Below are 144,179 nucleotides of genomic sequence, written 5' to 3'. Positions count from 1 at the left end.
CCTCCCACCCCCTCCGCCGGAGAGAGGACAATGAGGCCCCCCCTGGGACCTGGGATCTCCTTACAACCCCTTGTCCCCTCCTCCCACTTAGAAAATCTCGGACAGCTAAGATCTAAGTGCTTTCCGTTTGCCAGGCACTGTCCAAAGCACTTTTCTCATATCAACTCACTTAACGCTCACCACACCCTTCCTACGGCCATCTCCCCGTTACTGAGGGGCCAGAGGGCTGGGTGATGGGCGCCTTTCTACATGACAGACGGAGTTCTGGCCTGCGCTGCCCAGGTCCTGGGCTCGTGACCTCAGCCACTTGGCTAAGCTGTCTCAGAGGGAGTCTCAGCCTCAAAAAGGGGTGCGTAGGGGCCATACAGGCCGCTCCGTGCACATGGGGCTCCCATGGGGGCAGATCAGGATTGGTGTTGACCGAAGAGGAAGGACCCTGGCCACCTTGAACGGGCAGAAGGTGGAGGCAGCCTGCAGGGCGCAGAGTGGGTCTAGGGTGAGGTGGTCAATTCCCCCTCCCTCTCCCACACACACACACACACACACACACACACACACACACACACACACTCCTGATCCCATCTTGGTCCTTTCGCCTGGAGAGCCGCTTTGAACCCTCGAACTTCACTTCTGCTTTCTTAGGTTCGGCCCTGGCCGGGTGCTAGGCCTGGGGACTCCGCCTCTGGGAGATGCCCTCCGCATCCCCGGGTGCGGATGGAGAGGGGAGAGGGCGGGAGGACCAGGCGAGAGGGCGGCCGGCGTTTCTGTGAGGACATGGGGGGGGTGGGGGGCAGGCGGCTCGGTGGGCGCTCTGCAGGCGCGCGGGCTGTCTCCTAAGCCCCAGGGGGACGCGCGGCTGGCTCCCGGCCTTTCCCGCCTCCCCCAGGCGGGGAACCGAGCCGCCGAAGGAGGAGCCAGGAGATGTTCCGCTGCCTCCAGCACGAGCCCAGCAGAGCGGGGATGCATGCTCCCGGTGCTCCCCAAAGGGCTGGCCTGAGGAAAGAAGGAAAGGGAAGAACAGTAGAGGCCGCATCCCCGCAGCTGTCTGCACTAGCTCTTTGCCTGCATGACTTCTCCCCTCTTCTGTTCCCCCAAAGCTTCTCCCGGGCAGTCAGCGCAGGGCCCCCAGGCGGGCTTGGGCTTTGGACAAGTGGGTCACCACCACGCAGATGCGGGGGCCTGGAGTGGCAGGGGCAGGCCACCCCCAGATGTGTCCAGGACAGAGCTCTGCCGGCCCAGCTGCAGGAGGCTCCCAGTGTCCTGTGAAGTGGTGGTTCAGGAAAGTGCTCAGCCCATGGCACCCCACCCCGCTGCCTCTCTGACTGTCCTGAGAGCATGGCTGCGGGGAAGTGAGGTCCGGAGGGCCATTCAGGAGTGCCCCACAGCTTCTCTGCCCCCCCCCCCCCCCGCCCCAAACTCCTAGTCACGCTGGAGGCCACCTCCTTGGCAGCCTTCCTTGATCCCCCCCCCCCCCGCCCCCCCATATTCTGCTCACCATGACTGAATACTGGCGGTCAGAGAGGGCAGGCACTGGGTTTAACTAGGGATCCCTAGGCCTGCCTGGCGTACAGGAGAGGCCCAGCAACGTTTGTTCACTGCATGGATGAATAAAGGACCACGGGCAGAGGGGAGGCCGAAGGCTCCTGAAGCACTCAGGGGTGAGGAAGGGATGGCCTGTAGGGATGGGGCCAGCAAAGCCACAGAGGTTCCATTCGGGGGTGGAAAGCCGAGGCCATGAAATGCCGGCCTTAGCGCCCACCCTCAGTGAGGGACAGAGGGGCCCCCCGGGAGCAGTGTCTCACGCTGTGTCCGGTTGGGCATAGCTCCAGCCCGGGTGCCACACAGAGACAGAAGGGGGTATGGAAGGGACTGGGGATGAGGGAAGCTGGGTTCTCCCCTAGACCAGGTTCTCTGCAGTCTCAGTTTTGCCAAGATACAATTTCCCCAAAATGCAAAAAGAATTAGCCTGGAGATTGCACGATTCCCATTGCCCGCCAGGTCTCCCGAGGAGAGCAAATGGGGGGAGGAGACAGAAGTTTCCTAGGAATGTAAGCAGATCTGCAAGCAGAGAAGAGAGCCCGGGGCACAGAGAGAGAGCTGAAGAAGCTGGACCCAGGGAGGCTCCAGGGATGATGGCAGAACAGTGCCTGTGACAGAGTCTGTATAGGCTTGTGGTTTGAATCCCCCTCTGTAACCCATTGATGGAGTGACCATAGGCAAGTTACTGGTCCGTTTGTGCCTCAATTTCTTCATCCGTAAAATAGGGATGAAGTCTTACCACAATGGGCTGCTGGGAAGATGGAGTCAGTGTGTGCAACGCTCCCACTAGGACCTGCCACAGAAGACGTTCTGTGTGTGAGTCTTTCTGGGTAAATGGAAGGAATGGCGAGTCTGCAGGTCGCGGCACTGCTCCCTTCCTGGGTGGCCCTCTCCTCTCAATGGCCCACTGCTTGCAGGGGCCCCCAAAGTCAAGGCCGGCCTGCCAAAGGCTCCCCCTCAGAGCTTCACTTGCTCCAGGCCTGAGGTTGAGGGAGGATCCCGGGAAGAGGCAGAGGATGGGGGAGACGGGAGGCACCAGGTGCGGCCTGCCCTGCTTTCAGAATCGCAGAGAGGAAGGAAAGGATCTTCATTGGAGCGTTTGCCATGTCCCCAGCACCATGCTAGGCACGAGGAAACCAGAGTGGAAACAAGAGAAAAAAGCAAGTCCCTTAAGGATGTGAAGAGTTGCCCACCTGCATTACCATTCCCATTTTACTGCTGAGAATTAGAAGCTGAAGTGGTTTAGCGGTTTGCTCAAGGTTAAACAATGAAAACATCGGAGCCAAGTTTAGCATCCAGATGAGAAGAATCTGTCCCCAGTCCTGCCTCTCCTTGCCCTGCCCCCTCCAGCAGGGTCCCTCCAGACAGTTTGCTGGTGCGTGAGCTGGGAGAGCTAGAGGGCCCGGAGCCGAGTTCAGCTCTGCAGGCCACATTGGGCCTCCCCTCCCAGCACCGTCCCCATCCTCTCCTCTCAGATTAAACAGGCGCCATGTTGGGCTCCTTTTGGCTGGAGCTCAGGTAACTGATACGTTAACCCCTCTGCAGCTAGGTTTTCTCATCTGTAAAACGGGTGTCATAATAGGATTAGTTTCATTAGTAATCGAATTAGTTGGCAGTCATGCTCGAGAACATAAAGCCTTTTAAAGCTTGCGTGGCAAGTAGCTAGCGATCAGTAAAGGGTAACTATGGTAGTTATGGTAGTCATCCCTGTGTGTGGGGGCGGAGGGGGGGGGAACGCGATGGGCAGGAGATTCGGCTTGGATACTCAGTCTGTTCAAAATCCGAGTGTTGCCTCTTTTGAAATGTATGGGCGGGTCTGGGGCTGTGCTTGGTGACCACAGGGCAGGTCTGGTGTGCAAGAACCCAGCAGGCCACAGCGGGTTCTGGCTGTTGCCAACTGTCCATCAAGCTGTCATCTGGTGGAATGGCGATGTCCTTAAAGCACAATCAGAGGTGTGAGAGTGTGAGTGTGTGTGTGTGAGTGTGTGTGTGTGTGTGTGTGTGTGTGTGTGTGTAGGGAATCCCTACGCCCAGCAATCCATGGGGACCGGACCAGTGGGACTTGGGGCGGGCTCCCGGAGAGGCTGAACGGCTGATCCAGGGGAATGGGGCCACCGGCTGTGCCAGGAAAGTGCAGGTTTAAGCTTTTTCAATCTTGAAACGTTGGCTTCGGGGTGCGGAAAAGGGGAAGAGGGACCCCTACATCCGCCCTCCTCAGGAGACTCCTGCGGGTGTCTTCTTAGGTCGCTGGTATTTGTCAGAGGAACGTGTGCACTGGAAACGTCCACACTTTGAAAACTTAGAAGTGTAGGACCTCACTTTCGGTTCAGGAGTCCCAGCGGCGCCTTTGGTGGGTGACCAGCCCATTGCTGACCTCTGCCCTCCTCCTGCTGCGCGAACCGGGCAGGTCCCCGCGGGGCTTTGGGTGCCAGAGGAGACGGACAGCTGGCGGGTGGGGAAGGGACAGCGGCCCAGACCCGAGGGATTTTGCCCTAAACGTGGCGAGGTGCCCTGCAGAGAGCCCTCCATCCCGAACTGGTGCGCGCGGGTCAGGATGCGGAGCGGATCCCGCCGGGGGTGGGGGTGGGTGGGAGGATGGGGTTGGGGGGGCTCCGGGACGGCGCGGGCCTTGCCCCGGGGCCTGCATTCTTTTGGGCCGTCCAGCCGGCCCGGATGGGGCTAGACCGCGGGGCTGGTGCTCTGGACCAGGAGAAGGACCCCTGCTGGCTTCGATCGGGCGAAAATCGCCGAGGCCTCCTAGTCCCTGGTCCCTCCTACAACTCCGGAATCTTCTGGGGCCAGAGGCTTTCTTCTGAAGAAAAGGGAAAGGAAAACAAGCGTTAGTCTTTGTCCGGATGGGCACACCTGGTCCCTCCCGTCTCCCCTCTCCTCCAGCGCACCGGGAACGAAGGCCACAGGCGCTCCTGCCCGCACACCCGGGCGCGCTCGGTGCGTCACGGCGGAGCACAGAGGCCCTCGGGGCTCCGGGAGCGGCCCTGGGGCCGCAGGCTGGAGGCCTTTGCGGCTGCCGGACTGAGCGGGTGCGCAGCGGGGGTCGGAGGAGCTGGGTGTCGCCTCTGCCGGGCAGGGCGGCCAGCGGCGAGCGGGGCCGGCGGCGCCCGCAAGGTCCTCCCAGCCTGAACCAGCGGCCGTGGGCCTCTCCGCGCTGGTATCCGGAACTGGGACCCGCGCTAGGAAAGCGTCCCCTGGGGGGTCCCGAAGCACCGCGGATTTCCTGAAAAGTGTGGGCTCACCTTTTCGAAGGGCCAGGACCCTGGGGGTGGGGGGTGGCGTGTGCCACCGTGTTTCTGGTATGGCAGAGGGCACGGACTTCACACAGCCCCCAGGCTCCCGTGGTCTCATGCAGGCAGATGCACTCACACAGCCCCCAACCGCATGCAAAGGGTCAGGGGAAACTGGGAGTGAGGCGATGCCCAGGCTCCCCTGTAGCTGCTTCGCTGAAGCCCTTCGGGGAATAGGGACTGGGACTATCAATGCTCAGGTCCCTGTGCACTCTCATCCCCATCGTCCTCTCACGGCCTAGTGGTTGCATGGAGATCCTGGTAGGAAGTCCAACACTAAGGAGAGCTTTAGTGAAACAACATGGGTCTGAGAGTGGCCTTGGGGTACCCTTGGGATACCCACCTCCACCTGAGTCATTGATTTGCTGTCAGACCTTGGGTAAGGTACCTGATCTTCCTCAGTGTCCTTCTCTGTATAATGGGGATGAACCGTAGTTACCTCAAGGAGGGGGTCATAAGGTTTTCACTCAATATTTCATGTCACACAGAAGGCAATGCCTTGATTATAGAAGACACTCCATAAACGTTATTCCCCTTTATGCACACAGGAGGGCAAACTCAATATCCGCTCTCTCTTGCCTAACAGGCAGGCAGGATAAGATGCAGTGGGCTCAGGTCTGGCAAATATGAGGCACTGTAGGGAAGGGGTGGTCGAAGGTAGGCCAAGGGGCTTAAGAATGCAGACAAGCTTTGGCTGAAATGATTTGAGAATAATTCTTTTCCATTCCCATAACCCCAGGTCCCAGATTCCGTTTGGTATGAAATATTATTTTTAAATATATACATTATTTTTAAATATATTAACCACCTGGAAGGTGGCAACCCCCACCTTCCAGTAACTCATTTCAAAGGGCGAAGAAAAACAATGAACACATTTCTCTTTGCCTATGTTATGGCCCAGTGAAAATAATGCATGGGCTTAGAAGCAAGCTGTCTCTCCTGGTCCCCACCACACTATAAAGTCAAATCTATTAAACCCTCTGGTTTTTTATGTCTTCATTTGTAAAACGGGGATGATGATGATAATAATGCCTTCTTTAAAGGATCTTTGTGAAAGTTAAAGGAAATAATATCTATTGAAGCACTTTGAACTAGCAACCCAGGAGGACAGAGTCAACAATTCACTAAAAACAATAACCAGAAAACAAAACCTAAGCAAAGAAGAGAAACCCAAAAGGGCAGACATTTCCAATGCAGAATGACTGGGGCTTATTTTCATTCCCAGTGAGAGGTCTAGGCGGAAAGTTTCAATTCAGACATGCAGCCTAGCATACATTTCAGGGAGGGGTTTCAAGACACTCAATTACAAAAACAGGAAAACCCTGTCCAGTTTGCCATGTTAAAACTTGAAGCAGACTCCATCAGCCTTGGCCGGTATGTGTCAGTGATTAGAGTGTCGGCCCCTGTGCACCAAAGAGTTCGATTCCCCTGCCTTGCTCAGGATGTGTCTCTCCTCTCTCTCTCTCTCTCTCTCTCTCTCTCTCTCTCTCTCTCTCTCTCTCTCTCTCTCTCTCTTTCCTCTCTCTCCCGCTTCTCTCAAAACCAATGGAAGAAAAATATCCCTGGATGAGGATAAACAAAACAAAACAAAACAAAAACAAACAAACAAAAGACACATGTCTGTCAAGCCTTGGGATGTTTTCTTATAAGCACATCTCAGTTTGTCAAGTGTCACTGCAGGAAATTGTCACCTATTAGAGGAGGGCTACAGATTAAACATGGTCAAAGCATCATATAACTGCAGAGTTCCTGAAGTGTACTTTTAAAGGAGAAAACACAGAATCACATTTTCTTATGCTGTGAACTATAGAAGTGAATATTTATATAGCTTCTCATCTTAATGCCTCTCTACATATATGTACACTTATTTTGCATCTATATGTGCAAATTTCCTCTTTGTGTGAGATCAGATCATTGAACTTTTTAAATTCATAATTTTCATTTACAATCAGAGATAACAAAGGTTTCCTCCCTCTCTGTTCTTCACAAAATCCCAGCCTGCCCAACAAAATAGAATGTTTCACCTCCAATTAATTTTGTAATGATTTAGTTTTTCCTTGGGTTGTGCTTTCCCTCTTCTTAAAAACATGAACCAATTAATTATATTTGCCATATGGCTTGATCATAGCAGCTAATTTCCATTTCATAATGTAATTATTATTTAAACACTGACAATTTATTAGCCAAGGTATTTAGGAAGTTTCTCTTTAGGAAGTTTCTAGTTCTATCTCTTTTAAATGATTGAAATAACCATATAAACTCAAAGACAATAGGCAGTTATTTTTCATAGTTTTAGATGACTCCTCAGCTTTCAATACTGTATTTCCAAGGAGAAACTTTCACTTGCTTTGTGATCCTGGAACTTACAATAGGGACTATCCAGAGCAGCTTAGTTTTCCTTGCCCCATGAAGGCCTTCAACAATGGGAATATGATGTAATGGCTCACAGCGCTGCTCAGTTATGGACAGGAGTGCCGGCTGGAAAGGCTGTGCAGTCACACAGAACTGCAAACAAAGCGTGTCATCCTCCAGTGATCTTAATGCTTTGTCCATTAAATGTACTCTCTCATGTAGATGGCAGCGTATTTAACTGGTAAACAGATGTTCCCCACTATCATCTCAGAATGAGAAAGCTGAGGTTATGGTTTGCTATAAGCTCTGGGTTTCTTTCCCCCCTGAGTATTTTCCAGAGTCATTTCTGTTTTTGCCCTCCCTCCCCCCATCAGAATTTAGCTTCTATTGTGTCCCTTCTCTTGGTTTAGAAAGTGAATGTTCCTGGCTCTATAATACACATCTTATAGGCCTCTATAAATATTCACATATAATACATAAAAATGATGTAGAATATAACACTAAAATATGCCATGTTTAAGGTAATTTGCCCTTAATTCGGTCTGACTTAAACTGAGGGTGTGGTTTCAATGAACTACTTTGGATATCCATGAGTTTAAAATACAAGAAACTCACTATGTCAGCTTATGTCCTAGAAGATGGTATTTAAATGCCAGATGGATAGCTGACCCTTTAATAGGCAAAAACATTGGACTTTAAGCCAGTTGAGAAAATGTGAAATTGTTTTTGTAAGCTAGCCAGCCTACTCTCTCTTAACTAGAATTTAAAAAAATTTACATTGAGGTCATTCATTTCCTTATATTCATCACCATTTATTATAGATTATATTTCCTGATAAAGATTCCCATTCAGGTGTTCTATGTTGAAAATATTTGTTAAGAGCTTGAGTACATTTTATGGATCCTAGTACTTAAAGAGAGGTGTTTGTCTTGAGATCCTTTTATCATCATTGCCTGGTTACTGGACCACAGATGGGTGCAGGGGCTGAGCATTAGGCCTCTGATCTCAGAATGATGAACTTATTGCCCTTTTATCAGAACTAAGACTCCCTTATCCAAAGGTCTGCCGAATGTGATACATTTATAATAAGTAATTCAATCATTATTTGAGAGTGGCTAATAGTGCCTTGCAATAGCAATAGGAGTTGCTTAACAATAATTTGTGCCTGGGTAGATATCACAGATATTTTATTTTTCCATATAATAATAACTATTATTTTTTAAATAAACATCATTTAAATATGGCACCCATGAAGAAAATTTATTTATTTATTCTTCCCTTGTTTGACATTTAGGTTGCATTCAGTTTTTGGCTATTTTGAATAAAGCTGCTATGAACATTTTTGTATATATGTTTTGGTACATATATGTGCATCTCTGGTGGGAATAATGCCTAGGATAGAATTGCTTTTACTGTCTGATAAGGAATATAAAATAATCTTCCAATGGCATCCCATCTAACTCAGAATAAACATTAATGGCCTTACAATTATTCACAAAGCCCTAAGCAGTGGGTTCTGACACACTACTTTCTTTCTTGCTGCCTCTACTTAGCTGTTGTAACCTCCAGGCTATTCTTAGAACTTATTGGGCCTGCTTCCCCCTTAGGACTTTTTTTCTTGCCACTTCTCTCTGCCTGGAAGCTCCTCCACCAAATATTTGCAGCATCCCTCCCTCATCTCTTTCACTCGATTCAAATGTCACCTTCTCAGTAAGTCCTTCCCTGACTAGTCAATTAAAGCTGCAATCTGCCCCAGCCAGTATTGCTCAGTGGATAGAGCACTGGCTTGTGGACTCAAGGGTCCTAGGTTTGATTCTGGTCAAGGGACATACCTCATCTCAGTTGCAGGCTCCTCCCCAGCCTGGGCCCTGGTCAGGGCGGGTGTAGGAGGCTACCAACTGATGTGTCTCTCTCACCTCAATGTTGCTCTCTGTCTTTCCCTCTTTCTTCCACTGATTTCCTACTAACAATCAATGGGAAAATATTCTTGGGTGAGGATGAACAACAACAACAAAAAGCTGTAATCCCTTTATCCTATTTCCTGATTACACTTCCTGTCACCCTTCTGCTTTATGTTTTTCCATATCACAGATTGGTACCTGGCATGCTATAATGTTTTTATTTGTTTGTTTTTGCTCTCTTCTCACTAGAATGCAGACTCCATCATGGTAGAGATTTTTGTCTGTGTGATTTCTTTAAAAAAATAATATATTTTATTGATTTTTTATAGAAAGGAAGGGAGAAGGAGAGAAAGTCAGAAACATTGATGAAAGTCAGAAACATCAATCAGCTGCCTCCTGCACACTCTCTACTGGGGATGTGCCCACAACTAATGTATATGCCCCCGGCCAGAATCGAACCTGGGACCCTTGAGTCCACAGGCTGATGCTCTAGCCCACATGTGTCAAACACAAGGCCCGCGGGCCAAATCCAGCCCGCCAGGCCTTGCAATGTGGCCCACACCGCGCTGTCATCACTGCACTCCACTGTCAGTTTATGACATTGTCAGTTTATGACTGTTCAGAAAACCATTCGGCCCGCGATTTAGGCTGGATTTTAAATTTTGGCCCCTTCTCTGATTGAGTTCGACACCCCTACTAGCCACTGAACCAAACTGACCAGGGCTGTCTGTGTGATTTCTTATCATGCCTGCTATATCCACTGCTATATCAACAACTTGCTAGTCCTAGAACAGTGTCTGACAAATAAATAGATGTTCAATAAGTAGTTATTGAATGAATAAATCAATGGATGAGAAGATGAGGTCACCATGGTGAAAGCAGAAAACTGCTGTAAAAGAGTCAGGAGACCTGGCTGTTGGTTTCTGCGGAGTCTCTAATTGACTCTGTGACCTTGGACAAGTCACTGTCAGCTCCCTTCCTTGTAAGATGAGTGCACTAACTAAAACCTGCCTCTACCAGGACTGCGAAGTGGATCAAGGGAGAAAATGTGCAAGAAAATGCTTTCCAAAGTTTAAAGTCTTTATCTAAGTAGGTATTCTCAGCTGGTACTTAAGATCTCCCAGGAAAAATGACTTAAGAATGATAAAACAAATAAGGAATGTCCAGTGAGAACCACAGCCTTCTTTTCCCTCTTAAGTCTTATAAAGGTTAATTCATGTCATGGTTCAACGGTCTCTTACTCATGTATCTAATTGATGTGTGTTTCTTCTTAGTGAAGAGAATGAGGGCTCCAGCAGACATCTGAGCTCCGAAACCTCCATTCATGGATAGGGCTGAGAATCCTAAAGAAAACCCAGGTTTAGCTGGAATGATGAGAGCAGTAATAAGTATGCACATTTACTGAGTGCCAGGCAAATGATGCTGTGCATCTTTTAGCTCATTTATCATCATAACATCCCTTTGAGATACTGTTACTTCTCTTAGTGTCGCAGGTGGGGAAAATGAGGCAGAAAGAGGTGAAAATAACTTCACTAAGCTAGACAGGTAGGAGCAGGATTTGAACCCAAGTAGCTGGGTGAGAGTTCTGGTAAATAACTCTGCTATGCAGCCCAAGTTCAGTAACCTTCTGGGTGGCCCTGCTCTATTATAGAACAGCGTAAGCTAAGTCCATGGAAGAGGAACTTCCTTCCTGACAAGCTTACCCAAGAGACCAGGACAGAGTGTGTACTCTCCGATGTTGCTGGGAATAGTGATACTGTTGTAAAGATCTTGCTTCTTCTAGTCAGTTAGCAAAACAGTATTGTAGCTAAATGAAAGGCTTGATAACACCTTTATTGGTGAAGATCTGAAGGAATTGAAAATTAAATCTTACACATTGCTGGTGGGAGTGTAATATCATAACCACTTTGGAAAATTCTTTGGCAGTTCTTTATAAAGTGAAACATGTAACTATCCTATGACCCAGACATTTCATTTCTAGGTATTTATCCATTAGATATGAAAACATAGGTCAATAAGTAGACTTAATAAGAATGTCTATAGCAGCTTTATTCACAATAGCCAGAAATTAGAAATATCCCAAATATCCATCAGTAAAAGAATGGATAAACAAGTCGTGGTATATTCATACAATGGAATACTACTCAGAAATATGAAGGAAAAAAAGAACTACTAATAACAACAACAACATGGCTGAATCTCACAGGCATGATGCTAACATTCATTAGCAAAAGGAACCAGACACAGAAAAATCTATGCTACAGGTTTTCTTCTTTATGAAGTGCTTTAAGTGGTAAAACTGATCAATGGTGATAGAAATCAGAATTGTGGCGCCAGTGGGAGGGGACTTTGACTGGGAAGGGCAAATTCATTGACCTGTGCACTTAACATCTGTAGGTTTTACTGTGTGTAAATTATATTTCTATTTAAAAATATCAAATAAAAATGAAATCATGAGTGTTTCAGCCAACGTCATGCTTGGTGTGAGGCATACAATCAAAGACGTCTATTGTTCTAGCACAGCTGCTAAGGCAGCCTCAGCCATGAAGAGTTCTCCATGATTAGATTTTTCTATATTTCGTTCATGCTCAAAAGGTTTCTTTCCTGAGCTAATTGGCCAACTAGGACCCGTAAAAATAGTCATTTAACAATTTAGTTAAGTTTTAGCTGAAGGTCAAAGGCAAGTGATTTTTAGCCTTCTCTTAGATCGGCAAAAAACAAACAATATGAGGCATAAACACCAAAGGCATGGAGCTGGGGACAGGAAGCCTGGAAGTTCAGGTCAGTTGTGCTAGTATCTAGCTAGTGTTTACCTTGCCATGCTCAAGGTACTTCACTTTTCTGGACCTTTTTTTTCTTTTCTTTCCTAAATGAAGGAACTGAATAGAGCATAATCTCTGGGGTGTCTGTCAGATCTAACATTCTGAGACTCTGCCTAGCTTCATCTTTCCTACAGAGTCTTCCCTGGAGTGGTCCAGAAAGTCCTAAACTGAATTTGACACCTTTTCCTCCAAACCACTTCCTATTCCTGTATTCTTGTTCTCAGTTTCTTAGAACCACCATCATGAATTTATTCGTTCATTAGATACTTACTGAGTACATAGGAGGTTCCAGGCACTGCTCCTGATATTGGTGATACTACACTGAGTAAAGGAGACAAAAACCCCTGCCCTGAAGAATTTCATATATTCTAGTGGCAGTAATGGAATGATATAAAACATTCTAGGAGTTATAGAAAAAGATGTAGGGGGGAAAGAGATAGAAGATATTGGTAAGGATGATGTTCAAGTTTTAAAAGGGTGGCCAGGAAAGGCCTCATTGGGGAAGTGATACTGTAGATACCTGGATGTTATCCCTGATCCCCCTCTTTAATATTCACCACATGACACTTGGTACACATTTAAAAAAATCACTTTATTCGTCATGTTCCAAAATGGTCTAGAATGGCTGTTTTCTTCTCTGAACATTGAACTTGCTGAGCATAAGACCATGTCTTATTAATTTTTGTAATCTTGGCTGAAACCAAACAATCAATGACTTCATTTGTGTTCTGATACTCCCATTCCCATCATCTCACTGTTCTCAGTAATCCAACCACAATGATTTATAACTCGTGACTGAAAGACATATACAAATGGGAATAGTCCCATTTCAAGGCTGATTCTCTCTTTTTTTAAAATATATTTTTATTTATTTCAGAGAGGAAAGGAGAGGGAAAGAGAGATAGAAACATCAATGATAAGAGAAAATCATTGATTGGCTGCCTTCTGCACGCCCCCTTACTGGGGAATTGAGCCTGCAACCCAGGCAAGTGCCCTTGACCAGAATCAAACCTGGGACCCTTCAGTCCACAGGCTGCTACTCTACCCATTGAGCAAAACTGGCTAGGACAAGGCTTATTCTCAACTAAAGTTAATTATCAGAGAGTCACAGATTCTCAGACTTGGGAGAACAATTCCAGGTAATCTAATTCAACTACCCAGCTGACACTTGGAGGCCCTTCTACATTTCTTGTAAGTTGTAGAGTTATGGAGCTCTTCACATATGGTGTAATGGTGACAGGGGTGTGGGGAATCCTCAGCTCACTGGAGGCTTTGTTGTTTTTTTCTCCCTTCTCTGTTTGAGGATGTTAAGTGTGAAAGGAATGAGTCGGAAGTGATTTGTATTAGAACGCATATGTATTTACATGCACATACACAGTGTAGGTTTAAATCCGCAGATTGCTTAGGATGATGAACAGCAGGCTGTTACTTAAAATGTTAAATATGAGTGAGAGACTGAGATTGTACCCAGAGAGAAAGTATTTGTAATTTGAAGTTAAAACCACCTGTCAAAGCAAGGACTCAGCCGAAACCGGTTTGGCTCAGTGGATAAAGTGTCGGTCTTCGGACTGAAGGGTCCCGGGTTCGAATCCGGTCAAGGGCATGTGCATTGGTTGTGGGCACATTCCTGGTGGGAGGCGTACAGGAGGCAGCTGGTTGATGTTTCTCTCTCATCAATGTTTCTAGTTCTCTATCCCTCTTCCTTCCTCTCTGCAAAAAATCAATTATATATATATATATATATATATATATATATATATATATATATATATATAAAAGGCAAGGACTCAGAGTAAAAAGCAAATGGGTAGGTAGATCCATAGATGAATGGCAGGGGACAAGAACCACCAAGGCAACTGGCAATCTGGGCACCAGTCTAACTGTACAACCAGAAGAGGAGACTATAAGCCTTCAGTAAGCCATACCTGACCACAGAAGCTTCAAGTATCACTTTTGCCTCAGAGTTTTGTGAGGAACCCCTTTCATATTGTGCATGTCCCAAAAAAACTCAACATGCTTGAGCTGCTTAAAGTTGTATTTCACCAATGAGTTAAGAGCTTCTAATTCCCTATGTTCCTTTTCATTTGCTGGTCTTGTAGGACATAAAAGTGTATCTGTGGGTGAGAAGAATAACAAACTCTTCAAGAATGAGAATTCTTTAAATTCTGCCTTTGCCTCTTGTTCTTAGTCTTTAAATAGTTTGGGGTAAAAACTATCTATTACAAATGAAAGTATTAAAGAGTTAAAAAGTAAAAAGCATATTATGTCCAGCAGTCATTCAATACATCTTTGGTAATGATTCTCCTGGTTGATTGAAATCTGTCTTTTCTATGGCTTCCACCCATTGATTCTAGTTCTAACCCAATACCACATAGAACAAATCCAAATGATCTGCCACATTATAGTCCTTGAATATCTTGAGGCAGCTTGCAAATGTGACGAGAAATTATTGAACTCATGAATATCATGTGCCTAGCACATTGCTGGCTTGTGGTAGTACCTCATAAATGGTAGCTGTATTAGTTGTTATTAGTTGTATTCTCATTGTTTTTGAGCCACTTCTTTTTTCATAAGTCAAACCCTTTTAGGAAAGTGGTTCACACTGCTATCACAGAATTAACTAAACAGAGGTTTCAACTTAATTACATCAATAACTTTAAGTGTAAATGTTAAACACCAAGGTGATGGACAACTGGAGATATCTTTTTTACTCTTCACTACTTGTACCTTACCTTTATTATGTGCCAAATTGCTCCTGAAGGCTTGGCTCAAGTTATTTCCTCTTTGGATCTCTTTCCCCTCTTCCAAGGAGAACTGACCATCCCATTAATTTCCCTTGAGTTGAGATTGAATAATAATATTACCTCACACTTTTTTTTTTTTTACATATTTCTTTATGTTCTAGTGTGAGTTTTTATTTAGGATGGGTTCCTAAATGTACAATAGATTCAATAGGACAAAGATTATATATATTTTACATTTTTGATAGATAGTCATATTGTCATGCAAAAAATCTGTACCAATTATACTTCTTCCAAATATTGAATGAGTGACACAAAAAAATCTTAACCTATCAAAAATATGAGGCTCCTCACTCTAAAAAGATGATAAAACAATTAAGTTTCCAGTGTGACCCATTGAAAGACATTCTTAGTGTAAAAGTGTATTTGCCATTTCAAAATAGTATTTTATAGAGGGGCTTAAACATTGGTCTTTAGTTCTTTTAGACAAGTATTTATAGTTGAAACTATTTGCCATTTAAGTTCAATTCACCAAAATCCAGTGCTTAAACAAATGAACAGCACTTCTGGTTTTGATTAGCTTTCTATCTATGTGTATCAGAGACTTTAGTAATAGCTCTGATGACTTATGACATAAAGAATGTGCTTAACTCTTAATATTAAAGGAATGTGGCTAGATGACCTTCTATATAGCTTCCAGTTTAAAAAGAAAAACATCAACCACAAATTTACTTAAATTCTTATACTTCTGATTTGAAATTAGCATCTCATATGAAGCGTTTTCATTTATTAAGTATTTTTATTACTTCCTACAATATGCATGTGTATTCTGCTATGTACTAAGAGGATTAAAAAACTAGATATGGTTCTTTTCTCTAAAAACTTCCACACATATAAAAATATATTTAGAGGAATCTGTCCATCTATCTTTTCATTCAGCCATTCAATTATTCATTCAATAAACAATGTCTCTGTTGTAGTAATGCAGTGGGAACTCAAAGTTGGATAAAAGGTGATCCCTGTACTCAAGAAAGGACAATCTAGTGGAAGAAACAGACATGCTTATGTCCTCCTGGGATATTAGAAAAGGTTTTCCAGGAGAGTTTGGCTTCCTTTCCCTTCCACCAGCAAAAGGAAACCCTAATTATCTACTGGAAATGCTTGAAGGGTATGTAGAATTTCAATAGATGGTGTAAGAAGTTCACTTAAGGTTGAGGAAATATGAAATATGCTTGCAAAGGCGTGCAGATGCAAAACTACATTGGAGAACAGGTTAGAGGGGGGAAGTCAAGTAATATAGCAGAAATAGAAATTGTATTTGGAAAAAGTTGGCTAGAGTCAGTAAGGAAGAAGGGTATCACTCTTATGGGTAAGAATGGTTAGAGAAGACTTTATGGAGAAAGAGGAAATACTTAAACAGGAGTTGACTAGGGGGCTAATGTTCTTAGGGGACAAAGGAATGGATCTATTTTGGAAACAAGAAGTATCCAACATTATATCACACTCTTTCCTGCTTTAGTGTTTTCACATGGACTGTTTTCTCTGTCCAGAATCCTCTTTGCCTGTAACAGAACGCTTTTGGTAGCCATTAACAAAAAACTCAAGTTGGATGGACCAGTGGTTGGTTTAGCCTTCAGTTCATGATACCATCAGGGCTCTGTCTCACTGTGATTATGCTAGTTCTCCTCTGTATTGTTGGCTTTATTTTTCAGGTTGGGGTTTCTTCTGGTAGAGAGATGGCTGCCACTAGCTCCCAAGCTGCATATCCTTGTTCATATCCAGGAAGAGAAAACAGTTCTTTCCCTTCCTTCAAAAGGAAGCCCTAGCCATCATTCTGATTAATCCAACTTAGGTCACATACCCACTAAGAATAAATTACTTTGACCTGAAGTTCGTCATATACTAATTGGCTTAGGCCAGTCCATCTCTGAACCAATCACTCTGACAAGGGGATCTGATTGTAGCAATCAGGGGCCCAGTCCTTGAAATGAGAGCAGGCTCTCTATACCAGTCCAAACCAGTGGTTAATATACTATGTGCATAAAGGGAATGTGGGATGAAGCGGGAAGGAGGGAGGTAATCACAAAGTCTACTCTATTTCTCCACTAGTTTGCCCAGCCAGCTCACTGTTTCTGAAGTTCTCACCTTAAAAGTGAAGTTTGCAGAAAGGCTTTCCCTGATCTACCAAACTAAATTAGTCTCCCTGCTCTAGCTCATCATGGTGCCCTATAATTTTTCTTCATAACATTTAATCACCTTTAAGTTATATATGTCTTTGTGTGATTATTTATTAGAAGTTTGGTTCCTCCACTAAGCTATATGACAGCAGGGACTATGGATTTTCCTTCGCACAGGTTCCTGGCTGGCACGTAAGAGGCATTCCATAAAAATACATGAAATGAATCAATGGATTATTCATCTCATCTCCTATTCAATAAGGAGAATTATTTTGACCAGCTTCAAAATTGTTATAGCAGGGAAGGGGGGACATAAAACTGGACATTAAGCTCCTAGCTGTTATAATGTGAACTGATAAGTATCATGTACAACAGGTAAGGTACATGGATTAAAAGACTCACTGTTGTCCTAACTGGTTTGGCTCAGCAGATAGAGCATCGGCCTGTGGACTGAAGGGTCCCAGGTTAGATTCCGGTCAAGGGTATGAACCTTGGTTGTGGGAACATCCCCAATAGGAGGGAGCTGATTGATATTTTCTCTCATCCATGTTTCTAACTATCCCTCTTCTTTCCTCTCTGTAAAAAATCAATAAAATATATATTTTTTAAAAACCTAATTTTTATTGTAAATGACACTGTCAAATTCCAGTTTTGCATAAAAGTCTTGTCATTTATAATAATATTCATTTTCTTATCAAGGTTACATCTCATAGCACAGTAAATTTTAAATCCACATACACAGACCAGGACTGTCTTGATTTTCTTATACAGTAATAAATTATTTGCATTAGAAATGCACAATCATGGAATGATAAGGAGGATTTATATGGGCCTAAGAAATCATTATTAGCCAGAACTGCTGTCATTCAAAATATACATTTTGACTCCTGGCTGTTTCAAAATCTATTTTCATATTAAGTTTTTTTCATATGAAAAAAATCAAGTTTCAACACTTTGACATATTTCTGTCAGGGAAGGTGGACCTAATCAGCATTTGGTAAGGTGAATGTGGGTTAATCTAGTTAATATAATAATTTCACTTTGTTAGGCAATCTCTGGGAATAAGCACTCATTTGAGAAAATAAATCATCAATGGAAAGAGATTCTTTCTCCTCCTGCTTCTCACCCATTGTTTGTCTTTATTATTTGCTATATTATATAGTATTGATTAAAATGTATAAGAATATCATTATATGAAGAAATGAAGACAATATGTACAATAAAGAAACAAACCCCAGGCCTTTAATTGACAGTAATATATATTTCTTTGATTGTGCAAGATACAGGTAAAGTAATGAGATAGATTTTTGTGTGGTTAAAGTATTTGTTGGGCCCTGGCTGGTTTTGCTCAGCATATAGAGCATCAGCCTGCGGACTGAAGGGTCCTGGGTTCAATTGTGGTCAAGGACACTTACCTCACTTTTAGGTCCTATCCCATGTACGGTGGGGAGGCAACCAATTGATGTATCTCTCTCACATTGATGTTTCTGTCTCTCCCTCTCCTTTCCACTCTCTCTCAAAAAAAGTATATATATATATATATATATTTATAATATTTGAAATCCTCTCTCTCTCTCTCTCCCCCCCCGTCTCTAAATATATGTGTGTGTGTATATATATATATATATATATATATATATATATATATATATATCTATCTATCTCCTTGGGTGAGTATTAAAAATTTAAAAAAATATTTGTTGGCTCTCTGTATGTGTGTGTGTGTGTGTGTGTGTGTGTGTGTGTGTGTGTGTATCACACATATATTTGAAATCATTATACCTCACACAAAACCAAAACAAGAAATGTGCTTGTCTTTAAAATATTTTACTTTTTGAGGAGCTCCTGGCTGTTTCCTAACTCTAAGTTGGGTTTTTAACATTGCATTAAGAAAACTGGCTTAGCCTAGTGAGACAAAAAAAAGCAACATTAGGACATTTGTTCTATCTCAACAGTAACTGGATAATTACAGCAGATTCCTGTGCCTCAGTTTCTCCATCCATAAAACGCTTTCAGTTAGGTGTTCAGTGTTTGTTGAATAAATGAATGAAATAATAATCAACACTTACTGCGTTTTCACCATGTGCTAGACACATTACATACATTATCACGTTGAAGCCCTATGAAGTACACGTGGTTATTTGCTATTTTATAGAGGAGAAAGTGAAGCTTAATTAACTTGCCCAAAGTCACACAGTTAGCAATGTGTGAAATTTGAACCAGGACTGGCTAACCCCAGTGCCTGTGATCTTAAACATGCTATGTTTGAGTCGTCCCTCTGCTCCAGGAGGAGAAAGTCAGCTAAAGGCAACTAACAACACTCCGGCTACCCATTGCCTGGTGAACTTGTGCCTGTGCTTTGTCGTGTGACACTGTGTGAAGAAGGAGTTTGGCATGGCTGGAATCTCTCACCAAAATGACTGGTCTTGAAGATTGAGTCACTAAGGCCCTTCTAAACTAAAGAGAGAGTAATTGACCTCAAAATGTGTATTGCTCTTTGGCTCCTCTGTGGGTAAGTGAGGGGCATAGAGCTAAGCATTACTGCCACCTCTTTCAGAAATCTAAATATAACGCCCTCAACAAAAATTTGACACCTAGCAGAATAAATGACCCAGGGATTCCTCAGACCCAGATGGCAGTGGTTGGAGGTTTGGAGAAGGAGGCCCCGCTACGGTTTATGGGAAACACAGAGCATCCTAATTAATATTTACAAAGTGTATACATGGACATTGAAGTTGAGTTTATGAGACTCTGAAAACCTTCATTTCATTTTAAAACAGTGCCACATACTGACCTGGCTCTGTGGAATTTGAGATGAGACTCCATGTTCTTCCTCAGAATTTAGAAATACATTCTATGTTTTGAAATCAGATTGAAATCTGATTGATGCAGTGAACACATTCCGGGCATAAATTGAATATTTTATAAAGCTGAAGTGTAGTGACAGGGACTCCAGTACCACTGTGGGAGTCAAGGGTGTGCTCAGCAATGCTAAGCCTGTGAGTCTGGAACAAAATGGGAGAAGCCACAGCACGTGTGAAAGGTCAAGGGGAACAAACGCACGACCTATTAGGTCAGGCATGAAAAACCGGCATCACAACCATATACTAGTAAGTATATATCTTCCCTAAGCTATTTTAAAAAACATCTTTTTAAAAATTCAGTTTGGCTGAGAGGAAGAAAACAAAGAAATTACCCCAAGGAACAAGGAGAGGAGAGGTAGAGTGGAGGAGAGAACTGTAAGGAAAACAGAAGAAATGTGATTTCTGAGTATTTTCTTAACAAGATTCACATAACTAAAAGAGGTTAAGGCTTCATAAATTCTAAACAGTGCTTATAAAGCCCTAGCCAGTTGCTCAGTGGTTAGACCATGGTCCTGAGGACCGAAGGCTCTCAGGTTTGATTCTGGTCAAGGGCATGTACCTCTCTTTCAGGCCTAACCTCTAGTCCTCACATGTGCAGAAGGCCACCAATTGATGTGCCCTCTCACATCGATGTTTCTTTTTTTTTTTTTTTTTTTTTAATTTATTGATTTTTCACAGAGAGGAAGGAAGAGGGATAGAGAGCCAGAAACATCGATGAGAGAGATACATCGACCAGCTGCCTCCTGCACACCCCCTACTGGCGATGTGCCCACAACCAATGTACATGCCCTTGACCGGAATTGAACCTGGGACCCCTCAGTCCGCAAGCCGATGCTCTATCCACTGAGCCAAACTGGTTTCGGCTCACATGGATGTTTCTCCCCCTCCCTTTCACTCTCTAAAAATCAAACTGTCCTTGGGTGAGGATTAACAACAACAACAAACTGTGCTTATCAGAACAAGAAGATATTTTAAGGTCCTCCCTCTGGAAAGAAACCAAACACAAAAAATACTCTGTTAATTTTGGAAGGCTATCACATGTCATCATGATACAACAGAATGTCTTAACATACCCTGTAGTATCTGAGTATTGGATGGCATAATATCTTTCTGGTTTAATTGGATGGCATAAAATCATTTCCTTGCTTTCTTTGGTTTTTGTTAAAACAGAAATATTCTATTGATGCATATAAATCTAAAAATTAATAGTTAATAATAGAACAACTTAGTATGCTAAGTTGTTCTATTATTAACATTTTTTAAAATCAAAGCAAAGCATCCTATATGATAAAAGGGTAATATGCCAATAGACCGAACGGCAGAACAACCGAACAACCAAACAAAGCGTAATAGGCTAATGATATGCTAAGGCTGCTCAACCGCTCGCTATGACGTGCACTGACCACTAGGGGCAGATGTTCGGACCAGTAGGTTAGCTTGCTGCTGGGGTCCAGTTGATCAGGACTGAGTGAGAAGGGCTGGACATGCCTTGGAGCCCTCCTGTGGTCCCTCTCCAGGGGGATTGTGCACTGGTGAGGTCCCTCAGCTTGGCCTGCACCCTCTTGCAATCTGGGATCCCTCAGGGGATGTTGGAGAGCCAGTTTCAGCCTGATCTCTCAGGCCACTCCCCTTGGGAGGGCACCAGACACAGGGCTCAAGGCTGGCAAGTGCTGCTGTGGCATCTCGAGCCTCTCCCGATCTATCGGGACTGATTGGGTGCAAGCCCGCAGCAGGCACAGGGCCCGGGATGAGCGGAGCAGCAGGCAGGAGCTGCAGGCGGCATTGGACGGTGGGCTTCCACCTGATTCCTGCAGGTCACCCAGAGCACATGTGTCAAACACAAGGCTCGCGGGCCAAATCCGGCCGGCCAGGCCTTGCAATGTGGCCCGCACCGCGCTGTCATCACTGCACTCCGCTGTCAGTTTATGACATTGTCAGTTTATGACTTTACAGTAAACCATTCGGCCCGTGATTTAGGCTGGATTTTAGATTTTGGCCCCTTCTCTGATTGAGTTCGACACCCCTAACCCAGAGGGACCCCACCCGTGCACAAATTCATGCACCAGATCTCTAGTACATAAAATATTATAGAAACTTCTAAAAACAATTTTCTGTATTAATTATTTACCTTCCAAATAATAATCAGAGCAAGAGGTTCTAAGGTGGTTATTCATATCATGCACAATGCATAATTATGAAAATGGCTGTAGAAAATAGAGGTAACTTGCTCTGAAGAAATTACTTAAATTATGTAAAATAAGTAAATGGTATTAAATTATTAACTTATAAAACCGAGAACCCTAAATGTTTGACCAAATGCACTTATGATATCTGAGCACAATTACTTCTATTTACTAAAAGTATTTTTCCTTGTATAAAATATCTAAATAACTGCACTTTAATAATTTGAAATGCATTTATATGAAGTTAATGGAATTGTGTTTATGGAATCAAAATCTATTAAGACAACAGCTAGATATTTTGTTATATGTATTAGGGAAAAAAGGGTAAAATTGCTTTGTATATGTTAAGGCAATATTAATACTGATGCACTCAAGAATGAAGACAAACAGAATTTTTACTCATAATGCCATATACGTAAATATAATTTTTCCTTTTCTCCACAGGTCTTTTTTTTTCCATGTGAAACTTAAAGGGAACTCATTTTAAAGAATCTAAGGATAATGAAATATTCTAAGTAACAAAAAAATAGTATAATTAATATTCTAAGTAACAAAAAAATTGCCACACATATGACACTTTTAGTTCTGGATCATACATTTCAAGGAAATAGAATATAATAAGATGACTTTAACATGAAGGCTAAGTCAAATGACTGCTTTGTGCTTCAGAAGGCATTTGCATCTTGCGGAGTGAAGGACCATCCAGGAACATAAATTATCATTGTCTGACTACAATGAATTTGGGTTATTTAGCTCTGGCTAGATAGGTGTTTATGTTATTTTCTTTAATTCTACTTTTGACTTCATATAAACAGTAGCTTAAGTGAAATGGCTCTAGAACTTTTTAAAATTAATATTATATTAAGTATAACAATACATACTACATATATTACAATAGAAGTAAATGTTTATCTATCTATCTATCTATCTATCTATCATGGTGTCAGGTACATCAAAGTAAAATTGAATTTAGAAAATCCATAAGTGAAAAAAATAAAAAAATAAGAAAATAAAGTCTATGAGTGAATAGACTCCAATTTAAGAACCAAGTTTAATTGGGAGATTAGAGGAGCAGATACTTTTGTGCTCTTCAATTTTTGAAACTATGTACATATATTATTGTTTTATTTTCAAAAAAGAAAACAAAGTAGTTGACATTTTCTTAGGCTAGACTGGGGGCAATAACATGTTATTAGTGTTACCACAGGTAAAAATGGCTTATTTTAAAAGTATCTTGCAAAATCAGAATTAAAATTTTATTTAATTCTTTCTCGTTTTTTTTTAAAGTAATACTATCTGAATTACAGTTACTATGGTATGACTGTGTCTAAAAAAGAATTAAAGTAATAAAATCATCTTATAAGAACATTATGACTAAGACAAGAGATACTGAGAAGGTCTTTAATGTTTTGCAAAGACGTGTAAGAAAAAGAATTATTATGTTGAGTTGGGACAATGCACGGAGAGGCCGGTTTCGCCGTGGTTCTTTTGAGGGAGTGACATTTCACGTATTGGAATATGCAGAAAACAGGTGCCTGGCTGCAGGGCAGTTTATTTTTTCCAGCTGACCTAATAAAACCACATACATACATACATTCATGTTTTATTCATGGGAAGAAACAGGACATGTATGTTATTGTTGATTTAAAAAAATGTTTTGATTGATTTCAGAGAAAGAGGAAAGGAGAGGAAGAGAGAAACATCGACATCATTGGCTGCCTCCGGCACGCACTCCAGCTGGGGATGGAACAGGAAACCTGGGCATGTGCCCTGACTGGGAATCGATCGGGACTATGTTCAACCAGCTGAGCCACACCGTTGATTTTTAACTCAGGATAGTTTAGGACAAAAGGTAGGATCCAACAATCTGGGGTGTCAGAGTAATTATGGAGGTGAAATAATACTAAAAGCTTGATTTTTGTGCCATAGGTTGAGATTTGAAAACTGACATCAATTTTTTTCTTTGAACTGGCCATCATGCAGCCTAAGTTTTGGCAGTCACATAATTCTTTTTTTCTTTTATTTAAAAATTTTAAAAAAAATATATATATTTTATTGATTTTGTACAGAGAGGAAGGGAGAGAGATAGAAACATCGATGAGAGAGAGTCATCGATCAGCTTCCTCTTGCACACACCCTACTGGGGATATGCCTGCAACCAAGGTACATGCCCTTGACCGGAATCGAACCTGGGACCCTTCAGTCCCCAAGCCAACGCTCTATCCATTGAGCCAAACCTGTTTCAGCAGTCACATAATTCTTACTTGGTTATGTCTCCATGTTTCCTGGCCGTTTTGAATAACAATATTTTATTGATTTCACTAATGAGATGACATTGTAAGATAACTTTCCTTATCCTCCTAGAGAGTCTTGCTTACTTTCAAATGTTCAGCTGAGTACATATCATAGCAATAGTTCCTTTTTATTGAGTGTTTACCATTTAGTCCTCTCAAAAATCTTTATAATGGTGGCATTATTGTTTTTGTACTTTACCAATAATGAAACTGAGACTCAGAGAAGTTAAGAAACTTGTCCAAGAACCTGTTCATGAATGTCAAAGTGGGATTAATTCAAGTCTGTCTATTTCTAAAACCTGAGCTCTTTCTTCGATGCTGTCCTCAGACCCAGATCTTAAGTTTGCAACCTATTAGACAATCTTTTGTTAAAAACACATTCATTTATTAAAGATTAATTATCTCTAAATGTTTTGACAAATTTTCCTAATTCACTGACTTAACTAACGGACCACTTATTTCTTCTGAGTTTTGTTCCTGTTCATTAAAAATGTACAGTTTTATTATCTATCGTTCTTTTGATATTTTTAAAGATTGTATTTAATATGCATAGTTTCATTCCAGATCTTTAAAAGTGACTGACATAATAAAGTGTTTCACATTTCCAGTTTCTTGCTGATTTACAAGGAAGGCATTGTCTTTACATCACCATAGAAAACCCCCCAATGTTATTCTTACACCTTTCTGTGTCAAAGAACTGAATTCCAGGACATTCTTCTGTCTATAAAATACCACTCATTTAAAAAGAGTTAAAATCTGAATTTGTTTTCAAAAGAAAATTATCAGCAATGCAGTGAAACTGCTTCTGATGAAAGAAGTAAATAAAGCCGATAATTCACCAGCAAAGGTTTGGCCATCATAACTGTCTCTGTCTTACGTGCCCGAAACGTCCCTTTAGCACTTCTACCGCATTATTTTGTACTTATTTATCTGTTGCTTTGTCACTATTTTACAGTTTCATGCATTCCTCCTTTGTATCTAAATTACTTTATAGTTTCATCAGAACAAGATCTCCCATATTCTAGTTTAATTTTAATTTTTTAAAGACATGATCCTGAAAGTCTCATGTTATGAACAAATTGGCACTCAATGAATATCTAGTGAAAAACACTGCAATTATCATTTCTGTGTGAAAGGAAGAATTCACATCATAAACTGAGAAATGCTCTTTGTTTATTAAATACCTTTTTTCTAATTCTGAAATCATAGTGTATGTTAAAATGTGTGTCACCCCAAGGGAAAACACCGAAGGATTAATTTATCAACAAACTCAGTTTTTCATGAAAAAAAAAATCATAAGGACAAAAAATGTTCATTAAATTTTATGAAGGCGAAGGCTTAGTCTGTGGGTGGTGAGCATCTCACCCATCTCAGTCGTAGGTTTTTAAAAATTGAAATGGAAGGAGCATAAAACCTTCTTGTCTTGGCACAAGAACATCACACTCTTCCTGAGAAACTGCTAGAGGTTTTGGTTTGTGGGCACGTTACTCAGGCTCTTAGTCCTCATTAAGCAACCCTGGAACATTGATTTTACCATGTAGTTTGTCTTTCTCAATTAGATTCATTTGGGATTATTTGCCAAGTATTATAGACTCATCTTAGTTGGATCTAGACGATCTGGACTAAACCTTTTCCTAGGAATAGGAGGAGAAAATGCCTTGCTCAGAGCCCTTTTCTTCTTAAATCTAATCTTTTCCCTTCTGGAGCCTGTTTTTTTTTGGACAAGATAAACACCAGGTACAACTAGAAATAAAACTTACCTCTGAAGACCCCAGAAAAGATGCATGGGTTCTACTGGCTGGGTGTGATTTATAATTTAAACATAACTTTTGTTTTGTTTTGGACCATGGCTGAATTAAGTTCTTCTAAAAAGGGCTCATGATATTCCTGACTCTGATAGCTGCTCTCCTTCTACACCATCAAAGTGCTTGCTAAATTTTCTGAAGTTAGGACAGCAATTAGACCCTTAACAATGAAGTTCATTAATGAGAACTAATTGAAAATTAATTCACCACGACTCCACTTGTTGTGTTGTTAGTGAGCAAGTCTCAAATCATCAGAGCATGGCAAAATACTTCAGAATGACACAGAGGTTAATGAGGTGGTGAAGCATCAGAAGAACAAAGTCTTGTAACATTAAAATAGCCACCAAGCTTAAAACAGCTGCTCGTCCCTCCCTTTGGACTTCCCTTCCTGCTCATTCCACTTTCTTGATACATTGTCACTCGACAGAGTAGACATCCAACACGCTCTTTTCCCAACAAGTCTTTCCTAGAGAAGAAATTCCACAATATTTTCCAGGTTTTGATTATTAAATATGAACTTGGCAAATGCCAATTTATCTACTCTCCAAATCTTAAGGAATCCACTTTTTCATTTTAAAAAATGTTTATTATGGAAATTTTCAAGCATATAGGTATGCAAAAGAGAGAATGCTATAATGAAATCTCCTTACCTGGCTTCTACAGTTTACCACCAGGAACCCATTTAAAACCATATTTTAGTCAATTTGAAAGAGCAAATATTTAGACTTAATATTAGAGCAAATATTGTCTTTCTCATAAAATAGATATTGTGTCATGACAGGATTGCATTTTCTTTCTTTCTTATTTATCTAAAAAAAAAAAAAGGTAAAGGCATTGCATGTACAAGGTATAACTAGGAGAGATGGGACATTTATTCATTTAAAATGCTCCCTATATATCTTCTGAGAAATCATCTAGGATTCTCTCAAATCATATTTACATGCAGATATGTTCTAATTTTATGTTTATATTTATGGAGTTTTCTTTTCCTCTGTTAGGTCTCAGCTGTCAATAGCATTTCCCTGTGTCTTTCGGTCACTCCAAGTGGGCTTGTTCTCCATTTTCATTTTGTTCTAAACACAATTCATATGTATGCTGGTATTTAAAATATAGGTAAGGTGGTATGTGAAAGAATCTGATAATCCTTTCCTTTTTTCTATATAGTATTATTTTATTACTTTTGAAAATGAGAAATTAAGGGAAGAATTTTGAAGATAAATTTTTCTCCATTTCTTTATTACCGGTTAATTTTATTTCCTTTATCACTAATCCTTTTAGCAAATCTCATCTTTTGACTTGTCCAAAATTTATTATTCAAGCATTCTAATTTCAAACTCAATCCAAAGAATAGAATAAATACATTCTGTCTGTTATATCTTTTAGAAGGTTTTTAAGAAAGCTATTCAAAGCTATTGGACTGTTCTGGAAATCTCTATACATTCTTTCAAGGTATGGAGTTTATATGTACTTCACAGTAGAGCAAGGCCCTCTTTGAAGTCTTCTTTTTTCACATATTCTGTATATATATGTTTAATTCTCCACTTCTCACAAATCACTTCAGAAAAATTCTGCTTTATGTGCTTTCCGAATTTTATTTTTTAAAAAGATATTTTCTTCCATATCACATTATTCTTATTTAGTCAACTAAATTGTTTAGGCAAATGCATATTTATGGGATTGTTTTACTGTATTTTGAAATACGAAATTTTAAAACAGAAAACCTGACAGAGTAAAAAGTTAAACAGCCTATGAAAACACCTAGCACTGCCTTAGGTGAAGTAAAAGATTGTTGTTGGGCTCTAACTTATTTATTTATGTTTCTTATTTATTTAATTACTAAGAAAAGTTTTTTTTAAAAGATTTGATGTAACACTAGCCATCCATGACTTTATTAGTACTAGAGTCAACTTCAAAGGAGAACTGGAGACATGAAAAAAAAAATGAATTATCTTAATTTTAATCTCTATTAAATTTATCTGATATATTTGGTCAGATATTTTCTTCCTTTGAATTTCTTCTACACTTACAGTTACTGATTTAAGGAATAATATGCATCCATTTAGGGTCCATCCATTGCCTAACTCTGGGATGAGCAAGTATACTTAGTAAGAAATACAATGTGATGAGTTAATAGGAATCAGAGAACAGAAAAGGAAATAGACTATTCAACTGAAGAGCTCCATTATGAGAAAAGAGTCCAAGACTAGATGCAAGAAGCGCACATAAAGTTGTCTTCTCCTTCACAGGAATACGAGCTTAAATACATCATGTTTACCAAGTGAAATTCATGTACATGGTTCTTCTTGAGTTTCTGCATGTCTCTTTATCTTCTAAAAGTCATACCCATTTTCTGTGCACCTTGGCAGTTGTCATGAACAGAGTATTTGAATGTCAGTATCAAAGAAAATATGTCTGTTTTCCTTTATTATTAACAACCAGTCAATTAAATATATCTAATTTTCCTTCGATAACTTACAATGGAACTTACAGTTGAGACTTGATCTTGTAAAAATTTTTTTAACTGTAAAAACACACACAACAACAACAACGAAAAAAAGAATCCTTGGCTTAATTTGACTGAGCATTTCAAAGCTGGTATTTGCAAACTCAGAAAAAAGAGCTTTTCATTAATCCACAATTTTGGAAACAGTTACTCTAACCCACAACCACATACAAATACAAAAATCCTAATGGGACTATTTTCTTACTAAGCCTGTAACAGTTTACATTCACCTAATGGCCTGGGGTTATGAGCAAACTACTCAATTAGAGAATTTAGGCTGGTTGCCCACATATTTTAGAGCAAATTATCCCTTCACAAATGCAGAACCCCCTATATAAAACGCCTAACCAGTATTTCCTGTAAAAAAAATACTATTCCCTAAATTCCCACCTTAAACCTACTAAGAATTTCTCTTTTTGCTAGGGCAAAGATTTTATGGAAATATTTGTTTTTATATCACATACCTTACTGTTGGTCTTCCTGTGGGCTTGTGTTTTGACCTTAAAGCAGCTAAAAATTATAATCAAAACACTTCTAAATAAGGTATTTCTTTTCTAAGTACTTTTGCTAAGTACTTAAGCTAAGAACCTTAAGTTGGAAGGAATAGAGCCCTGCCAATTCTTTGATAACAGATCTTCTGCTTGGGGGGTTAAATGAATTTCATGGTTATCCTTAACACTTACTATTTCTTCTTAGACCTCTTTCATTTAAAAGGGGGTCGGTGCTTCCAATCTATAAACACCCATTAAAAGTTCTCCACCCTTTTATACTTGGCTGCTGGTCTTAATTGTCTACAGATGGGTGGATCACTGCGTTTTTATTTCAAAGGTAGAGATTTGCAAAATGTAAACGAGCCTACTAAAAGTTCTAAATCAAGACTCAACATCCATTAAAGGGATTCACGTGTAAATGGGCATGGAACTCAATCTGAAAGTGTCCTTTTGTAAAAAAACCATTTTCACCCACATCTAAGTAAAAATGTGTATCACCTCCAATGCATTCAACATGTATTCAACACAAACAGGGCATTGCTAGAGGGGTATTTAACATTTTCGTGCAAAACTTGGAATAAGAAAAATGTTTGCAAAGCATTATGTTTTCTTTTGTAATAGTTGATAGGTAAGAGATTTCACATAACTTATCTTACATTATAAATTTCCGTAGGTTGAAGACAAATAAAACATTTATGTATTTTAAACAACAAAATAAAAAAAATTCAATACACCTAGAGTATTAACAAACATATTTTATTGCATTTAATGTAAAATCTTAGAAAGTGACTATTTTCAGTCCACCTTCTAAATTATAATTTTCTATCCTGGCAAATCCTTCTTAAAAAATGAACCTCAATTCACAGCATTGCTGGTCACTGAGACCTGAAACCCGAGCCAGTTGTTCTTGGCACTGTGGTGTTCTGGCTTATCTTGCCTAAGGGACTGACAGTTTATCTCAGATTCTACAGTTTCTTCCATCCTTCTTTCACTAGCATTTCCCCTTAGTCTTGCTTTTCATTAGCCCACCCTGATGGCTAACCACTTCTAACCCATAAATTAAACAGAAGGAAAACACAAAAGTGTGCTTCTTTTATCTCTGGAAATCAAACCCATCACAAACTCACTTTAGCTTGATTTCTCTGGGTGTAAAATAAATTATTATTTCAAGTAGCATAAAATATTGCTAGAATGCCTGTGCTTAAAAAACAAGTCTTATATATATTCACCTTGCAAAAGAGGATGCAATGCAATTGTTTTGGTCTATTTTATTCACTTTGGCTTTGAGCCTTGTAATCTGTACCCAGTAGTCACATCAAGGTTTGAATATCTGACAACTACATTTCCTTCATCTTTTTTTTTTTTTCTAAATGCAATGCACAATTTATTTAACTTTAGGGGACTAGTGTTCTTACTGAACTCCAGTTATAATATATAGATTATAGTGACAATATTTAAAAGATAGTCCTGTCTTTGAGATTGCCTTTTCTTTCTTTCTTTCTTCTTCTTCTTTGTATTATTATTATTATTTTTGCATGACAAAAAAGGGAAGCAAACATTGGGTATCTAAATAGAAACAAAAAACAATTTAAGTTATTCTCCTTCAGCTTGCAAAAATACATTTACAAGCTCTCAACAAAATTTTACTTTTAAAAGCCATTTTAATATCTGTTATCTTTTTTTGAGTAAAATAAGCTGATGCTTTTACATGTGGATCTTATTATGTGAAAAGCTGTCTAAGCCTGCTATTGAACATAATCATATGAATTACGAACTGTGACTTTATTTCTTTTATAATCTTTGTAGTTCTTGCCATTACTTTTACATGTCTATGTCTGGCATTATGTAGCTTTGAAACTATGCCAAAAATATTTATTGTCGTATATCTGGCATTCTCATACTACGTGGCTGAGTTTGGTTTCCAAGCTGGGCAAAACTTATTAGCAGATACAGTTCGTGGCATTTGTTTGAAAAAAATCATATGTAATTTTATTACCCCCCTGAAACACAACCTTTTGCACTCTTTGAAACATGTATGAAGTTGAAATGCCAATGCTTGAGCTATCTCTTTTTTCAATTATTCAGTTATAAAGCACGTAAAATGGAATGAAATAATAACAACCAAAGAAAAACAGAAAAGGAAAGAATGAATTTAAGTGCAAACAGAAACATTTTGAAATATTCACATGGATGGTCTGTATAAAAATATTTCCCTAGTATGGCAAATCTCAGGAAGCTGGAGCAGGCCCCACTGGTACAGTGCAGTGCTAGTCCTTTGTGGTTACATGAACCAATAATAAAGATAGAAGGCAAAACATGTATGAATAGTTCTTTTATAAATCTCTGTTGCTTGACTAGTAAAATTCTTTTAAAAAGTGTTATGAAGATACTCAGTTTCTGCATTTGTTTATTATGTCAGGTATAGCAGAGAGAATCTTGTGTATTTCATTCTCAGTATACTTTGTGTAGATAGATAAACTATTAACATTATTTAAGATATTTTCAAATTATTATGAAGGTTAAATTATATTTTCTAGAAGAAGGCAAAATGACTTATGTGAATATAAATGAACACACATAAAATATTTTATTTAATGCGCTGAGTAATGAGGAAACCAGTGGAGTATTATTGTAAGCAAATCAAAGAGAATCCAAAGACTGAATGCATTTGGGCAACATGAAAAGTTAAAATACATTTATAAATAAATGCAAAACTGATCTATGCATAGATAGCGATTTCCAAACTTTTTCATCTCATGGCACACCTAAACTCATTAAAATTCGGTGGCACACCAATAATTATGAGAGAGGAGTCCAAGACTGGATTCAAGAAGAGCACGTAAAGTTGACTTCTCCTTCAGAGAAATACAAGCTTAACTACATCATGTTTACCAAATGGAATTTATTTCTCTGGGTGAGGCTAATGGTGTAGGGTGGGATGTAGGAATACAAAGATTAAATCAGATTAAATTAAATTAAAATTAATGATTTTAATTCAGTCACACTGAATGGCTATTGTTATGTTGGCTGTTGTCATTTTTTAATTTGACAATCTAAGGGAAAAGAGATCAGTGCCATGAGTAAATAGTCTGGTAATGCATGTTTTAAAAATTCTTGCAGCACACCAGTATGCTGCTGCACACTGGATAAAAAATCTCTGGCACAGAGCAATAATCAATTGCATTCTGCTGGATATAATTTATTTGCATTTTTAATGAACAAGAGTTATTTGTATTATCCATTTACTATAATTTACAGATTAGTAAGTAATAATACTTGTGCCATGTACTTTAGATGGGAAAGATTCTATTATTTGAAATGTAATGTAAATTATCCTACATTTATATATTTAGTAATGTTTTTGGTCAATGAAGTACATATATACAATGTCAAGGAACTGTATTTGATGCTGGAGATACAGCGATGATAAAAAATAACCCTCATAGATTTACAGTTCAGTATTGGAAACATACATTAATCAAATAAGCACAAAAATAAATGTACAATTGTAACTGTGATCAGAGCCACAAAGGTCTCTGAGAGAAGTCTGCAGGACCTGACAGGGTAAAATTTGTAGAACAGTAATCTCAATGCAAGTTAATTTTACTTTAAGTATTACCTGTATTTCCTGATATTTGAATTGATCAAAGGTGGTACTTTAAATTGAAAACTCATTTAAAAAATTTTTATCTTACTGAGTCAATTATTCATACAAAACATAGTAATTCTGAAACACACAAATAAGTCTAATATTTACATACTTCAATAGTATTGTAAAAATACTGCATGACATAAACTTCTTTGTTAACTTATAATTGGGATCACAGAAGAGAATTATAGATGGTTACGGTTAGTGAAGTCAAAATTAAATCAGTGAATCTTTTGCCAAATGCTTCTTCTGGAATCCTCTCTCCCCACACTCTTCTCCTTCATAGTTCAGGGGCCAGTGTCCTTATTCAAAACCATGCAACATATTTGGCCAATAGAAAGAGGTCACTTTTCATTCCATGACATCCTGTATTCTGAAGTCCCTGTTGAGTTACCCAGTGCTCAGTATCGCTGAGCACTTTTGTTGCCCATTTTCTTCATCAGTTTACTATATCGGCAAAATTCTAATTCGATTATTTTTATGAAGCTTAATCTGATAAAATAGAATAAGATGCAGAGGCATTTCTTTTGCTGTACACATCTACAGCACAAAAGCTAAATTTACACATATGAATGTGACTCTAGCAAAATAATAAAAAATATACATTCGGTGTGGGTTTTTCCCCCATAGTGGTGGTGATAGTTATGAGCTAATGTATGGATGAGTACGATCTTATGTGCGAAGCCATTAAAAATGATCCAGCATCTTTAATCATTTACCTTGAGTCTTAGATTAGGTTTCCTAGAAGCAAACCATCAAATGAGGATTCATGTGCAAGTGAAATAAGAAAACACGCCTGGGGAAAAACCAATAAGGGGATGCGGAAAGCAGGGCAGAAAAGAAAATACAGCCAAGCAAGGATGCATCTCAGGCCAACTCCTGTTGAGGATAGTTTCAACCTTTTCCTGCATGGGAACTCTGGAAGGTACGTTGTGGCTCAGAATTATCTTGACCAGAGGGTAAGAGAGTTAGCTGGCACTTTCCAGTGTTGGCAAAGTAAGATCCAGTGTCCTCAGAGCATCTTTTGAAAAATAGCTCAGTGTTTGTTGTTGAAAGCAAAAACACACAAAGGTAAAGAGGGATCTGAGGATATTTGGGATAAACATTGATAATGTTTGCAACATACTATTTGGTCCCCCCCAAATTCTTCTTCTTCTTCTTCTTCTTCTTCTTCTTCTTCTTCTTCTTCTTCTTCTTCTTCTTCTTCCTGGTCACATGGTTAGACTATTGTTGCAGCCTCTCTTGCCGGTGTGGCCTGTAGCTGCCTTCTCTTCAGTTTCAGTGGCACTGAGTGTGAGAGATGTGGGCCACGTCAGGGCTTAGGATAACTTCATCCATGCTGTCTTTTTCCTCCCTGCCAGCTGGAACTCAGGGTGACCCATTTTATCCTATAGAAGTAATAGCAATGATATAAGATTGGATGATGAGCCCTAGTCGGTTTGGCTCAGTGATAGAGTGTGGGCCTGCAGACTGAAGGGTCCTGGCTTGATTCTGGTCAGGGGCACATACCTGAGTTGCAGGCTCAATCCCTAGCCCTGGTCAGGGTACATGTGGGAGGCAACCAATCGATGTGTCTCTCTCTCTGTGTCTTTCTCTCTCCCTTCTACTCTTTCTAAAAGTCAATGGAAAAATATCCTCTGGTGGGGATTAACAACAATATCAAGAATTTAAGATTTGATGATGAAACATGAGAGAAGGACTGGAGTCCCTGAAAGACTTCATGGAGCTGAACTCCTTGATGATCCAGAGCAATCACTGGACTGTTAGGTAAAAAAACAAACCTCTTCTTCAAACCACTGAATAATATTGTTGGTTCTCGAGCACAGCAACCTAGCCTTTTGCTAATTAATGTAAGATGCCTTTTTTATTATAACATTATTTTGATTTCTTCTATTAGAATATATATAGGAGAGCAGGAAATTTGCCTATCTCTTTCTTGTTGGCACAAAATATCCAATGAGTACTTATTTAGTGAATAAATGAAAGTGCAGCTACCTTGCCCTACAACAATTAAACATTTTAAAATTACGAGAGAACTTGCTGTAATATTGTTAGGAGTGACATAGAACAAGTGGAAAGAGTTTAATGAAAAGAAATACAAATGGTTAATAAGATAAATATAGATATATTAAAAATGGACAGAAGATAAATGATATAATCTCGAAAATAAAAAGGGTTGAAGGGCACCTTGGTAACTGTCTTTGTGTCTCGGAAAGGTGATTAGAAAGAGGTTGCTGACCAACTGTTTTCCACATCTGCAGAGGAAAAACTAGCAGGAAAGAGCTTAAATTGACCTGACAGTAATAGTGATTAAACATTAGAAAAGGCTCCAGAGTAATACTGTAGAATCTCTGTCCCTAGTGAATGGTAAGGACAAACCATCTGTCTTAGACATTTCAGGCAGAGACTTGCAGGAAGAGAGAGGTCTGGACTAAATGATTCCTTGAGCTGGCTCCCTTTCAATTCCAGGAGCCTGTGCTCCTGTCCAGGGTAACAGGGAACCTGGCAGGCACATCTTTCACTCCAGTGACCAGCAGAACGGATTAATTGGCATCTCTTACCTGTAGCTTAAGTTATTTCTCCGGGTGAGGCTGATGGTGCAGGGTGGGATGTAGTAATAGAAAGATTAAATTATCAAAATAATGATATTAAGAAGTATATTTTGTACTTAGAACTCTAAGATACTAAGTAATTTCCGTATGGTCAATATAAACTAACTGGAAAAGTCTTGAATTTTTTTTAATACATTTCAAGTGCTAGGTTTTGTTTAATAAAATTTAACTTTGATAGTAATAATGGAAATATAATGATTTAATGTCAACAGTGAAATTATAGAACATAGAGAAACAATACTTTTGATATTAATTTATAATATTTATTTACATTAGTGTTGAAAACCTAGGGACAATGTAAAAATGCTATTTATGGATATTGCATTAAAATTTATACTATGGTTAAATTACTCATCAATGGTCATATAGAACAGCAATATTGTACTTATTTGATTAAAAACAAACTTTCACATTTTAAAAGTGAAATTTAGAAGAGAGATTTTTCTAAGTCTTAGAAATTTGTTTTTTATTACTAAATAATATCACAGTTTTAGTTTTGAAGAAAAACTTTTTTATTGGTACATGTATTTTGCATTTTGGCATGGAATTGTGAAATAATTACAATTGGGGATTTATATATGGAGGGGATTTCTAACTATACTAATAGATAATACTAGTGAAAGTTTATTCATTTGTTACAAGTCCAAAGATGGAATTCTTCCAGAAAAGGTGGAAAACCCTGCTTTTATATTCTAAGAGTCTATTTATCTATCTATGTATCAATAATCTATCTATGAAAGTATTGACCACTCTTTATGTAATGAAACTTGAAAGTAAATGTAGCTCTTGAACAAAGTCATGTTCAACCTCCCTCATAATTGGAGAAATACAAACTATAATGAGATATTATTTTAAAAAGCTTATTATACTGTGTTGTCCAGGATTAGAAAAGGCATACATTACTGATGGGACTGGGATTTAGTACAGCTTCAATAGAGAGAAGTTTGACAATGTCTATTGAAATTACAATTGCATATATTCTTTAACTCAGCATTTCCACTTCTAGAAATCCTTTCTTATGGGTATATATTGACACATAAAGAAATGGCACATGTATAGGTTATAGATTGCTGCCTTGTTTGTAATTTTTAAAAATATATTTTATTGATTTTTTACAGAGAGGAAGGGAGAGGGATAGAGTTATAAATGTCAATGAGAGAGAAACATTAGTCAGCTGACTCCTGCACATCCCCTACTGGGGATGTACCCACAACCAAGGTACATGTCCTTGACTGGAATCAAACCTAGGACCCTTCAGTCCGCAGGCTGACGCTCTATCCATTGAGCCAAACCCATCAGGGTCTTGTTTATAACTGTAAAAGATCAGACACAACTTGAATATTCATCAGTAGAAGACTAGAGGAAGAATGCTACATTCTTTCAATTAAATGTAATGCAGCCACTAAAAAGATTGAGGATTAATTCTTAAGATATATGCAGAATGGTGAACTACTCTGTGCAAAATAAAAATTAACAAAAATTTAAAGAGAGAGAGTTACATATTTACACAATGTATCTGAAAAGCTACCCAAGAACTGGCAACAGTGGCTGCGTATAGGCAGGGGAACCATGAGTACAGGGTGGGAGAGGGACTTAATTTTCACTGTATGCCCATTTTTACATTTTGTGTCATACGTACGTATTACCCATTCAAAAAATAAAAATATAATTAAAAATAGAAATATTAGAAATAAGTATAAGCACTCCTTTATTTTTAGTTTGAGGAATATTATAATATTTACATTTAATATAAAATTATAGGCAATTCCAAAGTTTTTAAGACTCTGCCACACTTTCTGAGTGGGTTATTAATATTTACAATATGAAAACACCCCTCAAAGCAATTTAAAAACAACATCCTATGTAAAAGTCACAGGTTTTCATTATTTTCTCCTTCATCCTTAAAGTATGAGGTCCTTGAAGCTATACTCTTTCACCTAGAAGGATAGAGTGGAAAAAACAACACACTACTTCTTTTTAAAATTATAATTTTTAGTTATTAAGATAATATGTGTCATGCATATTTCAAATTTGGTATTTTTAAAAAATTGACCTTAAACAAGTACCAATTTGAACTTAAATAAGTACTTCCACCAACAGTGTGTAAGACTACACATTCAGAGCACATCTCAAGTAGAATATCTCCATTATCTCAGAGAAATGGCCATAAATATGTTTATTTAAATAAGAACAACTTACTGATATATAGGTAAAGTTACTACAGGAAGCATAAGGTCTCTGAAGTTCTCTGAAATGAGCCATTTTGCAAAAGGTTGAGAGTGAAGCTTAAATAACTTCAATGGAAGAAAACATGAAGTAGATCATTCTAGAGTGAAGTTATCTCTAACAGAAATTATTAAAAGATTCCCAAAACAGCAAGAACTTTTTAATAGCACACATAATGTTTGTAAGATAAAACCAAGATAATTTGCTCATATTCATCTGTTGTGGAGGGTTAAGTTTTAGTGCTAGAAAAATTACTTTGGAGGTATTGAAAGATGGCATCTGTCAAAACAATGGAATATGAAGAGAATAATTCAAATTTGCTATTAATAGATACAAAGGAATTTAATATTCCAAATTTTTTCATTAAGTTTTGAGCACCACTACTAAGACGAACCATCTTAGATCCTAGAGCAAAAGAAAAAAATTAGTAAAACTGATCCTGTCATTATATAAAATTTTGATATTTTGTTCATTATAGATTTTGAATAATATTGAATTAAATACTATTTATATGATTATTGAGTTTTTTGATAACCCCTCCTATACTTTAGACTTGAGGCAAATACCTCTCTCATTTCATCCTAGTTCCAATTCTGTTGATCACCCACATAGTAAAATGTTAAGAGAAGATAAATAAATAAAGTCTCTCAAGGACCATTTTCTCAATGTTCTTAATAGTCTATGGAGAGATGTTAAAATTAGAAAAAAATAGAATTGATGAAATGCTAAATTCTAAAAAATTCTTACTAGTTATCGAAGTATATATATGTATATATCCATATATTATGAAGAAATCAAGATTCAAAGAAGTTAATAATTTGTTTGTGACACACAAATGGCATATGACTCAACCATAATTAAAACCTAGATCTGTTTTTTATTAAAGCCCAAATTCTTTCCAATACACTAAGTTCTTTCTCAGAGAACTATTGACATTTGAATCAGGCCCCAAAAGAAGAGTAGGGATTGCCAGGAACAGAAAAAAGGGATATGGCATTCCAGGCAGTGTGGGGAATTATGGAGAAAGCCTGGAAGTAATGTCCGGAGACAGATTTACCATGAAGCTAAGGAGGTCTGTGTGTCATGAATCCTGGGAAAAACCTGTTACAAAGCTTCTTCACAGAGATTCTAATGTGCTCACAGGGTCATATATTTTGGCAAAATTTGCCCTAGTAAAATAATTTAATTCCAATCAGAGAAGATTGCTTTGTCTTTCCTTTCATCATACTTCCCCTTGCGTTAGGTGGCTTTGCAATTGCTCGGGCGTTTTTAGGATCCAGCTTAGGAGCAGTTGATTTGGAGATAGGCTATTTGGGGTTTCGTGGGATGTATTTACATGGTTTACAGCCTCTCTTGTGGTGGTAGCTAGCCCTCTCCGGGTAAGATAACTTCTAGGCACATTCCAACTGTCCATTCTGCCAATTCACGTGGCACAATGGTATAAAGGTGCAAAGCCAGAGATGATCACAAAATGAGTGGTACCTAGATAGTGAAAATTGTTTATTAGTGGAGCAGAAACAAGATTCGCAATGTATGGAGCTGGAAGCTAGTCTGTGGAAAATTCATTCAATCAGACAAGTAAAATGTAAAGGATTGAGTTTCCATTAATATCTAGTTAAATTAAAAGTTATTTCCTATCAGGAATGTATTTGATAATTCAGCGTATGCAATTATATATGATTCACATATTTGTTTTTTTGGTGGGAATTGTGCAAAATAGCGTTTATAAGAATTTCGGAGTTTGTAGGGCATATATCTGTAGCAACACTAAAACAATGGACATTCTGTGAATTTTTCTGCGTTCCAATGTATTAAAAAGTATCTTAGGCTAACTGATTCATCTTATCCTGACAAAATTTGGTGTTTCACAGGGCTTGGCATGCAAAGTTGTCACTAACTCAGTGCAGACAAGTATTCCAGTGACAAAACTCCTGTATATGTTCATCAATAAACCGATGTATGCAATACAAGTTAGTTTAGTTACACAATTTTCCAGCTCATAATACAAATTCAAATTTTAAAAAATGCATTTGAATTGCTCCTTTGCATGCTTTAATTTCAGAATTAAAAAAAAATCAGGCTTATTGATCATTCTAACATTCAAATACAGTGGAAAGAAAGAATCCTTTTGGAAGCCAAAAATTTAAACTGAAGACTCACAAAAGCTTCAAAAGCTACCTTCTATTGAAGTATGAACTGAAAGTGTCAAAAATCATGGAGAAAAGAGAGCATCCATGAGAAAAATATAGATGGTTAAAGCGGCAACAGAAAAGATAAAGATTATAAGAATCAGATACTCCTAAAGTGGAAATGAAAAAGCAGAAGAAATGGAAAATAGCAAAGCAAAATACAATTTGTATAGTCAACAAAGGTTGGCCGCAGCTTCATGTTGATGACTTCCTTGACTTTAATAAGAACTATGGTTTCATGAAGGTCTGTTACAAAAAGTAATAATCCCATTTAATACTTTAATTAAATACTTTTTTTCCCTTCAAACTTGTGATTCCAATAATATTTATATAGAATCAACAAAATATGAAATGGGCAAAAGAGATATTTTTCAAAAAGATTAAAAAATATTTTAAATAGTCATATTCTTAGATTCTAGCTAGTCTATTCCAAGGCAATAAAAAGGAGGTAATAAATATCATTTTGTTTGTAAATTATTTCCAACAAGACAGACACTACTTCTACTGGATAGTTCTTCAGACTTAATGAATATATTGAAAAAGCTGTGACTATTCTATGAGCACAAGAAAACTACCTTTTTTAAGATTACACACAAATAAAAAAACAAGAAAGAACATCCCATATTATTTTGAAGCGCTCAATAGAGTAGTTGAGGTTATTGCATTTTTAAGGGAATCTTCAGAGGTCATGATGAAAATAGCAGTCCTGATTCAAAAGTCAAAATTAACGGGAAATCCTAGAAATGATTGTTAAATTTAACTAATTTTTGCATGAGAACTTGGAAAAATACACACACACACACACACACACACACACACACACACACACACACAAAAAGTAACAGTTAATGAACCGGAAAACCAGAAGACTCATAACAAAATAACAAAAGGGTTAACAAATAAATAAACCAGACACCAAATATTGCTTCATTATTGTAGATGCTATGCCGGATGTACCCAACACTGATTAGATGGCCATTATTACGCTCTACTGCTGTGACTGAGAACTGTATAGTTTTAAACTTTTTCACTGACTGAAACCAGCCTGTGGCTTTATTCAACAATGTGGAATAACTTTTAGACAATAGTAACCTGTGGTTGGAAACATTCATGGAGTGTTGTCCAACAACATGGCTGCTATGAAAGGTGAGGAAAAGGGCTCCTAGCACTCTTTAAAGATATTAATAAGTGTGCAGGATGTACACCATGTGCAGCTCATTTCTTTAATCTGGTAAGAGAAAAAGCTGCCTCCACAGTTGTTAACCACGTTGGCATTTTACGACAGTTATTTTCCTTTCAGGTTCCTCTCATAAATGGAGTATTTTACATACATATATTAACTTGGATTTAAAAAAAAGTCTAAGTGTAATATAATGCGTTGTCTATTATAAGTTGTTGAAGTCTTACAACATGGGTCAAGGATAGTTTATGGACTCAAAAATATTTTTCAAAGATTTGGAAGAAAAACCGCAACACAAAAAAGCAAAAAGCTTATTCAAAGAGATAAGAATCAAATACAATCTTTAACTGCAATTCAGAAAGATACTTCGAAACATTTCTATAAGATAGTTAAGAAACTGCAATCACATTGGTTGAATTATATGAAGGGGATAATCATTTGTCATGTTTAAATTTATTTGTAAGGAACTGAAAAAAAATTCAGATAAAAATTAATAGAATATGACACAAATGTGAAAAAGATAAATACTTAAATCAATGGAAAGTATTTTGATATCAAGAAGAATTTTAACTAGAATGATTTCAGATCATCACCAAAAGCAGGAATTCACTAGAAGAGATACATTTCAAATAGAAGTAGTGAATAGGTTCTTGGATTGTTTGCTAATTCACTTAATGAGAGGAGGGAGTCATATAAATAAAATACATTGAAAATGGATTCAAAGTACTGGTTGATTTGACATAAAATAATTTGTTTGAAAAAAGTAATATAAAACACATAACATGCCATTTCAACAAGGACATCACTGATGGGTAATAGCTCTCATTGCTTAAATAACATTTCAGATTAATTATTGCATAAGGAAATTTGAAAATCCCTGACATCTACAGTGATAGATAGTACATGTGTGAAAAAAATTTAACAACCTGGTAGTAGTTTTCCCACATTTGACAGCCATTCTAAAAACTTACATAATATTAATACAAAGCTGAAATATTTTCCTAAACTGTAAGTAATGCATTTTTTAATCAATCAAAAGACTGAATTATCTATTTATTCTTTATAGAAAAAGTCATTACAAAATCATTGTCATACAAAGAGTCAGAAAGTATGCAGGTTGAACTTCTGATGTGGCTTAGATGGAATAAGCCCACTGAAGCCTATCTCTCTGCTACTTACAACTGAAAACTCAAGACAAAATTCAAAAACAACTGAGGACTTGGATAAGTTAAGAAAAGCAGGCAGATTGGGGAAAGGAATAAACCTAGAGTTTTGTGCTTATGTTCTTAAGCTGAGGATGGGCCCCTGGCAGAGATGGGGCAACCATACTGCAGAAAGCTAAAACTCAGATAAATCCTATTTATGGCTTTCAGAGGCCTGGCCTGAACCATTAATAATCCTTCTCCTCTCTCTCCTCCCTGGAGTTTGGGGTTGGAGCTGAAAAGTCCTAAACTTCTAATCAAGGTTTGGTCTTTCTAGTGCAGTGGTCGGCAAACTCATTCGTCAACAGAGCCAAATATCAACAGTACAACAATTTAAATTTCTTTTGAGAGCCAACTTTTTTAAACTTAAACTTCTTCTAACGCCACTTCTTCAAAATAGACTCGCCCAGACTGTGGTAATTTTGTGGAAGAGCCACACTCAACGGGCCAAAGAGTCACATGTGGTGCAGTTTACCAACCACGGTTCTAGTGATTAAGTCCTATCCTGAAACTATCCAGGAGACCCTCAGGCAACAGTCATCTCTTAGCATTCCGAAGGCACTTTTATGTAGGAGATTGTAAGGGTTTTAGGAGTTCTGTGCCAGGACCTAGGGATAAAGACCAAATAAGTATTTTTATTTTATCACAGTGGGAGACACAGCGTTACATAGCAAAGGCTTTGGGATTGGAACTACAAATCTCAAAACTCAGACTAACCTTTCAATGGAACATGAGACAAATACGAAACAGCCTAGCAAATCATTCAACCAACCAATCAAAACAAAACAAAAAATCCTGAAGCAACATTGAAACCATCAGCTTTAGAAAGAGATCAAATTTGTGTTTTGAGCCTAAATAGATGGATTACATGCTACCTAGAATTAGCTAAACTGTCAAGTTTGAGAGTACAGTTCTCTAGACTGCCAAGTCCAGCTAAGGTTTCTGACACCAACTGCAAGTTCACAGGGGTTCTCAAAACCACATTCAGGTTTGCTCATTCACTAGAAGGATGCGCAGAACTCAGTGAGAGCTATTATACTATGGTTACAGTTTTGTACAGGATTTAAGATTTGAAAATCAATATCAATCATCCTATCTACTCAATAGAGAAGAAAAATCATATGATGATTTCAATAGACGCAAAAGAAGCATTTCACTTTTTTTTTTTTTGTTAATCCTCACCTGAGGATATTTTTTCCATTGATTATCTTTATTTTTATTGTTTTTATTGTTGAGAATATTACAGATATCCCCCTTTTCTTTTCTTCTCCCCCTCGTTCTCTTTCCCTCCCATCTCTCCCTTGTCCCATGTCTAGGTCTGTGGGTCTGTGTTCATGGACATGTCCATTGATTTTTATATTTGGTCTGATTCAGTACTGCTTTAGCATTGGAACTTTTCTAGAACATATGTACATATAAAGAAAACTAGTGTTTTTGATTATATCTTCTAAAGTGAAGTTCCTGTTACACTATAGATAAAAATATCCTTAACTTTTTAAAGTTGTTCACAATTCAGCTGCATATAGATTTGTATGGAATTTGTATACATATGTTATAGATAGAATAATAGGTCTTGAACAAGAGATTTGGTTTAATACCTACTGTTTAGAAAAATAGACCTTAAGTTTATAAGAAATTAATTGCATAGTTAGAATTTCTAGTCATCTAATTTCAGAGGTTTGTCAAGCAAATCAATCCTACCTTCTTATGTATTGGGTTGTATCTCACAGCACCAAGCATTTTCATTTACCTTTCATCTTCCTCTGTCCTATTTCTTATAACTTTGTTTTTCACTTCTCTCATCTCTTTTTCTTTTAAAAAATATTTTTACTGATTTCAGAGAGGAAGGGAGAGGGAGGGAGAGATAGAAACATCAATAATGAGAGAGAATCATTGATCAGCTGCCTTCTGCCGCCCCTCATCCCCCCCACTGGGGATTGAGGCTGCCCTCTTGGTTCCTGGGTAGACACTCAACCACTGAGTTACACCCGGCTGGGTGTCTCTCATCTCTTTTTCATTCTTTGAGCTTTCACAGTCTCCTTCTATCTAAAGCCTTGGCATTTTCCAATTCTTTCTTTTTATAGGACTTTTTTTAGTACCCAGTCTTCCATTGGTGATCACTTTGTAAATCACCATGTCTTAATGTTTTTTTCTTTGTTAGCTATTGCCTACGCATGTTTTACTAAACTCCTTAGGGCAGAAAATTTGTCTTCTATATTTTATGCTTTGTTTTTACACCATGTACTCTTATGACTTTTATTAACAATAAATCTTAGTATGACTTAGATAAAGCTATATCTTTCTTATTTTATGTGTAAGCTTTACAAGCATACAAGAGAAGATTCAAGTTTCACCAGCTACCTGATTAATCATATGTATCATTATTTTTTAGGTAGCATTAGAATGACATCCTTTGGAATTACTGGGCACCAAGCCAATAATGTATTTTAACCTGCTTAATTTATATATATTCCAGAACAGGCAAAGTTGTTGTTGTTGTTTTTCCGTTGTAAGAAGGAAATGTTCTTTTTTCACCAATAATTAGACTGACTTATTTCACGTGGAATTGTGCACATGACAGAATACCTTGTGTTCTAATTTTAAATCATGCCTTTCAGATACAAATGGTCTTTGGGATAATGCATTATTTATGATATTAGAAATCTTAAATGTTAGACTGGACAAATGTCAGTATCAAAATACATTGATAGCCCTAGCTGGCTTGGTTCAGTGGGTAGAGTTGGCCTGTGGACTGAAGGGTCCTGGGTTCAATTCCAGTCAAGGGCTTATCCTCAGGTTTCGGGCTTGATCCCCAGTAGGGGACATGCAGCAGGCAGCTGATCAATGATTCTCTCATCATTGATGTTTCTCTCTCTCCCCGGACCTTTCTGAAATAAAATAAAAAAATATGTATATATAATACATTGATATTTTTAAAGTTATTTCACAGAAGTCTAGACTTTATTTCCTACTTAAAATTTTTTTTTTTAATTGGAACCTACAAACCAAATTTAGCACACATTTGCTTCAGGAAAGTGTGATGGATGAGTTTATGCTGAAGTGGGCAAGCAGAGAGGTTGAAGAGCCACACTGCTCATTCAGCTGCACTTTGAGCTCTTGACTTTGGTGCTGTCTTTTCCCTGATTTGTTCCTCTTCTCCCACATACTCTCGTCTCGTCTATTCAACCTACATGCTGGAGGTAGCTGAGAATAGCTTTAAGTGCCACCTCACTTAGATATACGTGAATTTTCTTTAATCTTTTCCTAAGGATATGTTTTTATTGATTTTTAGAGAGAGAGGAGGAGGAGAGAGAGAAACATCAATCAATTGCCTCCTGTACACGCCTGAACCAGGAGTCAAAGCTGCCACATTTTGGTGTTTAGGATGATGCTCTGATCAACTGAGCCACTTGGCCAGGGCAATATACACTGAGTGGCCAGATTATTATGATCTCTGAACGCATAATTATCTGGCCACTCAGTGTAAATTCTATATAATAAAAGGCTAATATGAAAATTGTCCCCTCGACCAGGAGTTTACCAGCAGATAGGCCAGCCAACTGCCCATGTCCCTCGCCCTGGCCAGGCTGGCTGGACCCCACTCATGCATGAATTCATGCAACAGGCCTCTAATATATATATATTATATGGAGTGGCCAGATTATTATGCGTTCAGAGATCATAATAATCTGGCCACTCAGTGTATGTGCATTTTTTTTTGTATGTGCATTTTTAAATCATTTTTAAAAATATATTTTATTGATTTCTTTACAGAGAGGAAGGGAGAGAGATAGAGAGCTAGAAACGGCTGAAACCGGTTTGGCTCAGTGGTAGAGTGTCAGCCTGCGGACTGAAAGGTCCCGGGTTCGATTCCGGTCAAAGGGCACGTACGTTGGTTGCAGGCACATCCCCAGTGGGGGGTGTGCAAGAGGCAGCTGGTCGATGTTTCTCTCTCATCGACGTTTCTAACTCTCTATCCCTCTCAATTCCTCTCTGTGTAAAATCAATAAAATATATTTTAAAAAAAAGAGAGAGAGAGAGCGCTAGAAACGTCGATGAGAGAGAAACATCGACCAGCTGCCTCTTGCACACCCCCTACTGGGGATGTGCCCGAAACCAACGTACATGCCCCTGACCGGAATCGAACCCAGGACCTTTCAGTCCACAGACCGACGCTCTACCACTGAGCTAAACCAGTTTCGGCTGTATGTGCATTTTTAATCTGAATTCTAAAAGATGAAACAATCTTAGCTACAGAATTTGAGTAGTGTACAATTTGAGTAGTACAATGAAACTTCCTGGTATCATTGTACTTAAAGGCTTATTTGATGAGCCACCAAACATATTTTTGCTTAATAAGAAAGATGTATATGAAAGGTATTAGTTTTTTTTGCCAGAACACATTGCCACAACTTAAGTATCTTAAAAGAGCACTCATTTATTATCTCACAGTTCTGTGGATCAGAAATCCAGGCAGTTTGGCTCAGCTGGTTCTCTGCTCAAAAACCTTGTATGCATATGTGTATAACCCATGAGCATAGAGACAAAAGGGTGATTCCTTGATTTCACTGAAATGAAGGAACCAGCAGGCTATCTATGTACTTTTCTGGAGATTCCAAGGGAGAATTTGTTTCTAGGTTGTTTAGGTTGCTGTGAAAGTCCCACGTCCCCTGTGGTTCAGGGTTCAGGCTCTGGAAAGAGGGGCTGCACGCAAATGAAAGAGATGAGACAAGAAACAATATTTTGGAAATATTGGGGTACCAGGCAGCTCAAGAGGAAGGACTCTGGTTGGGCTCAGGCCTCGCCATCCTTTTATTCAATTTGGAATATACCCATAGCCCTTAGGCAGGCAATTTCCAGTAACTGGCAGACTATCTTTATCAGTAAGGATTTACTTGGCTGTCTGCTGGGGAAGTTGCTTCAGCTACCTTCGTCTGGACTAAACAGTGGGTGTACAGCCCTGATCTTTGCCAGATCTCTGACAATAGGCAGTTTCCCACAGGTTGCTGACAGAATTCAGTTCCATATAGTTGTATGACTGAGTTTTCCAATTGCTTGCTAGTTATCAGATAGGAGGCATTCTCAGCTTTAGAGCCTGCCTACATTCCTTGGATCAGGATCCTTTTCCTTCATTTTCAGTCAGCAACAATGGGTCAAGTAGATATATTTTAGAGAGGAATGGAGAGAGATAGAGAAAGATATTTCAGAGAGGAATGGAGAGAGACATAAAAATATCAATTATACATATCATCCATTGACTATCTCTTGCATGCCCCCTACTGGGGTGTTGAGAGCACCTGAGAAGGCAAATGGGCATTTCTTTAATTATTGTCAGTTGAATCCAGTGGCGTTGGCAGAGCTACATCCTGGAAACACACTTTGCCAGAGAGAGGAGTGTTGTCAGCTTGATCTTCAGCCCAGGTGCCAGGGGGTGAGTTTTGTTATTTAAATCCAGCCAAGCATCAGGAATGAATATGACTCGGGCCCACCCAATAATGCACATAATTTTCTTTGTCTTGACTTTTAGTAAAACTTCCTGTTTTTTCCTGTATAAAATAAACATGCTATATTGGCTCTGGGTGCCTGTCTCTCCATCAGAGGACAGTGGTCCCACCTGGCCCCAGCTTTTTCCTTCCATCTCTGTCTGTCTCTTTCTTTCATTTTCTCAATCCCCAGCAGCCTCTACTTAGGAACCAGATGGTTCCTTAGCCAGGATGGATTTGGAAAAGAGAGAAATATTCACACTGGGGATTGAGTCCACAACCCAGGCATGTGTCCTGACCAGGAATCAAACAGAATACAAGGTCATAAACAAATCCACACAATATGACTACTTGGTTTATTACCAAGATAGCACTGCAGGAGAAAGGGGAGAGGTCTGCTTGTCAATAAATGGTGCTGGTTTAAATTTCCACATTGGAAGGAGGTGGAGGGGTGTGAGGACTACAGATATCTCACTTCCTTCATACATAAAAAAGTTAACTTTAGGTCTCCTTAGAACTAAATTTAAAAAGCAAAACAATAAAATTTTAGAAGACATATACCCTTAGGGTAGGAAAATATATCTTAAACAAGATACAGACATCACTAATCATAAAGGAAAGAGTGGTAAATGTGACTCAATTAAAAATTTCTTTTTTCTTGGAGGGAAGGTGGGGGAGGTTGGGTGGGTGGCAGATAATCAACCAAAGACCTTGTATGCATATATGTATCACCCATGAACACAGACAATAGGGTGGTGAAGGCCTGGGGTGGGGGCAAGAGTAGGCTGGAGGGAGTCAATGGGGGAAAATAGGGGACATATGTAATATTTTTAACAATAAAGGTTTAAAAAATATTTCTTTTCATCAAAAGACATTATTAAGAGAGTGAAAAGGCAAGCCACAGAGTGGAAAATAATATCTGTAGCACATTATATAATCAATTAATACAAATAGATAAGAAAAAGACAAACAACCCAATATAAAAATGGGAAAACACCTGAACAATGAGCCCATGCTCATATGAAAAGATTCTATTCTTTAATTTTTTAAAATTGATTTCAGAGAAGAAGGGAGAGGGAGGGAGTTAGAAATAGCAAAGAGAAGAATCATTGATTGGCTGCCTCCTGTAGACCCCCTCTGGGGATCAAGCCCACAACCCAGGCATGTGCCCTTGATTAGAATTGAACTTGGGACCCTTCAGACCACAGGCTGACACTCCATCCACTGAGCCAAACCAGTTAGGGCAATTTCTATTCTACATTAAAAATCAGAGAAATCCAAAACAGTGTCACAATAAGTGAGGAGTACACATCCTTTAGACCAATAAAAATTAAAAGTTCAGACAATTCAAGTGTTGGTGAGAATGTGGAGCAACAGGAACTTTTATATGTTACTAGAGGCCTGGTGCATGAAATTCATGCACGGAGGTGCGGGTGGGGGAGGCGGAGGGGTCCCTCAGCCAGACCTTCGCACTCTCTCAGTCTGGGAGCTCTGTGATTGACTGCCCGGAAGAGGGAGGCCCCGCCTATCCACTGCAGCAGCTCCAGCCAGGGACCTGGGCCTCCCTCAGCAAGATGATTGATTGTGGAGGCCGCCCCGTCCCGCCCGCCCCCCCTCCCCCAACTGCAGTGCCCCTGGTTGGGTAGCCTGGGCCTCCCTCTTTGGGGCAATCGTGGGGTGATGGCGGGACCCCCTGACCAACCACATTGCACCCGCCTTGGCTGGCCTGGCGCCAGTGTGTGTCATAGCGTGGTTGTACAGATGGCCATTCTGCTGTTCGGCTGTTCAGTTGATTTGCATATTATGGTTTTATTATTACAGATTGTTGGTTATATAAATTGGTACAATCATTTTGAAAACTTCTTGCATAGTCTTGTAGAGCTGAAGATAAACATGTCCTATGAACCAATAATTCCATTCCAAGCTAAAAATTCTATAGAAATCTGTTTAGGTGCTCCAGGATACACACACACACACACACACACACACACACACACACATGCGCGCGCACGCGCACACTCACTCACAACGGCATTGTTTATAATGGCCTATAGGTTAATATAGCCTATATGTCCATCATTAATAGAGTAGATAAGGAAATTATGGTATATCCATGTAATATAGTAATCTAAGCAATGAAGACGAATAAACCACAGCCACATTCCATGGCTGAATCTTAAAGACTTAACATTGATTAAATGTTTTTAATATGTATAAAAAACTTACTCTATAATTCCATTTATGTAGAGTTAAAAAAAACAGGCATAAACTATATTGTTTAAAAATAAGCAATTAGCCGAAACTGGTTTGCCTCAGTGGATAGAGCGTCGGCCTGGGGACTGAAGGGTCCCGGGTTCAATTCCGATCAAGGGCATGTACCTTGGTTGTGGGCACATCCCCAGTAGGGGGTGTGCAAGAGGCAACTGATTGATGATTCTCTCTCATTAATGTTTCTGACTCTCTACCCCTCTCTCTTCCTCTCTGTGAAAAATCAATAAAATATATATTAAAAAAATAAGCAATTAGGCAATAAAACTACAAAGTAAATAATAGATAATCATTATAGTGGTTATTTCTGGGCACTTGGGGTTTATAAGTGAAGGAGCACATTGGGACCTTTTGGGATATCGGTAATGCTCTACTTTTTGACCCAGTGGACTTATATGAGTGTTTAAGTCATAGTCTTTAAGTATCACACTCCTGTTTTATGAACTTTTCTCTCTGTTTGCTATACTAACAATCACAAAAAATAATTCTAATCTTTTTCTCCCATTCTTCCTGATTTGTTCTCTAGTTAGAAGCATATACAGTGCCTCATAGAGGCTTAGAGTTGTTATAGCAGTATTACAAAGAGAACACACAGTTCAGTCTTTAAAAACAAAAACACTTTCAAACAACACCACCACAAAAAAAAAAAAAAAAGAAGAAGAAGAAGAAGAAGCTTTGCTGAGAGTGAAACATAGCATTTGACTCTATTTCCCTCCCAGCCATGACTAGATTAGCTAAAAAAGCACCGCACTGGGAGGAGTATATGGAGCATACCACTGAAGAAGATTGGAAGCCAGGGAGGGAAGGATAGATTTGATGGGAGCAGCGGAAAAACAGCATCAGAGTGGGCTGAGTGCCAATTCAGTGGATAGGAAAGGAGGCTTGGCTAGAAGCCAGGAAAACTATTATCGGAGCAGCTTTTGAGGGCTGCCTACTACCTACATATGCATCATCCAGCAAAGGACACCAGCTTTCCTCCGAACTTCCTGATAGCGAGCCTAAGACGCCTCTGTCAAAGATGGAGGGTGAAGTTATGGACCACCTGGTACTGCACAATCTTCCTCTCTTCATTATACCCCTAGAGATTTTAGTCTGCACGGCCCAAGAATCTGTATTTTAGTAAGCACTGTGGGTAACTCTTATGCAGGTGGCCTCTGGTACTGGAGCACCATTGCCCAGGGAAACTCCCATCAGCAGCACTTGTTAAAAATCTGAATTTATGGGCCCCATACCAGACATGTAGAATCAGAATTTCCAGAGAAGGGGTCTGAGAGTTTTTTTTTTTTTTTGTTTTTTTTTAAACAAAGACCCAGGTGATTCACAGGGAAGTCTGGGAAACTCCTCGAGACTACTTTTTATTTTCTGTTTTTTCTGCAATGTACTTAAAAACATCTGTTTATAATAACTGCATTTTGAAAAAAATAAGTACCTCATGGAAAAGAACAGTTTACAAACTACATATTTTTCTCCAGTACAGATTTCTCCTCAGGGCTAAAGATTCATAATCTGTGTATGTGGCATCTCTCCTTGCAGTCACAAAAACATCTTAAACTCAATGTGTTCAAATTGAAATCACCCCGTTCCCCAGACCCAACTCTATTTGTGTTCCCACATCTCAGTAATGGTAGCATTACTGTCCACTCACTGTGCTGACAGAAAGCCTGTCATCTCTGACTCCTCCCTCTCCTTCAATCCACAATCAGCCCCACGAAATCTAAATTCATCATCAATAGCTAACATTTTCTTTCCGAAATTGTTCCATTTCCCCCTGTTAATGTAAAACAAACAAACTAACAAAAACATTCAAACCTGTAAAGAATTTTTATGTTTATTTGAGCCAAACTGTCAAAATTTGCCGGGAAGCAAAACCTCAACATATTGGGATAATGCTCCGGAGAATGGCAGGTTTTTACCTTGTTTTTATAAATTACCATCAAAGGAAGAGCCATAAGTGGGTTACAAGAAATCCACTGGTGATGGATTAGGGAGATGGGAGAAAGCAAAGTGGGGTGGGGGTGGGGAGGTGGAAAAGAGAACCTCTGGGATTGGATAAAAAGTGAAATGATGGTCACATGCTTCTTTTTAAATATATATATATATATATATATATATATATATATATATATATTTTTATTTTTTTTTATTTTTTTTTATTTTTTTTATTTTTTTTTTTTTTACAGAGAGGAAGGGAGAGGGATAGAGAGTTAGAAATATCTATCAGCTGCCTCCTGCACACCCCCCACCGGGTATGTGCCTGCAACCAAGGTACATGCTCTTGACTAGAATCAAACCCAGGACCATTCAGTCTGCAGGACTACACTCTAGTCACTGAGCCAAACCAATCAGGTGTGATATATACTTCTTTTCCATAGGTGGATACAGAATAGTTAACAGTTGACAATTAACGTGGTAACAATAACAATGGAGGGAATTTGTGGTTTCCAGCCAATTGTTACTAAGGAGTCTTGAAAAAGGGAAATTACAAGTTACCCAGACTTTGCATTGAATTTTGTGGCTGGATTAGGTTTTTGGAATCTCATCCAGCTAACTCTTCAGTTTCCCACTTCTTGTTTCCTTCCCCCTTGCAAATAGACTCTGATGGTTCAATTAAAACTATTGAATACTATTATAAATCTTTAGCAAGTGGAAAACATTCCCTACCTATTCTTTTAGAATTAAAAAATGTAGTATTTGCATAACAGCACAGGTATGTAGTATTTGCATAACATTACACAGGTATGCTATCTTAGATGCAGAAAGACAACAGGCTCAGTAAAGATCTAAGTTGATCTTTGTCAGGGAAAATAGTGGCCTAGGAAATGCTACCTATTATAAACTGCTTTTAGTTAAATTTTTAATTTCAGACCATCCTTTGTGGTTACTTTAGGTCTTTGAGTTTGCAAAACCACCGTGCAGGCCTTCCCTAAACTAGTCAGATAGCATGTGGGCCTTTTTAAAAAAAATTTTTTATTTTATTTTTTTATCTATACTCCCACTTGTCTTCATCTCCTTGTTCCCACCCCAACCCACTTGACTACTACCAACACTAATCACCATCATAAATTCTAATTGGTCCAGTGCTGGCCCAGTTCATATTCTCACATTGCAGCTGGAATGATCTTTTCAAAAACAGTTCTGATCAGATAAAATTCCCTCCCCACTTTGTTCTCAAGAAAAAGATGAGGGCTCTCAGTATGGCCAGGGAGGTCTTCCTTCACACTGTAGCATCCCCTCCCTGCAACTATGGCCTACTAGGCCACCATGGCCTACTCTCAACCCATCAGGCTTTACAGTGTTCCTTCCTGACAAAATGCCTTCACGTAAGATGCTCTGTTTACTTTTCTCTGTTTTTCAGTTATTCATCCTTTAGAACTCTATTCCGGAGTGACTTCCTCAAAGAGGCCTTTCCTAAACTTCTGACCAGGTCAACCAATGACTCCACCGTAAGCCCATAGCACCTATCTCTTGCAACTTTCATTTATTTCTCTAAATACTCACTTAATTACACCTTTTATTTTTAAAATATACTTTATTGATTTTTTTTTTTTTTAAAAGAGAGGAAGGGAGTGGGATAGAGAGTTAGAAACATCAATGAGAGAGAGACATCCATCAGCATATGCCCACAAACAAGGTACATACCCTTGACCGGAATTGAACCTGGGACTTTTCAGTCCGCAGCCTGACGCTCTCTATCCACTGAGCCAAACCGATTCCAGCAATTAGACCTTTTAGAATTCCTTTGGCTAGAATAGTTTCCTTTCGCATCTTTTCTGGTGCTCTTGCAATTTCACTTCCTGAGAATCTACCACAGTATAATTTTAGAATTAGTAGGAAATACTCTAATATTTGGACACAACTATGCACCTAATTCACTGGCTTTCCCACATAATCTCTGGCTTATTATTTTTGAACCTTTTGAATATTTGTCTCTATCACAGTACTTATTTTTTGTTTTCTTGAAGGTTTCTTTCACTAGTGTCAGTTGCTTTAGGGCAGCTATTTTATTTATTTCAGTATCCTCAGCACTTAACACAAGGTCTTGTCCTCAATATTAAATTAAATTTAATTAAATTTAATTTCAGACCATCCTTTGCGGTTACTTTAGATCTTTGAGTTTGCAAAGACCCCTGTAGCTTGTAGTCCAGCCACATGGTGCACATGTCGATTTCTCAGCTTGTGATGTCTTCCCTCACTGTGCCTAACATTGATACCATTTGATATAAAGGAGGCAGTGGGAACAGTGTTACCTTCAACAATAAAATCTACTTTTCAGTTTCCTCATTTGTGGGGAGGATTGAAATGATTCAGTGCTTCTCTCCCTCTCCTTGTCAGGCCAAATCTCTGCTCTTCTAGAGCAATTACCTAGAGAATTTTGTTCTGCATTAGCTTTTTTGGAATCTCATTCAGCTAATTCTTTAGTTTCCCACTTCCTGTTTCCTTCCCCTTTGCAAATAGACTCTGATGGTTCAATTAAAACTACCGAATAAATCTTTAGCAAGTGGAAAACATTCTCTATTCTTTTAGAAAAGAGATCTTCCTGAGGTGAGATGTAGTGTTTGCATCACAGCACAGGCTTAAAAAAACAAAAACAAAAACCCACATGTTGAAATAGCAAAGGTTGAAAAACCAAATGCTTAATTTCTATATTAAACCAGGTGAACTGTTTTCATTTTCTTCTAGATGTATGAAGTGCCTGACCCAAACAAGTAAACTTTGGTTCCCTTTCCTTCATTCTGTTACTAAAGATTTTTAGCAGCGAGGACAAGGAACTCCACAGAGGATGATCTGGTAGCTTCCAAAATAAATTATTCTTATCATGTAGATACCACGTTCAGTTTCTTTTCTTGCTTGTTTGCATGTTAAAACAAATACACTCTATGCCAAAACCGGTTTGGCTCAGTGGATAGAGTGTCGGCTTGTGGACTGAAAGGTCCCAGGTTCTATTCCGGTCAAGGGCATGTACCATGGTTGTGGGCACATCCCCAGTGGGGGGTGTGCAGGAAGCAGCTGATCGATGACTCTCTCTCATCGATGTTTCTCTCTGTCCCTCTCTCTTCCTCTCTGTGAAAAATCAATAAAATATAAAAAAACAAAAACAACAAATAATTACACTCTAAAAATCAGCGCCACTTTTTGATTTTAGAATGTGTAACCAATAGAACAATTCCATGAACATGTTTGAACACAGGGTCTCAAAAACATGTCACAGGGATAATACACGACAAAAGCTGTTGCTGAAGCTCCTCTACCCTTCTCCATGTTAGTACCTCCTTGTTCAAGTGTCTTGTTATTTAGGACTTAGCGAGGAAACTGAATGCCCGCTAGGCAATGCTTCAGAACTGAGGCAAACGGAGGCTGGGTGGTTACTTTGTGTGGTTACTTTGTTTGGGCCCAGGTATCAGGACCTTTGAAAGGAGTGTTTTTGAGGTAAGGGTTTCAAAAAAGAAAACTCGGCTTATGTTGTTATCTCCATTTTGAAATCAACCTCGCTGGGCATTGGAAGCTTACCACACACGGGTGAGGTAAGCGTGCAGTTCTCAAGTGACTCTTGGACGTCCTTGGGGACAGAAGCCTCAGGCTCTCCTGGCTGTTCTTGCACTTTTTTTTTTTTTTTTTTTTTTTTTTTTTGCGGGGGAGTGGGGGAAAGCTGGTCTCTTCTATTACGTGTAGCACTAACTTGCTCCGCTACCCGCTGGATGACGGCGACCAGGGCGGACTCTGCAGGGAGGGTGACCTTCCATTCGCACCCACCTCCACCTTCAACCCCACTCCTCTTCGGGATGGTCTAGGTCCTCTTGCTCCTAGGATCATGGTCGGGCATTTTCTTCCTCCACGGAGGTTTGCAGAACGGTCTTTGAAAGCCAAGGCGGAGGCAGAGGAAAAGGGAGAACCAGCTATATGGGTAAGAGTCAAAGTCCAGAGCATCATACCTCTGAGTCGCGAGGACCAGCGCCCGCTTTGGCTGTGAAGTCACCGCGGGACGTGCGCTCAGGCCAACCGCCCGCTCAACACCCCCCCCCCCCGCCCCGCCCCGCCCCGCCCCGCCCCGCCAACGGCCCGCCCCGCTCACTGTCACGTGACGGAGCGGCGCGCGCCGGCCGCGGCGCCGATTGGCCGGCGGCGGGAGCGCGGGGTTTGATGGGAAGGAGTTGGCCGGCCGCGCGCTCTGTCAGTGGCGGCTGCTGCTCGCTCCGGAGGCGGGCTGCGCGGTGGCTGCCGGAGCCGGCCGAGGCGGACGCCCGCGCCGGGCTGCGCCCGCTTCTCGAAGGTAAGGGGCTTACGACGTGGGCGCTCTGGAGGGCTTGGCAGCGGGAGGGCGCGCTGAGCTTTTTCTCCCCCCCGGGAAACGCGCTCCGGGTTCTCGCGTTCGCCCTCCTCCGGCCCCCGCGCCTGCCGAGGGGCCTACGGGCTCCGCCGAGGCGGCCGGGCAGGTCCACTCCCTGCTGCGCGCTGACCCGGCCCCTCGGGGTTCCCCGCACAATGGCCCCGGGGGTTCTGGAATGCTGTAGACCCCTGCCTTCCCCCCGAGGGGAGGTGGTGCCCAGCCCTGCGCCCGGCGGGGGCGGGGCGGGGTGGTGGTGGCTGAGCTGAGCTGAGCTGAGCATCGGCTCTTTGGCCCACCTACGTGGAGGCGAAGGGTCAGAAGGTCCCTCGCCTCGCCGTGGCTTCCAGGGCCCTCCCCAGGGCTTCCTGAGTTGCTCGGAGGATCGGAGGCGTCAGGAGGGACCCAAAACTGTCAGTGTCATTCGGTGCGGCCCGGGCGTGTGGGCGTGGATTGTGTACAGTTGAGAGCGAAGCCCGCGTCCAGCTGTTGTCCTTATTTGAGGGATGATGATGGGCCACGTAAGGGGCGGAGGGGAGGGCAGGAGTGCTTAGCTGTCATAAGCCTGGCAGGAGAAGAGCAAATCAAATCTACATCAGTAGTTTGAATTCTGTTAATATCGTGCATGGGGGTTGAGAGAGAATTGGGATTGGTGAGCTCAGTTCTGCTGATGGTTTCCTCACCCCAGTAACTAAGTAAAACCTGTGACTCACCCACTTTTCCACGTTCTGCTTTTCCCAATGAGCTTCTGGTTTGCAGTGTCAACTGTTTTCTCCTTTCTCCGTGGCCTGGGTGTCACCACTGACAACACTAACCCTATTCTACAGGGGTCTGTGTGGATGTGACTAAGGCTTGATTTCAGGCTTATGTTCAAACTGGCAGGGACTGCTAATCTCCTATCCTCAGCTGTCCCTCCCCATAGTACCGTTTTAGGAGGACCAAGTTGATTTTGAACACGTTTTAAAAAAATACGAGTGATGCATTTAAAATTAGAATTTTATATAGTGTTTATAAATTATTAAATTGAAAAAGTAAATATGAAGAGGAAGACATTATTGACTATCATAACTTCATATAAAAAACTTTCTAGTCAAATGATCATTTTTGGTAGTGTTTGGTTCAGAATGAACATTGACCTCCCATGAAGACCAGAACGTAATCATCATATAGTAAAAGTGCTTTGGGAGGTGTTCTTCTTTTGAATAATTTTGTTTTTAAGCAATAAGTGTGGCAGCTTGTGATATTTCAGAATTGCCTTTTCAATTATGTACTTGAAAGTTAGAGTTTTGGAACAGACCACTTTTAATCTTAATTGAATAGTACGATGTGTTATAGTGGTACTGTTGATAGTGATTGAGTAGTTTCTACTTACGTTTTAAACTTGATAAACATAAAACTAAACTTTGCTGTTAAAGGTCTACATGTTATTTTAATGGAAGAATCTGCAGAGTATTTTGCTTTATTTTTTATACTAAAGATGAGAGCAATACAATTTCAGTAAAAAGCAAACTGCAATTTTATTTTTCAATTTTAAAATTATGAAAAAGGTTCTTTATAGAAAGAAATGTGTTCATATTAGCAGTACTGTCTGTACTACATGTTTTTTCTGGTAATAGTAATAACAATGGCTACAATGCATTTAAAATTTGTTGAATACTGTACCAAGTGATACATAATTTCATTTAACTCATACAATAATTCTGTGAAGAGTAGATATTTTTGCCACTTTACAAATGCAGAAACTGAGGCTTACGGAGTTTAATTTACCCAAGATCACATAGCTAGTATGTGCTTGAGTCCTATTTTGAACCTAGACTTTTTCTATTCCATTATTTTAATGACTTGAAATGAGCTGGAAATCTAAAAATAACATGCTCCAAGATTTAAAATTTTGACATCCAAACCTGACTGTGAATTGCAGTTAATAGAAAAAAACATCAAGTACTATGGGGGCATTATTATTCATTGAAAACATGTTAGATGCACCTAGTTTTTAAGGTCTTGTCAAGTCCCATTATGATATCAGAGTGGAAAGAGACTCTCTGTACATGTTCATGGAAGAGTTCTTGGGGATAAGCCACTTGAAATTGAGCCATCTGTCCACTCAAGGACAAGCAGATTGATTTATGCTTCAGAAAGAAATGCTAGTTATTTGGTTCCAATGTAATTTCCTTGTGTTGAAAGGAAGCAGAGATGGGCTAGCAGTGATCATAGCAGTTAAAACAACAATTTGTATTGAGAAATTAATGTGGGTCAGGCACTGTTATAAATCGTTTAGAAGGCATTATGTCATTTAAGCCTTTAAACATTTAAGAGGGTCCTTAACTATCTTCCTTTGAAGAGGCAGATATTGAGTAACTGAGGATAACTTATTTGCCCAAGGCTTTATAGTAAGTAATGGTTCACAGGAATTGGAATTAAGATGTTTGGGTGGTAAGGAGGAAAAAGTGTTTGAAAATAGAAGAGGTATGAAATTAAAGCTATAGAGAAATAGTTGGTTTATTTAACTTTGTTATACTTTCATATCTTTATAACATTACATGTGCATTACAGTAAGTCAGCTTCTTTAACAAATACCAGAAATTGATAGGAAAATTGCTGGAATAATGAGGGTTTACTGATTCTTGATTATGAGCCTGAAAGCATAGATATGGCATTTAATGACTGTTACTCTAATGTTTTAAAGGACAAATTGAAAAGTACAATCCTCTGCTTCAGGAATTTTGAAGGCTAAGCGATAGTTTGTTTCATTAATTCCAAAACAATTATCCAAATAATTGATGTCAAAACCAGTTATTAATTGCAATTTTATGCATATATTTAACATTACACTTATTTTTAAAAGTGATATGCAATAAGCAAAGGAAGTGCTTGCAGGTTTCTAGTATCAGTTCTGCTTCCAGCTGGAGTTGCATGATTTTGGCAAACCATTAGCATCTCTTCCATGCAGATTTATGCATTCAAGGTTAATCTAATGAAGGATTTGGGCTACATGATATATATATACAGTACTAACACTGTCACCTGTGTTTATAACTCATTTTTCACTTCAGTATCTCTGTTTACCAGCTATTTGAGAACGGCACAGATGCTTTCATGTATTTTACATATAAATATTTCAGTCTCATATATAAACTACACTTATTTCTGATTTTGTGTTATTGGGAATAACTGGTTGCTTAAAAAAAATCAAAACTAAAATGTGTCTGGTTCTAATATCTTTGGGGCCTTAATAAATTACTTCACTTCCCTAGCCTCAGTTTTCTCATTTATAAAATGGAGCAATAGTAGTATCTAAATGATAACATTCATGTAGTAAAGCATTTATTTTAGGGCCTACTAGAGAGTAAGTGCTTAGCAAATGTTTAACTGATACTGTCATTGTTGTTTATTACTTTCAAATATTAAAAATTCTGATTTGTGATGGCTACAAACTTAACTTGGCATGTAAATCTGTTACAAATCAAAATGTGTAGGTCAGTTGTGTACAAAAGTAACCATACATTAGTTTCAAAATAATGGGATGATGTATACTTTGAAAATACCAACTTAAAGTGGTTCATCTGAATCTTACCTCCCCAGTCATCTTTCTTGATTACTTTTTTTAGCATCTTAAGGTTTTAAGGTCTATTTAATGTCTTAACTCAGAAATTTATACTTTCATTCATTAAAGTTCCTGGATTTCCTATAACTGCATTTAGAAATTTGAATACTGAGTTAATATTGAAGGATTAATAATACTTAGATTGCAACTTAAATATGGCTTATAACATTTGTTATATTTATAAACTTCAAATTTGGGACAGATTATAATTATTTCTGTCTATAAAAGTTATTCTGTAAGTGAAAGTATTTTATAGTTAGGTTCTTTGTTACTTCTCTAACCAAAAAAGTCTAAGATAGGTATGGCTTATGCTAATTCTAACCTATTAGTAGTGTTGCAGAGTACTTATTTGGTACTGGCATTATTATTATTATTATTATTTATAACATATATGGTTTTAAAAATGTTAAGAATCATGACCTAACTTTTTATTTTATGGAAATGAAATAGTTTTAGACATTGGCAGTATGTAATTATAACCTGGTAAAATATATATAAGTTTGAAAGTGTACTTTCACTGGTTCAACTTAAAAGAATAAAAATTTGTATAATAATTGACTGGTAAATTGATTTAGAATATAATTGCTGATACATTTTCAAGCATATAGTAATATTATAATACATTTCAGAGTAATAGAAAAACAACTAAATGAAGAGGATATACAGATAGCTGACATGAAGATCAACTAACTTGAGGGTGACTTAGACACAGTTTAAGAGAGAAATGTTTATTTGGATTTTAAACAGTAGTGAACAGATGAGAATTCTGAAGATAGAGTGGCTTTTGGCCATGTTTTTTCTGAGCTATTGGACAGATAACTAAACCTCTTTCACTTAATTTTCTTATAAAATGGTAATAATGAAGGCTCTTCTATGAAAAGTGATAGCATTATTAACTCTAGCTTACAGAAAAAAAATTAAGGTTCAGAAACATGAAATTATTTACTCAAGGTCATTGAAACCCTTGTTTTCTTATTCAAATTCAGTTGGATTTCTATATTATTAGTTGTAAGGTGATATTATGCTAAACATTGTAAAATACCCTTAATTTCAAATAACTAATTGGAGACAGCTGAAAGAAAAAGTTATGTTTAGTCATGTAGAATGAAAATAATAGATTAAACTTTTCTGATAAGAATAATATGGGGGACTTACTTTAAAGAACAAAAAATTGCAAAGTAGTATGAATATATACTTCTAAAATGCCTTGCTATTAAAAAGCTTTTCCAGCTTTATCTTCACTTTTAAATATGTCCTGACTTGGAAGAAGGATTATTTAAAAGATGGACTATATCCCAAGACTGTCTAAATTAAAATTTCACCTAAGTGAAGTACAAATAATCTTCTTTAGTATTTTTAAGGAGTACTATAACATCTAAATTTTATAGTGGGTAGGCTATGTGTTGTAACTTAAGTTTTTTAAGTGCTTGTTTTATTTCTAGCTGTGAATTTCTTTGGACAATTGATGATATTTATCGTTGTGCCCCGTTTCTACAATTAAAAGATGGGTGGATTATTTTCCCGATGGAGGGTAAGTTACTTTTCTTTACAGTCAGTTTTTTAGTCTGATATGAAAGTATCCAAAAAAGCTATTTGTGAAAGTCTCCTTTGTGATGTAGACTTGAATAGTAGTTTGATATTATCCCTGACTGTAATTTTTCTTTCTTCTCTTACAAATTAGTTTTTATTTGGACTTTAGAGTTCTACTTGCTATATAGGTATCTAATGTCTCTGTTTAACAATTATTTCATTTTGACTTATGAATTACTTTTATTTCTCTATGTATTCATGTACGAGTAGTTATCTTTTCTTCTCATAATACCTAAATTTCAATCTTATTTGAAAAATAGTTGAAATTAGTATTTTATATGGTACTTAACTTTTTACAGGTTGTATTTCTTTGCTTAAAACTAGTCACAAATATTTACTGGAGTCACATTAAATATACTTTCAGGAAATATAGGTTAAACAGATTTAAAAATCCAGTCTGATTTTAATTGGTTAAGTCTTTAGAGGAAATAGCTCAAAGCTAGAAAATATAAAATACCTTGATAAATGTTCTTCTCTAATATATAAGAGGAGGTAATATAGCCTAGGAAAAATTACTTCACTTATTTTAGACTCCTTTTTACCATAATAATTGAGTCTGGTACTACTTGGTACAGATTTTGTTTTTTAAAAATATATTTTATTGATATTTTACAGAGAGGAAGGGAAAGAGATAGAGAGTCAGAAACATTGATGGGAGAGAAACATCGATCAGTTGCCTCCTGCACACCTCCCATTGGGGATGTGCCCGCAACCAAGGTACATGCCCTTGACCGGAATTGAACCTGGGACCTTCCAGCCCGCAGGCCGTAGCTCTATCCACTGAGCCAAACTGGTTAGGGCCAGAATTTAGTATTGAACTATTGCTAGAACTGCTGTGTTTTGGATTGGCATTATATTGACCCCTGCCCCCTTTGGAAACCTTTTTACAGAAGATCAAATTTATCTACTATTCTTTTGTCTCTTGTGTTAAGTTGGACCATATGAAACTGCCAATTTTCACCAGCTTTGACTTACATAAATAGCAATTTCATATGGTTCAACCTAATGTTAGCAACTCTTGTGAGAACGACAATGAGTTGGTATTGATTACTCACTTAGATTGTTGAGAACATTTTCTCAAGTGTTGTATGAGTCATTTTGGCTCGTTTTTATTCTAGGTGGTATTAAAAACACCTTTAACAAACAAGCTCTGCTTTAATGAAAGTATTTTTAGATGCCCTTTTAAAATCTGATCGTCAGAAAAGTACTTTAGGAATTCAGAATGATTTTGACCTCCAGAGTCCTAAGTGAAGTTTTAGCAATAGAAAATCAGACTAATTTTAGTCTTAAATTATTAATATATGAATTTTTAAAAATAATAATATCTAAGAAAAATTTTCTTGGAGGAAAATTGATAAAAATATGTTTTGTTGGGTTTAAGAATGGTAAAAATTGAGCTATCAGTTAAAGGTACTTATAGGACTAAAAAGATATTAAGTGGAAAATGCTTATTTAATCTTATATAATCTTGTTTATAATGATAATTTTTATTTAAATCTAAATCTTATTTATAAATAAACAGGAATATATATTGTTTGACAGCATTTGAAAAACAATTTTGGATTAAAGTGTTATTTATGATTATATAAATCAAGGTATTTCTAAATTTGTAATAACAAGTTTTAATGCTGTGTCTCATTTCTGTTTCTGTAACAGACAAAACCTTCAACTGTAGAAGTTCTGGAAAATATAGATAAGGTAAATTCTTTATCTCTGGAGTGTTTTAAATCTATTTTAGGTATTATGTAAATATTATTTTAATATATATTAGTTTGGAGACTGGATCTGGTAGGAAATTTAGAGATGATAGAGAGTAAGCATGAAAATTCTGATATTACATAATCTCAAAAAAAATACAGTCTATCACTGATTTAAGATTGTGCCAAGCGATAGTGCCTGTTCTAATGGAATTAGATGTGTAGAGCATTATGTAAATCAATGTTACAGATAGGCTAAAGAAGATTATAAAATAGTCTGCAACAATTTTTATTAGTCTGCAAACTTCACAGCTTTTTATGCTTTCTATGATTATTAAAAATGGTTATTTCATGGGAATACTGAGAGTGATGAATGGATTGGAAGAATCCAGTATAGATCACTGTTTCAATATTTATTCTTTTTATAGCCAAATATTTTATAGACCTTATATAGGAGAATTACTATTTATTTGATTTAATATTATTTATTGATGCTAGTTTCATACCTCCAATTTTTGCTAATTTTTGCTAGGTTAAAAATTGTATCTTAATATATTGCATTTAAAAAAGGGATTTGTCAGAATAGGTATTTTTATTTCTTTTTAATTTTAGTTTTTCATATTATGTTCTGTTTTAAAATATTAAGGTATTATATTTCATTGAAATTTAAAAGTTCTTTCTATATAATCTTTATCATGTGAAAAATTTTTGTCAGCATGTTTATGAAATTTGAGATTAAATAGTATAAAATAATTTTCTCTTAACAGGAAATTCAAGCATTGGAAGAATTTAGGGAAAAAAATCAGAGACTACAAAAATTATGGGTTGGAAGATTAATTCTTTACTCCTCAATTCTCTATCTGTTTACATGTTTAATTGTATACTTGTGGTATCTTCCCGATGAACTTACAGCAAGACTTACCATGACACTCCCATTTTTTGCTTTCCCATTGATGTAAGTAAATTGTTCTTTTTATTGACATTTTCTCTTTCTGATTAGACAGTTTTAATATATTTAGTCTTTTTTTTAATTAGAAAAAAAAACAATGTCTCAGATTGAATAAATATGTTTTGTTTTTGCATTTTGAAAAATATTTCTTTAAAAAAATAAAATGATGATGTAAGCCTTTTCTTATAGTTCAACATACTTGAGGAATATGACCCAGTGACATAAGTAATAAAGTCTATGGCAATCGTTTGTGATTCCCAAATAGAGGTCATGCTTCCCTACGTGTATTGGGCATGGAGTGGGCATTTAAAATTGTGGGTAGTGGCCGAAACCGGTTTGGCTCAGTGGATAGAGTGTCAGCCTGAGGACTGAAAGGTCCCAGGTTCGATTCTGGTCAAAGGCATGTACCTTGGTTGTGGGCACATCCCCAGTAGGGGGCGTGCAAGAGGCAGCTGATCAATGACTCTATCTCTTTCCCTTCTCTGTAAAAAATCAATAAAATATATAAAAAAAATTGTGGGTAGTGGCAAGTGGGGGGGGGTGTTGTAAAACAAACAAACAAATAAACAAAAAACAACTGCCCCAATGACTCTGAATATATTCCATTCATCCTACTTGTTTTCCCTTTTTAATCACTGCTATCAAACAATTGGCCCTAGAAATATTTTATAATATAGTCCACTATGGAAGATGTATTGTGATAGGAGAATTGAATAAAAAAATTTGTTCAGTCATGACACCTTTATGGGTACCAATTGCATAGACATTGGTTTATAATGGTATATGGTTCACAAAAATACAGAATTTTTGACTGTAGAGTTTAGACAGCATACATTAAATTAAGTACTAAGTATGATGAATATTATGAAAAAGAAGTACCAAATGCTATGGGAGGATTAACGGGGACCCTCACACAATCTGGGGAGGATACGAGGGTCAGGAAACGGCCTTTATATTCATTGCTGCCACAAACTTAGTGGCTTAAAACAACACCCATTTGTTGTATTACAGTTGTGAAGATGAAAACAGATGGCTTGACTAACAGTTCCCTGTGTAGGGTCTTACAGGTGTAAGTCAAGGTTATTAGCTGGTCTGGAATCTTATCTAGAGTCTCTGGGGGGAGAATCTTCTTTCAACTTGTGCTGTATCTTTTTGACTCTTCTGCTGATGTAGAAACCTCTGCTTTTAAGGGTTTAACAGATTATATTAGACCCACTAGGATTATCTCTATTTCATTTACTTATTTGTTTGTTTGTTTGTAAATATAGTTTTATTGATTTCAGAGAGAGGAAGAGAGTGGGAGAGAGATAGAAACAGTGATGAGAGAGAACCATTGATTGGCTGCCTCATGCACAGTCCCCTACTGGGGAGTGAGCTCACAATCTGAGCATGTGCCCTGAGTGGGAATCTAATCATGACCTTCTGGTTCACACATTAGCACTCAACCATTGAACCACACCAGCTGGGCTCAATGTATTCTTTTTTTTTTTTTTTAATATATTTTATTGATTTTTTACAGAGAGGAGGAGAGAGGGATAGAGAGCTAGAAACGTCGATGAGAGAGAAACATCGACCAGCTGCCTCTTGCACACCCCCTATGTGCCCGCAACCAATGTACATGCCCTTGACCAGAATCGAACCCGGGACCTTTCAGTCAGCAGACCGACGCTCTACCACTGAGCCAAACCGGTTTTGGCTCAATGTATTCTTTAAGTCCTAAAAACAACATCAAAATTCAAGAGTTGAGAGATCTGTCTAGTAATTTTTCTGTATAAGAAGAGAATAAAAAATGCAAAATCTGTAAAGTAAAAGGCAGCATGATTTATTTAAGGGTAAAAAAAGATAGGTATGTCTGGCATTTGTAATGGAGAGGAAGTGAACTTTCAGAATCAAGGTAGGATCTAGATCATGGAGAATCATGGAGAAAAGTTTTAATTTCATTTTGAGTGAAATGGGAAGCTTGTAAAGGTTTTAGTGGAAGAATGGCTTGCGATTTAAGCTAAAAGGATCATGAGTGCTGCTTTGTAGAGATTAAGAGGAGGACAAGAGTAGAAACGGGGAGGAGACTATTATAGAAGTAATCTAAAAATGGAAGATGGGTTGGATTGCCTAGTGGCAGTTGGAGATGCGTAGATGACTTGTAAATGTTTTGGAAGTAAAACAGTTTGATGGGAAAAAGTAAGAGGTAAGGGAAAAGGAGGAATCATGGTGGTGATTCTTTAGGTTTTTTTTTGTTTGACATGGAGGAAGGATAGGATCTTTTTAAAAAATATATATTTTATTGATTTTTTTACAGAGAGGAGGGGAGAGGGATAGAGAGTTAGAAACATTGATGAGAGAGAATCATTGATCAGCTGCCTCCTGCACACACATTCCTCCCCTCCCCCCGCCCCTCTCCCCCTCCCGGGAATGTGCCCTCAACCAAGGTACATGTCCTTGTCCAGAATCAAACTTGGGACCTTTCAGTCTGCAGGCTGATGCTCCACTGAGCCAAACTGGTTTTGGCAGGATAGGATCTTTTTTAAAATATATTTTATTGAGTTTTTACAGAGAGGAAGGGAGAAGACTAGAGAGATAGAAACATCAATGAGAGAAACATAGATCAGATGCTTCCTGCACACCCCCTACTGGGGATGTGCCACAACCAAGGTATATGCCCTTGACTGGAATCAAATCTGGAACCCTTCAGTTCAATGCGATGCGCTATATACTGAGCCAAACCAGTTAGGGCAAGGATAGGATTTTTTTTCTTAGGGAATACTATAATATATATATATATACAATATATATATTGTCTCTTTAGTCTTTAGTGCAAGGTATATTTTCAAATTGGAACTCCTGGAGCTCATAACATTTTAACTTTGTAGGTAGAAAAAAGAACCAAAAATTGAATGCATATGTATTATAGAATACTAATAAATGTCTTGCCATTTTATTTTCCTTTGGAAATCTTTGGAATGTTTCTTTCTTTAGGTCTAGTAGCAGACTTTATAATGCTATGCTGCTTTCTCTCATTTTCCTTGTATTTTTTCATAAATAGATGGGAGAAAAGAAATTTAGAAAGAAATTGGCATTACTGTGCTCATTTTAATGGCTACCCACACACTGTGATTTACTGGATCTGCTGTTACAATTCAGAAGACTTTTTTTTTTTTTTTTTTTTCAAATCATATATTAATTGTTTTTAAAAGTAGAAAGATTTCAATTCTTTAAAAATGTTTGTTTTTCTACCATTTTGAGTATGAAGCTTTGTTATTCTTACTATGTCCCCTGACTGTTCTGCATCACCTGCGTCTAGTGTTTTTTGGCTGGTTAAGCTTCAGAGCCATTTCTCACTTTGTCTCATTCATGTCAGTGACCTGGTTCTCAACTGCTGCAGCTTCTATTTCAGTGAACTTTCCTCCCTTGGAAGCATAGACCAGTTACCCAACAAAGAATAGAATTGTCCTTCTGATTGATGACAATCAAAACAGCATGAAATAAAATACAACAACGTGAAAGTGGATATTGTGGTAGATAGAAGGAAGACTTACCAAAGGACATTTTCTTTTGTGTGTAGTGTGAGTATTGCTCAAGCTTATCCCTGGAATCTTTTCCTTTGGAAATCAAAGTTTTGAGGTCTGGACCAGAGTTTGCTTAAAGAAATGAAGGCAAGAGGAGCAATAAAATGTATTGCTTTATTTATCACTGTCTTCATTGATTGCACAGCTTACAAATCTATTCAATAAGTGAAAAAAGTGACTGCTATCTCTTCAGTCTAAGTTTTCCATATACTTTTTCTGGGATGAGAAGTCATGGGTTCAGGACTAAGCATATATTGCATAATCATAACTGTTTCAAAATTGTCTTTTATGAGAAACTAGAGGCCCGGTGCATGAAATTCGTGCGTGGAGGGGTGTGGCGTGTGTGTCCTTCAGTCCAGCCTGCATCCTCTGCAATCTGGGAGGGGTGGTATCGGGCCTAAATGGGCAGCCAGACATCCCTTTCACAATCCAGGACTGCTGGCTCCCAACCGCTCGCCTGCCTTCCCTATTGCCTGATTGCCCCTAACTGTCCTCCCCTGCTGGCCTGATCGCCCTCAACTGTCTTCCCTTCCAGGCCTGGTTGCCCCCAACTGCCTTCCCTGCTGGCCCAGTCACCCCTAACTGCCCTTTCTTGCCAGCCTAGTTGCCCCCAACTGCCCTTCCCTGCCATCCTGGCTCCCCTCAACTGCCCTCCCCTGCTGGCCATCTTGTGGCGGCCATCTGTGTGTTAGAGTGATGGTCAATATGCATATCACCTCTTTATTATATAGGATTACCAACCCTATATAATAAAGAGGTGATATGCAAATTGTTGTTACGTTGTGAAGTATAACGACTGACCGCATAACAACCAGATCTTGGATCAGCAGGAGTGTGGGGCAGCGAGCTATGAGGGGGATCAGGGGGCTGAGGGAGCTACAGTAGAGCAGGGCAGTGTGCGAAGAGCTACTGGAGGGCTGCAGGGAGCTACTGGCGAGCTACTGGTGCACAGATTTATGTGCAGGGCTACTGCCTTGTTTCCCCGAAAACAAGACAGTGTCATTAATTTTTGCTTCCAAAGATGCGCTAGGTCTTATTTTCAGGGGATGTCTTATTTTTCTATGCGCTAGGTCTTATTTTCGGAGGATGTCTTATTTTCGGGGAAACACGGTAGTATATAAGATGCTTTGAGGTTTATATCTTTTTAGGTTATAATATGGAGGAACTTGCTATGATTTCAACCTATTGTTTTTCTGCCTTTCAGATTCAATAATATATTTATACTAGAGGCCCGGTGCACGAAATTCATGCATGGTGGTGGGGGTGTGTGTCCCTTAGCCTAGCCTGCATCCTCTCCAATCTGGGATCCCTCCCACAAGCCAGGACTTCTGGCTCCCAATTGCTTGCCTACCTGTCTTCTTGATTGTCCCTAACTGCTTCTGCCTACCAGCCTGATCACCCCCTAACCATTCCCATGCCAGCCTGATTGATGTCTAACTGCTCCCCTGCCAGCCTATTTGCTCCCAACTTCCCTCCTCTGCCGGCCTGGTCACCCCTAAATGCCCTCCCCTGAAGGCTTGATCTTCCCCAACTGTCCTCCCTTGCAGGGCTGGTCTCTCCCAACTGCCCTCTCCTGCTGGTCATCTTGTGGTTGCCATCTTGTGTCCATATAGGGGCAGGATCTTGTGTCCACATGGGGGCAGCCATATTGTATGTTGGAGTGATGGTTAATCTGCTTATTACTCTTATTAGATAGGATGTCTCAGATCTTTGCAATTTGTACTTAAATTGAAATTATAGTATAAATGCTGGACTTATTTCATAGGAGTACTGAGGCTATGCTTAGTGAGGTGGAATAGGTTATAGTTAAATTTTTGTATTTCTACATTATGCTGGCAGATATGCATTACCTTGAGAGTTGGTTCATTTTCTAAGAGTGAACAACTGTGAAGCATTGTCTCTATCTTGATGGACTCTACAAGCAACCTTATAGACTTTTACTCCTAGATACCTTATTTTTACAGATTATAACTTTCTAGAAGTTTCATTTGCTGTAAGATCCTTTTAGAAACCAGTTAGCGTAAAATGTTGACCCTCCCAGAGGATTATTTTCCCTGTGTTTTTTCACCCTTTTTTTTGCCTCTTAAATGGGGTTATTGGAGTGGGGGAGGGGATTGTAAGCAAAAGAACTGAGGGAAGTGGTCCTATTCCTGTTTTGTATGTGTTCTTGTTTTTCTGTCACAGTGATTTTAAACCTTTTTCATCTCATGGCTCACATAAACGAATTACTAAAATTATATGACACATCAAAGAGTAATCTTTTGCCAATTTGACAAAAAAATAAAAAATTAAAAAGGTATAATACTGATTTACCACTATTATTGTGTTTGCTGTTGACATTTTTTATTTGACAGTGTAAGGGAAAGAGCTCAGTGCTCAAGAAATGCATGTTTTACAAATTCTTGTGCCATACCAGTATGCTGTAGCATGCTTTTTGAAAATCGCTATTGTATTAAATTGAAAGCCATTTGAGGATAGGGTTTTAATAGTGTATAATTTTTATCCCACTTTCACATTCCTCCTTCTTCCAACTAGCCAGTAACAGATATTTTCTCAATCCAGCTAGAAGGTTGAAAAACATAATTTGTAGCTTTTTACACCGATAAAAGCAGGTACTTTGCCTGATCTCAGCCAAAAGGCTAAGAAGTAATCATTTGTAGCCTTTTGAAGAAGTTAAATATTTGTTTCATGGCACTCTAATAAGAATACAAAGTATCTCTCATCAATTATAGTTGGCTTTTAAGGGAGAAGATATCTGTGGACATTTTCTGACATTTTTACTTAAGGAGAATACAATTGACTCTTGAACCAGGTGGGGATAGGGGCAATGACCCCTCCTCCACACTCCTATGCCGCTAGAAATCCACATATAGTTTTTGACTTCCCAAAGTTTTATCTACTAATAGCCTACTATTTCCAGGAAGCCTTACAATAACATAATTGGTTGATTAATATTTATTTTGTGTGTGGTGTGTATTATACTGTTTTCTTAAAGTGAGCCAGAGAAAAGAAAACGTTATTAAGAAAATTATAAGAGAAAATAAAATTTATTGAAAAAAATTCCACATATAAGTGGACCCATATAGTTCAAACCTGTGTTGTCAAAAGTTAACTGTATTTACTTTGGTAGGTAAGAAAATCATTTTGCAAGTATTCCCTTTGCAATATTGATAATATTTTAATATTAATAGATATTCACTTGATAGAATTTTATACTTAAAGTATTATGTACTGAGACATAATTAAGAGACACATCCTATTCTTTGATTTGAAGATTTAATATTGTCATGAGATCAGTTTTTCCTGAGTTAATTTAAAAATGTGTGATCATAATAAAAATAACAACAATACTTTAATGAAAAAATAAGCACCCAAAAATAGTCTTGGAAATTCTAAAAAAAAGAGAAGAATGAGAAGCAGAGGTCTATGAGGCATTAACTTCATTATAAAACTTTATTAATTAAAAGTTTGGTACAGTTTATAAATAGAGACACAGATCAAAGAGACACAGAATCCAGAAATAAATCCCCAAAGGATTTTTTATGTATGATTTTTATATATAACTAGAGGCCCAGGGAGCGATTGGAATTGGGCAAGGAGGCGCCCTGCCTCCTGCCGTGCGAGGAGGCACCCCATAGGGCACCAGGCCGAGAGGTGCTCCATGCACCTCCTGGTGACCTGTTGTGGCCCTGATGCCATTGATGCCTTTTCCCTTCCTTCCCCACTGCCCTGAGCTAAGGGCATGAGATCGCCTGAACGGAACTGGGGCCCTGTATTGTGTGCAGATTGCGCTCCACAGGGACCTGCTTGATCCAGGGAGGGTTGGGGTCATTCACTGTGGGCTCGATTTAAATGAAGCCCCTGCTTAGATAGGCCCTGGCTGAGCCATTTGCCATTTGCCATTTGCAGAGGGTTTATCATTCCTTCTGGCTGTTTCCTTGGAAACCACAAACTCAAGATAGCAGTGGAATGCTGCATCCCCTTATCTGAAACCCTGCTTCTCTGGCACTGGGGGCGGCTGGGACCCACAGGAGTCAGGCTGGACGGGCACTGCAGGGGACCTGCTCCTGACTTGCAGCATTCCCTGGGCCTCCTGCCTGTGTCCGCTCCGGGGCCCCTGGGGCTCGGGCAGGCCTCCCTGTCTCTGTCTCCGTCTCTGCTCCGGGCCTCACCTGTGTGTGCAATCTCCTCCGTCCGGTTCTGACCCATTACGCACCCAGCCTAATTTGCATATTATCTCTTTTTAAATATATGTATATATACACACACAATCACACAAACACACACACACTAGGGGCCCGGTACATGAAGATTTGTGCACAGGGGGTGGGTCCCTCAGTCTGGGAGCTCGCAGGGGAGCCCTCTCCAATCTGGGAGTTGAAATCATATGAGCGAATTGTCTGAGACCCTAACCCAGTTTGGTTTGTTGCTCACAGAATAATAGAGGCATTTTTTTTTTCTTTGCTTCATTGGTGGAGATTTCCTGGAAGTTTTAGGATATCTTCCCTTTAATTTTACCTAGACACTCTGATTTTACTTATGTCTCTCATCTTTGCTTTCCCTCCATCCCCCGCCGCAACAGTAACTTGCTCCAGGCTCACTTTGCTCTTAGTGTCTAGGAGATCCTTCTGCCATCAGAACTGTGATTCCCAGCATTCCTGGTGCTCCCCACACTCTGGGCTTCCGCTTCCAGTCCTGGGGCTGCCACCAGAACTATTCCCAGAATTCCTGGTGCTCCCCGTGCTCTGGGTTTTCCCTTCCTGCTTTGTCTCCGTACCACTGCCTCCCGCTCTGCCAAGTCTTCCAAGCAGCCAGCTCTCCCTCTCTGCTCTTTGTCGGTTTGGGAAGCCAAATTCCCCAAGTCGCTCTACTCTCTGCCGGCTCTCCTGCTTTGCTCTCCGCCGGTGCCTGCGTATGCAAATTAATCCCACATCTTTGTCAGGTTAATTTGCATACTCCTGATTGGCTGGTGAGCTTAGTGGAGGTACGGTCAATTTACATGTGTCTCTTATTATATAGGATATATATAGAGATGACATTTCAAATCATTGGGGGGAAATGGTGTTGAGTTATACCGAAAAATAGATAAAAGTTAAATGTAAAGCTTGATGCCTGCCTTATATAAAAATAAATCATTCTTTTTCTGTCTGAATTTGAAGGTTAGTCTTGCAAAACCTTTGATAGTTAAATAAACAGACAAAATAGTAAATATAGTTTTAAATATTGAGACCTATATATCTTTTTATTTTTAGTTTTATATAGTATTGAAATCTCACTTAAAAACATTTCAATAAATTAGATAGGGCTTATGTGGTTGTTAGGAAGAGAGCACTTAAGTTTGGCAGAATGAATGAATGATTTCTCTTTAAGTCCCACCTTCTCTCTGTCATTTATGGGACCAAACTAAGGAGTTTCTGCCTATAGCATGTATTTCTTCTTATTTATTTATTTAAAAATATATTTTATTGATTTTTTTACAGAGAGGAAGAGAGAGGGATAGAGAGTTAGAAACATCAATGAGAGAGAATCATCGATCAGCTGCCTCTTGCACACCTCCCACCAGGGATGTGCCCACATCCAAGGTACATGCCCTTGACCGGAATCGAACCTGGGACCTTTCAGTCCGCAGGCCGATGCTCTATTCACTGAGCCAAACCGGTTTCGGCTGTATGTCTTATTGTGATAAACAAGGCTTTATTATACTTTGAGAAGTTTCTTTTGCTACCTCTTTGTAAGATAAACAATTTTTCTTCTCTGCTTCCACTCTTTTTGAGTCCCTGCATGATTTCCATTGTTTTTGGGAGCCCTTCCACATATTTTGAGGGTTGGGTTTCAGCGATATCTTAGTTTTACCGAAAAGGAATTTTTGTTTTTGTCTTTTGGATTATTTCTTGAAGAAGGGGAAATTTTGATTTTGTCACTGTTCTCAAAGTAGGAGTCAATAATGGTATCTTCAATGTCTCCAGAAAATATGTTGCCACATTTTCATAAATTATATTTAATTTGGAGAGAAAAACCTTTCTTGGGATAACTAAAACATAGATTTTAATGTACTTTAATTCTTTTTCTAAATTTTATTTTTAAATGCCCTTAATTTCATTTAATTTAGCCATAAAGAATAACTTACATGTTCTACACTTTCAAGTCTTAAAGACTTGGTACATGGAAATTTGATAGCTCACCTTCTCTTGCAGTAGTTCTGATCAAAACCAAAGGGAGAATTTATTGTCTATGATGATGAATTAATGAGTTTTATTTTGGGTGTCTATTTCAATTCTTGTAGTTTATACACTTTGAAAATTACATGTTTTTGAAAATGTTTTTATTGATTTTAGGGAGAGAGGAAGGTAGAGAGAGAAAAAGGGGGGGGGGGGGAGAAAGAGAGAAACATCTAAGTGAGAGAAGAAAGTTAATTGGTTGCATGCACCCTGACCAGCTATCAAATCTGCAATCTGGGCATGTGCCCTGACTGGGAATCAAGCTGGCAACTTTTTGGTACATTGGATGATGCTCAGTCAACTGAGTCCCATTGGCCAGGGCAAAAATTACATATTTTTTTTTTTTTTTAAAGTAGTATCTACTCATTTAAAAAAATTTACTGATTTACTATAGAATTCCAGGCACTATCTTTGTGATTTCTTCTCTTGTGTTCTCTGTTTTTGTTTCCTGTACTTTTTTTCTAATTCATCACTCAGCTTGCCACTATTTCAATTTGTTTGAAGTAGAGAAATATCATGGGACTTTTCTACTGTTGGTGCGATCCTTGAGGTTATGAGTCTTATCTTTAACCTCTTTTCTCATCTTCCTTTCCTTGATAAAGATAATATTCAGGGATTTTTTAGTGCTTAGGTAGCTGTTCAAGTACCATGTGGGAATCTGGTGCTGGTTATTTTGGGTTTTCAGATTATAAATAACAACATAAAACACAAGTATTAGTTATCCGTTGCTGCGTAACAAATTGCCCCAGAATTTATTAGCTTAAATCAACAAGTGTTTATTATCTTTTATAGTTCTTGAGGGGCAGGAATGTGGGAGCAGCTTAGTTAGGTGGTTCTGGCTCATATACAGAGTGTACAGATTTCATTTAAGCTGCTGGCTGGGGCTGTATTCATCTCAAGGCTTAGCTAAGGCTGGAGAATTTACTTCTAAGCTCACACATGTAGTTGTTGGCAGACTTCAGCTCCTCACTGGCTGTTTGCCAGAGACCTCTGTTCCTTGGGCATTTCTATAGAGGTCCCTGAATATCCTCATGTCATAACAGCTGGCTTCTCTCAGAATGAGTAATCCAAGAGAGAAAGATAGTGAGTGGCAAAGGAGGTCCAAGATGCAAGCTGTATGTAGTCTTTTATAAGGTAATCTTGTTGTGACATACTATCCCTCCTGCCATGTGCTGTTGGTCACACAAATCAACGCTGATGAGAGAGGACTACACAAAGATGTGAATACCAGGAGATAGAGTACACTTGTGACTATCTTGCATGCTGACTCCCAAGAATAGCAATAATATTTTAGAGTAATGAACTCAGTGCCATACTTATCTGAATTCATATACAGAAACAATATTTCTTTTATAAAATAATGTATAATGTTTGTATACTTAGTCTGCCATGTTTTATGGAGAAAGAGATATTTTGCTATATTTACATTAAATTTAAAAGATGACCTTGACAAGTTTGTGATTAGGATCATTCTTTGATTTTCTTTTCAGTACTATTAATATTATTTACTGGCTTCCTAATGCAGGGTTTAAACAATTATCTTCATAAAATCTTTGGAAGGAAGCACTTAGCTAAATTTACTTATCAATGTTTATTTGATTTTATTTCCCTCCACATAGCTTATTCTATTAGTTGGGAAGATCCCTCCAATGTTAAATAATAGGGAAAGAGTAGCTACTTACTTTTGTATAATGCTCTGGACTTTAAAAAACATGTTTTTCTTTTAATGCATAGGATAAATAAATTCTTGGATTTGATACTTATTAGGTCTAGTAATAATTAATGTCGTTTTCTAATACCTTTTTTAAATCGAATTTATTTAAACAATACAACAAAATTTAATCAACAATATAGTTGACGTTGTGTTCTACTACTTGTGCCCAACGCTCAGGAAGCATTTTAATCCCTTTGTTGTAAAATTCTTGTGATTTTGATGCAAAAAATTTGGTCAATGCATTTTTGAGGCATTCTTCATTATTAAATTTTTTTCCAAGAAGAAAGTTTTGCAAAGAACGAAACAAATGGTAATCGGAAGGGGCAATATCAGGAGAATATGCAGGTTGAGGGAGAACTTCCCATTCCAACTGGCGCAGTTTTTCAGCAGTGATTCTTGCAGTATGCGGTCGTGCGTTATCGTGGTGAAGAATTACGCCCTTCCGATTAATCAGCGCGGGTTCTTTTTCTCTTAAAGCTTGGGCTAACCTTTCCAACTGGGCACTATACACTGCACTTGTAATGGTTTGGTTAGATGGTAAAAGTTCATAATGAAGAATTCCTTTAAAATTCCACCAAACACACAACATCACTTTTTTCGCATGCAAGTCAGGTTTTGGCGTGGGCTGCGGAGCCTCATTTTTGTCCAACCATTGAGGCCGCCTTTTCAAATTAACATACAGCACTCATTCTTCATCTCCGGTAACAATTTGCTCTAAAAACAGCAAACGGTTTTGACGAGAGAGGAGCGAACTGCAAATTGTGACTCTTTGATTACGGTTGATTGATTGGAAATTGTTTTTTGTGAACAATTTAAAGTTGTCGCAAGCTCTTGTTGGGTAATTTGAGGATTTTGCACCAAAAGAGCTTGAGGAGCTTCTTGATCAAAATTGGACACACGGCCTCGACCACTCTTGTCATCTAAGGAAAAATTTCCCTCGCGAAATTTCTCAAACCAACGCTGGCATTTTCTGGCGCTAACTGCATCTTGACCAAGAGCACTACAGATGTTTTTTGCAGCCTCACTTGCTTTTCTTCCTAATTGGAACTCGTAAAGCATGCAGTGCCGAATATGCTCTTCATCCGCCATCTTCTTAGCCCTAGTTTTGCAACAAAAACCAAACCAAACACAAACTTTTTCAAGCAAAACTTGTTAATTGCACTTCACATGTTCTGTAGATACCACGTGTTTGAAGGTTATGTCAATACAAGTCAACGCCAAGGAAGATTTTAAACGAATGTTGAAAACGACATTAATTATTACTAGACCCGATACTTATTACGAAGGGATTCTAAATTTTGTTCTTAATCTTTTGTGGAGTTCATTGACCTCTTTGAGAATGATGAAAGCAGTGGTCTCTCCAAAGAAATGCATTTATTTACACAAAGGCAATTTTGTAATTCAGAAGAGCCTCAGAAGGCCCATGGATTTTAGATTGAGAACTCTTTTGAAAGCACAGACTTCTGATGTCTCTTAAAGAAAAGAGTACTTTTTTATTTTCAACATATAAAAGGAAACAATAAACCTAACTCTAATGAAATGTGTATTTGTTTTAATTTTATATGGCTTCTAATTTACTTATTCTAATGATTTTTGTTTCTGAATTTTGCCACCTCTATAGCATCTGGAGCATAAGAACAGTGCTTATATTCTTCTTTTCCAAGAGAACAGAAAGAAATAGTAAGTTGAATTTCTAAGTTTGTATAAATACATTAGAAAACTCAAAATGCATTGGTTTGTAATTAAATGGCAGGTTATGAAATGTTATATGGAAATGATAAACATGGTATATATTGAAGAGTTGTTTCCTGTGAAGCATAAGAAAGGTTATGAATGATTAAGATGGTTCCACTTTTTATTTGTGTTATTTCTGTCTTGTTCATTTAGAATTTTTATTTGCACAAAAAATAATTCATTTATTTAAATCAAGGGAAATTATATTTGTTAAAATAATCTTTATACAAATCTTATTATTAGGGAGTAAAATACAGTTATACATCTTTTGATTTATTTATTTTTTTTAATTTTTTTTAATAATATATTTTATTGATTTTGTACAGAGAGGAAGGGAGAGAGATAGAGAGTTAGAAACATCGATGAGAGAGAGTCATCGATCAGCTGCCTCTTGCACACCCCCTACTGGGGATGTGCCCGCAACCAAGGTACATGCCCTTGACTGGAATCGAACCCGGGACCCCTCAGTCCCCAAGCCGACGCTCTATCCATTGAGCCAAACCGGTCTCGGCTGATTTATTTTATTAATTGCACCATTCTCTGTAACCTCACAGCCCCTAGGCTTTTGTTTTTATTGGAATATACAAATTATGATAAAATAGTCTATATTTGTTCTGTATGTATACAGATTTTAAGGATTTTCAGGTCTTAAAACTATGAGCTATAATTAACCAAAGATATGCCAATTTAATTTTTAATAAAATTTATGTGACTTATTTTTTCTTATTTTAACTTTTCTTTTTCTGTGTGTGTGTGTGTGTGTGTTTTGTTTTAACTTTTCATTATAGAAAATTTCAAACATATATAAAAGTAGACTGAATAATATAATGAACTCTCCTATAGCTTTCATACAACCTAAACAGTCTTTAACTCATGGTCAATCTTGTTTCATTTTTACCCCCACTTATCTACCTTCTGTATTATTCTGAAATATATCCCAAGTATATTTATCCATAGCAGACTTTTAAAATAATTAACACAATACATTATAACAGTTGAAAAAGAAATTTTAAAAATCCTGAGGTTAACATAGGGTAATAACATTACATAAGTTTCAAATGTACAACATTGTAATTTGATATCTGTATACACTATAGTTTGCTAGCTACCAATAGTCTAGTTTCCATCATCACCATATATTTGACCCTCCCCCATTTCCTTCCCCCTTGGAAACCACCAATCTTAACTGAATCTGTGAGGTTTCTTTGGTTTTGTTTTATTTGTTTCTTTGAAAATAATTGTTAATATTATTAAATATGAGAGTATTTACATTTCTAGTTATCTCATAAATATAATTTGCTTTAAAAGTATTTCGTTTGTTTGACTCAGGATCCAGATAAAGGTCATACAGATATATTATATGACTTTCAAACTGCCCTACTTGCTCATTATATGAACCTAGTTGAGGTTCTGTGGTCTAGCCCTGACCATCCCTTACAGGCTCTACTGATTCATTTGCCCTCTTTCCCAGTCGACTTGTCTGGGAAAACCATACCCTCTTTAAACATAATTGTATGCTTAATCAGTGGCTGCCAAAACCCTGTCCTAGTGAAAAACATTTATATGCTTAATCTATGCCTGCATCAGAAAAGCTAAGTTTATTAGAGGAAAATCATACAACATGTTGACCAGACTTATTGCAAACACCAGTGTACACTCAACAATGCACAGTCTTATTTTATAGTTCCCTAGTAGATTTCACAGTTTTTCTTTTTGAGAGCATTGTTTAAGATTGTATTTTTTTCTCAAATTTCTAATACCTACCTTCCTGCCAAAACTGCAGAACCAAGTCAAAATAAAACCAACCAACTAACAAACTAACCAACTGAATAAAAATTCAAAAGCCACAAACAAAACCACACAAAAATGTATTGATACCTGGCCACTCTCACCTGATTGTTTCACTTTATGGAGAAAATAGATGTAAACAGATGAGAGCTACCTCTTTCACTAAATATATCATTAGCTCCATCTATTATACTTCATGAAATTCTGGAAGAATGACTTTGATTCTGTATGTGGCTAAGCCCTCCATTTATGCCCTGGATTTTAGATGCTCTCTGGCCATCTCAAAAACTTTGCTCTTATAATTACCCTTTCCTAGAATTATCCTCTCTTTTGTATAACCTGTTTCTGTTGGATATTCTCTATTGGCATTTAATTCTGCCTTAATGCAATCATCTAGAAAGAAAAAACAGAGATACATTGATGTGAGAGAGAAACATGGATCGGTTGCTTCCCACACACTACCTGACTGGGGATTGAATGTGCAATCTAAGTATGTGCCCAGCCTGAGAATCAAATCTGCAATTGAAGTGAGGTAACACTCCAGTTAACAGCTATCTGGCCAGGGCTATATAACCAGTCTATTTTAAATCAGATCTTGTGTGTCTTTAAAATTTCTAATGGCTTCTAATGGTAACAAAAGTAAAATTGAATTCTTACCTCAATTTTCTGGTCTATCAGTTAATAATGTGGATTTTATAATCAAAGAAAACACGATAATTTCAAGAAAAACTTCAAAAGTGCTTTATTCAAAGTAATGTCCATCGTTAGCTACACATTTCCCCCATCTTTCAGGTAATTTGTGGATACCATCCCAATAGAACTTTTCTTGTTTTGAGGCAAACCTATCAGAGACCTAATTTTCCACTTCTTTGTACCGTTTGAAGTACTGCATGTGCCATCCATCGGAACAAGTGGTAATCTGAAGGAGCAAGGTCTGATGTATTGGGCGGGTGGGTTAATACTTCCCAGGCAAGATCTTTTAATGTGACTTTAACTGGTTTTGAAGTGTGTGATGGTGTGTCGTCATGAAGCAAAATTACTTTGCCATGTCTTCTGGCACATTCTGGTCATTTCACGATCAAAGCGTGGTTCAAATTGATTTTTTGTTGTCAGTATCAAGCAGTATTAATGATTTCACCAGGTTTTAGAAGCTCATAATATACCATACCTTCCTGATCCCACCAAATGCAGAGCATTGTCTTCTTTCCAAAGCGTTTTTCCTTGCAGTTGATGTTGATGGTTGACTTGGATCAACCCATGATTTTGTGCATTTGGGATTCTCAGAATAAGTCTACTTTTCATCACGAGTCACAATTTGATGCAAAAAAGACTTTCTTTCATACCGTTGAAACAACATTTCACTGATGACTTTTTGGTTTTCCATTTGTCTTTCGTTCAGTTGATGTGGTACACATTTTTCTTCCTTTAAAATCTTTCCCATTGCTTGTAAACAATTGGAAAGTGTTTGCTGAACAATGTTTAATCTTTCTGCAAGTTGTTTTTCAGTTTGACATGCATCTTCATCTAATAATGCTTGTAATTGTTGGTCTTCAAACTTTTTCGGTTGACCTGGACATTCTTTGTCTTTCACATCGAAGTCATCACTTTTAAAGCTTTTAAACCAGCGTTCACAAGTATCTTGAGATGGAGCATGTTCACCATAAGCTTCCTGAAGTATTCAGCAGCACTTTTCTTCAAAATAAAGTAATGAATTAAAACTTTCCACAAATGCTCTTTTTTTTTTTTTTGGTACAAAATTTGGCATTTTTAAGTGTAAAAATACCTATGATTTTAACACCTTCAGAACATTTGACACATGAAGTTTTGAAGCTTGTCAATACAACAAAATAGCATACATATCAAATCACATATACATCAACTTATGTGTAACGCCATCTACTGAAAAAAAAATCCGTATTATTAACTGGTACACCTGGAATGCCATTTCTCTAACTCCTTGCATTCTCCTTTTTTCATTTTTGCACCAAACATACTGGTCATCTTTTTGTCCTCCAAATAAATTTAAATTATCTGAGCCTCAGTTTCTTAATTTATAAAATGGAAAGAAATATTTGTTTTGGCAAGACTATTGCCAAGTACTGAACAAAACTACATGTAAAAGCATATAAATACTGTTAAGTGTTATACACTTGTGGCCTGATGGTACTAATTTTTCTTTTTCAAATCTTAATCTTTTAAAATGTTTCTTGCCTTAGTTAATGGGTTAAGACCCAGTATTATATTGAAGTGGGATAGCAGGTAAATTTGTCTAGTTCCTGATTAACCATTAAATAGGATATTTGATATGGTTAAAAAAATATTGATACTTTAAAAATCAGATTAAGGAAATTAAGTTTATTGTATTGTTTCCAGTGGTATTTAGTAATATAGTAGCTTCTGGAGGATAGTAAGAAGTTTAAAACAAATATACTTTCTGACTTCATGGAGCTAGCAAAATAGTAAAAAATTCAATAAGTCCTTAGAAACACTTTTCTAAGGAAATCAAATGTGTGAAGTTTTTTATTTAAACATTTTTATTTCACCAGATATTGAGTTTGCCATATATGCTTTTTTTCTCTTTTATTCAAATGTGTGAATGAAAGAGAAAGAGGCACATTAGGAGATGGTTATTATATAATAAGATTATGCTTTAAAATTTTACTTTAGGGATCCTTTTGTTTAAAATTTTTTTACTAATTTATTTGAATAGGTATTGCATATACATTTAATATAGACTTTATAAAAGATTGTCTTGCAGTCTTATACTTTCTTAGCATAAAGTCAGGGTATATATATATATATCTGAAGCTATTTGTCATGTGCTTGCCTTTTTTTGTTTGTCTTATTTCTTGCTTTTTGTTCTCTTTTAGTTTTATTTCCTTTGTTTTACAAGTTGGAAAGTATAGATTACATTAAGGGTTGGCAACTACAGCCTGTGAGCTAGGTCCTTGTATAGCTCATGATTTAGGAATGGTTTGAACATTTTTTTTTTAAAGTTCTTTATTGAAAGTATCACATATGTCTCCCTTTTCCCCATTGACCTCTCCAGGGCCACTCCCACTGCCCAGCACATGCCTTCACCCCCTAGTGTCTGTGTCCATTGGTTATGCTTTTATGCATGCATACAAGTCCTTTAGTTGGGTTTGAATATTTTTAAATCATTGAAAAAATTCAAAAGGATAATATTTTTTAGCATGTTAAATTTGTATGGAATTCAAATTTCTGTTTTTATTAAAATACAACCATACCCATTCATTTGTGTTGTGTATAGCTGCTTTCATTCTATAATGGCAGAATTGAGTAGTTATGACAGACTGTGCTGGTGCTCTCAACACTTTAGACTTGTTGCAGCATGCATGACAAATTACAGTGACATAGTTATAATTTGACAGCATTTCAAGTGCCACCTGTATTTCTGTATTGTGACAATTTTATTTTTTGTTACCAGTGCATATTCATCATATAAAAACAAGAATAGAAAATTGGACTTTGAATGTTGCACTTTTAGGGCACATTGGAGTGTAGATTTTATTATCAAAATGCTATAGTTTTTTTTGTCTCTTCATGCTCCCTTCTAATTGGACCCCTTCCATATTTTATGACCGTGCTTTTAAATTGGTCAGTCTTTTGCAGAATATCAGCTTCAAAGTCCAAAACCCATGTGGTGCCCCCCTTTTTCTCTCTCTCTTATCTTGTAACATCTATCTCCTGTGAACATGTTTACCTTTTCCAGCATTTGTTGGCATTTCTCTATCCTCTGTGAAAGTATGTTTCCTTTTCCCCCCACACTTGACTTTTCTTGATCCTCTGTGAATGTATGTCTTCCTCTCCCCTTATCCTGTGGCACTTTTCTATTCTCTGAATGTATGCCTTCTGGCGGCTCCAAGGCCTCACCTATGCATTCCTCCCCCATGGACTTATTCCTAAGACTTCCTAAACCTGCCTATTTTATTCCTAAAATTCCGTTCAATAATATGCTTTAAAATGGATATTCACATGTTTGTTATCCCAGTACTTGAATGGTATTTATAAATTTAATTAAAAATTAAGAACAGTTTAAATTCTCTTTGATAAAATGTTTGAATCAAGGTATAACTCCTTTTTTTCCAGCTGGAATAGTATTCCTCTTTGTACTAATTAAATATTTTTAGATAAAAACTCAAAATCTAAAATTAATTTGTAAAGCAGATGTTGACAGTATTTCTAGAGAAAAACTAGAAACCTAAAATACAATTGTAAAGCAGACATCTACATTCATAATTCATTTGAATTGATTCTTTACCATGCCAACCTAAAGCAGACAAATCTTAGAAAAGTTTAATTTTGAAAAGTGAATATTGTTCTCGTCCTTTCCAAGTGCCTCCTCAGGTATAATACTATAGATTTTCAAAGTATTTTCTTTATTAGTGCTCAATACATTGAAGATTGAATAACTTAATAATATATATCATTCACTTAATTCCTTATAAACAAAGAGAACATTTTTATTAGCAATATATAAAAAGATTTGGTGTTAATTTTATAAATTTGGGTGGGATAACGAAAGGAAGGAGAAGTAACAGTAATGTTTCTGAAAACTGAATAATATATTTTTAAATTTGGAAAAATGTTGTAGTCTGTGTTAAGGCAATTTTTCTCTCTATTTAAGTAGCTTGTAATATACACTAAGTGGCCAGATTATTATGGCCACATAAAGTGTGTATATCATATATAATAAAAGGCTAATATGAAAATTGTCCCTTCAATCAGGAGTTTGACCATCAGGCAGGCTGGCCAAACCCCCATGTCCCCTCCCCTTGGCCAGGCTGGCCATACCCCACCCATGCATGAATTCATGCACTGGGCCTCAAGTATATATGTGTATACACTGAGTGCCCAGATTTTTATGCATTCAGAGATCATAATAATCTGGCCACTCAGTGTATAACATAGGCAAAATATGAAATATATATGGGTAAAGATTGAGGTCATTTTTATCTGTACATATCAGTGAGAAATACTAAAATGAGAAAGTTTTCTTGCAGTTGCTTAATGTTTATTATTTGTCACAATTTTTTGTTTAAGTATCTTAATATCTCACTTAGCTTTGATTTAAATCTCTTTTTCTAGATGAAGCATTGGATGATTTAAAATCCCAGAAGAAAAAAATAGTAAGTGAACTGTTACTTAAAGTTAATTTATGTAAAACTGATAAAGAACTGAATAATGTTTATATGTTGTAAGTAACGACTTCTAAGAAACAAATATGATTTTGGATGAAGCTAAATTATGAATATTTTTGCTAGTTAAGACAGGAAAAAGTAGCTAGATGGACTTTTCAGATCCTGAGAATTTATATGGAAGATGAGAAGTAAGTAAATGAATCAAATTGGAGCACTAAATAAGGCAGAGGGATGAAAAGTTGTGTCCAGATTGATTATTGATTAGGGGCAAAAAAGGACCAAACATTTATATATGTCAGTTCTTAGTTTTCTTGACATGATAAGGGTAAGAGAGGGAATCAAGAAGATTGATTGTAAGAGAAATTTAACATGAAAAGGCTTAAGAAAGGGGGAAATAGAGATTTTTCCCCGTTTGGTTTCTTTCATTTTTTTGTCAGCAACTCAGATTACTTGGGTAGCTAATGTGGGGCAGCTAAATGCATACTTCGGATATGTTAGAAGGAGGGCCAAGAATGAGAGAAAGAGCCCTAGATATTTAGAGGTTTATATATTAGTAGTCTCTAACAAGTTAGTTAAACTTAGCTTTTGACTTGAATTTACATGTATTTTTTTCATGTAATTTTTTTGAAATATGAAAGTGATAATTGATATCGGTAGTACTGTCATGTTAATTAGATGCAAATGATGAATATATTTTAGTCTAAATGTAATATGTTACAATTATGTATGAAATAAGTAAAATTAATATAGTTAAGATTAATGTTAAACATTGTTCTGTGAATTGGTAGTAAAAGACATTGGTCCTGAGGGTTTTAAGTACCTGAAAAAAAAAGAAACTAAGTTCGAAAGGCTTTCTTATCTGTTTCGTTTACTGTTTCTTCAATGTTCTATGAGGTATTTATCAAAATTGCATTAACATTTTTCATGGTCCTAAATTGAAACAAATATTTTCATTATATTGTATTATGTTTCTGGCATTTTGTACATTATGGAGCAGCTAGAATTCTAAGTGAGGAAATACTTCACTTATATGTGGAATCTAAAGAGCAATGTAAATGAACAAAACAGAAATGGACTCACAGACACAGATAACAGAATGATAGTTGCCTGAGGGGAGGGAAGTTGGGGGGCTGGGTGAAAAAGGTGAAGGGATTGTACCGATTGGTAGTAACAAATTAGTCATGGAGATGTAAATTGCAACATAGGAAATATAGTCAATATGTAATAACTATGTATTGCACCAGATGTGTACTGGAAATACTACAGGGAACACTTTGTAAAGTGATTGTCTAACCATTATGCTGTACACCTGAAACTAATAGAAAATAATCCTATCTATTAATAGAATAATATGCAAATTTACCATCATTCCCAAGACAAACATGGCGGCCCCCATAGCCACAAGACGGTGGTGCCCAGTCCCTTCTGCCCCGCTCCTAGAGTGTCTGGCCTGTCTGCAGGAGCAGCGAGGCTGGATCTGCCTTCAGAGGAGGCAGATCCAGCCTCCCAGCTCCACCACTGCTGTAGTGTCTGGGCCTGTCAGCCCCGCCAGGGTTGGGGGGACCAAGTAGTGAGGCTTGATCTGCCCTCAGACATGGCAGAAAGAACCCGGACAGCAGGGCATGGAGGCTTCCTTAGTGCAGCAGCAGCAGGGAAGCCCCAGGCTCAGCAAACAGAGCCCGAACAGCGGGGCATGGAGGTTTCGTGTGCAGGGTGATGATGGAGGAAGCCCCAGTCCTGGCAAACAGAGTCAGGGCAGCAGGGCTTGGGGACTTCCTTAGCGTGGCAGCGGTGATGGGAGCCCCGCTAAGCCCGGCAGTCAGAGCCCAGACAGAAGGACATGGAGGCTTCATTTGCAGGGTGATGGTGGAGGAAGCCCCAGGCCTGGTAAACAGAGTCAGGGCAGCAGGGCTTGGGGACTTCCTTAGCGTGGTGGTGGCGACGGGAGCACCCCCAGGCCCAGCAGTCAGAGCCCAGACAGCAGGGCATGGAGGTTTCCTTAGTGCTGCAGTGGTGGGGAAGTCCCCAGACATGGCAGACAAATCCCAGACAGCAGGGCTTGGGGGCTTCCTTAGCAAGGTGGCAGCGGGAACACCTCGAGGCCCCACAGACAGAGCCAGGACAATAGGGCATGGGTGCTTCCTTACTGTGTTGGCGAAGCCCCCAGGCCTGGCAGACACATCACACTGCAGGGCATTGGGCTTTCCTTCACATGGTGCATGGTGGAGGCAGGCAGAGAGCAGAAAGAAGGGCATGGGGGATTCATATCCACCCCCATGTACGAATTTCATGCACTGGGCCTCTAGTATTGAATGTAATCTTTAATTGAGAAAAAAACCAAAGTGAGGAAATACTGATGGTTCTCAGTAATTAGAAGTTGTGATATGATTGATATAGTTTTCTGATATGATAAAAAGGAGCGGGTTGTGGTGGGCAGAGTGGGTTGTAGTGGTCAGAGCCAAGCCCTGTATGTACTAAAATGGAGAAGTATTGGTTAAAGTAGAAAAGAGTAGGAAGACAAAAGAAAAAAAGAGAAAAAAACACAGAAGAAAATAAAAAATTCCAAATGATGGGAAACAATTCCCATAGTAGTGGCATCACATCACTGGAAAACAGAATCTTGGAGCAAACTTGGAAAATTCTATGAAAGGGCAAGGCAAGCTATTTACTAATTCTTTAATAGCCATTGAAGGACTCACAGCATAAAAGGTGCTTCATTTAGGTGTGACAATAGGAAAATTCATTTCAGGGTTCAATAGTTGAATATTGAAATGGATTATGAAGCATTAGTATTAACAATAGTTCAGTATGGCATTTTTCTTATAGTATGATTAAAGAAAACAAGTTGGCTGTTGTAACTTATTTTATTAGAAAAATAAGTTGGCTGTTGTAACTCACTTTATTAATTAGGGACCACGATTTACATTGACTTGAATGTTGCTGGTAATGATACTGTTGCTACTGGGAACTAGTCTCTGGCCTTTGTTGCTGGAGCACTTAACAAAGCTGCTTTGTTTGAGTAGCTTTACACTTTGTTTAGAACAATAGGCTTGTTAAGGGTGAAATAGTAGTAGGCCAGGGCTAGCTAATGATTGTGCTGGTTCTGAGAAGAAAAAGAAGGGACATTAGTTTGAGCAAAAGCTAAATAATCAAACTGGTCTTGTTCATTGATGTTGAAGTTTCCACTCTACATCTATAGCTTTAAAAATACTTTTATTGTTTAAATGTCTGCAGGAAAATGACTATCAGTTTAAAATTATTAACCTCTTTTATTAACAAAATTAATATACTATATTTACTACTTGATATTTTATTATAGGTGGTTTTCTTAGGGATGCATCTCTTTAATATGATTAGATTTTTAATGTAATGTGTAATTTGTAAAAGTATAATTTTTAACAATGATCGTGAATTATCAATTGATTAAAAAGTTAAATTACTAAAAAGTTAAATTACTTAGAAAGAAAAATGAGTAACATCTTAATAGTGTTTTAAATCTAAGAACTTAATGTAAATAAAGCTAGGAATTAATCTTCAGTTATCTAAAAAAACTGCCAAGTCTGGATGTGTATATTTTGCCACTCACATATTTTGTGGTCTTTAAATTAAAAAAAAAAAATCATTGTTCAGTATATAATCCCTCTGCATCCATGAGCATCCTATCAAAACAATTCAAAAGCAAGATAGAACACATGAGTCAAAATGAACTCTTTAAATGGCTTCATGAAAATGCCATGTGTTTTCCAAGATAGCATGTGGTAACTTCTTTCTGGCATTTCTCAGGAAATTTACCAAATCCTAAAAAAAATGAGTTGAGAAATTGGAAACATGGAAAGAAGTGTTATAATTCTCAGCTACAAATATTACTGGTTCAAAAGAATCCACTAATGTCACTTGAAAACAAGAGCAAGAAATGCTTACATTCTGAGCTGTAAGTTAATGTGGACGTTTCTGGAAACAGGACCATATACAAGAGAAGTGGAACAATTTAATTAGTCTTGCTCTTGTGGCCATGTTTTAACTATGTTTTATGGTCCTGTCTTATTAATGGTGAGTTGTTCTCATAAATAAATATTAGTAAGCTTATAAATCTAGTATTTTGGAAATAAAGGATGTCCTTAAATTGGCAATTTCAGCATGTGATTCTGTGTAATGTTTCAAATATTACATTTTTATATTGTCCAATAATGTTTGCTGGCATTTTGCAGTGTTTGAATATTCATCATAGGCTACAGATCTCTGTAAATACTTTAACAAAAAAGTGCAGAGAGAGAAAAGTTGTGACTATTATTGTGAAATACTCCTATATGAAATCAGAAAATGTTGTAAAATCTGAATTAGTCAATACAATATTGATATCAACAGCAAAACCCAAGTCAGGGTAAACAGACAATATTTTCATTGTTGTAAAAAGATGAGTTTAATGTTACAACATGTATCCTAATGCTCTGAATACCTTTCATCACATTCTTAATAATTTGACCTAAGCCAATGCAAAATGAAAGAAAATTTTCTACATTTGGGATATTTGTCATGAAACAGAAGTCAAGAATATTGTCTAAGACAATAATTTGTATATTTTAAAATTTTATTTCAATGATAACTTAAATATCAAATATGTGTGAAATCATCTTTCAAAATTAAAAATAAATTTTAAAGTTTAATCCTCCATTTTTAAATCTTTAAATTGATTTCAGAGAGAGGAAGGGAGAGGAAGAGAGAGATAGAAACATCAATGATGAGAGTATCATTCATTGGCTGCCTCCTGCACACCCCCTACTGGGGATCGAGCCTTCAGCCCAGGCATGTACCCTGGGCATGTACCCAGGAATGGAATAGTGACCTCCTGGTTCAGTGAGTTGAAGCTCAACCACTGAGTGACACTAGCCAGGCTCAAAATTAAAATGTTTTTGACATTTATTTTTTGTTAGTGTTTCCTTTTAGGAAACACACTTGCTTAAAATCTTTCTAGATGATGAAGAATGGAGATGTGCTTTGGACCCAATTCTTTAGACTTCAAAGTTTGTTTATTTTCTCCTTAGTCTCCATTGCCCTAGGAATTGTGTCTCTGAAGATATTGCTATGACATATGTCTGCTATTTTGCTGCCTATGGAGTCTTGTAGGATTTTTATGGTTTCCCGTCTTACATTTAAGTCCTTTAGACATTTTGAGTTTGTTTTTGTGTAAGGTGTAAGTTGGTGATCTAGTTTCATTTTTTTGCATGTATCTGACTAATTTTACCAGCACCACTTATTGAAAAGACTGTCTTGACTCCATTGTATGCTCTTGCCTCCTACGTCAAATATTAATTGAGCATAATAGCTTGGGTTGATTTCTGGGTTCTCTGTTATGTCTGTTCTTCTGCCAGTACCAGGCAGTTTTGAGAACAGTGGCTTTGTAATATAGCTTGATATCTGGTATTGTGATCCCTCCAACTTTGTTTCTCTTTCTCAGGATTGCTGTTGCTATTCCGGGTCTTTTTTTATTCCAGATGAATTTTTGGAGAGTTTGTTCTTGGTCTGTGAAATATGCTGTTGGTATTTTAATGAGGATTGCATTGAATCTATAAGTTGCTTTGGTAGTATGGACATTTTAATGATGTTGATTCTACCAGTTTATGAACACGATATGTTCTTCCATTTGTTTATCTCTTTTTTCAGTGTCCTGTAGTTTTCCACTTATAGGTTTTTTTTACCTCCTTAGTTAAGTTTATTCCTAGGTATCTTAAATTTTTTTTTTGTGTGTGCAGTAGTAAATGGAATTGTGTTTTTTTTTTTTAGTTGCTCTTTCTGTGAGTTCATTATTGCTGTATTAAAAAAACAATAGATTTCTGGGTGTTAATTTTGTATCCTGCTACATTGCTGAATTCATTTATTAAATTTAGTAGTTTTTTGATGGAGTCTTTAGGGTTTTCTATGTACAATATTATGTCATCTGTGAATAACGATAATTTTACTTCTTTTCTAATTTGGATGCCCTTTATTTCTTCTTTTTGTCTGATCGCTATAGCTAGCACTTCCAGTACTATGTCTAACAAGAGTGGTGAAAGTGGGCATCCCTGTCTTGTTCCTGTTCTTAGGGGAAATGCTTTTTGTTTTTGCCCATTGAGTATGATGTTGGCTGTAGATTTGTCACATAAGGCTTTTATTATGTTGAGGTATGATCCCTCTATTCCCACTTTGCTGAGAGTTTTTATCAAGAAAGGGTGTTAGATTTTGTCAAGGGTGTTTTTCTGCATCGATTGACATGATTATGTGACTTTTGTTTCTCAATTTGATGTGTCACATTTATTGATTTGCGGATATTGTACCAGCCTTGCATCCCCGGAATAAACTCCACTTGGTCATAATGTAAGATCTTTCTAATGTGATGCTAGATCCGATTTTCCAGAATTTTGTTGAGGATTTTAGTAACTGTGTTCATGAGGGATATTGGCCTGTAGTTCTCTTTCTTTGTGGTCTTTATATGGTTTTGGAATTAGGGTAATGCTGACTTCATAGAAAGAGATTGGAAGTGTGCCTTCCTCTTGAATTTTTTGGGATAGTCTGAGGAGATAGGTTTTAGTTCTTCTTTGAATGTTTGATAGAACTCTCCTATAAAGCTTTCTGAAATAGAGCTTTTGTTTGCTGGACGATTTTTGATTACTGCTTCAGTTTCATTGGTAGTTATCTATATATAAATAATTTCTATCACTATATAAAGTTCTGTTGCTACAACACTTGTCTAAAACTTCAAAAATTAATTTGTGGAGATCAGGGATTCAGTTATTTGATATCCTATATAGATTATGTTTATTTGGGGATATATTCTATCATATATCCTTTCTCTAACTTCACTACCAACTTTTCCCCAACTCTAAAGTGATACTTTCCTTACATCAGAAGATTAAATTTCCCTGCTTTGAGAATTTATTATAATTTTGAAATAGGAAAATGTTTTAGTTTCACTAAATCTAGGTTAATAAATCATTCATCTAAGCACTTAGCTGCTTAAATGTTAAATTGAGTTTTTCATGAGGAATCTATTAATTACTATTCTGGCAACATATTTTTAACTGTATTTTTTAATTTGGTATGTGTGTTCTGTGTTGCATATTAAAATAAAAGTCCTTTGGGATATGACATTTAATGAATCCAAGGTGCTATCAGTGGTCATTGAGAAGGAAAAGGTCCAGTTCCAATGTTTGCAAGAGCGTTTTATTCCACACATTAGCTATTTGTTATAACTTGACTGTCTTGTACTAAACTTAAATTTTTTTTGATATTGGGCCATAACTGCTAAAATGATACTTTACTAGTAATTACTTTAAAATTAAACCCAGTATTAACCCATAAAGTGACTTGAGTGCATTGTAAATAAATGCTATAATAATGAAGTATTTTAATTAAATTCTCTAGTGTGAGCATAGAACTCAGTAAAATTTTAACTTTAATTATTAGTATGTTCATGTTTTTTTTTTTCTCTTTAAAGTTATTTGATTCTAAGTATAAAAACAGGGAGCTTTAGCTTTTAAAGTAATTTGAGCAAATTCCATGGCTGTTCTCCCAGTTTAGTGAGTGTTCACTGCATTTGCAGCAAGCTAATTGCTTCTGCTAATAAATAATCTAAAATCGATGCTGACAGCAGTTAATTGGCACAGAGATTTTATTTTGTAAAGCTCTTGGCTAACGACCTTCTTTAAATTAATAGCATTAAGTGCTATGAGGAAATAAATCTAAGGAATTGCCTGTCATTTGCTTGTCATGTCTAATAACTTCCAATAATGATGGCTGATAGATTTTTGCACATTCCATTATTGAAGTTGGTGCATGTAATTATTCTCCTCATTATATGTAAACAATTAGCAATATTTGGTATTTCCTTGCAGTAAAACTGTTAAATACAAGTAACATATTAGAGGTTAGAAGTCATTTTAAAATCTGGATTTTAATTATTTGTATGTAGGAAGTCTTTCATGCTATCTGGATATATTATGTGCTGTTTATTTTAAGCCTATACTTGAATACTTTTTGAATGGGACTTATAAAATAAGTTGTGTGTGTTTTAAAATGTGGAATTTATGGAAATTTTTGTTTGCAGCTTGAAGAAGTCATGGAAAAAGAAACTTATAAAACAGCTAAATTAATTCTTGAAAGGTTTGATCCAGATTCAAAGAAAGCAAAGGTAAGGATGTGATACCACTACTATTTTATTATAAACTGCACATTGTAATAGATCACTGTAATAACATTATTGCAATTGACAGGAGTTTGAGCCGCCATCTGCTGGACCAGATGTAACTGCAAGACCTGGACAAGGTAAATAACTTTGTAGAAACTGCTGCTGCTGTTGGAAAGACCCATATTTCCCCAAGTGAGTTAAAAATGTGTTAGAGGTGTATAAAAACTTATGTAGAATGCTTTTTTGTTAATTTTTATTTGGTAATTTGGGGTATGACCTGGAATGATGGCAATATGTTTATCTCATTTTGATTTTATAGGATTATGTTGACAAATAAAGATGTTTTCTATTCAGATTAAATATACAGTTGGTTTAATTTTTAAAATCTAAGTAATTTAAACAATATTTTAAAATTATTTTTTCTCTTCTAAGTAAGGATTTCTTGGAACATCTATTTTTAAGAAAATTTTTACATTTTTATTATTTTTTGAGATTAAGTTTAATGAAGATTTTTGTCAAATTTGAAGTTTCTTCTGAAATAGCACTTTTATTTAGGAAGAGAAAATAATTTAGAAATGAGGAAAAATTGAATTACTGCTACTTAATAACATTAACTCTTTTGGAGGTTATATTGCCAAATTATTAGTGAAATCATCACAATTTTGTTATTAATTATTACGTAAACTTTAAAAGTCGTTATTTTAAGTGGTTACATAAAGTTTTCCCAAGACTGCCATGTAAAAGATATTTTGAGTTTGCATTGGCTTTCTCTTTGTTCTCTTGTCTAGAATAAAATAATATAGTTTGTAAGGATTTTGTTGCAATATAGACTGTGCTATTTAAAAATTTTTAACATTTATTCTTATAAATCATCAGAATTGTAGTCTGATTATAAAGTTGGGATGACATATAGAACTTTGAGAAGTCAATTCTTTTATAAATGTCTCCAAAGACTCCGTATTCTAAATAAGCTATAATAGTTTTAAGTTTTCTAATTGGGAAGAATCCCATCCTCTCCCATAATTCCATAAACAGGATTTTAGTTTTTAGAAACATTAGCTTGCTCTTTTGATAAATGTAAAAGCTTACATATGATTAAGATAAATAGGCATCAATACTTTCAATGAAACTCTTACTTCCATAATCAGTTTAAATTTTCTACTTAAATTTAAACTTTTTCCTAATAATTATAAAAAACTTTTTTTTTTTTTTTTTGTCTAGGCTATGTTTCTGTATTTATACAATATTTTGTATAACTGGGACTAACTTTTCAAAAATACTTTTTAAGTAATCTTAGTGAATATATTTTTAAAATGTGATATTTTACAGCTGTTTAAAAAATCTGTTGCTAGCAGTTATTTAAAGAAAAATATGACCTTTTCACTCTAATACAGATATATGATTCCCTTTCCTGACATTCTTAAATATTTATTAATATTTAGGCAACATAAGTTTCTTCAAGAAGCTAAACTTACCTTTGCTTAGAAGCTTTGATATTTAAATACATTTTTTCCTTCTGATGTCGTGTCATAATTATAGAAAAACCATTGCTAAAAACAACAACAATAAAACTTATTGTTGGTGGTCTCTCTGCTTTAGAATATTCTGCTTTCAAATATTTTCTGGAGAATTAACATTTAGCTACATATAAATGAAGGGTTCATTTAAAAGAATGTATTAAATAACTTATGTGCAAGCACCATGGAGAATAAACAGATGATTATAATATGGTTTTTTACTTTAAGAAGCTGATAATCTTTAAGAAGATTTATTCTGGAGTGTATTGTTCCAGTATTCCTGGCTCTACTAGGTCTATGTAATTAACTGCTTTTTAGAGTTGAGGTGATAAAGAATAGAGTTAATTTTGGACCTATATGTTTGAAATGCCTGTTAGACATCCAAGTGGCGATATTAAGGAAACAGTTGAGTATGAGTCTGGCAAACAGGAATTATCTGGGCTGGAGATACAATTTGGGTGTCACTAGTATGTGGATGGTATTAAAACCATGAGACTGGATGTGATTACTACCGATGTTAAATGTGGAGAAAGAAAAGGACTAAGGCCACCCTAGGGTATGCTAACATTCAGCTGTTGGGAATAATGAAGATGAACTAGAAAAAGAAACTGAAAAGAGGTGGTCAGTAAGATAGGAAACCCAGGAGAGGTGGAGTCCTGGATAATAATTGAGTGTTTTAAGGTAGTGGTCATCTGTTACAAAAACTACTGCCAAACAAATTGAGGGTCAATAATTAACCATTGATTTTTAGTAATGTTGAGTTCTTTGGTGACCTTGAAGAATGGGGGCAAAAGCCTGATTAGTGTGGGTTTAAGAAAGTAAGGGAGAAGAGAAGTTGGAGACAATTGAACAAACAATTATTTTGAGTAAAAGGGAGTGGAAAAATAGGTAGCTGGAGGCAGAACCATTTGTGTTTCACCTGTTTTCTTAATGAGAATGCATGGATAAGGAAGATGTTGGAGTTATGAAGAGAAGGTATAAAATAATTCTCCAGCAGAGTATGAGAGTAAATAGGTTAGGAAAATATAGGAATGCCGGAGGACACTAACATCTACTTGAAGTTGATGGTCATCCATTTAAAGCATGTGTCTTTTCTAGTTGTGTTTAGCTGTATGTTACCAGGCATGGAGTAGGCAGAGAGTTGGCTTTAACCAGGAGTAAGATTTTGCCTAATGGATTGGATAAAGTGATAAAGGGGCAGGGAAGTGAAGTTGTGTTCAAAAAGGGAAGGATTATAATACTGTATTATGAAATCTAAGGTGAACATGAGGGAAATAAGGACAATGAGAGGGGAATAATGGACAGTCAGAGGTATTGGTAGTATTAAAATAAGGTTCTCAAACTACAGCCTGCAAATCTGGGCCCAAATCTCTTTTTTATGTCTCTTGAGCTTAGAATTGGTTTTTTATTTTTAAAATGTTCTAAAAAATAAATAAGAACAAGCTATGCAATAGAAACCACATATGGTCAACAGAGTATAAAATGTTTACTGTCTGACCCTTTACAAAATAGCTGGAAAGCTAAGTGTTTTGAGAGTGGGATGATTGAACTTGAGAGGAGTGCAGTTATTCTTAATGACTAGGATATAGGACTAGATGGTGACCATAGATAGGAGTGAATGACTGAAGTAGAGAGGCTGATAAGAATATTGGAGGATGCCATCTGTAGCTAAAATAAGTTCTTAACAGACCCTTCTACAATATATTTGTTTCAAAAAGGGAGTCACCTCTACATTCTCTTTACCTGTGTGTATAGCACTACATTTCTCTTAATGAAATTAACAAAAGAAAAGTCAATTGTATCCTGCCACAGGTAAATTTGAAATCAATAAGTATTGCAGAAAAATTTAATGGCTCTAGCAAATAGATTACAACTTCTTATTTAAGTAAGAGTTTAGAGTTTACTTACTTTGTGGCATATAGGGAAGATTAAAGTATAAATCATTAATCTTTTTTGAGAGCAAATGGAATGGCACTTTATATTTTGCTGTTTTTTGGGGAGGATATACATTTGATTAAGGAAATCTGGAAAACACCTTATAAAATAGCAAATTTTATGTTTTGGGGGTGACCAGGCCAGTAGGGGGGGCAGTTGGGGGTGACCAGGTCGGCAGTCGGGGGGGGGGGGCAGTTAGGGGCAACCAGGCCAGCAATGGGGGCAGTTAGGGTTAATCAGAATGGCACGCAGAGGTAGTGAGGGGTGATCAGGTTGTCGGGGGAGGCAGTTAGGGGTGACGAGGCAGGCAGGCAGGTGAGCAATTAGGAGCCAGTGGTCCAGGATTGTGAGATGGATGTCCGACTGCCAGTTTCGGTCAATTAGCATATCCCCGTTATTAGATAGGTTTAGTAAACTCACAATAAGCACCTGGTATAGTTCCTAGCAGATAGTAGGGATTGTTAAAGAGCAGCTACGCTAATGACAATAATGGTGATATGACCAAAACAATAGTACTTTAAGTGGTGAGTGATACTGTGGAAACTATGAAGTAGCACAAAAATCCGATTGTATTGTGTTGAGGAGTGAAATGTTGGGGAAGTTTTTCTTTTTTCAAAAAGCTTTTCCTTAACGGGAAGAAAGATTTTGGAGTCATTTTTGTTAATAAAAAGCCATCAACCTATTGAGAAAATAATTTCAATAGAGAAGTAGGATAGAAGCTATATTTAAAGGATCTTGGTATGAATAGGATTTGAAGATGATATAGTGAATGTAGGCTTTAGAAAAATTTGAAAGTAAAAGGAAGAGATGTCATATGCACATTCTTTATTATTTTGGTTATTTAAAGGAATTACATGTATACTAGAGGCCTGGTGCATGAAATTAGTGCACGGGGGAGGAGGGGAAGGGATGTTGTCCCTCAGCCCAGCCTGCACCTTCTCCAATATGGGACCCCTCGAGAGATGTCTGACTGCCCGTTTAGGCCCGATCCTAGTAGAATCCCGGGCCTAAATGGGCAGTCGAACATCCCTCTCATAATCCAGGACTTCTGGCTCCCAACTGCTTGCCTGCCTGCCCTCCTGATTGCCCCTAACCTTTTCTGCCTGCCAGCCTAATCACCCCCTAACCACTCCCCTGCCAGCCTGATTGATGCCTAACTGCTCCCCTGCCAGCCTTTTTGCCCTAACTGGGTCCCCCTCCCAACTGCCCTTCCCTGCAGACCTGGTCGCCCTCAACTTCCCTCCTCTGCCAGCCTGGTCACCCCTAACTGCCCTCCCCTGCAGGGTTGATCACCCCCAACTGCCCTCCCTTGCAGGCCTAGTCCCTCCCAACTGCCCGCCCCTGCTGGCCATCTTATGGTGGCCATCTTGAGTCCACATGGGGGCAGGATCTTTGACCACATGGGGCAGCCATCTTGTGTTTTGGAGTGATGGTCAATCTGCATATTACTCTTTTATTAGATAGGATAGACACCTGGTGCATGAGTAGGGCCAGCTGGTATGCCCAGAAGGGTGTCCTGGATCAGGGTGGGAGTTCTCTTGGGGTGTGGGGTGGCCTGGGAGAGGGGCCTGTGGTGGTTTGCAGGCCAGCCACGCCCCCCTGCGACCTAAGCAGAGGCCCTGGTATGTGGTATTTATTACCTTCTACAGTTGAAACTTTGTAGCCTGGAGTGGAGCCAAGCCGCCTGCTCACTTCATGGCTGCTGCCTTTTCTGTTTGGATTTGTTTACCTTCTATAATTGAAACTTTGTATCCTTGAGTGGAGGCTTAGGCCAGCAAGGGCAGGCTGAAAGCTTGGCTTCTTCCATTGCCTGGGAAACCCAAGCCTTCCTTCTGCTCTCTGTGGCTGCAGCCATCCTGTTTGGGGTTAATTTATATACTCGCTCTGATTGGCTGGTAGGTGTGGCTTGTGGATGTAGCAGAGGTATGGTCAGTTTGCATATTACTCTTTTATTAGATAAGATGCCAGATTGAGGTGGAATGCTTGGTAAATCTTTTTTTGGGATGCTACTTTATATTTAAATGTAGGAAATATTTAATATAACCAATCACTACTTTTTTGTGTACTAGAAACTTTTTGGCTTAGTAATAACACAAGGCATTTGTGAGTGGCTAAAAGTTGAGAAATCTTAGACATTTTATTATTTAAAATTGATGAGAGAGAGAGACATAGACAGAAATATCAGTGTGAGCGGGGGGGGGGGGAGAGAGAGAGAGAGAGAGAGAGAGAGAGATACATCAGTGAGAGAAACATTGCTTGGCTGCCTTTTGTATGCATCCCAACCGGGATTGAACTTGCAACCTGGGTATGTGCCCTGACCAGGAATTGAGCCCGCCACATTTTGCTGTATGGGATGACATTCCAACCAACTGAGCCATACTGACTAGGGAATAGCTTAGGTATTTTAAGTCAAACCTTACCAGAATATTTCATAACACTTTAGCAAGTGTTGTTTTAGATTGTATCACTAGCTATTTTTAACGATTGACATTTACCTCTTACTGAATTGGGATGACATAGGTTAATAAAATTATATAGGTTTCAGTTGTACAATTCTATAATACATCATCTACATATTGTATTGTGTGTTCACCACCCAAAGTTCAGTCTCCTTCCCTCAGCATTTATCCCCCTATATTCTCTTTTCCCTCCCTTTTCCCTCTAGTAATCACTATACTGTCTTTATTATCTGCTTTTTTTTTTTAAATGATGATACTATTTTCTCCCTTTCCTGACTCTTGTATATCATTTCTTCCCCATTGTCTGCCTATTTTTAAATTTATAAACAATTATGCTAATTTTCTTTTATGGAATGTTAAACATGGTATTCTTTGCTTACCAGTTAGTTATGAACCTTACCTTTTAGTAGCACATGAGTGATATTAAAAATGTGCTTTGGTTAATTTTCACAGGGTAAATGCACATTCAGAGGAAGCAGCCTTAGGTCTCCAAGAAGGAAAAAAGCTAATAGCTACTTTTAATATAACCTAATAAATGTTAAACTTTATCTGGAAGAAATGTCATTTTTTAAGTTGTGTTTTTATCTGAAAATTAGCTAAAAATAATTTATAATATTTGATGCCTTGTTTTGAAAATTAATTTAAATGAACAAACCTTAATATGAGTTTATTGATCTCAGTACCTTTTGTAGCATTTAATGGCTTTCCTAATGTGTAACTATCTTTTAAGGTGTCCCTTGTGAATTCCTTGTAATTATTAAGTGATCAAATAATTTGCAGGAGATATTAGGATACAGTAAATTCAGGTAAAATCTGAAACTTTCTATGTAAATTGCATGGAAAATAGCCAAATATAAAGATGGTTCTATTTATATAATGATGACATGCTTATAATTCATTACTGTAGGGGCTGGATTAGAGACTATATTAAGAATCAATGTAAAATTAGTTGACTCCAATAATTATAGTTAACTGGTCATTTGAAAATAGTTAATTGCATGAAAACACTGTTATCTGAAATAGTATGTAATCCAATAAGTATGAGCTATTAATTTACAGATATTATCTTTTTTAATCTTCATAATAACTTTGTGAGGTAAGAATCCATCTGAGAAAAAGTAATAACAGCCAGTATTCTAACCAAACCTTTGTTACCAGAGGGCCCAGGTTCTTAATTAGTAGAGTTAATTGTAGTAAACTGAAATTTGATGCTAGAGCTGTACTCTTGATTGCAATTAACTTTTCATGAAAATCTTTAACTGTCAAAGTCCAAATCTAAATAAAGTATTTTGCTTGTGGGAGTGTGCATTTTTACCAATAATGCCAATTAAAATTTAACTTCTTTAGTTTCAGCCTAATTTGAGATTTATAACAACTTTATGTGATATGTAGAATTAAAAATTTATACGTTCTTCTTTACTTGAGATGTTACCATCAGCATTCAAGTAAGATATTGGTGGGAATGGGGATAGAATTGAATTTTATGCTACCGAGTTAGGGGGATCATAAAACTTTGTGTAGAAGGCCAGATAGTAAGTATAATAAACTAGAGGTCCAGTGCATGAAATTCATGTACTTGAGGGGGGGTCCCTCAGCCTGGCCTGCACCCTCTCGCAGTCTGGGAGCCCTCAGGGAATGTCCAAACGATAGCTTAGGCCCATTCCAGTGGGCCTGAGCTGACAGTCAGACATCCTTAGTGCTGCTGCAGAAAGGTGAGAGGCTCCCACCACCACTGCTGTGCTCACCAGCCAGCCATGAGCCTGGCTTCTGGCTGAGGGGTGCTCCCCCTGTGGGAGTGCACTGACCACTAGGGGGCAGCTCCTGTGTTGAGCTCCTGGCCCCTGGTAGTCAGTGCTCATCACAGGGACCAGTCGGTCCACTATTCAGTTAATTTGCATATTAGCCTTTTATTATATAGGAGAGGACGGCTTTGAGAGCCATATGGTCTCTGTTACAACTACTCAGCTCTTTAAAGCAGCTATTGACAGTATGTAAACAAAAGAGCATTATTGTGTTTCAGTAAAACTACAAAAAGAGGCAGCAGCCTGGTTATGGCACATTTGCTAACCCATTACAGAAATCTTTTAATTTCTGCAACTAAATATAAGATTTATTTATAGTGATACATTATTTATGCTAAGTAGGAAGTTTTTTTTATCGAATGTATTGGCAAAAAGAAATTTACTAAGAAAATAGCAGTAGTGTAAAGGAGAATAGGCATGACACCTAATAGTAAAGAATACTTTTGCAACATTTCTATGACTATTAATTAACTCATAAATTATTTGATAGTACCAGAATATATTTATTCACTCATTTCTTAGAGTTACCATTGTTTTTATCTTGAAAAACTTGCAATTTTCACTAAATTCTGATAAACTTTCCTTTTTTTTTTTTTTTTTTTTTTTTTAACTTTCCTTTATTATAAATTAGTAAGGATTACTCTGTAAAAGACACAACACAGTGGGTGATGATTTTATTTTACTTGAATTTATTTTGAAAAGTGATATTAGTAGATGGATTGAGATCAAGGCTTGTGTAAATATATGCAGTTGACTTCGTAGGTTCAGAAATGGAGTACTTTGTTAGTCAGTTTTCAATGTTACATTTTATAGATTTCTTATTATAAGCAGTTTTGGCCCTACAGATGCCTTTTGCTGTCACAAAAATAAATGTAAAGAATACTTGTGGTATTGGCTAATGTGGTATATTGGATATTAATGTGATTTATACTTTTTATTCTTTTTCTCAGAGATTCGTCAGCGAACTGCAGCTCAAAGAAATCTTTCTTCAACACCAGTAAGGTCTAGCCAGGGCCCTCCTCCACAAGTTCCAGTTTCTCCTGGTCCAACAAAGGACACTTCAGCCCCTGGTGGGCCCCCAGAAAGAACTGTTACTCCAGCCCTATCATCAAATGCGTTACCAAGACGTCTTGGATCCCCTGCTACTTCTGTGCCTGGAATGGGTAAACAGAGCACTTAATGTTATTTACAGTTTATATTGTTTTCTCTGGTTACCAATAAAACGGGCCATTTTCAGACAGTATGGAAATGGCATTTCATTTGGAAATAGCAGAGCAGTTATCTGATTAAGCAGGAGTTCCATATTCAATTAGCCATAACTCTTTACAGCTGGCACCGTGTGATACTGAAATCTATTTCTTGAGCTCATTTAACTGTTATGGCTTCTTTGTTTAAATGGCGATAAAACTTTGTAGTATTCTGTAGTCAACAGTATAGCATATCTTTTTATATTCACCTTTAGAATGGCTCCAGATTTATTTAAAATGGGGATAGAAGAGAACACTTTTGGAATATATTTATAGATTTGCCATACCCTTCACATATATTTTTAAACAGAACAATTAACATATTTCAGGAAGAATATTCCATTATTGTGTATAATACCACTATTGTTAATATGGACTGGTATTAAAGTATTCTTTTTTTAAGCCAAAGAACCTTAGTATTTTGTGACAGATACTTTAGTATAAAGTCCCATTAAATTAGCATATTTTCTTTACTGTTATTTCATTCCTTTGGATTCTCTCTTTTTAAAAAAAATATGTTTTTATTGATTCAGAGAGGAAGGGAGCAGAAGAGAGAGATAGAAACATTGATGTTGAGAGAAAAATCAATGCAACGATTGGCTGCCTCCTGCACACCCTCTACTGGGGAATGAGTCTGCAAGCTGGCATGTGTCCTGATGGGAATTGAACCTTGACCCCCTGTTTCATAGGTTTTTGCTCAATCACTGAACCACACTGATCGAGCATATTCTCCTTTTTTAGTGTGGAGGATCACTAGGGAAGATCCCATTTTGGGAGTGTAACGTATTATATTACCCTGCAATTTTATTTTGGGGTGTGATTGGGGCTTGAAAGTTCATTGCTTTAGCAAGTCACATTAGTTTATGTAGATTTCCATGTCAGGTTCTTGACTTTGATTGTAAATTATACTATTTCAGGTTAATTCTAATTTAGATTATTTTGGTATTTTTATGACTAATTACTAGCATAATTTTTAATGATTTTTGAGGCTATTCGGTAGTTGATATCAGGTATTCAGGACATTTATGTAATAAAATCAATAAGCAATCTAAATGTTAATATTACAGTAGATAGTTTTTCCTGCTCTTCCTTCAAAAAAAGCAGCATAACATTTTAGAAAACTAGAAAACTGTTAATTTATAAACATTAAGAAATCTGGCTATAAATGAAATATATACAAACATTTTTCAAAACAGTTATTGAAAAAATACTTTTAAACTTGACATATAATTATGTTCCTTAAGGTAGCCATATATTTTGTGAAATTGAGAAAAATGAAATTGATTGAAAATTATTTATCTTTCAATTGTTATCTGACTGATTTGAGATACCCATAATGTGTAAAGTTCTTAGTTGTTTAATAAAATAACTGTTTTGGGTGAGAATGCATGTAATATATACAGTTGTATATTTAATTAGTTTTAAAGAAATATAAGTTTAACAACTTATACAAAGTAAAAACTGTATTGCAAATTTCAGAATAGGGTTAGCAGGAATAATGGCCTAAATTTCATAATCATGTCAATATAACATTTTACCAAAGTTTTAAATTAGCTTCTGTGTAAAAGACTGTATTATTTATGTTGAACATTGCCAAAAATATGAATGAGTTAAGTGATTTCTTATAGAGAAGATTAATAATTCATTTTTTTCATTATGCCATATTTGTGGAAGAGAATCAATTTAATGTGTATTACCACAGGGCACCCATATGTTTGAAAATTAATAAGCAGCAGGTACTTGATAATTTGCCAAGCTATGTAAAAATGACCAGTATTCCTACAATGATTGCACTTGATGTTTGTATTAATTACTGTTATCCTTAATAGTATGAAGATGAATATGCATTATTTTAAAAGTTACTAAGTATGTAAGGATTTTAAGATATATTTATGAAATCTGTTGTTTTATATATTCAGATTCCATTATGGACATTTTCATTTTAAACATGTAGAAGTAAAATATTCCAGCAAAAGTTAAGTTGGCTTAAATGCTTTCTGAATCTCATTTGGCATGCTTATTCAAGTCAAAAATTTTATAGGAGTTAACACTTAAGTGTCTGCATTAATGTTTATTTTGTTATGATAATGATTGAATGTTGTTAGTACAAGTAAACAAATAACTTCTATGAGAAAGTCAAAAAAATTACTTGATTTGTAATACTAATTTTTCTAGAACCTAAATTTTATTTACTAATAGTTATAATGTTGGCATCATTTGCTTACTTTTAAGTTGGTTTAGGCCCAACATCCCCTGAGAGATCCCGGATTGTGAGAGGATGCAGGCTGGGCTGAGAGACCTCCCTCCCCCACCCCCCATGTACGAATTTTATCCACTGGGCCTCTAGTTGTGTTATGATTACTTACAGTGTCCAGTACAGTAATGTGCTGTACAGGTTTGTAGCCTGGGAGACATAGGGAGAAAGAGATAGAAAGAGATAATAATACTATACTAGTAGCCCTGCACAATCAGGGAGACATAGGGAGAAAGAGATAGAAAGAGATAATAATACTATACTAGTAGCCCTGCACATGAATCCATGTGCCAGTAGGTTGCTGCCGCCCTCCTGTAGCTCCCCCCATCCCCCTTTCACCCCCCTCAATTGCTGCTGCCTTGCCCCTTCCTGTAGCTCTTGGCCAACTGCTTATAGTTCACTGCCCCACCCTCCTGCAGATCTGTGATCTGGTCATTATACAGTTGGTTGTTACACCTCAGTGCGTAAATGGATAATTAGCATATTCCTCTCATTATATAGGATGGCTTAGGTGTATAGTAGGTTATGTACTGTCTAGGTTTGTATAAGTGTGAATTTGATATTTGCACAATGATGCAATTGCCTAATGCTGCATTTTCCAGAACATATCCCTGTCATTAAGCAATGCATGACTATATGCTGTTCCTGTTGGGTAGAGTGACTATTAAATGTCAACTAGATCAAGTTGGTAGTAGATAATGTTGTTCTTTATCAACACTATATGATTTGCTGTCCTGCCAGCTATTGAGAGAAGGCTGTTGAAATCTCCAACTATAATTGTATATTTGTTGTTGTTTTTTATAGTTCTATAATTTTTGCTTTATGTGTTTTAAAGCTCTATTATGATGCACATATATATTTAGGATTGCTATGCCCACTTGATGAATTGACTTTTTTGTGATTATGAAATTACTTTTTTTATTCCTGAGAATATTTTTTGTTCTAAAATCTACTGTGTTAGGTAGTAATACAACTTCTATAGATTTCTTTTTATTGTTGTTAACATTGGTGTGTGTATGTGTATATATGTTTTTCTACCATTTACTTTTAACTTATTTGGACTTTATATTTAAAATGTCTTTTTTTTTTTTTTTGTAAGTAGCTTATGTTGGTCCTTGCTTTCTTGTTCATTCTGTCAGTCTTTGCCTCATAATGAGGATGTTCAGGCCACATACATTTAATATAATAATTGGTATGTATAGGTTTGAGTTAAATGTTCTATTGTGCTATTTTTCCCCCTATTTGTCCTATCTGTTCTGCTACCTTTCTTATATTCTGCTTTCTTTTGGATTTTTAGTATTTTTAAAAATTAATTTAATTATATTGATTTCAGAGAGAAAGGCATAGGGAGAAAGAGACAGAAACATCCAGTGATGAGAAAAATCATTGATCAGCTGCTTTCTGCACACCCCCCCTACGGGGACTGAGAATTGAACCCTGACCTCCTGGTTCATAGGTCTACATTCAACTACTGAGCCACACTAGCTGGGCTGGATTATTATTATTTTTTTTCATGATTCCATTTTATACATTTTGTTGCCTTATTAGCTATATTGCTTTTGTGTGTAATTTTAGTATTATAATTCCATATTTGTGAAAAAAGTCTTTTAAAAAAGAAGACAAAGATGAAGACTTTTTTCAGACATACAAGTTGAATGATATAAAGAAAAAAATAATGAAAAAAAATATGTTTTTATTGATCTCAGAGAGAGGAAGCTAGAGGGAGAGAGAGAAATATCGATGAGATGTTTTGGGGTTTACAGTATATATCTTTGATATATCACAACTTACACATGATAGGGTACCAATTCATATATAGTTTAAGACTCTAACAACCGTATACTTGCATTTTTCTTTTCTTAGCCTTTGTGCTGCTAAATGTGTTGTCGTACATTTCGTTTCTACATATGTTATAAACCCCACAACAAATTATTTTTTTCCTGCCCAGCCAGTATGGCTCTGGTTGAGCATCGAGCAGGAGGTCATTTTTCCATTCTTGGTAGGGGGGAGACTTGCAGAAGGCAACTGATTAATGTTCCTCTCTCAGATGTTTCTGTCTCTTCCTCTAGCTTCCTCTCTCTGAGATCAATAAAAACATTTTTTAAAAATTAATTTTTTCCTTTATACCATCAGTTATCTTTTAAAAGATTTAAAAGTAGAAGTTTTGTATTTCTACCTACATGGTAAGCATTTCTGGTATTCCTCTTTCCATCTGGTGTCATTTTCCTTCTGTTTGAAGGGACTTCTTTTAACATTTCTTATAATTCTTCTAGTGATGAATTTTTTCAGTTTGTATGTCTGAAAAAGTCTTCATCATTGCCTTAATTTTTAAGACTTTTTTCACTAATATGGAATTCTAATTCGATAATTTTCCCTCAGAATTTCTAACATATTGTTTAATTGTCTTCTGACTTGCTTATTTTTCTGATAAGAAATGTGCTGTCATTTCTATATCTGTTTTCTATACATAATGTATCTTTTTCTGACTGCTTTTAAGATGTCCTCTTTATCACTAGTTTTAAACAATTTGAATATGTTGTGTCTTATTGCAAAATTATGCTTCTTGTGCTTAAGTTTTGTTGATATTTGATCTATGGGTTTATAGTTTTCATCAAAGTTGGAAAATTTTGGTGCATTATTTATTCAAATATTACTTTCTTTTCCCTTTTTCTCTACTTCTGGTCTCCAGTCATATGCATGTTAGAGTAGACTGCTTGAGGTTCTGTAGCTCACTGATGATTTTTTCATTTAAAAATATTCTTAGTCTTTGTTTTATATGGTTTCAATTGCTATATCTTCATAATTACTAATATTTTTTTCTGTAATATGCAAACTGTTATTCATCCCATCTCTGGATTTTTTATCCTAGACATTGTAGTTTTTATCTGCAGAAGTTTGTGCCTCTACTTAACAGTGAATGTCTCCTCTAGATTCTGAAGCATATGGAATATAGTCATAAGTGTCTTAACATATTTGTCTACTAATCCTATTATCACTGTCATTTCAAGGTCATTTTTGATTAATTTTTCTCATGATGGGTTGTATTTTTCTGCTTATTTGGATATGGGATATTTTTATATTCCTATACAAAACTCCTCTGAATACTTGATCAGTGACCTTGACCTGTGAGTTATGAAGTTTTCCACTCTGGTGGGAACATGCAATATTTTTGGCCCTGTGTGAGCTACTTTACCTTTAAATACTTTGGAGCAGTTTTCTCAGGTAGTTTCCTCATATGCTTGTATCAGTCAGTACTCTGTTGAATGGTCTGTAAATCTTTGCTCTGTGCATTCTCTTCGACTTTCCTGTGAACTCAAGCTCCTTTGCCTTCCGCAAAGTTCCAGCTTTATCTCATCTCAGGGGAACGGGTTTACTTCACCTGGGATTACTCTCCCTGAGCTGTTGCCTGGAAATTCTTTCTATTGATATTATAGACAACAAGCTGGGGCAATTGTAGGGTTCATCTTATTTGCTTTTTGTCTGTCAGAAATCTTTATCCTACATTGCCTGATATCCATTGTCTTTAAAACTGTTGCATCGTATATTTTGCATCATATTTTAGTTTGGAAGGTAAATATGACCCCTGTGACTATAATGGTCCAAAGTGGAATTCTGTAATTTATTATTACATGTGTTTTTAAGAATCTGGCCATTTTAAAAATTAGTTTGTACAGAACCTAACATAATTTCATGTCTTAGTAAATTATATATGTTAAATAATTTACAGAGATTTATAATATTCAATGTTATTTTTGTTAAAATCATTTAAATTCTAAAAAGCATAGGTAGTTCTTAGTAAACTGAATTAAAATTTATATGTATTTTATACATATAATTTTTATGTGTTTATTTATTTACCAGGTCTTCATCCTCCAGGTCCACCTTTAGCTAGACCCATTCTCCCCCGAGAACGAAGTGCTTTGGATAGAGTTGTTGAATATTTAGTTGGTGATGGTCCACAAAACAGGTAATGTTTACTAGGATGGTAAAAAAAAAATGAAAATGAAGAAAACGTTTATTGGTCATGGTGTGTATGTTTTGTGTGCATGCACTAGATGCACTAGATTTCTATAGTTTTGTAGCTCCTGTTTCCTTATTTTAAAACATAATGGACTATTTCATAGCCCTGCAAAAGAGTATGCATTCAGTTTTGTGTTTTTGTTTTTTCCCAGTAGGAGTTTAGATAAAGTATGGAAGTAAAATACTGAAATATATGTATTTCAGTACTATATTATAATACTACTCTACAGTTATTTTTAGAGAAATTGATTCTTTTCACTAAAACTTTTAAAATTGAAGAGCATACAATTAGTGAAAACTTGATAGGTTTTAAGAAATATAATTTTAGCCAAACCGGTTTGGCTCAGTTGATAGAGCGTTGGTCTGTAGACTGAAAGGTCCCAGGTTCGATTCCAGTCAAGGCCATGTACACTGGTATGCAGGGAAGCTGGTCAATGTTTCTCTCTCAAAAATGTTTCTAGCTCTCTATCCCTTTCCCTTCCTCTCTGTAAAAAATCAATAAAATATATTAAAAAAAAAAAAAAAGAAAAGAAGTGTAATTTTATAGATCAGTGCTAGACTTGGTGATGGTGATGATTTTAATAACATGAGGATAATTTATATGTATTTGGCACTTACAGTTTTCAGAATGTTCTTTCAATTATTTATTTGATCCTTATAATAATTTTAGGAAGAGAGTTATGATATAGCAATTGTCATAATATAGACTTAAGAATTTTTTTTAGGATAGTAGAGTAGATATTTGACAAGGTTATTGGTTAATGTTATCAATTTAATAAAGGGGCTAGATAAAATTAACAATAAATTATATGTTATTCAAAACAAAGAATAGAATGAGTCTATAAATAGAAAGTGAGGAAGATGTTTAAGTGTAACTAGGATAAGTATAGGAATTATGGCGTAGAGAAATTAATCTTTGGGTTGAACTAAACAAAATTAATTTCTTTACTACAAAACTTCTCATTGAGAATCCCTAAGAAGTTCCATCTTTTCCATTCTTATCTGACTACATATTTTGAGTCTATCATCCCCAGATACTTTAGGAAACACTGAGGTGTTCTGTTACCAAATGTTTCTGCAAACTTAAAAAAGTTGTATTCATTTGACTGATTGCTTAGTTTATTTTTAATTTGATACATAAATTATATTTTAAAATGGTTGAAATTTTGACTATTATGTTTAAACAGTATTGTTTATTGTTTACTAAGAACATCTGTATAGTTTGCTATGACATACTTAGCTATGTTAAAATATAAGTTAGCTATGATGGCTAAAGTAGCTTTTCCCATGGGCTTTGTTTGCATTTGTAATTAGTATATTTTTCCTTTTGGTATAGGTATGCCCTTATATGTCAGCAGTGTTTTTCTCATAATGGCATGGCATTGAAAGAAGAATTTGAATACATTGGTAAGAATTATTAGGCAGTTAGATTTAAATATTTCATGCTTAATTTTTTATTCTATGCCTGCTCCCATCTAATGTCATTTTAATTTTGGTACTGTCTCTGTATATATTTTTCAAGCTATTGTCCTTATTTTAGAACATAGCAAAGCAGGAAAGACAAATGAGATTTTTCTCATAACAATGTACAATCTCTAGGCCAGCGGTTCTCAAACTTCACTGTGTATCAGAATCATCTGAAAAGCTTTTAAAAAGTATGAAGCCCAGGGCCCATCTACAAGAAAGTCTGCTTTAATTGATATGGGGTGGGGTTCTGGGCATCAGCATGGTTTTAAAGCTCTTCAGATGATTCTCATGTATAGCCACTATTAAAGAACTTTGTACTAAATTAATTATGTTTCTCATATATGATATACTACACTTTCTTGGGTAAATGAGGAAGGTTCTGGGTTTAAAAATACCTAATGACTCTGGTGACTAGAAATGTAATTTCTATAATACACTTAGGTCATTATTAATATTGTTTTGCAATTATTAGTTAACCTGCTATATAACTTATCTTTTCTAATCTAAAATTAATATTCTAATAATAATTAGAAAGTATACTTTAAAATTAGCTTTGGTTAGAACACTTGCAATAATATTGCTAAAACCACATATAATTTCACTAGGGATAAATAACTTTTGAAGAGTTCTTTGACTATTTGCAAAAGTAATCTTGTGAGTTATCTGACTATCCTTGAGTTTTCTTTGGTTTGTGGTTTTGTTTATTTATTTTTTTTAATTCTCTGCAGCTTTTCGGTGTGCCTACTGTTTTTTCTTGAATCCTGCAAGAAAAACCAGACCTCAGGCTCCAAGACTGCCAGAGTTTAGTTTTGAGAAGAGGCAGGCTGTGGAAGGCTCAAGTTTAGTTGGCCCCTTGCCTGCAGGAAGTGTGATTTCATCAGAGAACCTGATAAGTGAAGGTATGGATGTGTTCATTAAAAAATTTTGTCTCTTAATAATGTTTACTATTTTAACAATAACAGAATAATGCTTTTAAATAAGAATGGATTTATTTATCAGATTTTGCAGAATGCATATATCACTTATCACTCTGATACTGTAGCCTCCTGTGTAATTGGTATGATGTGTTTTAGTTTTAAAATATAACTTGTTAAGCAGCATCCAGTAATAGCTAGGAAAACATTGTTTATGGAGTGACCTCTTCTAATAACAGAAGATTTGACTGGTAATGTTTTTATGGAATCATTTTTTCCCCATTTTATTTAAATGGAGCAGATTATGATAATTATGGGGCAACTATAAGATACAATTTTTTAAAAATTGCAATTGATATTGATAAAGTAAGCTTTTGCTTACCACTTGAATTAGAAGTTACTGCAAGCAAGAGACCTTGGAATTGGAAAGGCATCCTTGCATCCTTTAGTTGACTGTGTTGGTATCGCTGGTAGTCCTTTGAAACAGTTTATCTTGATCAGTGAGACTAACATTGCTGACACATGCCTTGATGTAAACAACCTTATTTTAGAGAAACAGAGTTCATCAGAATTCATTGGATTTTAGGCCTTATCTTGCAATTCTATTTTAGGAATTCTTGAGGAAGTTTCATGAAAAAAAAAAAAAATGGAAAAGATGAGTTGGAAGAGCTGTCTATTAATTGCCAACTATTTCTTGCTGTTAATAATGAGGTGAGGAGCTGTTTTTAAGCAGCTCTGAATTCTGAAGATTGCTAAAATTATGATTCAGGCTATGATATTTTGGTGCTATAGAGAAAAAAATTCATATTGGAAGTTTAGCTTACATAGTTTATTTAGCAATCAATATTCATCCTTTTAAGTTTTAGGAATTATCATTTACATGTATTTGATTTCTTCTTTATAAAAGCATTGAGTGTGGGAAAATTGCTTTAAAAATAATATGGGGGAATTTTCAGATAAGTTTTATGAAAATTTGTGTATCTTTTTTAAAAAATTGAATAATAAAATACATGTGTTGACTCAGGCTTGGCTTTGGGCTTAATAACAAATACCAAAAGGAATTTGAATAGATAGGCATGACAAGAGGTCTGCTACTTCCAAAAGTGAATCAAAGCATTTATCTTCTCCAAGTCTGCAACATCAACTCCAAACATAATAGATTTTTTTTCGTTTGCTTAAGTCATGCTCTGAGCTTCATGCTGTCACATGAAAATCATCTGCCTCACCAATACACCCTCTTGGAACTGGAAAATGAAAGACTTTCTTACTTGAAGATGCCTAGAGGAAACATTGAAGTCCTTTCCATGAGTAACCTTGCTTATGAAAGCTAAAGTGAATATTTGAAAGCCAATAGTTGGGACAAAAAGAAAAAGAAAAATCAGCCAACAAAATAAAATCTTGATAATGAGCCTAATGCTTTTTATTTTCAGCTAAGGTCAATATAGATAGTTAGCAAACAACACCGAGCTATACCTTTCCTTCTCATCTAATCTAGGAGGAGCAATACCCCAGATGCCTCATTTTCTGTCTGAAATCTCTGGAGTGAAGTCTAACTGGGTCATATTCAACCCTAATAAGGTAATATTAATAGGTGAAGATAAAATATGAGGCAGAGTCTAGTAACTTCATAGTGCTAGAAACTGAAGCAACACTTGCATCTGATTTAAGATTATCTTTAGAGTAGTAACTTTCAAACTTCTCTTTGGATTCATTAAAATGGCAATGAGCACCATTTACTTCTTTGGCTTTCTAGAAGATTGAACTTTTCTCCAAGACTCGTATCTCAACACTATGATATACAGTTATCAATTTCAAGCTGGATTCCTTCAGTAAATGACTGGAAGTATTTTTGATGAACAGAGAAGATGCATTTGTTTTGAACACTGGAGGCATATCTTTATGATTAAATTGAACTATTAAGATCATATTATCTTAATCATCTATTCTCTATGCTGACAGGCAGTGTAATTGAGGGCTTAGATTTCTGATTTCTACAATTTTTCTGCTATAATTTTTATATTTTTTAAATATTGCAATAGTTCCTTGATAGCAGCAAAAGCTGTTAAAATTCAGTTATTGAATTTACAGATGGAATGAAAAGGTAACTTTCTTCCATTTGAATTTTCTTTCAGTGAATATTCTAAAATAATTTATATGAATAATCTAGACTCAATAGAAGACACCTTCTTAAAAACTGTGATGTGAAACTTTGGAATTAAGTTGTGTCTTGATTCTGCTACTAGATTTTGCATTTAGGATGAGGCACAAGGCTTTTGAATTTTTTGGACCACTCTTTAGAACAACATATGATATCTTGTAAAGTTTTCATCGGAGAAGGAGACCTAGAAGAAACTTCTTTCATTAATTGCTCATTTGAATTCCTAGAAGTTTTTTGTTGTTGTTGTTGTTGTTTTTTTGTTTTTAGAATTGTATATAGAAAATGCTTTGGTAATAGAATATTAAAGAAACACAAGAAATTAGGACTATGGATTGTCTTTGTATCTAAGAGCATACTAGGTATGGTATTCCAAAGTAATGAATTGCTTTTAGGTTCCTCAGTTTCTTTTATGGTTAAATGGATGGTATAGTAATACTTGAATCTGCTAAACCACATTAAAGTGGTTTATCAGTTTTGCTTTTAAAAAATATGCAATCCAAAATACCTGACATATAGCATTTTTTTGTTTTGTTAGCTATGGTAAGAAAGTATGAAGTTTTTACATTGTTAATATACTAATTCAGTGGTTTTAGGCTAGCATGTTTGAAAAATATTACTTTCATTGCTCAGTTGTATTTGTCTAAATTTTATTTAATTGTATTAGGAAAAAATAGCTCTTCTTCAACTAGAAATAATTTGCTAATAAAACTCATGGCACCTAATCAATACTATAAATAGTAACAAGTAAAATTTATATAATGTAGAAATTTATCTTGATAACTTGATTTCTGCTCTTCCTTTCTTTTAAGGAATATACTGTTACTATTAGATTCTGTTAATCTAGAGAAAATTCTATTTGTAGTATCGTTTGTTATGATGCTCTATGATATTTAACTATTTGATATGTAAATTTTGTTGAATTCTGTATATTTACTAGATCTACTAGAATAAAGCTTATACCTTTATTTATATTTAATTATGTACAGTTTATCAAGTTGCAAATTAACCATAGTATCAGTTTGCATGCTTATTTTATTCATAAAGATCTTTTGGCCTGCAGATTCTCTTTTCTAAAATACCTTCACTGAAAACAAACAAACAATTTTGTAGCATTGCTTAATGACATTCTTACTCATCTAATGGATTTGTTCACCAATGGTAAATAAGCAGTATTTTGTGTATTGAATACTAGAGATCTGGTGCATGAATTTGTGCATGGGTGGAGTCTCTTGAGGTGGCCTGCAAGATCGGGACCCAGCTCATGCCCCCAGCCTCTCAGCCCTGCCTGGCACCCTACTGTGGCCTGGCACCACCCCCTCACCTGCTCCACCATCCCACCTGCAGGATGTGTTTCTGAAAGTAGTTGTATCATAGAGCTTTAACATTTAAACCATAGACTTTGATACCTCTCTTGTTTAGTACTGAGGCAGTCTGTCTGACAGAATCTGACAAACTAAGTGGGCCTATGTTCACTTCAACATGTTTATTGGTGAATTGAGTCGTGGATTCCGAACTTCTTTCATTTTGTTTGGCTTTCTTTGTTTGATTCAGAAGGCTTACTAAATTTTTAACAAATTGTAAAGTTCTTGGCAAGTAAGTATTGTGGAAAGCCATAATGTAAAATTCTATTGATAAATTTTGTTAGGGTAGAATTACAAATGGTTAGTCACTCTTAAAGTTTTCCATTGAAGGCCTTACTTGCCCAAGTAGCAGAATTATCTGTCCATGTCTATAGAATTTTATCTGCACTGTTTGCTTTCCCTTTTTGCACTGGAACATTCAAATAACAGACTCAGTCACTCTACAGCTTTTTACCTTGGATTTTTGTAAGATTTGAAGTGGTGCAGCAATGCCATTTTAAATTCCTTTTGAAATAAAAATAGCATTTTTGTGACATTTGTTATATGATTTAAGAACCATTCCTTACTACTTTTTTTGTGGTTATATGAAGTTTTTATATAGTAAAACCTCATTAACTCGGATGTTCCTAATTGTATAATTTTGGCTATTCATCCTAAATGTAAAAATTGGAAAAAAGTTTACAGTTCTGTAAAATAGATTCTATCATAAAATATCTGTATAGAAACAATTGTTTTAAAATATCACACACACACTTTGTACTACATAAGGAACTAAACTAGAACTTTTTACTGATGTAGACTGGTCTTCACTCCATAAATGCTGAATCAATAACATTTGTTGTATGTCATAAGGGATCTTCTATGGGGAAAATCTGCTTATTTGTTTAGCTGATGTGATTTAACCTTATCTTCCTAGCAAAAGCAGTTGCTATTTATTATAAAAACTGCTCTGGTCATTCCCTCTTCCATCCCATTCTTTAAACATAAAGAATTATAGAGACTTTATATAATAAAATTGTTATTAAATTATTAAGATTTGAGTTTAATGAAACTTACTAGAGAGTTTAAAAGGAACAAATTTTTAGGTGGGGAGCAAGACCTTTAATTAGTCTCCGTTTTAGAGACAGGAACAAAAGTCAAAGACCCTTTTCTTTCTCTCCCTACCATTGTATATATAGGTGTATAGCATATTCTGACCCAGAGGTTTAAATCATGAGGATTTGTCTTATATAGAGGGACAAGGGGACACTTGTCATGCCTTTGGAAAAGGTGGATAATATAGATGTAAGGTCTTGGTCTATAGACCTTCTAAAGTCTGGGATAATAGAGATGTAAATCAGTGTAGGAAATAGCACCACCTACATACATGCAAAGGTACATATTTACACGCTGCTCACAGGATTGCCTGGCACAAGGGAGACAGTTTCTTTAAGAAACATAATCTGAGATTTAATACCCTATTTTGTTTGCTGGGCTATTGTCTTACAGCACATAATTCTATTGGGGCTTTGTTTGATTGAACATTCAACTTTCAAATGCATCTTTAGGAAAATTCTTAAATAATATGAAAATTTCTAAATTTTATGAAAATATGGTACTTTAGATAAAGTATGGATTTGTTTTCCCCAAATTGTTTTTTTTTCTTTCTGTTGTACCAATTCATATACCTACCTTATTTAGCAATTTTAACATTTTTGTATTCCTGAAGTCTTAACTCTTTGTCTTTTCAGAATCTTTAGAAGAACAAGATGTTTTGGGTAACACTACAGAGCAGATAGAGGACAAAATAACAGATACAGAGCAAACAAATGAAGTGATTGAAAAAGCATCTGGTACAGAGGAACCAGAAGAAAAGCAAGAGGAGACAGAGAAGGAGGAAACCTCAGCGAATGAAGCCAAATCAATAGTTTCCAAAGCTGATTCTGTTCCTGATTCTATTTCTGATGCTATTCCTGATTCTATTCCTAATCCTGAATTAAGTGGAGAATCATTGATGACGATGTAGTAAATGCTTCCACATGCCTTCAACTGGATAGCTGTAGTTTTGTTGATATCAGTTATTGCTTTTTAGGCGGTGCTTTTTTTCTCTCTCTAAGGATATGCTTGATATCATTTGAATTCAGATTGCTTAGCTATTTCAATTTGTCAAAATTGTATCTATTAGGTATTAAAACTACAAGCAAGTGATATCAGTAAAGTAAAATATTTTTGAATGTACAAAGACCCACACTGGCTTTTAGATTTTTTTTTTTTTGCATTCTAAAAGTAAACAAACATGATAGCATTCTTGTTTTTTATATGTGTGACCTGTAAATAATATCCATTTTTGACATAGGAAGAACTTTGGTTAGAAATAAGTTCTAACAGTGTTTGTTTTAAGGAATGAGACTCAAGATTTTTAATAGTTCATCATTAAAAATGGATAGAAGTTTTACTCTCAAGATATTTGCCAGGGGCAGGGAAATGTCTATTTAGGCATTTACATTAAGCACTATAAAAGTTATAACTATATAGGCATTGATAGGAATTCTCAGTAAGAATGCAATTGAACAGTCAAGTGCAGTGTTTCTTTTTTGATGTCTCTTATTTTGCAGCTGGGCCAAAGGCACATAATATTATAATTAGCTTATGTTTACATAGCATAGGAAATATTTCTGCACTTGACTGTAACGAGTTCTGAGCATTATTTATACTTGTAAAATAATGATATTATAAGTGAATTTTGTGCTCTTGTGTGTATTTTGTTAAGGAAAATAAAGATGATCTGGCAGTAGTTTCTTTTTGTTAAATATCTAGACTTCTTTAGACAGAATCTAGGTGGATGACTTAGCTACCTGAAAAAATCTTAGCAGGAAGAGCTCACAATACAACTCTGTAGCTACTGCTGAGGGCAACTTATGATGCTTTTATTGAGACTTGTTACCTTCTGAATGCAGGGAACTAGTGACCTTTAGAGGTTCTAATCAGAGATTAGGTTTTTCTGATTCAGGAAAACTATAGGCCATTTGTAATTTGTAATTTTGAGAGAAAAATAAAGTTCTATGAGAATAGGCAGTTCATTGGACTTAATATGTGTTTTAAAGATTAACTGAGAAAAATTTTGATCCAGAATAGTAATTCTGGTACCTTAAACACTGTAGTTAATCTTTTCTGTCTTTCACCTCTCTTTTCCATTATTAAAAAAATTTAAATCAAGTTATGACAAAAGGAGAAATGTATAGGAATGGTGTGTATAGCAAATATTTCTAAGTTGTACATAGCTTATTAAAATTTTAATAAAATGACATTTGTTATTTAAAATTCATGTTTATGATTTAATAACTTATCAGTTAGGTATTTTTTTTTAATATATTTTATTGATTTTTCACAGAGAGGAAGAGAGAGACAGAGAGTTAGAAACATCGATGAGAGAGAATCATCGATCAGCTGCCTCTTGCACACCCCCCACTGGGGATGTGCCCGCAACCAAGGTACATGCCCTTGCCCGGAATCGAACCCGGGACCTTTCAGTCCGCAGGCCGACGCTCTATCCTAGGGGTGTCGAACTCAATCAGAGAAGGGGCCAAAATCTAAAATCCAGCCTAAATCGCGGGCCGAATGGTTTACTGAACAGTCATAAACTGACAATGTCATAAACTGACAGCGGAGTGCAGTGATGACAGCGCGGTGCGGGCCACATTGCAAGGCCTGGCGGGCTGGATTTGGCCCGCGGGCCTTGTGTTTGACACATGTGCTATCCACTGAGCCAAACCGGTCCCGGCCAGATAGGTATTTTTAAGAAACTCAATCTGTTAATAGTCTGAAGCATCACGGTTTAGTGATCCAATTTTTTGAGATTACAGAAATAGGCTTAAATTTTGCCTCTGCAGTCTTAGTATGAGGATGATTAAACACAATTTATGTAATGTTCCTACCTCAATGCCTGATAATAGATATCAAGTAAATATCATTTTATGTTATTGATATCCTTATGAAATAGGAAAGGGCCATAAATTCTTCCTCTTGCAGATAAAGAAATGAAAAAACAATATGAACATGTAATTCAGCTGCTCAGAATCAAGCCAATGTTTTCTGCATCAACTTTTACCTATGATATACATATATACAAATATATAAAGGAGATAGGAACCTAAGGTTACAGAATATAAACTCTATGGAAGTTTTTTGGATGAGTTTAATCAGGTTTTAGTAACACCTTGCTGATTCTTCCTGCTACAAAATATTCAAATTCTGATGTACATTGCTTGAAACTACCCCAGAGAAATATAATTTAGTCATTAGAATCAAGCAAATATTATGATTAATATATTTGAAAGAAATATGGAAAGTTAAAAGTGGATTAGTAATATTAATGTTAGAGGTAACATGCTATAATCAGTATCCTTTAAAATAGAAAAGTTTATTCTGATATTGTAATAAACAGTTAATGGTTGAAAGAGTGATGACATGTCCTATTTCTGATTATTAAGGATAGTATAAATGAGGAAAAGCAAACAACTAAGTGCTATTAGCTACAGTGACCTTAACTTCCCCATTTACATGCTTAACAGGTCATCTAAACTTTTCTCACCGTGCCTTCAGCATACTCTACAAACGTGGTGTGGCTCCTCCCCATCCATCCAGTGTTATGCTGTGCCCTCGGCAGCTGCTTTCAATTCTTTGACCATGCTGAGCCCTTTCCTGCTTTAGGTCTCAGCTTAGATATTCCCTCAGAGAGATGCCATCCCAAACTCACTAAAGTGGTGTGTGCTTTTTACTCTTACATATGTCACTTTGTCTCTACTATTTCAAATAAGTATTTTGCTTACTAGTTTACTGTCTATCTTCAACATAAAATCTGTGTGTGAAAGGCTCTTGTTGACTTATTTACCACTGCATCTCCAGGGCCTGGTGTCTGACACACATTTATTATGTGAATGAGTAATTCGTTGCTAGATGCAATGAAAACTGTCCTTATTTTACTGCTTCGCAGTGTGGATGTTGCTGAACACTGTCCTCTGTCTGAAGCACTTCTTTTTCTTCTGGTTCTGAGTGCTCACACTGTTCTCTTATTTCTCGGGCCCTCCTTCTCTCAGTGTCCTTTGCAGGCTTCCTTTAATGTTGCTATTCCATAGCTTCTATCTAGTGCCAGCACTTCTTCAACCCATATGTCCTTTCTCCAGGGGCTCTCACCAACCTCTGTGGATTAGATTACCATCTGTTGCTCAGATTCTCAGACCTCCAGCCTTGATCTGTTTCCTTCACTTCAAAGTACCACATTCACCTGCTTGCTGGAATGTCTCTCACTATCAACATACCAAAAAATGAACACTATTTTCTCCTTCAAAACTTTCAAACCACCTGTGTTTCTCATCTTCTCAAATAGAGCCATTATTCAAGCCAGGAACTAGAGTCTAATTCCTTTCCCCTTTGTCCTATATCTTCACTGTCAGTTTCTGTCTCCTAAACATCTTCCAGGTAATATTCTCAATTTCTCTGCCTATTAACAATACATTAATAATAAGCATTAGCATTCTAACTCTGTGCCTGGCAACATGCTGTTTATGAGTATTGTTTTATTTGTTCTTTGGCAATAACCCTGTGAAGATTTTTTATCTCTGGATTATAGAAGAGAAAACAGAAACAGCAAGTTGGTAAGTGGAAAACAGATTCAAATGCAGGCAACTAACTGCAGAAGTTTTCCTATTAATTACTATTGTACTGCCTTCTAATTCATCATCTCAAAACTGTCTCTTAACTGATTTTCTTGTCTCCAGTCTTGCCTTGCTGTCCTGTGCACTGGAGTTTTCAAAATTAGAAATTGAATCATACCACCACACCACTGCTTAAACACTTTAATGATTCCTCTCTGGTCTTGGGAAGAGGTCTGAATTTACTGATATGGCCTGCAGAGCCTGTGTAATTCTGCTAATTACCTCTAGCATTTCTTACCACAAATACTGCCACTGTCCCCCCTCTCCCCTCCACATACACATTTTTAATTTTGCTACATTAATATTTTCTGTGGTGGGCATATGCAAAGTGTTTCTAATCCCCCAACCTCCTTGTGTTCTTCCTCTGCCTGCAGTATTTCCCCACTCACATAGTCACAGGGACCAAGGGCACTCAATAAATAGTTGTTGACTTGAAAAAGTTGCAGTTAAAACTCAAGTTCAGAAATTTTGCTAGCTGTTAAGTTATGCCTTTTATTTTTGAAATGGATCTTTCTCATTTATACATTGGACACAATATTGTTATGGAGAATATAACTAAATCAGAGCTATAGCTGTGTGTGTGTGTGTGTGTGTGTGTGTGTGTGTGTGTGTGTGATGAGAGGTTTAATTAATTCATTTAATACTGTATGCTAAGTGTTAGAAAAGCTAAGTGACTTATAAAAGGTCATAGGAATAAATAGCATGTCAACTAAGCCAAAACTCAGATCTCTTAATGCAAGATGTTTTATATTGAAACAACAATTTTACACTGTCAATATTTGTGTTAGTGTTTAAGATTTAAAATGTAACATGTTTACTTCTATTTCCAGTTGACGGCTACTTAACTCTTTAAAACTAAAACATTTTTTTTCCTTGTAATATTATTTTACAATATTACTTTCCAATATCACCTGTTGAATTGTGTGCAAATCAGCTAGACAACAGGTCAAAGAATGGCGATAACGTATGGAATTATGGATAAGATTGTGAAACAATTGTGGAGAGCTGCTTTAGAAAATTGGAAGAAAATGCAGTGTTATTATCTAGGATAACTTTAATTCATTGCAAAAATTATATGCGATTTAGATATAGTTTATGAGCTACAAAGGGCTATTAAAAATAATATGTAAAGATGAAGCAAAACATGGTTGTGAATCGATGGTCTGCTAAATTTTACAGTTTGTAATTTGACTTGTTTCAAAAACATTTCATCTGAATGTATAAATTCTACCTGGTTAATAAGTTAATATATCCAGGCTCTGAATTTAGGTAATAAATATAAAAATACAGAAAAGTACTTTATTAGAATATAAACAAGAATAAAAATTAAACAAGAACCGGATTAAAACATTAAATTGTATCAGTCTATAAATTATTGTCTCAGCTGAATTTCTTTCCTCCTCAGAAGTTAATCTACATTTTATACTTTAATACTATTATATTTAAAAATGCCTTTTTAGAAATTGTTGCATTTACTGATAGTAGGTGGCCCCCAACTGCCCTTTATCAGTTTGCCTTTGTGTGAAACTTAGATGCCATTTTTCATTTTATTTTAATCAATTTTTTATTGATTTCAGAGAGGAAGAGAGAGGGGAGAGAGAGTCGAAACATCAATGAGAGGGAATCATTGATTGGCTGCCTCCTGCATACCCCCTACTGGGGATCAAGCCCACAACATAGGCATGTGCCCTTGACTGGAATCGAACCTGGAACCCTTCATTCTGCAGGCCGGTACTCTATCCACTGAGCCAAACCAGCTAGGGCCCATTTTTCATTCTTTCTCCTCCAGAGGTCCTGTTGTATGTGGATTAATTTATGCTACTCATGGGCTTTAGGAGAAAAAAAACAAAACACTATTTACATACATAGTTCTATCTTAGTTGATGTTTTTTTAAAACCTAGATTTTCTGCTTTATGTATTTTTCTCTAGATTTAAAAAATATGTATACCTTCCTTTTTTTCTTTGGCAGCAAACTTGGTAGAAGTTGGAAGCACTCTGAGAAGATTAAAAAGTGTTCTCAAAAATCTCAGTCATAAATTAGCTTTTTAAAAGTTCTTATTCCAGGATTATATGAGAATAATCCAAATTTTCAGCTGCCAAAGACTTTTACCAGATCCCTGGCACTTGATTTAGGAAAACTCGGGAAAATAATTTACTTTTGTGAAAATAAATATTTCTATCATAGTCTGATTTTGAAGGGTGAAGAAAGTGTGGAATTAAATGAACATTTTTTGGATACCTACTCTTAGTCAGGCACTGTGCTCTGGGTACTTAAGTACATTCTCTTACAGTTCTCAAAACCACCATGTGAGGAGTTGGAATTCTGTTCAAGCAGGGATTACATTAATTTCCCAAGACTTCTTAATTTATGGATGTTGTAAATGGAATTGGAACCTAGGATTGTCAAGTCCTTGTCTTTTTCACTCCCAATGAGTTCTCTCCTTTGGTAGCTGAAAGACATAGACTAATGCTCTTTTAGGTTCTCATATTTTTGTGATAACTCAAGTGTTACTTCACCAGCCGTCTTCTCTTAGCCTAACACTTGTCAGACTCTCCAGTCATAACCCTCCCCTTGAAATTCTTTCATAATATGAAGGCAGAGACATATCTGTTTTTGTTCATCATTACATTCCTAATGTCTGGCATCTAGAAGACACACTAAGTTATCTGTTGAGTAGACAGTACGCATGCACGTGCACACAGAGAATGGGAAATACTGCTGTCGTTTAGTAAAGATTTTAGAGTTTGGGGAATTTTGCAAATATCCTATTAGTTCAATTATTCAGTAGGGAAAGAGCCAGATAACTTTTAGCTTGTAATTGAGGCAAATTCCAATGGACTCCTTTGTCTTTCCTCTTAATATTGATCCATCACCTGCATTGTTGTTGGAGCTTTCTAAAACATAAATTAAAAATGTTAAAGCTCATTTGAGGATGGCAGACTTCTCAGGTGGTTTGTAAGGATGCCCTTCAGAATGTGAATTACTTTTCCAGACTTCTCTCCCACTCCTCTCCCTGATGCTCTGATGGCAGATGAATATTCCATCCTGAGAGATACTCAGCACTGATCTCATATGATACTATCCTTGTTAAACTCTCCTCTCTTTAAGGCCTAGCTTTGTCTGTAACCTGAGGGATATCTTTCTCAGCTGTCCTAAGCAGTTACTTGCTTTTTGTTCCCCTTGCACTTGATACACTATATGTAACTTGTAGTGTCCTGACTCTTGTTATTGTCAACCTCCCTTATTTGACTGTAAACACTGAAGACAGGCTATATTTTTCAATTTTTACTTTCTCTTGCTCTCCTCAAACAAAACAACACAAATTAAAACAAAACATTAGCCTGGCATGGTGTCTGCTACATGCATGTTGAGAGTGGATTTGTATAAATATGTGGTAGAACTGACCTGGTCAGCACTAACTAGTAGTTGTGTGCTTCTATCTGAAACTCCTACACATAAAGTAATTGGAACTAGAAAGTGAGGACTAGCTCAAGATAGGAGAGTATGGAAACTGTCAGCACATTGAGGGTAGGGAGGAATCATTTGTTTTTGTATTCTTAGTGCCTGACATAGATGTTCAATAACTGAATATATTGAATGGGAGATGACCTAAGAGCCAATATATTAGGGTGAGATTACAGTGTAGGAACTCTTTCCTAATTCACATGAAGCCATCATTTGGGTAAGGTTTCTAAATCATATATAAAATAAATTGAGTTTAACAAATTCCTCCTTTTGTTTGTTTTGTCACCCAAGGATATTTTTTCCCATTGCTTTTTAGAGAGAGGAAGGGAGAGGAGGTGAGAGAGAGGGGGGGAAAAAGTGATGTGAGAGAGACAAATCAGTTGATTGCCTCTTGCCATCTCCTCAACAGAGACTGGGGATGGGACTGCTACCCAGGTGAGTGCCCTTGACCAGGAATCAAAACCATGACCCTTTGGTGCACAGGTCGGTGCTCTAACCACTGTGCAACTGATCAGGGCCACACTCCCGTTCTTGAAGATTCCTACATTCCCCATTCCCTGAACCTACATGTTACCTATGGAATGAGGTATTTAAAAAATATTTTTTTCTTATTTATTAGCTCATATCTGATCCATTAATGGTATAGCTGGCGTTAAGTTAGGAATTTTCTGGATAAAGTTGCTTTTTTGACACTACCTGATGGAGTCTGGATACACACACACACACACACACACACACACACACACAAATATGTGTGTGTGTATATATATATATATATATATATATATATATATATATGTGTGTGTGTGTGTGTGTGTGTGTGTGTGTGTGTGTATCCAGACATATATATATATATGTGTGTGTAAATTTTACATACACATACACCACGTGTGTGTGTGTGTGTGTGTGTGTGTGTATGTAAAATTTAAGAATATTTTCACTTTCAGTATATAGGCCATAAGAATTCAGACCTTGAAGTTGAGTACTTGCTATAAAAAAACCATTAAAAGGCAATGTGTACTGTACATGGCATGCATAATTAAAACTTGCATTAGTGAGGTATATTTTATGACATAATCACCTAGTTTAATCATTATTTTTATCTAAAAATGAAACAAGTGCCCAGTCAGTGTTGCTCAGTGGTTGAGCATTAACCTTTGAACCAGGAGGTCACAATTTGATTCCCAGTCAGGGCACATGCCCAGGTTGCTGGCTTGATCCCAGGTAGGGGGATGCAGGAGGCAGCCAGTCAATGGTTCTCTCTCATCGTTGATGTTTCTATCTCTCACCCTCTCCCTCTCTCAAATTAATATATATATATATTTAAATAAAATAAAAATGAAATAAGCAACTGTGCCTTACTGTCTATAGCAAGGATTCTATAGGCTCTGCCTGCCTGCCAAGAGTTGACCCATTTTATGAAGTTACAGTGGTTTGCTTTTTAAAAAGTCTCTTTTTCTAGGAATAAAATGGAATCAAATTTTGGAAAACATATTCTCAATTATGAAGTGTCCACCCAGCCAAAGGATACATGAATTTTCGGAATAGGATACTGTGAATTTTATAAAATAAACAGAGTACAGTCTGAAGTAAAATTGGTATGCTTGAAACATGTTTTGGGTGGACATTGTGGATTGTTTTCAGCACTTTTTTTTTTTTTTTCCTTTTAGCTTTTGAAGCCCTGGATTCTTTTTGCATGTTTCTGTGATGTTTCTTCTTTCCAATAAGATGATCTTCTGTAGCTGGGCTTAATGAAATTATTCTTATTTAATTACAACCCCCACCATTGCTGAAGACTGGGGATTTTCCCTTTTCTGCTGTCCATCCTCCCTCTCCCCCCACCCCACCCCACTCTGCCACCTCCCACCCCCACCTGCAGCAGCGGCTCAGGTTTTAGTAGATTCTGATAAGACCAATTTACCCATCCAGCAAACAATTGTAAGCAATACTTTGCAGCAAGCCTGACTGTCCAGCCCTCCTTTTAGGTCAGGATGGCACCAGACTACTAAATTGGGAGTCAGGACAGCAGTGCTGTGTTCTTGGAGTTGGGAGAGCAGAGGTGGGAAGCAGACGACTTGCCTTCTAATCAAGTGGCTGAATTTGAGGCCGCCGCTTTCCAGGTGACTAACAAGAGGCATGGCCATGGCTGACACTTCTGTTTTTATCAGTGCCTCCAATGCACATGTAAACAATTCAATTTGTGCATTATTGGCTTTATGGTCTCTAAAGAGTGATTTATGTCCTTATTTCTGCATTATTGTCCACAAGGCACTGCCCTCTGTCAGAGGGCCGGTGCTATCTAATTTTTTAGACCTTCATCTTCATTAATGCAGCAGTGTTAGCTGGTGATCATTGTGCTAGACCTCATTGATAAGCTACAACAGTGTGAGATTCATAGTGCTGACATCTAACCTTGCCACTGGCTTCCTGACCCTTCCGCTTCCGCAACATAGGTTCATTTAAAAAAAAAAAAAAAAAAAAAGCACACACACAAAAAAACCCCAAGGTAGAACTCCATCTATTTTTCACAAACATTGTGGGCAGTTTAAAGGTTGGTCGGAATCAAATATTGTGCTTTCAAATTTGATAATGTATGAGTACAGAAGGATGACCTTTGGTACATAGTGATACATCAACATGACACGGGCAGTAAACGCAGCAATTACCTCTACTACATTGCAATGGTGCTTTACTTTTCCTCTTCAGAGCCATGGTTGCAGAAACAAAAATGCATTTAAGTTCTGACTATGAAATTTTAAAAATTAAATAACTTTATAGTCATAATTTATACACTTACATGTGTGTTTTAAAACAGAGTGAAATCGCCTGGCCTGCGTGGCTCAGTGATTGAGCACGGCCTATGAACCAGGAGGTCACCGTTTGATCCTGGTCACGGTGCAGGCTGGAGTTGCTGGCTCGATCCCCAGGAGGGTGGCAGTGCAGGAGGCCGCCAATCGATGATCCTCATCATTAATGTTTCTATCTCTCTCTCTTCCTTTCTCTCTGAAATCAATTTGAAAAATAAAATACATTGAAATCTGTGTCCAGTGGTCGTGTAAAGGAATATTTAGTAATGACAAGGAGGACCTTTGTGCTGTGGCAACTCACAGCTACCTATAACTTCTGCTACTCTCTATGGGATTGCTGCACCAGTGTTTTAATTTATACATTCATTTCTCCTTTAATGAGTACCTTCTATGTACCAGGCCCTGGGGATATAACATAACTAAGACATGGGGACTACTCTCAGGGAGCTCACAGGCTACTAGGCACATTTAGCCTCACATTTAAATTCTACCTTGAGAAGACCTAAGATGAAAAAGGAGTAAGTAGACATAGGAAGTGCAAAGTGAAATGTCAGGAGAGCAGATTTGCATTTTGACTCTGTCACTTTCCAGTAGTCTGACCTTGTAGGAAAGTTACATGACCTTTCTGAACTTTAATTTCCTGGATATTAAAAAAAAAAAATCTGTAGTATACGGAGCTGCTGTGAAAAGTAAATAACAGGAAAAGTTTAGGTCAAGTCCAGAAAGGAAAACTTCCTTTTATATTTTTCATCCTTCCTTTATCTCCATCTCCATCTCTCAGTAGGTTAGCTTATTATTTCTCTGGGATAGACGTTTACTAAGGGAGTCAGGGAGTCCAAGCACCTTTGGGAATTTCCTGCAGAATTTGTATGTGTGCCTGCACATTTTTCCAGAAAGAGAATACGTAGCTCCCTTCTACTTTCCAAGGGGGACCATGAGTCAGTAGAGCAGGAATGCTGTAGCTCTCTTCTAGGATAATGGCTAGCTATCAAAGATTGCATTACTGTAATATTTGGTTTAATGATGTAAAAATAAATCAACTGAATCATACATATCTTTTCTTTGGGTATAAAAGAATCTTTCAAATCATCCCCAAGGCCAGGAGCTACATGGCCAGGAGCTACAAAGCAGCAATGTCATACTAGTGGCAAAATTAGTATAAAAATGAAACTACAGTTTAGGATGTGGGTCTTGCATAGTGTTTTTTTTTAAAAAAAATATATTAATTTTGTTAATTATCCCCTGAGTATATGTGTGTGTGTGTGTGTGTGTGTGTTTTAATTGATTTTAAGAGAGAGAGGAAGGGAGAGGGAGAGAACACATGTGAGAAACATTGAAGAAACATCGATCCCATACATGAAGGAGAAGCATGATTAGTTGCCTCCCACATGTGCCCCAACCAGGTCCCCACAACCTGAGTATGTGTCCTGACCTCAACTCGAACCCACGACTCAGAAGTGCACACGACAGTGCTCCAACCCATTGAGACACACTGGCCAGAGCAAGTCTTACACATTTTTAGATGACTGATAGCTTCAGCAATGATCATTTTAGACATGAGAATTGCTTAAAACTTGTCAGGTTTTAGTGAAGTTGGATTTTAAAAATAAAATTGTGGTATTGTAAGGAATCACAAAATTTGTTACTGAATTTTGATATTATCAATATTGTTCCTTCATCACCCCCAGTTTGTTCTTTAATTGTCCCTGCTACCTCCCCACCCCAATTAACCTCCTGCTCATGCAATAATGTCATAAAATTAGTTTGTTTTGCCAACACCTAGCTATTTTTCTCATTTGGTTTTTAATACAAGAATCCTAAAACACAACTTTAAGAGAAAAATTTGAAAAGCTATTTCACTGTATTCTTGTCACTGTAATGAATTGACTGTTTTCTCTTAGGTTTTCTTCTAGTTGTTATTCCTTTTAGCTCATCTGCTTTATAAATTGATAGGAACACAGTTGTATACTTAAACCAAATCGTGTCTGAAAGAGGTAATCTGTGTGGGATCCATCCTACTTGCCTCTTGCAGCTTCTCTCGCCTGAACTGTGATCAGACTCTTGAGTCAATTACTATCCACTCTGCATCTGAAGCCTTGGGCATGGTCACTGGGAGAGGTTTGAACCGGTAGCTGTTTACAGACCACGGAGCAGCTGTCACGTGGTGTGTCCCCCCCCCCCCCCCCCCCACACACACACCCATTGCTACTCAGGCAAATGGACGCTGAGGGCTTGGATACCTGTTCTCACTCCTTTCCCAAGTATCTCCTTCAGAATGTTTCCTTCAGAATACACCTTGAGTTTGAGTTTGTATAACTTGCTTCTTAGGTCTAAACCTGTTGCATGGTAAAATGAGGTTCATCACATGATTATTTATGATAGTAAAAAAAATAAATAGATGACCCAAATGTTCAGGAATAATGCATTTAAGTATTTTTTAATAATATGAGAAAGTGCTCATGACTTAATATTAAGAGAAACGTAGATATATGGTTACACAGTATATATAAGTCTGGTCTCATGGATACACATGTGTATGTGTGTGTGTGTGTGTCTATATAAAGAGCCTGGGAAGAAATACAACAAATTTGCCCTTCATCCCTCCTCATCTCTCCCCCCCCGCCCCCTTTCCTCCCAGTCCTCCCGGCCACGGAGCAGAGCGCGGCTCCTAGAGCGGCGCTTCTCCCTCCCTCAGGGGCCCACCCAGCCGCCCACGGAAGTGCAAGCACCTGCGAGGCCTCACAGTCACCCCACGAGTGGTTCTTGGCGCCTGGCCTTTGGCGGAGAGATGAGTGGGGCGCACCCTTGTCCACATAAGGGGCGCAGAGAAAGAAACTCTCCGGAGGGGTAAGGCCCCCAGCCCGGCAGTAGGCACTCGTGTTGTTTGTTTGTTGTTGTTGTTCTCTGATTTTTTTTTTCTGTTTTATTATCTCCCCCCCCCACCCAGTTACTATTAAATATTAGGTTAGTTTCAGGTGCTCAGCATAGAGGTTACATATTTATATAACCTACTGAGTGACACCCCTGACATCATACATAGTTATTACAGTATTATCGACTACATTCCCTATGCTGTACTTTACATCCCCGAGGCTGTTTTACCACTTCCAATGAGTACTTCCTAATCCCTCCCCCTTTTTCCTCAGGTGTTTGTGGGCGGAGAGCCTTTGAGGGAGACATCTCGGTGTGCAGGTCGTGTGGAGCCTGGAGATGAAGCTGGAGAGGTAAGCAAGGGGGTCCCGCAGGGCTTCCTCTGCAGAATAAGAAATTTAAACAATGTCCTGAATAGCTGAGGTGATATTCAATCAGGACATATCAGCTCTGATTTGCTACTTAAAATACAACCGTCAGCCCCCGGGGCTGGAGGAGGAAAAATATCTAAAGTCTGCTGCCCTGTGGCGACAGAATGGAGGGAGGAGCCTGACATCATGCGTTTGTTTAGTCGTTAATGGTCTTGTCTCTTCTGCTAAGATGTAACTTCCATGAGCCGAGGACTGTGTCTATTTAGTAAATTTCTCTTGCCCAACACCTGGAAGAGTATGGGGCACACAGGAGGCACAGAACAAATGTTTGTGGGATGGATGAATCCATTTGCCGTTGGCAGGACTCCCTGACTGAGTGGGTAGTGGATGCAGGTGGGAAGACCAATCACTGAAGGTTGGAAGAACAAACAGTGACATCCTGTGCCATGGTGTTTCCTGGGCTGACCACAGACAAGATGCGGAGGAGCAGACGTCCAGAACAGGCTCCAACGTCCCATGCAGTCAAGGGAGGGCCCAGGTCCAGAACCTGCTGACCAGGACCAGTTCTAGGTTTCGTCCCATCAGCAAAAATGTCCGTTTCCTTTCTGCACCCTCGCATGGCTGCATTTGAGAAAGTGCTCTTTTGTTTTACTGTGAATATTGCCATCCACATACATAGACTCTGTGATTAGTTGTTTGTTTACCTTCACACATAGTGCAGAATTGAGTACCTTCAGACCTTCCTTATTTCTTTTGTTGAATATTTTCCCACAAGAGAGTGCTAATCAAATAATATTATAGGTTTTATTACATATTGCCCCATTGCTTTCCAAGACGTTAATCATGACAACATCACTTTATGCAACAATTACAAATTGAGTTTCTGCTGGTGTAGGGCACTGAGCTTGTGCTCCATGGCACGAGAAGAGCAAAATAGATGCAGACCCTGCCTCCATGTGTCTTTCAGTCTAGTACAAGAGGCTGGCATTTATCAGATCACCACACACTTGCATGGGTCACAAAAATACCTAACAAAGACAGGAATGTGCAGGTTACAGTTTTATATTCTGAAAAAGTAGGATGGGTAATGCTCCCCCACTCTATAGGAGACCTCACCTACTCTGGATGCCAGAGAAGGTCTTCCCTAGGGAAGAATCTTAGAGCTGAGATTCAAATCTTAGAGCTGAATCTTAGATCTCAGTTCCAAATAGATGTTCCAAAACCTACTCTCACATTCAGCCTATCAGAAAGTCCTGCCAACTACACCTTCTAACCACATGTCCTAAATCCCTTTACCTCCACTACTGCTGCTGTGGACCAGGCCACTACAGCAGCCTCCTCATTGACCTCCCAGTTTCATTCTCACTCTATCTCTCCTCCAATAGCAGGAGGATTCTTTCACAATGGGTCATTTCACTCCATTGTTCAAAACCCTCTCAGGCTTCTCAGTCACGTGTAAATTAAATCCTTAAATTAAATCAGGGTCATTGTCTGCAAGGCTGTACATGTTCTGCCCCTGGCTATCCCTCTGCTCTCACCTTCTGCCACTCCTTCCTTTGCCCTTCCCACTCCGGTCACATTGGATTCCTGGCAGGGCCTCACACAATCCTTGAGCATTCCCTCCTCAACATGCTTGCACTTGCTATGTTCTCTGCTTATCTGTGTGGTTCATTCACTCACTTCAGGGCCCTGCCCAGGTGATACCTCTCCGGAGCGAGCTTCTTTGGGTATTCTTGCAATAGTGTCTTCTTCTATCACAACTCCTTTTCCCTGCTTTATTTATTTTCATAGAAATTCAACTCCTGACATTATTAGTTTCAGTTATTTACTTGTTCAATTTTTTTTTTTCTGTTTTCCCCATGAAAATAGGAATTTAACTTTATTCAGTGCTGCCCCTAGCACTTAAATAGTATCTGCCACATAGTTGGTGCTCTGTAAGTATTTGTTGAATGATTAAATCATGAATGAATGAATGAATGAACAAATGAGCCAAATAAGCAAAGGGGAGGGGGTAGATGTTCCAAATAGAGGGGACTGACTGTGCATAGGGCCTGTGGCCACTGGGGTTTTCGCAGCTGAAAACAGGCCCGTGGGGCTGGGGCACAGACAAGGAGTGTTTAGTGTTAAAGAGGAAGGAAACCATGGCCCACATGGTAGCGCTAGAGCTAAAGGCCATGACACCAAACCTAGAGTTAATTACCTGACCTATGGTTGTTTCAATGTAATCTTAACGAACCAGTCTGGGATTTTCTGGTCAAGCACAGTAAGGTAATCTGCCATGTGGGCCCTCTGGCTCTCACCCTGCCCCCAATCTGCAGGACAACATTTCTGGCCATTACCTTCCCCTCCAAAGGAGAGTCCTGGCCTAACAGGAATCTTTTCTTTTGTGTGTAACACTCCCTTGCCCCGCCCTTCTTCCTGTAAAAGCCTTCATATTATTTATTTTCATATATTATCTCACACCTTCTTACAATTATTTTATTTCTGTTTTATGTATGAAGGATCAGAAACTTAGAGAAGTCAGAAAACTTGGCCAAAGAACTAGTTAGTACATGGTGAAGAGGAAATTTAAGTGTGGCTAGCTTAAAGTATTAAGTTGTCTTCTTCATTGGTAATTAAAACAACCAAAGTAACTAAATAATTATTTATTAATGTAATAATACTCAGCATTAATTAATATTATTGCTGAGTTAAGTACCTGCTTATTCTTTATTTATTTTTTATTTATTTTTGATTATTTAACTTCTTTATTGATTAAGGTATCACATATTTGTCCTCAACCCCCCATACCAATCCCCCACCCCTCCCCACTCGTGCCCCCACCCCCTATTGTCCTTGACCATTGGTTAGGTTAAAACCTTCCATTTTGTATAATTCCTCAGAGGCCCTTTTATTTGCTAGATGGGAAGCTGCCCTCATGAATTATTTAATAAAGCCAAAAGATTTTTTTTTAAAGAAATACAACAAAATGTAAATATATTTGGATTATAGAATATGATCTATATTCTATAATTTTTATAAATCCCCTATATTTTCCAAATCAAATATCAAGGATTTATATTACTTTTAGCAAAGCTAATTTTTAAAGGAAAAATTAAAAATCTAGAATAATGACTTAAAAAAATCACTGTGTTCTAAGTTCAGTTAATAGTTCAGATATTACCAAATTCAAAACATTTTCATATGTGCAGAGTCTTGAAAAAAAGTTGACCTAAGTTCAAATTTAAAATGAAGAGAAAAAAAAGTGAGTATCTGAGCAGTAAAAATATAAGACCCTTTTTTACCTTGGAATAAAGAAGAAAGATGAATGGTTTATGAATGATAGGTACTTAAAAATTAGAAAGAAATCTGAGAAGCTTAAATTTATTTATTGCAGTTTGAAGTGCTCACAGCTTGTAGAGTGGTATAAAAGCCGCCCACATTTACATCTTTTCTCCATCTTCTTTTATAAGCATATATATAGGCGTACACAGCCCATTAACTTCTCTAATCAAAAAGAATGAATCAGATGTTTTGTCTTATAATAAATAGTTGCTTTGGTATACACAATATATCATCATAATCATGGTATATTTCTTTGGAAATCTTACAACTAAGTTCATACTGAGACTGCTTCTTATGGATGTTCCAATAATTCCCTAAATCTGGGTTCTGATAAACATTTAGAAATCATCATAGTGCAGTATGCAGTAATGCATTTTAGTGCAGTTTGGTCCACCGTTGTCTTGTGACCAATTTATGTATACCAGTATCTGGGGATACTCTGATACACTGAAGAAAGAATACTGTATTGCTTACTGGTCCCCTATTGGGGAAGTCATAATGTTACCAAAAAGGGGACCTGGCCCTTGGTGGGTCTGCCTAGGACCAACCAGTAGAGTGTGGGTTCTTGACTTTGTGCAGGAAAAATTTCTCAGCATGAGTCCAGGTGACTAGGAGGAAACATTTATTAAAGCCGGGGACAGTAAAACAAGAAAGGGCTTAGCATAGACAAAGCAACAGGAGAGCCTCAGCTGGGCTGCCCTAGCTCTCTGGGAAGAGAGAAAAGGGGGTCTTGGGACCAGGTTCAGGCGACTAGCCTGCATGCTGCTGCCCACTGCTCCCCAAGTTGCAAGCCTCATGGAGTCCTGTAGGGGAGATGTGGGGGGAGAGGTGGAGGAATCAGAGGGAAAAGGGAATAGTGGGGTTGCTCCCCGAGGGAGACCATGGGCTAAGTCCTTTGTCTTGAGGCTTTATCAAAGTCTTGATCGAAGGTAGAAGGCCAGAATCTCAGGGGAGGTCTCAGGGAGGGTGTCAGCAGAATATTAATTAGCCCTCTAGGTGTGCTTCTTTGGGCCATGCTCCTCACTGATTGGTCAGTGTCAGGGCAGGGGGTCGTCAGTCATTGCATCTGGTCCTGGTGTTGCCCACCTGGTTTTGCTGCTTTTCTGGATCTGGAGCTGAAATACAACCGAGGCCTGGATGTTATCTAGGGAGGTGACCTTCTGGATCTCTGCAAATTGCTCTGCCAGTTTGTTTAGCTATCTGTCCCAGGTTCCCTGTTCCACTTGTCCTGGCTTGCAGGACAGAATAATTGACAGAATAAATACTCACCCTGCTGTAAGACATCTCATAGACACAATATCATTTGATCCTTAGAAGAATTCTTTGAAATGGGTAATTTTCATCTCCCTCCTGTAGTTAAGGAATCTGAAGTTTATACAAATTCCTTAACTCATCTAAGGTCACACAGCGAGTAAGTGGCAAAGGGAGGATGTGAACCTAGGTTGACCCATACATGTTTCACTGTATCCCACCACCTCCTGTCTTATTCATTTATTAAAATTGGTTAGCAACACTGTCTTTAACTTGTATCCTGTAAATGATTAAAATATCCTGTAAAAATGTTCCATAGCAACATTTTTGTTTAAATATTCTGGAGACTATCTTGAAGAACCCCTTTAGTAAGATGATGTATGCACTGGGGGGGGGGGGGGTGTTCCCTCAGCCCAGGGAGCGGGCCTAAGCCATCAGTCAGACATCCTTTAGGTTGCACTAATTTTGTGAAACACTATTAGAGATGTTAACTGTCCTATATAATAAAAGGGTAATATGCAAATTGACCCTAACAGCAGAATGGTTGCTATGAAGCACACTGACCATCAGGGGGCAGACGCTCAATTCAGGAGCTGCCCCCTGGTGGTCAGTGCTCTTCCACAGGCCAGAAGTCAGCTCATGCTGGCCAGTGCAGCAGTGGTGGCGGGAGCCTCTCCCGCCTCTGAGGCAGTGCTAAGGATGTCTAACTGATGGCTTAGGCCCGTTCCCTGGGCTGAGGGAACACCCCCCACCCCCCCGCCCCCAGTGCATACATTTTTGTGCACCAGGCCTCTAGTTATTTTAGAAGCTGAAAAAAGAATATTGTAATGCTTGCTTGCTTCTCTTCCACTTGGTAGGGTGCAGTGTGCATTCACTCCACTTTCACTGCTGGCTGTGTTTTTTGGGGTAGCATGCAGAGTTGAGTTGATTTGTGACAACAGCAGAAAAGATGATTATAAGTTGTTCTGTATATAAATTATACTTCTGTTCTTGATACTAAGTGAATTTATAAAACCAGCATCTAAATTCTTTGATTCTGTGCCATTTAAAAATTAGTCTTTCCAGCCCAGCCTGTGTAGCTCAGTGGTTGAGCATTGACCTATGAACCAGGAAGTCATGGTTCAATTCCTGGTAAGGGCACATTTCTGGCTTTTGGGCTCGATCCCCAGTGGGAGGCATGAAGGAAGCCAATCAATGATTCTTTCTCATCTTTGATGTTTCTATCTCTTTCCCTTTCTCTTCCTTTCTGAAATAAGTAAAAAATATATAAAAAATGAGTCTTTCCAATGAGATTTTCAGTGAAAGCACTGAAAAAATAACACATTTATTGTCTATCAAAATGTTTTTCTGAGCACATGTTAAATGTTGGTTTGGTTTATGCAAAGGATGTAGACTTCTTTGTGGACTGTACTCTCCCTGAGGGACTAACTTAACTGTGACTTAGGTATTGCCAGCTCTCCACTCTGAATAGCACTTGGCAAGCGGTACGGTTTCAGTGCGTGTTTATTGAATTGCATTGTTTCTTAGCAGGATACTGTGCCCTTGGTACTGATGCTTATCTTCTCTGAAATGTGGGATTCTGGAATGGAATGAAGAAACCTCCATTTTGGTTTTCCTTGTGTTTCTGGGTCTTCTATTGAAGCCAGGAAGGGAAAGGTATGGCCGTCCCCATCTTGATGGTTTTTACCTAGACATTCAGGCACTGATGAGCAGCTGCCTTTCTCTACTTAACCTTTGCTTAGAGGCCCTGGCACCACAAAGGATCCAGTATTAATCAGCCGTCTTGTCTGGCCCCTCTGGCCTTCCTTCCTTTGTGATCATCCTGTGTGCACTCAGCACTTGCATACCAGTGCTTGGCATGTCTTCCTATTGATACTGGGGTGGGTACCAACTATTTCCTTAGTTCTTATGGCTTTTCTGAATAGTTTTCATGACTCCTGTTTATTGTATGTAATTTATGCATTGTGATGGTGCTATTCTGGAAGAGTATGCTTTTTATATAAACTTCTACCAACACATTTTGCTGTCAAACATTATTGCCAGATGTTTGGTAAGACAGGTAAGGAAGTGGTTTGGAGCTGTGCGATCAGGCCCTCCCAGGAGAGTGAAGAGGAAGTGGGCTAGCCTATTGCTTACAGTCACTTCAACGGTTCTTTACTCAAATATCAACTTGCTTTCCCTGACCTAACAACACCCTCCTTAAAATACCGCTTTCCTGCTTTTCTCCTCCATGAAAATTGTCTACAATTTCTCTATTATCACTAACGTTTAATAGCAGTGCTATTACCATCTAACATCTTTGTTTATTGTACCCCTTCCCCTAGGAGAAAGCAATCCATGTTGCCAGGAATTTCTGAATGTTTTGCTTTTTGCTCTATTCCCATTACGTAGCAGTTGGTAGGGTATCAGTAAATATTTGAGTTCTCTAGAATAACCCGTAAGCTTCAGAACATAAGTAAATAGACTAAAATTTCCTGGGACTTTTGCAAGAGACATGGACAAGATGGTTTATGTCCAAGAGGAGATTCTCCTTTCAGTTACTCCTTTCCAGAGACTTGAGTCCAAATTGTTTTGACTTAAGAGATCTGCTCTCCAGTGCCTTGGATACCACTATAAACAAATCCTTTTTAGGTCAGTAAAACATTTAATCAAGCAAACTAGGTAATGATGTGCATGAAAATCTGAGGGTGAGCTGTGCCATAATGCAAACGTTAACTGGATTTTAGAGGAAAAAAGATTTGTGAAAATTCCTTTTCATATTACTTTGGATGCAGTATAAGCATTTGACCTATGTAGCTTAAATAAGTAACTGAAATTTTTTTTGCACAACCATCAACCATCCCCTCCCTCTCACCTCTACCACAGCCCTATTGATGAGGTAAAGCCAAGTTTATTGTCCAAATGGTGGAATATCCAAGCCATTTACTTTTTCCTCATTCATTTTCTGTTTCTAGACTTTTGGCTATTTCTCTGTTTGTTACTCTTTCCCATCTGGGATGAGAATATAAAAAGATGCAATGAAGATAGTTAGTGTGATAACTTATGTTAAAAAGTTTTGTGAGGAGAAAAGAACAATTATTGCCTAAAAGGAAACTTGAAGGGTCTATATGGATTGTACCTCCATGTATTTTATTAGCATGCATAATTAATAGTAATACTAATGCATTGAAATTATATTTTTAGTACACCGATATTTCACACATATGCAAGAGCAATACACATGTAGTAACTAATGTGATTTCTTTACTAGCCATTTTGAAAAGTTGATGAGGGGCTATTTTAAAGTAGATATACTGGTGTATGTAAATGTAAACACCTCTGGATGAGATGGTGACATCTTTTTTTTTAAAGTATATTTTTATTGATTTTGTACAGAGAGAAGGGAGAGAGATAGAGAGTTAGAAACATCGATGAGAGAGAGACATCATCAATCAGCTGCCTCTTGCACACCCCCTACTGGGGATATGCCCGCAACCAAGGTACATGCCCTTGACCGGAATTGAACCCGGGACCTTTCAGTCCCCAAGCTGACGCTCTATCCATTGAGCCAAACCGGTCTCGGCTGATGGTGACATCTTTTAAGTAATTGAAAGCTCAGCATGAAAATTGTGTCCATACTTAAGAACATTCTCAGTTAAAATGTTAACCCTTTTAGTAGTTGAATAGGCTGCCCTCTCAGACATATCTCGGAGAAGAGAATCTATTATATATAGTGGACTCTCATTGGGTATGCAAGGTAAATAACCTTACTAAGAATGGAATGTGAAGGGGATATGGTAACTATTCAAATAGGGCAGGAGGGGGCCAACAAGGTAAAACAAAGCCACTGACTTTATTTTGTTTCATATTTTGTGCTAAATAAAGCAGGTTAAAAGGATGAACTGCTTAGCACTGAGAAGGGCCTGAAAGAAAGAGGCCTGGGCAAATTCTTTTGATGAAATGCAATAGAACACAATACAGTCTGTTGGACATTTATTGATTAAACAATCCCAAAGGGTAGAAAGTGTTGACTACTGTGAATGTGTCTTTAATCATTTAAAGACACATTCACAGTAGTCAACACTTTCTGTGATATATCTTGGCCACCTGTTTCCCAAAAGGCATAGATACCCCTTTATGGATGACTTGATTAGCTGTCCTCTTGTTTGACTGAGCTCTCCTGTTTGTAGGAATTTCAAAATCATTCCATCTTTATGAAAACTTCCTCTTGTACTTGAGGTACTGAGCAATGGTTAGTACCTACATTTATTGTCAGCTATATCTATATACCAGCTATGCAGGTATTATCATTTACCTAGCATTAAAAAATTAAATCGCTGTGGAGCCTCAAGAATTGAATATTGGTCTTGGAGGTTACATAGGTTAGGTTTTTGCTTCGAGATTGTTAAAGGAGTAATGTGTATAGGAGTAATGTGTATAGGACACTTAGATGTCTTATGTTTTCTCACAAGATACCACGTCAACATGTGGGCAATAGCTTTTCCAGTAGAGTCCATAGTATGTTTCTGTAGCATGAATTAGCTCTCACGACTGACCAATAAGAGAATGAGGCCAGCATTACCAAACAACAGTGGAATGCAGCAAGCTATGGAAAAACATAGAATATAGAACAAATATGAAAACTAAGTTAAGGAATAGACTGTCCTGTGAACAGTTTGACCATGTGCTTTGTCTTATTGTGTAATTCTCTCTTATCTTTGGGTATTTTGCTCTTGTTTCCAAAAGCCAGCAGCCTCAACCCTTCTTTTTATGTCTTCTATCAAGCTATCAAGCTAGCCTCTCTTTCTGTCTCTGCTTTTTTTTTTTTTTAAATTGTAAAATATATACCTCCCTCCCCCACCCCCCCAAGGTAAAAATTCCTCTGTTTATAGCAGCCTTTTTAAAATCAGGATATTAACTTGACTTTTTAAAAACTGTGAAAATATTTGATTAGGTTTATTATTCTTTTTGTTGGTGTTTTTGTTAAAAAATTGCTCAAATTTTGAGTGTCCTGCTGCTAACTTTATTTTTTCCTATAGGTCCTGTGACTTTGCAGAATGCAAATATATTTTGAAACACATATATTGCTTATAGTAGAGTAGGTTTATTTCATTTTCTTTATGCATGTTATGTGGTTCTTATAACTGATAATCTTCAGGGCTTGTCCTGGGAAGCTAAACTAAGGTTGGAGCAGGATTATCTATAAAGAGAAAAACACTAAGAGATTCCAAGATAAGCCAGGAGACTTGCTAAAAATTTTGTATGCTTATTAGTATCAAAGTTCAGAAGTCTCACAACCTATTAGTCTTGGTGTAATGTTCTGATGCCTCAGGCCTCTCCTAGTACCAGTGAATGAGAATTTACAAAATGTTACCTAAGCCTGTAATAGTGACTTCTCTGAACCTTCTTGCAGCCGCTAGAGATAACTTTTAGCGTTAAGAATATAGTTTGCTCAGCAAACAAGGAAGCCTTTTTCTAAACCTTTTTCAGTTAACATAAGAATTATGAATTTTCAGCTGGGATGTGAATGTTCTACTCTCTCCCTTTCTCTCCCCCATCCCCCCACCAAACCCAGTGCTCAGGACTCTTGTTCTGTCCTCTGATGCTTTTGCTCATTACTAATTGGGTAAATCACATGCGTGAACTCATGGGTGCTATTTCAATTCAATAAGCATATATTGAACACCTACTATATGTAGGGAACTCTGCTAATGAGCTCCTGATAACTCTCTTAGATCAGATATTGGTATCTTATCAGAGACCTTCTAGAGGCAATTCCTTATCCCAAGACAGCAACCAGAATGGAATAGAGACTCAAGTATTCTTTAAGTGTCTCTTAAATCTCTTAAGGGACCAACCCTGATATTTTGCTGGATGACCTATTTACTATGGTATCTGCAAACAAGCTGGGAGCTGAGAGAAGGAAGGTGAGAGGCTGATGGGTATCCATACCTCTGAAACTACCTTATTTTATATCTAGTTTCATCCATAACATTAATTTAATGACATGTGTATCATGGATATACAATATATGTGTATGTATGTGTCCAATTACTCCATAAAAGACTATGAAACTTTAAGTGTCTCAACAACTAAATTTCTCTATATCACAAAGCCACAAAGCCGGCCTGGAATAGTGAAATTCCCATGAAATTGAATTGATCCTCAAATTATTGCTTAAATGATAGGATGGTAGAAACTTAAGAGCATATTAATGCTAATGGGAATTGCTCAGCTAATGCTGTGCAAGACCAGTCGACAAGTGCACTAGGCACGCTACAGAAAAGCCATTATGCTCATCTTTTCATAGATGCATGATTTGTTTTATTCTTAAAACATTTGAGGTTTAAAGTTTTTATACCGTGCTTTCTGAATAGAAGTGTAATGAGGCTGAAATCCAAAATAGTGCTCACCACGGTGCAGAGAAATAGAAAAAGAAGCTTTAGCTGAATGCTGTCCACTTGAATCCTTTTCCCTAAAAATCCAATTTAATTTTTTATTACTTGTTTCATTAACCCCAAGATTTAGAAAATTGAATGCTACCTGAGTAAAATAAGAATGACAATGCAAAATAATTTTAAAGGGCTTAGTTTTTATATTGATCTTCTCGTAAGTGTTTTAAAATTTACATCATAAAACCATTTTGCAATATGTATGTGATTTAATCTTAAGTTTGCATCTACCTGTCCTGATTGCATACTTAGCTTTTATTTATGCTTTCAAAATATAGTAGATAAAAAGCATAAGTGTTTCTGATATTATGTTTTGTCATCTTCAGCTAAGAAGATTGAAATCTTGAGAAACAATTTTCTGAAGAAATGAAATTGTATGCCCTCCTGAACCCTTGGGGGAAAATAGCCTCTCTGTTTGCTCAGAATATGAAGCAGGAAAGCAGTACAAGTAAAAGAGACAGCCATGCCACGCATGTCACATTCCTATTTGTATCGTTTGAAATGATGTTTTAAAAAGATTTTCGAGGATTGTGTTTATTTATTTAAGAAATAACTGCTACAAATAATATTTGCACAATCTCGCTGATGTAAGTTGCCAAATCAGATGTATTTATTTTCTGGGAAATGTGAGAGATTGCTTTGCAACCCTTGTGTTCTGTAACTTGACAGAAAATATGTAAAAAAATATTTTGGAAGTGTTCCATAGTGGTTAACATTTCTGAAAAAGTTAGGAGAATCCTCTATCCTTGTCTCTGGGCCCTTAGAGAGTCCCTAGTAGGCTTACTGGCCTCATGGGGTGGGCAAAAGAATACCTTATAGAGGAATACAAAACTTCCTAAAAGGCAAAAAGTGAAAAACATTGATTATATTTTAACTGCTATGGTATGAGAAAACGATCATATTTAGAGGGGGGGAAAATTCTGGATATTGTCACTTTTCATCTCTCAATGCAATGGATGCCCTCTTTGGTGGAGAAGGTAGTCCAGGTAATTCAGTATTGTTGAGGTTGGAATGGAAGATTCTGTAAAATCCAAATTAATTTTTTTAAACAAGTGGACATAATACATCCAAATAGTATTGGGGGCACACCTTTTGCTCTTATTCTAAGATCTTGGGCTTAGGGAGAAGAGATTTTCCTTCTCCTCACTTATGGATATGATTAGATAAGTCGTAGAAATCAGATTTAAATTTTTTACTTTGCAGGTAAACTTTATTTAAAAATTATCACGGTACATAAATGAGCAAAATCACCTGTCAGAGGCAGTTTGTAAATAATGAAAGAAAAATCTACCTCCATATTTATATTCAAATGTCATTTCTGATACCAAGTGGTTTTCTAAGTTTGATTACTCACTTTAATCAACAACCTTGGCTCTACATATTTTGGCTCATTCTAAAGTCTGCTCCGGTCTCTAATGACAAAGGTTGGTACCGTGAAGAGTATTCAGAGGCACAGGTGGTGAGCTGTGAAGGTCGTCCCCAGAATGGAGTTCCGGTGCTGATTGAGAAAGGGCAGCCTCACTGATCAAGTGCACAGCCCTAGGCTGATGGCTCTGAAAGAAAAAAGCACACATTTTGGCTTTAAATCCTGGCATACTTATTTAAGAAGTAGTTTCTTTATCATGGAGTCATATCGTGTGTACCCTTTTGACTTAGAAATGAGGTGGTCCTTTGTGCTCAGAGAGAAGAAGGAAGATCTCAAGAACTGTGGGTGAAATGGAACCCTTGGCAGCATTAATGGAGTTGTTGGTTGCTGATCACTACCTTTAGGAAAGAGTTCCCTGATTAGACTCAACCTTACGTATATTTATGTGCCTTTTTACATTGTGATAGAGTGGTTCTTGCTTGAAGCTTGTTTGATACACATTTTTTTTGAGTATTTTTATGTGCATTACATCTTCCATTCCAACCTCAACAATACTGAATTACCTGGACTACCTTCTCCACCAAAGAGGGCATCCATTGCATTGAGAGATGAAAAGTGACAATATCCAGACCCTTTTGACTGCAAGTGGCAGGACTCCAACTAGCTTTGGAAGGCTACAGGTTTATCTCATGTGATCTAAATCCAGTCAGGGAAGTCATGTGGACAACATGATCTAGTTCTAGACTTTCAAATTCCCTCAGAACTCCTGCTCTCTCCAACGCTCAGTGGTATTTCTCTTTGCCTGTTGGTTTCATCCTCAACCACTGCAGCAACATCCTATATATGGCGGAGGACACATGGCCAAGGATGCCAAGTCTTGCATCTCACAGCTCCTTTCACTAGAATCACCAACTGTCATTTCCAAGTTCTAGTTCAATCAAGCCTGGACAAGCATACCTCTAGATCCGCCAGTTGTGGCCAAGGAGGTCATACAAGAACATGGTGGTCCTCACTGTGATCCCATGGCTGAAGAGGAGGGTTGGGGAGAGAAGTTCTCAAGAGGTTCAGAGCAAAAAACATGCTAAGTAGTCCACCACAATTTCCAACCGGAAATACAAGTGACCCAACAATAGAGGTGGTGGTGTCTCACATAGGATGTTCTGAATGCTTAATGTTTGAGGCTGACTGACTTCCAGATAACTTTTAGGACTTTAAAAATATAAATGTTCTCCAAACTATGGAATTGGTAAGAGCAGATTTCCCACATTTGCTTGCCTTCGCCACATAGGTTATCTGTGATGAAACTGCGGTTAAGCAAGTAGGCTCCCTGAGTTGAAATCTAGCCTCTGGCTGTGTGACCTGGGCCAGTTGCTTAACCCCTCTGTCTCAATTTCCTCTTCTGTTAAGTGGAGATAGTATCTACTTCAGAGGGGTATCTGAGAAGTCAGTGAGATGTCAATACCTGTACCTGGCAAAGAGTTAAGAGCTTGGTGCGTGTTAGCCTAAGGAGCTGCAGGGAAATGTCTATATGTCTGCACATGCTGCTCCTCCTGCTGGGATGGCTCTCCCCTGCTCTCTTTACATGCACCGCTCCAACTGTGACATAGGCACAGCTTCGCTCCCTGGCTGCTCAGAGCACCCTCAGGCAGACACGCTGTTGTGGGGCTGACGCTGCTGCTCCCCAGGTCCTGTGAGAGCTTTGTGAGTAAGGACTGCATCTGGTTTGTTTCCACATTCTTAGACTTTAGCAGAGGAGAGGAGATCCATTTTTGTTTGGTAGAATGACTGAAAACACGCATATTTTAATTTTCTCTTATTGGTTTTGCCTTTGCCATTCTACCCAGAATTTTTTCTTTTGTCCCTGTCTTATTGAAGGCTTACTAACCCTTCAAAGCCCAGTTCAAGTGTTGTATTTTTGTTTAGGCAGTCCCTAACCAGCCAGCTCTCTGTAATTTCTTAGCACACTTTCCTTTCCAGTCACATGGTACTGTCCTGTATTGTACATATTGCCTTACCTAAGAACAAAAGGGACATAGAGGTTTTGTTCTTGCAGTTGCATAAAGGAACTATGTAGTCAAATAAATATATCTCCTTGAGTATGGGTAGAGTATATATAACTAATCCTGGCTTTAAAAATATCAGTCTAATGTATTTTTAAACATAGTTATGTATCTTATGGCCAGCAAAGGGCCCTTTCATTTCCTGAATTCTTATACTTAATTTTAAAACTTATAATCATATTCTTGGTAAAAGATACAACCTATTAAAGGATTCATAGTATTATAGAATAATTTGGTAATTCTGATTCCTGACTCTATTAGATTTTCATTTATTTCAAATAAGTATGGAAAAGGTAAATAATCACAAACCAAAAGAAAATTTGCAAAAAGGAAGAAGAAATAAGTGAGATTTATGTTATTTCCTAGTAGATATTAGGGATCAGATTAAAGAGCAGTGGGCAGCCTATGAACAAAGCCCAGTTGCCAATTTTGGAAATGGGAATTATGATTGAGGGTAGCCAATGTCTTAGGGGCCCTTAATTGTGAAGAATTATGGGTAGTATTCTTAGTCTAAAGTCATTTTTCCCCAATAGGAGGCACCATATTAGAGATGAGAACAACTTGGAATTGGTTCTAGTCCCAGCTCAAGTCCCTTGCCTATAAAGTCAGATGACATAATACCTATTTAATAAGAACCCGAAGGCAGGAGATCTGGGAGCATGCGAGCCACAATGTCCTTTATGTTTCACTGTTGGCAAGCCTTTATTTTCCCATTCCACAAGTAGCAAGTAATCATTCATGTGATATTTTATCTAAATAGTCATTAGTATTAAAAAAAAAAAAAAAACCACAACGTGCTTTTAATACTTCAATGGTTACATTAAAACTTAAATTTTTTAAAAGGTGTGTGTGTGTAGATTTTTTTCCTAAGCACAGCTGAAAATTTCCAGGCTGATTTACTAAAAAACCCAAAATATTTTAAATGACTCTTTCTATTGGCTGGCTTCTAAATAGGTCACCATGGCTCTATCTTCAAAAGTTTGACAGAACAGGCTGAAACATTTAAAAAATGCAGGCATGCTGTGTCAAATAACTTGCTAAACTATTTCCCCCCCCCCCCCCAACCCTGGTGACTCGATGGATTTCCAGCTCTGATCCTTTCATCGGATCACATCTCCC

General features: G+C 37.4%; 1 protein-coding gene and 1 long non-coding RNA gene across 3 annotated transcripts in view; one reads left to right on the top strand and one right to left on the bottom strand.

Annotated features, from left to right (window-relative positions):
* Nucleotides 1-55,890: 55,890 nt before the first annotated feature.
* On the top strand, nt 55,891-119,973 carry LNPK (lunapark, ER junction formation factor). Of its 2 annotated transcripts, XM_084892668.1 has the most exons (15): nt 55,891-56,051; nt 61,152-61,240; nt 62,956-62,997; nt 63,764-63,951; nt 77,062-77,120; nt 84,072-84,112; nt 92,205-92,288; nt 92,371-92,422; nt 100,949-101,161; nt 107,361-107,466; nt 108,856-108,926; nt 109,715-109,885; nt 111,396-111,478; nt 115,150-116,752; nt 117,188-119,973. In XM_084892668.1, exons 2-14 carry the CDS (start codon nt 61,214-61,216, stop codon nt 115,156-115,158), a joined length of 1,146 nt encoding a protein of 381 aa, XP_084748794.1. In that variant the 5' UTR covers nt 55,891-56,051; nt 61,152-61,213; the 3' UTR covers nt 115,159-116,752; nt 117,188-119,973. The 2 variants fall into 2 exon arrangements, with proteins under 2 accessions (XP_084748794.1, XP_084748793.1); XM_084892667.1 differs by lacking the exon at nt 111,396-111,478.
* Nucleotides 119,974-140,950: 20,977 nt separating this feature from the next.
* Nucleotides 140,951-144,179, bottom strand: part of LOC311626493 — a 14,388-nt gene continuing 11,159 nt past the window's right edge. The window contains exon 3 of the long non-coding RNA XR_014795700.1: nt 140,951-141,187. This is a non-coding gene — a long non-coding RNA (uncharacterized lncRNA). The remainder of the gene's footprint in view (nt 141,188-144,179) is intronic.

Source organism: Pipistrellus hanaki (genome assembly GCF_964339955.1).
Source record: "Pipistrellus hanaki genome assembly, chromosome: 8".
NCBI lineage: Eukaryota > Metazoa > Chordata > Mammalia > Chiroptera > Vespertilionidae > Pipistrellus > Pipistrellus hanaki.
The sequence above is the reverse complement of the archived record's forward strand: the minus strand, read 5'-3'. Positions and strand labels throughout refer to the sequence as shown.

Bases quoted from the DNA above. Each gene is read 5' to 3' on its own strand.
- LNPK (XM_084892667.1), top strand. From the start codon at position 61,214: ATGGGTGGATTATTTTCCCGATGGAGG. The intron at 61,241-62,955 runs GTAAGTTACTTT...TTTCTGTAACAG, and splicing joins GATTATTTTCCCGATGGAGG to ACAAAACCTTCAACTGTAGA. The intron at 107,467-108,855 runs GTAATGTTTACT...CTTTTGGTATAG, and splicing joins GGTGATGGTCCACAAAACAG to GTATGCCCTTATATGTCAGC.